The following is a 121,896-nucleotide window of genomic DNA, read 5'->3' as shown; positions in this document are numbered from 1 at the left end:
AGCTATAGGAGAATACCGAGGAATCCCATTCAGAACAGGGGGAGAACATACAAACTCCACACAGAGAGGCGCAAGAGTTGGGAATTTAACCCAGGGACTTCTTGCGCTGAGGCATGAGCGTTACCACTCCACTGCACCAGTGAAGGTCTCCCCAAGCTGCCATCATCTTAGACAAGGGTAGATGTAGGTGAAAGTGATTGGTCGGAACCATTGCGTAAGAGCAGACGCCTTCTTGATGTGACCGTTAATACGTACAACACGCGGCGCTATCTGTACAAACTTTGTCAAACTGAAGACAGAATTGAAAGATATTTATATTACCAGTTGTGATTCACTAATTGTCATATTCAAATCAAGGCTATGGTGCACAACCAAAATGTGCACTTGCCGATTCAGCAATGGGGAGACAAAGGTGGTTGGGTATGCACAGTCCTGGCCACACCAACACTTCGTGTGCAATCTCCAACATAATAAATGCGCATTAACAGCAACTTACCGTCCATGTTGTCTACTCGGGGTATGGAGTAGTGTCGCAATGGTTAGCAATGGTTAGCATAATGCACTGTGAACCTGATTGCCCTGAGATGAATTCCCGGCCAAGGCTCACATCAGTGACGGGTTCACATCACATTGCTACTCCTGACGCGGTTATCTGGCTTGATCACGTGAATATGAAATTGTAGTTGTTTCTCTGCATTCACATCAGCCATACGACAGAAGAAGAAGTGACGGGTGACATCTGCACCGGTCTCGGGCACCCTCTTCACCAACCCGCACTGACCAGCATGGCGAAGTATGGTACAACAAATCCCCATGTCTTACACAGGCGTGGGGAGGCCTTCAAGATGATTGTGACCCGCATTGACCCAGCCACTGGCTTTGTGGTCACTGGGCAAGTGTGGCACCAATGGGCAACTACTGTGGAATCTATCGATCTCCATTCAGCACCTGTTCATAGGTGTGGCAGCTGCGGCATTTCACAGACAGCACCTACGTGGTTAGAGACACATAATGGCCGGAACGCAAACTTCATGTTCTATCGAAGAGCACCTATAACCGATATGTGAGGCTCTGGGTTCGTGTGCCGGGCCTTCAGCTGTCGCGTTCTCACGGTGAAGTGGCCGGGCGTGTAAACTCGCCAGTTCCGTTCAATTTCCTCACTTTCACCGGGCGGGCGTCATGGCAGCGTCTGTATATCTGATGATTTGGAGGTGGAGTTGGTGGATCACATAGAGATCAGCACATGCTGTGAGATTCCCATTGTGCTAGGCTGCGAGGTGCCCGGTAAGTGGCAGTATGGCGAGTAGGTTGCGGATCTGTTTGGATTTTTCACATCAGCGTAACGATTGTGGCGAGCGATATCTGAACTGGTCTTGGCGACCACCTTGGTCCAACCACCAAACAACCCCACAATTGGCACGGCATGGGGACACCTTCATGCAGCAGCGGATTTACAAAGGGCTGATTATTAGTAGTAGTGTGTATCCAACCAATCATATTTCCAAATCTGCAATATGCAAGTTCATAAATGTGTAGTGAGTCCAACTGAGTCGCAGACATTAACTTAGGAGCAACACTATTTATTAACACAACAACACGAACACAACATAACCTACACTCGGGTCTCGAATGTCAATCTAGCCACGCTACGGCAGAACTAGACACGGTTCGCTATCCCGGTCCGGACCACAAGCTGCTGGGTCCCAGACCGCGTGGCTCGAGGCTTCTTCTCCCCGACGTGGATCTTCGAACATCAACACTTGAAGAACCCCGAGCTCCTCACGGAGCTCTCGTTATATGCTCCCGGGCTGGGGCTGGCTCCGCCCTTAGCCCCGCCCACCTTCCAGGCTCCTTGGGCCCCTTCTCGAACGTTCCCGAGAGCTCTCCGGGACCACGTGACCACCCCTCGGCCCCCGTTCACCGGTAGCCCACCTCCAGCATCGTCCGGTCACGTGACAACAGGTCAGCCAAGAGTATCATGCCCCAGCGTAACCCTGGCTGGCTGACGTTCACTCTCGCTCCCTCACTGGGAGCCGGCACCCCACACTACTCGCGGTGCCAGCGCTCACCCAACCACCGCTAGTGTTGGTACTGCAGCTCGCAACCCGGGATGCCCGCAATGACAACATCACCGGCCATGACTTCGCAAGTCCCGGCACCATACAGTGACAAGTACAGTCACTACAAATGTGAATCCAAATTTCAAGTGACTGCACAAATGAGCAATGAGCAGTGCTCATCTCTGTTGGTTCTCCTGACCGAGTGGTGGACATTCCACATTCTTATAGTGGAGACCAGTCTCTCCATGAGATGACCACCGTTGACTTTCCACAAATCATGGTGAAGAGGTTATAATGGCCAATGCTCTTCATGCAATTTCACATCTCTTCCTTCTGCCAGATTCCACAGATGTTGCAGAGTCAACAACGGGCACCAAGTTCACCTCTTACATCACCACATTCACTCGTTACACAGTCGACACGTCAATCAAGGACCACTCGTACAGTCTCATCTCCACCAATGTCAAGATTTAGGGCATCCCCTTAGTCACCAAACTCTTGGTGCCACTCCAATGCATACCTCAACAACCTGTCATCCTCCACCCTGCACACGTGCCCCACCCATCACAACCTCTTCATGAGTACATTTACCGATTTTTCCTTTTGCATTCTATTCCAAACTTACAGATTGTTTACCCTGTCAACCATGAAGATTCCTAGCATCCTCCGCACATACCTAAACTCGAAGGGAAAACGCTTATTTTATAATTTCTTGTCTTCCCATAAAGTAGTACTAATTGTATCGACTCCAGTGGGAAGATGGTGCTGGGCTGAGGCAACAACGAGCCACTAGACACATCCCCCACCCAAACAGATATCATAACACTCCTTTGTGATTTACCCAGAATAGCCTCGCTGACTCTCCTTATTTTTCTATCAGTAAATATTTTGGAATATAGTCTATTGGTGCTGGCATGTGCCCAATGCATATGTTGCACAACTTGCACAGGAGGTGGTGTGTGGACATGCTGAAATTTGTGCTAAACATTTAATCAAAGTTGAATTTGAGGTGTAATTCTAGCCACAACACTAATGCTAAGCATTCATCCAGAAATTAATGCATGTATGTGTGTGTCTCTGCTCGGTAGCATACGCCCTACGTATATAATGTCCACATTCACTTGAGTAATGATTAGAAGAGCCTGTGTCCTCACATAGAAAGTAGTGAATGGCCTGAATTAAACTGTTATTTCTCTACACGGTCCAACTGGAGTGGAGGGCATTTGGTCCATTGCCACCATCCTCTAATTTTAACAATATGTGTGCTAAGGTGTGCTGCTCACAAACAGCAGGAAGACGCAACTCCCATCATCGTTTACGTGCATGTGATGTGATGACCACATTGCATATACAATGCTGTCAGCTTTGAACGTGTGCCCGTATTATTCTTAAGAACACTTGTTAGGATTACCACATTTTCCAACTTGAGTTGGTGGTCAAAACAACAATGCTATATTATGTGTTCATAAAGAGCACTTCTGCAGTAACGTGTACATATAATGCATCAATTTGTATCATCAGTTCTGGAAGAACGCTGGGGCCCTAAGTGGAACAACGCGGACGTCCGAAATAAACACTTGATTCGACACCCAAAAATTGCTTTGACATTCTCCGAATACACTGGAAAAAGCATCAACCGCATCAAGACATCGACACACCGATGCACGCATCTATTTCATGAATTAATCTATAGATATAAAAGGGAAATTTGTGAATGTGTCTGTTCAAAATGTTTAGCATACTTCCGGACATGCAACAAACTTGAAATTTGGCATGTGGGTAGCTTCCAGACTATACACAATGCAAAACGTATAAAAATAGACTTTTGTATTTTTTTTTGGAGGGGGGACGCAATAATGGATATATTTTGCACGGCAAGGGAGCGGTGACGTCACATTTATGATGTCACCCGCATCTCCCCTCCACCCTCCGCGTAGGCCGTGTATTAATCCAAGACAAGAATCCAAGTCTCGGGCGAAGCCGGGTGGTAAAGCTAGTGGAAATATAAAAGACAAGTGACAGTAGTGCAATTGCTGCCATGCAACTCAAAATATGGACCACATTGTAAAACCCACTGTAGTCAGCGCTCCTTCCACGGAGGAAGAGGAACAGCAAAATACACAAACTCTCTCTCTCCTGAAGCCGTCTCGTCGTGGCTATCAGACCTCGACATTGTTATCTCGCACCTGAACGTATTGCCATACGCAAGAATAGAATACGTATCATGTTAGAAGTAATTGTATCTCTTCTCAATTGAGCAATGGGGCATCAATCATTTTTTGGTGGCTCTGAACCAGTGATGGAAACTCCACATTCCCTTGGTAGGGGGGACTACTCTATTCATAGCATGACCACTTGATTTCTATAAAGAAGTATATACTAATTTTATTGACCCTGAAGAGGAAATAGGTTGTCGAACTCTAGAGTGTGACCTAATTGAGTCACTTTACTCTAAATGTGGAATTTTTTTTACATGAAGGCAGAGTTAAATTATTAAAGTTAGAAGTGGCTGCATATTTGTTTAGGCTTTCGTCGAATAGCGCTGATGCATGAATGTGCTCCTTGTACCAAACACACAACACACAAGTGCACGCATGCTTGCTATAAAAAAAAAGGTTGGTATAAAGTTTCAATACCGCTTTTATAAATAGGTGTCTAGACGTTATAATTAGTCTTAAAATTATATTTTGTTACTTGTACATGTAAATGTTGAAGCAGTGGTGGTCGGCGCACTGACGATGAACCGAGCGAGCTATGTTCCCAGCCACGAATAAGATCAGTAGCGAGTGATGTCTAAATTGGTCCTGGGCCCCCACTTCACGGACCCACACAAACTATGGTGACGTATGGTGAAAAGAATCAACAAAGCATGGGGAGGCCTTCATCTAGCAGTGGATTGACCAAGGTCTGATGATTATTACTACTATAGTATCATTGTCAAGAGCTTAACAATGCAATGCGTCTCGCAGAAAGGATACCTTCCCACAAAATATTACTAATTGCATTGGTCGTTAATGGATTATGGGCTGAGATTTCTCTCGACAGGGACTCGACCTTTTTCTGATGGTGAGTGCGTTGCTCTGACCATCGTTGCCCATTCTTTGGAAATCAGGTGGGCATTTCACTGTGCTCATACCGGGTTATAGACATACCTCAACCAACGTGCAGCCCATCATCACTCCGGGGTCACTAAATTACTACCACTTTGTGTAATTTCAGCAGTGGTTCTCTTGTGAAACAACTGGGCACCCCGTTATAGAAATGTGGAATTTCCGATTGGTCATTTGGACCACCGATGGAGATGAGCAGCAACCGACCACCTATTTGGGTATGTGGAGACATTTGACGCTTACAATTGTACAAATATGCTATGCAGTATGCCTTTTGGCGTCCTCTGGTCTAACACCGTTTGAGACGAGGCTCAAAAGAAAGCTGTCTCTGGTGTGGACCAATCAGTTTCCAGGACAATGCATTCTGACCACAAGCATTGTGGTTAATGCAGACATGATTCCTTGTAAAAAAAATTCAGTTTGGTGCTTTAACATCTTAACACCTGTTTTGTTGCCAAAAAGGGGAAAAACCTATTATCATATGCCATGCATTATTATATTCTAGTGAGTCAACGTGTATACTCGAATAAATGTGGGCTTACATCGCGTTATGAGCTTAAACGTTTACATTTTCCGCTGAGGTTCGGGGAGACATTGACGGCCATTTAAGGGACGGGAGTGAGGGGGATAGGAGGCGGGGTGGGGCTGAAAAGGGATGTTTGTGCAAGAGATTGCAAAGATTTGGCAGTGAAAAGGCACTCCCCTAAAATCTAACGAACCACTCTTTTGGCAGCAGCTTTGCCTACGCCACCATCGCAGCTCGGACTTGCTGATGCACTTGAGCCGAGAGTGACTGCCATCTGTGCTGGTAAGATCCTCGTGCGATTCATGATCCATTCACGACCCGTGATTCATCAGCTGACAGACAATGCACTTTATTGGCCGTCAATGCATTATGGGCTGACACATGATGCATTTGTTTTGAAGGAGACGCATCTTATCGGGTCAGTTGGTGGTTTAGAATCAACATTCAGGCATTGAGTGCTGTTAAAGGATGTTGCATGGAAGCATAGCCGAATTTTCCTACTGGAATATTTCTGGAACGCTGCTCGGCTGATGTAGAATTATTATCGGCGTAAGGCACTGCCACTAGACTATAATATAATAATCATATATGATTGTGCCTAGTATTCCTATGATCCTATGAAGATAAAATAGGTTTAATGAGGACAAAATAAGGCGAGATGTATGTGGCGTATCAACAATAACCATGCAAAACAGCGTTCTTGCACTGTTCAGGCTGAAAAAAAAATAAGTTTGGTCATCATACGAACACGTAATTTGTCAGTGCAGGTTGTTACATTCACATATTTTCATCATCTCGAGTCACACTGATGTGTTCAGTTTTATCCAGGTCAGGCACTTCACAGTAGAGATGTTAACTACCTCGCCTGGTATACAGGAGGCCGTGGGGTTGATCCCGACCCTGACGCCTGTATATTTGGAGTTTGCATGTTCTCCCCGTGGTCGTGTGGATTTTTCTCCAGGTCCTCCGGTTTTTCGTCCAGTTAGATTCAACATGCGTTGAGAGTATTTGGCTGCTATAAATGTCCGCATCATAAGCCACTTCGTTGAGATATCATTTGTAGCCCGGTTGCTTCTGAAAATAGCTATATTGCTCAGTGGGTCTTATTTGCTAAAAAAAAATACTTTTTATTTAATTTCAGTTTCATTTATTTATTTAGTATAGCCCTGTGAGCCATTCGGTTCTTGGATCGGGTGCATAGTTATAGTTTACGTGTGTGTGTATCTCGTATTCACGGCATGTATCACACGTGTGTGTGTGTACACGTTCCTTCACCGTAGGCACCGAGAAAGTGGCTCAATGTATTTATTATTTGTACTGGCCGGTTCGTTGTACCTTAAATGTTACCCTTGGACATCCTTGCAAACGCGATGTTCCATCGCAAGTGATAATCCAGGTGATAAATAAGATTAACGTATGTTTGTGTTATCATGTATGTTTCACACGTGATTGGAATTTGATTTGTTAAATCATAGCGAGACACAAGTACGTAACTTACTGCTCCTATGCATTATCAGTTGTTATTGTTATTTTCCTTTCAGACGGTTTCAATACAGAATAGGATCCAATTAGGATGGAATGCGCCTTGAAAATCTAAATTATTATTACAGGACTGCGTGCTGTACCTTACTCGGGAGATATGTGCAACTAAGTATTAATGAAGGGTAAATGTTCAGTCTTTGCAACCTACTTGCTCACACCACTGCTCCACAACGGGGAGCTCAAGAGAAAATAATAGACGGAAAATCTATCTCCATATGTCATACAAAGATTATTGTGGACCAATGTTTTTTTACGCATTATATGTTAAGCAGGCACATGTTGGACGTACCGGTTGAACTCTTTTGAGCTTCATCAGCAGTGAGGCGTACTCAACTAAAACAACTCTTTCTGTGCTGGGTTGCCAAAGATTATGGGTGACGGCAAATATGCGTTATCCATGAGACATACTAAACCTTGACTTAAAACGTTCGTGACTGCAGGAATTCATATTCTTGGTTCTTTCGGTAAAGTCATGTAGATAGAATCGACGTGACTATCTACGTGACTTTACCGAAAGAACCAAGAATATACATACTAAACCGTAAACCATATTTATTTAGAATTTAATATCGCCTCAACTCAAGGGCGTATCAAAACATTGTACACTAAAATAAAATTCAAAGACAAAATAACGGTCAAGTAAAAGCCATGAGAAAATAATGAGCCTTGCACTCCCTTCTAAACACACTGAGGCTCGTAGCGTGCCGGATCACCGCGGGCGAGGCATTTGAGATCTTTGGGGCAACACTTGAAAAGCCCCCCCCCCCTCCCGAACCAGCGTTGAGCGCAAGAGCCGAGGCTGGAAGAGTAGTAGTAATGTCCTGCTCTGAAGAGCGGAGCGTATAAACCCCAGTCGTATGGCAGATCAGTCGGGCCCGCACGTACATTGGTCCAAGACCATACAGAGATTGCTTGTGTCACAATGGTTAGCGTACACTGGATGCGAAAGCTTACTGGACGCCAGTTGCAAATAAAGTGACGTTCTATACCGCTGAAGCAAGTTGTTTGTGATTTGCCAGTGTCGAGACCTTTAAGCCGTCACAATGGAAAGTTTGTCTTCCTATTGTCTACTATTTTTGGACGTTTCCCAAAATACGTGAGCGTGCAGTCAAAAATGTCGAGCATTTCCTTTCGAGATTGAGATGAAGCTGCATGTATATTGAATGTAAACGCATGATTTATTGTACAGTATTGTATATCTCCTTGTGTCGCCAATCCACATTTGTATGACGGGGACCATGACATTCTGAAGCAAAATTGACTTCAAATCCCTGTCCGAGACTGATTCATACCATCATACCATGTAGGTAGTTAAAGCGAGTACAACATTGTGGGATGTAAACATCTGTCATTCTATGGATAGACTAGCCCCCGTCACGGGAATGTGGAATGTATGTTATTGTTTCGGAAAACGAGTCCCTTACAATGTTTGGTCTTAAAATGGTATCTTGGTGCGCGTCACAGACTGAACACTTTCCAGGAGAGTGCTGCTTCGGGATTTGAGTCCAATCTTTGGAATATTTAAAATGTGGGAGGAAAACGTGGTATCCGGAAGAAAAAAAACCCCACGCATACGAGGGGGACAATCAGTCAACATCCACTCGCTGTATCCACTTGCTGTACTGCCATCTCCCGGCCACCTCGAAGAATTTGACAGCACGCAATCTCTGCGTGTTCCACCAACCCCGCCTCCAAAGCGCTTTCAAGAGCAAGACTTACCGTGTTCTCCGGATTATATGACACGAAAGATAGACAAAGTAAAGCTGGACACACATTTATTGGACGCACCTTCAACTTTCCATTTAAACATACGGGGGGTAAATAATGCGTGTTATTGGAATAATACGGTAATAACTCACACTAGTTCAGTGTTCATAAAGTGGGGTTTATTTCCCAATACGCGGATTATGTGGGGGCTGCTAATTCGGTACATAAAGTTCATGTATATATACATGTATGGCTCTTTGTTAATCGACTGCTGGACGAGGGCCTCCCTACTGCGTGCGGGTCGTCTGTTGGTGGGGGATATTTTTATTCTTGGTTATCTTGGTAAAGTCACGTAGAAGGGAAATAATAAAAATAAAACATAATAAAGAAAATTCTCACGACGTTTCGGCCACAACGCAAGCAAATTAGGACGCTGTCTTTCCGACAGCTCTGTTTCTTCACCTGAGGATGGCTGCTTGCGTTGTGGCTGAAACGTCGTGAGAATTGTATTTTATTATGTTTTATTTTATTATATTATTTCCCTTCTACGTTACTTTACCTAAAGAACTAAGAATATGAATCCCTGCAGTCACGAAAGCTTTAAATCGAAAGATAGTTTTTATTATTACACGCTTTTATTTAACTCACTCTGTCTGTTGTTGTTGTCGTATCCTCAAATCTTGTAACTCCATTTTAACCCATTTCCCAATGTGGTATCGACTGCAAACTTCGTATACTTATGTCTTACTGGTGACAATACTATATTCTATCATAAAAACATATTTTAAACAATCTTTTTACACGCTTTCTATTAACTCTGTCTGTTGTTGTTATCGTATCCTCAAATCTTATAACTCAATTTTAACCCACTTCCCAATGTGGTATCGACTGCAAACTTGGTATACTTATGTCATACTGATGACAATACTATATTCTATCATTGCATTTTTTTAAACCATCTTTTTACAGGTTAAATGTTTCGCCTTGGGTCTAATTGTCCACACTCAACTGACGTTGGCTGTAAATCACCATGGCCCCTTACGTTATGGCAAGCTTTGTGGCCACTTCCTGGAGTCGTGGAGTTTTACCATTACTCGTACGGTACATTTCATTAAAGCGTGTTTTAAAAAAAAGTATTTTAAAATATTACTTATTCACCGCGATGGTCAGGACGGGTGGGTGAAGTTGGGGTTGTAATACAGAATCGTTTTTTGCTGCACTGCCCCCTACTGCACCGACACGCATACTAAACCTGCGTCCTTGCGCCACTGTTCTATCCTTCCCAAGGGCACATTTCCCTTCCACGTAGCCTTAACAAACTGTTGGGGCAACTATAGTGAACGAGCACCGGATGAAAGCCGGGAGGGCACACGAGGGGTGGGTGGCCAGCACCACGCCCGGCCTCTTTTGTGCGGTGTGTATTTTCACACCGCACCAGATATTCACTTCTTTGAGGCTGAGTCGACCTAGGGGAGGCCCGGCACCGGTTCAGATAATTGTCACTGATGTTGGCCGTGAGAGGGAATCGAACTCGGGTCGCTGGGTTCATGGCGCCCCACGCACTAATAATATGTTTTAAACAAATGGTATTGTTTATTTTTTAAGTTCATATTTGATCTATTATTGATATTATACATTTTCTTCAATCGCTTACAAAACTCTACCAAGAACCCTGCACTAATTGAGACAAAACATAACTGATGAATGTTCAAATATTACACCTGTAATCTTAAAAAAACATCCTAAATTAATTTCAAAACAGAATTAATGTACGCATTAACGTTAATGGAAGACAGTTTGAACATTTGTTAAAATAAATTAAATAACCTGTGATTTGTTAAAATAAATATGACCTCATGTGTCCTGACTGTTGGGCGACCCTGCATATGCAAAATGTTTGCGATGTAGAAAATGTGGATTCTTCTATATCCACCGCAACACACTTCATAAATGAACACAGCAGCAGTGTCACCTCATCATTACACGTGCAAGTGTGCAACCGACGCTAGGACCCATGGGGAGGGGGGGGGGGTCCACATTAATTTGTCCCCCATCCCTCACTCCTCACCCCCATCTCTCACCCCTCACCCCCATCCCTCATCCATCACCCCCATCCCTCATCCCCCACTCCCCATCCCTCACTCCTCACCCCCATCTCTCACCCCCCCACCCTCAACCCCCATCCCTCACCCCCCATCCCCCCCCCACCCTCAACCCCCATCCCTCACCCCCCATCCCTCACCCCCCATCCCCCACTCCCCCATCCCTCACCCCCCATCCCTCACCCCCACATCCCCCCCCACCCTCAACCCCCATCCCTCACCCCCCATCCCTCACCCCCCATCCCCCACTCCCCCATCCCTCACCCCCCATCCCTCACCCCCACATCCCTCACCCCCATCCCTCACCCCTCACCCCCCACCCTCAACCCCCATCCCTCACCCCCCATCCCTCACCCCCCATCCCCCACTCCCCAATCCCTCACCCCCCCATCCCTCACCCCCACATCCCTCACCCCCATCCCTCACCCCTCACCCCCCACCCTCAACCCCCATCCCCCACCCCCCCATCCCTCACCCCCCATCCCTCACCCCCACATCCCTCACCCCCATCCCTCACCCCTCACCCCCCACCCTCAACCCCCATCACTCACCCCCCATCCCCCACCCCCCCATCCCTCACCCCCACATCCCTCACCCCCCATCCCTCACCCCCCCACCCTCAACCCCCCACCCTCAACCCCTATCCCTCACCCCTCACCCCCCACCCCTCACCCCCCACCCCTCACCCCCCACCCCTCACCCCCCACCCTCATCCCTCACCCCCCATCCCCCCCCACCCTCAACCCCCACCCCTCACACCTCCATACTCCCCACACCTCCCCACTCCCCACACCGTAATTGGAAACGTGTCGACCTCCTTCCTCGGCGGCGGCGACGTCACGGGCAGCGTGCGCGAGTCGCAGTTACAACACGAACGCGATCCCGAGAGCCGCCGCTGCTTTGCTCCTGCCGACCGGTAAGCGGTGGCAGGCGGAGGGGAGAGGAGGAACGCATCGCCAAAGAGTGGCCGGAAATCCGATGTCTCGCGCGAATTGATGGAATGGGATGAGTTTCGTCCGCTTAAGCCGCGTGGTTTCTTGGTGGGGTGGGGGGTGTGCAAGTGACATTGCGGCTGTGTGTTGAATACCCTTCGTGGGCAGGATGCTGTGCCCTCTGAAAACTGAGCAGGCCTCGCCGGTGTGTGCGTGTGTGATGGTGGTGACGGCGGCGGCGTGCGTTGTGTGCAAGGCGACCTCGGTATGTGCTCGCTAACAGCACGAGTTGCCCTCTGTAAGCGACAGCCATCGCCCGCGTTGTTGGTGGTGATTTGCCATTCAATGTACGGCCCTAGCTTTAATCGGCTGCTGACAAGGCCTGTCCCCCCCCACGTGTTTCTCGTGGGGATGATTGACCTTGCGATACTGTACTTTACGCGGTTTAGTTGGTGGTGGGTAGGGGAAGTGGCAGGAACCAATTAATATCACTCGCCACTGATGTTAGCCGTGAGAGCTGCACTCGAACTTGGACGCCGCAGTGCGCTTTTACCGCTGCGCACCATTGCCCCAGCCACGCGTTTCGCTGTTCCGCAACGAGGGCACTTGCCCTCTGTCGGTCCCGGCTCTCACCTTGCCTGGGTTCGACTGGGCCTCGATCATTTGCTGGTGCGGTGGTGCTCTGGGGAGACAAAGGCGGTCGAGGCTGGGCTCCAGCCACTGGTAAGCCCCGCGCCGCCTCCGACAGTCCACACGGGTCCACGTGTTAACCCGACTGTGGCTCGTACTTAATAGGTGCTCGCAAACAGCGCCACGTGTTCCATGCAGTCCGTAGCAGCAGTCCGCCCACCTGCGTGCGTGGTTTAGCATCAAACTGTTGCAGCTCGGTGTCAATGCGCCGCTGTATGAACGGGTTGATTGTTCGGCCTTGACGTGAACGCTGTTTTGTTCTGTGCTCATGAATTGCACAATTGTTGCGAGTCCTTTTGTCAATACTGTATTAAAGCCTTGGCAAAGCGCATTGTGATTTAAGTGGAGAATCATTCCTTCTGTGACATTCTGCCACGATTTCATTTCTCGGTGCGTGCGACACACACAAAACACATCGTCATGTGCTGCGTGTGAATAGGAATTAAACCCATGGGCAACAATGACCCCCTCCCCCCTTCCAATTTCGTTGGGAATTAGGATTTTTTTTAAATTAATTAAAAACCGATTCCGAACCTTTAGTCCAGGGGTCGGCAACCTACGGCTCCGGAGCCGCATGCGGCTCTTTACAGGCTGCTTCTTGACGATAAGTACGTATTGCGGCTCTTGAAATACTGAATTTTGTACCGAATTGGAAAGAAATGGCTCTTCTTGTTATTTTGGTTGCCGACCCCTGCTTTAGTCCATCGGTTGCGCTGCCAAATCGCAACCCCGACCGCTCTGTCCACATCTGAGCGAGTTGTTGCGGTTGCCTAAGTCACTCCAATGCCCATTTCTCGTGATGCACAAACACCCCGAGTGCTCTCCCATTGGCATTAACATCGCGGGCCCCCTTGACAACGCAGGGGGGTGGGGGAGAGGGAACACTTGGAGCAAAACTACACAAACTCTCTCCCGAAGTCCTCTCGTCGTGGTCCGCAGACCTCGGCATTGTTGCAGCCTGTTTTCCTATAACGCGGCGGTAGTTGCGTTATGGAAAAATCGCGTTGTAATGAATAATATAGGGATGAAACGCAGTCCGCGATAACACGTGAGATGCGTACGCAGGCCGAACAAAGACTGAGACGCGTGGGTAGCGTCTAGAAGCATCCAGCAGCATCCCAATGCCTTGTGTCATGTCACGCCTTGTGCGATGCCACTACTCGCGCGACGTAGTTCCGTTCACTCGATCGCGTTATATCCAATTCGCAAACAGCGTTATAAAAAATGTGTTCCCAAATACATTAGTCGCGTTATATATCCAATTCACGTTATGAAAACAACACGCAGTGTTATATGAGAACAGACTGGTATATAGTTCCTGAACATATTGCTGTCATCACACGCAAGAAAATAATGTTCTTGCGAATGTGCCACCTCTTGTACAACTAGGAAATTAAAAATACTATTTTCAGTAATTCATGGGTGTAACAACCATGAAATGTGAACACGATTAAATACATATATCGCCACAAATGTCTGAGCAGGTCGCTTGAAAGTAAATAACAAATCAATGTCAGACGCTGGTGACACTACACAGAATGGCCGCTTGCTACCTGTCCTGATTTGACCCAGGCAGCCCGCGAATTAGCATCTTTTGTGTGTGTTGGGTGGCAGCAATTGTTTTGTACCAAGGTCTGATGTGTTGAATTTTATTGTAGTGTGTTGCATAGTTTTATGGTAGGCTGACTGAGAAATAAGTCTCGGTTTGATCTTTGGAAAAGGTGGCAACTCTAACAAAAGACCAAATGGTGGTGGCAGTGAAAAATATTGAATAGCCAAGGTCATTGGGAATACCTCAGTACATTGGGGAGTTAAATATATTTATATAGAAGAAGAATATTGGAATAGAAGCAGATGTTGCTATTTAGAACCACTATCCATCAAAACCCAGACTCGGAATACAGAGAGTATTTAAAAAAAAAACGCAAGTAAACGTAAGCACTGCAACACAGCGTGGTGATACTCTGTGTGCTTAATAGTGGTCAACATTATAATGATCGTGCTGTCGAGAGCCGACTGCAATTCAGACATCTCTCAGTCGGCGTTTATCAAGCAGGCTGCCACAAGGCTCATACTGACCTATCCAGTGAAGCTGGCATTTACGACAAAAACACATTCAGAAAGATCAAGAAAAGCCAGGTTTGCAAGGGGTTGTGCCTCTTTAAACATGCGATTCACAAAAATATAAAAGTTACACAAAATGGGATATCTATTTAAACGTGTACATTTGTGGTAGGTTAAAGAATATGTGGGCCACAGTTTATCAGTAGTTTTTTTTTTACATGGCGTTGTTGCTAGATTTTTGCTAAAAAAATAAATGGGAACAAATGAGTGGATAGATTAGCGTATTATTCACATATGATTTGAATAACTTTTACGTCGTCGAGTCTTACGCACTCAATTTGATGCGTGTATCGTGAGGATTGACCTTGGTTGATATTTTGGTGCCTCATTTGCATCAATCCATTATTACATGCCTACTATCTGCATGTCCACCTACATTCCACACTGTTTAAGAACAGAAGTGGGGGAGGGGAGTGGTGGCGCAGTGGTTAGCACATTGCACTGTAAACCCAGAAACAGATCGTTTGCGGCTATGGTTAACATCAGTGGCACGTGATATCTGAACCAGTCCCGAGTCCCTCCTTTACCAACCTGCGATGACCAGTGTAATGAAGTATGGTCAACTAACCCGCATGACAGCCATGGTGTTTCTGGAGGCTGTGAATGTTGTAGAAGACAAGTGGCGAAGTCTTAGAAATACAGAGACACTCGCACGCGAGTATCAGCTTCTCTTCTCGACCCCCTTCACTCGATCAAACTTCCTGTCCAACATTAAAGTCACCTTCGCTTACTAGTTTCTGCTCCCACGACCCCTTAATCTCCCCGTCATAACCACCACCGTTACTGTTCCCCCTTCACATTCTCATTCCCCAATCATCAATCCATCATCATTTACTGGTATTAATTTCCCTTTCACCGAATTCACACATCACAGATTCGCCCATTGCTTCCTCTTTATTTCATTCACCTTACCACCATTACATTCATATGTTTTACCATTGTTAATTCTTTGTAAAGCGTCTTGGTTTAAGGCGCGACATTAATTTCCTTTAAGATAAGACCAATGTGCAGTACAATTAGAAATGACCTTGGCAGGGTGACCCAGTGGCAGCCTTATCTACAGCAGAGTAACAGGGGAACCTTAGCTTTTACTACAGCGCGGCGGATGATAGTTGTGCTCGTGTCCTGAGGTCACACTCTTGCGGACATGCCAAGGGCTGCCTTGTTTCCACTGTACGCCCGTCCTGCACGTCCGCAGCCGCAGCGGGGCGATATTTAAGTCCAGCGCTTCCATACACACAAAAAAATCCAGGATGTGGATGGAGTGGAGGGGGATTGGGGGCTTTCTGGTTAATTCTCGTTGACGTTTCCCCTGTCGCAGCTGTTCAAGGAGCAATCTGGCCACGTGGTTGTACAGTGGGAAAATTGCAAGTTTATCCTAGTCGGGAGTTGACTCGACGAATCATCATCCATTTGTAGGGGTTGATAAAATCAGTACCACTTTGTGGGACATCAACGGTGGTTGACTTATGACAGACTGATCATGTCATATGAATGTGGCATTCAGAATGCTGTTCTAATGCTAGGCCACCTTTAGGGTCCTATCATAGAAATGTGGAATTTACTCTGCAAGTTGAATGCAAGACCGGCAGTAGGAAGGAGTGCCACCCAGTTGCTGTGAGAATCCCGAAAATAAGTTTATTTATCTCATGACATGACAATGACATGCACATTGTTCTTTCAAAAGTCAAAGTGGTTTTTTGCACAATTGAGCATGGGGTGGTGATAACATCCGGTTCATAGCGCCAGATCCAGTGGTTGAAATTACTCTTTCCAATGGCCGGGGGCGAGTTTATCCACAGGATTTCACTGCACCACATGGGTTAATCAAAACATATTTGGGAAAGTAAATTTCTAACAAAAAACCCAGCCGCACACGTGCTCGCCTGTGAGGAAATGTGCAGTTCCTACTCGACCCCAGTTTTTTTTAGTTCTCCCCAGAATAACCATAGACCAGATCTGGATGGAATAGTTCACAATGTCTCTTAAATTTACAATAACCTCAACAGGTCAAGTACACAACTCCCTGGCTTAAAAGAGTGTGGGGGACAGACCAGCCATAAGACACCCACGGTTGACTTTCAACCAAAGTGGCACTCGTTTTATTCACTCTGCTAGGGATGATGGGCTGAGTTGACCTCCGAGTGAACTTTGAAGTTGCAACCTTGTAATTTAGAGTCTGCTACTGTAAGTACAGTGCTCCCCGCTTGGGTAACAACATCATTATTGGTGTCCCATGAATTGTTTACAGCGCTGTGCAACGTCTTGCGAGTTGAGGTAAATTGAGGACTGTTTACTTAAAGCGCTGTTGGCGAAATGTTTTGTACCCTAAACACAGTGGGGCCAGGTCATATATCAGAGCTCATTGACCGAGTGTGTCTGTCCTTCCAGAGGCTTCTACACTAGTCCTCGTGCAAAGCTGTCGTGTGATTAGTACATGATCAATGGTGTTTGATTCGTTAAATTATATAGAGGTTTATTGTGTGTATGTTGAACTTCTTTCGCACTGTACGCAGCCAACCGTGCTAATAGGAGGCTCATAATGTTTATCTGAGATACAAGCCAGCTCCGCTTAGACCTTGTGTTTGAATCTGGTTTTCCGTCACCAACCAGGTTCTCAAGTGCAGAGCGGATTCTTTTTTTCAGCCTGATAACCAATGGCTGCAAGTGTGCTCAAAAATTGGTTTTAATTGCATGACCGCAAGAGGTAAAGCTTTGGAAGCAGACGCAGGCGTAACCACGAGCTCAAATGCACAGCTGAAAGGGATGCAGTCGAGTTGTCGTGAGACAGACCCGTGAAGGACACTGGGCCAAGGCCAGGAGGTATCCATTGCGAGTTGTTTCATGATAAGTGTTACTCTGCGCTCTGTATTGTATTAGGAACAGGAATGGATTGCAGTCATTTCCATGTTCGAGGCTTTAACAAAAAATCGAATGGAAATAATCGCCATTTAGTTAAATAAAAGTAGTGCGTTGTGAATTGTATTCCAATCAAAACATGTATTGATAAGCTGGATCAAAAGTATACATCTTAATTAAACATGTTCTATCTGTGTATTATGACCTTTATACAGTTAAACATGCATTTCACATGCAGCGTATCAATAGTGATCATTACAGAGAAGCAAGCTTTTGGAAAGTGGAACTTAACTCAAGTTGTATGAATAGATTTTGATTTAAGCAAATTGAATTATTCCTCCTTATGGGGTACACAGTGACTGTGTGGATGCGACTGGTACGGTGGGGATCTACAGGGCGACTGCTTTTGTGAGCATCGGGGAGGCCCTCTGTTTACAGCCCTGAGACAGTGGTGCAAATTGTACATCTCTATTGCCAGTGTGCGTTCTAACAATAACCAGGGCTGAACAGTACAATCATTAATGGAAACGAATTAATAGTAAATATTAATAAAAAAAATTGATGCTCTTCATAAATCCACTGCTTCGTAATGGCCTACCTATTCCGTGCCGTTTTGCTTGACCATAATTTATCACGCGTCGGTCAGTGTGGTGTGGTGAAGTGAGTAGAATCCAGGACCCGTTCAGATATCACTTGCCACTCATTTTAGTGGCCAAGGCTGGAAATCCAACTCGAGACGCCGTGGGTTCATGCCGCAGTCGGAAATGCACCGTACTCCTGCCGCACTTCCAATGATGGTGCCGGCATGATGCATAATTTCATGCTTATGGTAATTTCAGCTTTGCAATAAATAGATCAGCATCTGTGCTATCGATCCAGTACACCTCCATACACGACTTGAGTTCTCACCGAATATCTCCTGGGTCCAGTGGGCTAGCTATTACACACAGTAGCATCCCTTTTTCACCTTTACCTTTTTTTTGCCCGGTCACTTGAAGACTGGAGTGGGCAGCACGCGGCTAGTAGCCAGGAGAGGAATACTGCCTCCGTTGAGTCGCTAGGTGTACAGTGTATGTAGGTGGACACCTTGTGCCAATTGTAATCTCAATGTGATTTTCCAACTCTCATGCTGAGTGACTCTGTTATCTTTCTCCCCTTTGCTGCGAAGGACTGACCGCGGCACGCAGGGACACGCGCGCCGCCATGTGGGAACGATTCGCCTCTCAGCCCGGAGAGGACCATGATGGCTCCTCTGACAAGTTCTCCGCTACGGAGTCCATAATCATGAATGGTACGTGCCGGGAGGATTATTTTAGAGACAGAGTCCTCCTGTGATTGCTCATTGCGGATTACTCGGGCTTCTGTTAGTACGATAAGAAAATTAGGGAAAGATTTGTTATGTAAGTTGGGAGTAGGGGAGGAGGTGTAATCTAACCACGGGACAGCCACTGTTGATATCCCACAATTTGGTTCCTATTTTGTTGACCCCTGAGAATGTGAATTAAGCACTCTAACCAGAGGTTTCAATCATACGTATACAATATTAATGTGTTCTATCTTTGCTCATTAATGAGTGCATATCACCCGCTATGGCATGTAGATGAGAAACATACACATTAACGAATAAATAAAAAATTAAAGAAGTTCCGAGAGATTAATGTGATAGACAGAAATAGGAACATGTGCATTAGAAACATAAGTAGATTTAATGAGTTTTGTTGTTTAGAAAAGTGAGTAGTCTTTGCGTGCAGGACAGGTCACTGTAAGAGATGATTGCCAGTGGGTGAGACTAACAGATCACTGGAAGCCAAGGCGGGAAACTCACCTGAGAGGCCATCCACCGCGGAGATGGAGCGACGAAGTCGACTCGTGTGCAGTTGCTAGCATCACATTGTTACATCGCAGGACTGAGAGATGTTCTACGGAGCGGGGAAACCTTTATCCAGCAGTGGATTGATCATGGCTGATGATGGCAGGAGGGTGCATTTGGTCTCCGCGCGAAGGCAGACGGAGTTCGTCTACATCCACAGAGGCGGCCGTCGCTGCCGTCCCAGTGACTTCGGGACCGGTGGCTCTGTGTTTTGAGTGCACGAACAGGCGGTTCATTTACATCGCCCGCCCGCACTTTGTTTTAACTCTCCCAGGCGCATTTGATGTGCAGCCCAATTGCTCTACAACAAAAATAACTGGCACATGAAAACCCAGTATTATTGTTGAAATAATTAAATAAACGACCCAGCACGTACAAGGTTATTTTCCCACAGAGCCGTGAACGCTCTATTCGGTACTGTGTGTGAATACAGTTAGTCCATCAACATGTGGCATGTGGTGGGGTAAAGTGTGGGTACTCGCACCTTTTCCAAGATGCCTGGCTAGGGAGAAAAAGTATGCCAAAATACCCTCTTAAAGGAGATCTCTCCTCTAGTGGAGGCCCTTCTGCCAGCAGTGGCCTAAGCATGAAATGTCAGGGCTGCACGTGTACCGTAAATGAGTTTTGAAAACGAATTTCTTTAGAACTGTCTTTGTGTTTCGATTGTTGTCCTTCCCCCGCACTCCTGATTCGGGGCCATCCATTTAGTGCGGATGCATGGAGGGGGGAGGGGGGGGGTTAACCCAAATGCGTACGCTTGCGTTTGGGGGGTCTACTGACAATGTACGTATGCATTGGAAACGGGGGGGGGGGGGGGGTGGCGGTGAAGCCTCGATAATTTTTGTCTACATTGGCCTTCAAATGGTCGTCCGGCGGTGGACTATCTGTATGCTTAGACACGTTAATATTATTAATTTTTTATCGTTTCTGCGTGGATTAAATATCGGCCGTTCTACAGGATTCGGGGGGTGGGGGTGGGGGGTGTAAAAAGTACGCGTGCATACAGGGAGGTGGGGAGGGGTCAAGTTTTGACAGATTTTTGCGTACGTACTAAATGGACGGCCCCTTACATACAGTGCGAGAGAAGGTCCACATACATAGTGTGTGAACGTGTGTGTAATTGTATATTTACAGCCTAATTCAAACTGAATAATATCTGGGTTGGTGGTAGACTGGAATAGGTGGCACGTGACGAGAAGCCACAGCCATAGCTAGAAGTATTCTTCACGTGAAAATATTTTCCGGGTTACCGACTCGGACAGACAAAGTTCAAATTAAGGCCCATGTGTGCAGGGAGCATTGTGTTGCAGTGATTAGTTCAAACTCAGAAAGCCAAGTTCGATTCCCACTTGCAGCCAAAATATCTTAACCAGTCCAGGGCCTGCCCTAGGTTGACTCAGCCTCAAATTAGTACCTGGTGCAAATGTGTAAATATTGACAATTTGGAAATGAAGTGCTGGCCACCCACTCCTTCGTGTGCCGTGTTGGCCCTGATAGGTGTCGGTTAACCGCACTTGCCCCAACAGTCTGTTAAGGCTATACAGGGGTTATGCCTGTGTGTGTGTGCGCATTGTGTAGGCTCCCAAGAGAGGTTGCAGCAGAAGCTGGGAGGAGGAAGTGAAGGATGCAGAAGACAGCGATGCTGCTCAGGGATGGAGAGCCCACGCTGTCTCAAGTGGGCCGTGCTGCTGCTGTACCTCCTCTGCAGCGTGCAGTTCACACTCTGGTTCACCACCGGTATGACACACGTTCACACACACACACACGTAGACAAAGATCCCCCATATAGCCCTTAACAGGCTGTTGGGGCAAGTGCCGAGATCCTATGAAGGCTAGAACAGCACACCACGTGTGGCCGTCTTTGTCTCCCCAGTGCTGATGTTTACTACACACCACACCAGGTACTCACTTAAGGCTGAGTCAACTTCAGGGGAAGCTCAGGACCGGTTTCGATATTCGCTATCAATGTTAGTCATGGCCGGGAATCGCACTCAGTTCGTTTGGTTCATAGAGCAGTGCATTCACCACCATGCCACCACTCCCCAATACTGTACATACTCCTACACAATGAAGACACAGATTCCCCGTACAGCCTTAACAAGTCTGTTGAGGTTCTGTTAGCAAGGACCTATGAAGGCAGGGCACACAGACATACACAGGCATATGCAGTACATGCACTTGTACACACACATACACGCCCATACTAGGGGTATAAATTAAACATTCACAAAAGAGGAGTGTGTGTGTCTGTTGAGCGGCAAATTCCCACAAAGTTCTACTTGTGTCTCGACTTCAGAGGAAGAGTAAAATTTAGGGGTGAAAATTCCACATCACCAGTCTCTATAGGACGGCTCCTCTTGTGTTTTAAAAGAGTGGAAGATGATAATAATTTACAGCCCTTTTGCCAATCCACTACTGGATGAGGGTCTCTCTACATGAGGGTCTCTCTTACCATACTTGACCATGTTGGTCAATACAGGTTGTTGAAGGTGAGGAGCATAGATGACAGAGGACTGTTCAATGACTGATTTTGCTGATGAAATAGTATGATGATTATTATTTCCATCATATGATGACACTAAATATAAGGATGTTGACAATAACACCAGTGGAAATAATTATAATATGATGATGATGATAATAAGTCAACCACCGACCCTGTTTTGAACTCTTGAACCAATCAGAGGCTCTGTAGGTGCTAGGTGGATTACTACACTGTAGGATCGTGAGAGATGGTGACGCCTTGTGGAGGCCTTCATCCAGCAGTGGATTGATAATTGCGGATGATGGCACCATCACCTCCCCCAAACCCACTCCCTGTTATCTCCACCACCAGTCTCGCTGTCATCGCGTTACGCCATCGACGCTGGCAGTCGGGTGCCGGCAGAGCAAGCGGCCGCCCTGGACGGTGCCGGTGGTGGTGGCGGCGGCAGCGTGGTGCGCGCCGTCCATTTGCTCCGGCACGACGTGGCGCGCGTCTCCGAGCGCCTCGCCGTCGCCGAGAAGGCGGCGAGCACGCGTACGACGCGGCTGCAGCAGCTGGCGCTGCTCGCGCAGGCAACGGAGGAGCGGCTGGTGCGGGCTCGGGAGGACGCCGCCGTCGCTGCCCGACGTTTCGACGCGGCGCTGGCGGAGCTGAGAGCTGAGGCACGAGACGGCGCGAGGGCCGCACAGGACGGAGGCCGCGAGGAGGCGGCGGCGCTCGCGGAGCGCATCGCCAACCTCACAGCCGCCGTGTGGGACGTGCGGCACGGGGTCGCGGAGCTGCGCGACGACGTGGAGGAGGTGCGCGCCGTCGACCGCTGGAGCGCCGCACTGGCGGGAGCGGTGAACTTGACCTTGGCGAGAGGTGAGGGCCGATGGATGAGGGAGATGCGCGTGCATGCGTGCGTACATCCGCGTGTAACGGCTTGCGTGCGTGCACACGCTTGCCTCTTTACATCTCCAGGTGGTCCACAATGCCACTGCCAGACTTCTCACACGCACCTTTAAATGAAACTACATCAGCACAGAATACGGTCCCTCCTGGCTTCCGAATCTAATCCCTCACTCTCAACACCTGCACCCAGCATCCCACAGCTTAACGAATGGATCTGTGCATCTTATGGTTTTGGCTGCAGGACCACCTGGGCCCAAAGGAGACAGAGGGGACCCTGGTCTCCCTGGCCAGAGGGGACCGCAGGGTTTCAAAGGGGATGCTGGAGAGAGAGGTACACTGCGTGTTTTTGCTTCGTTTTCACACCACTAGGCTGCCTCTCCGTATGTTCGAGGTAAATGACTGCTTTAGTTTGCGCGATAACGCGCGGCAGTGGGTGTAATGCACACTGCTGATTCAGCGCCGCCTCCGCCACTGGATTTTTTATTTCCACCACTGGCTTCGGGTTGCTATTGGAGGTGAACACTGCCATTCGCTTACTTGAACAGGGAGACGCTCCATTTGGGTGCCGGCGTTTGCAAGATGTTATCTCCCTTGCCTAGTATGCAGGAGGTCGTGGGTTCGATCCCAACCCTGATGCCTGTATATTTGAAGTTTGCATGTTCTCCGCGTGGTCGCGGTAATTTGTATCCAGTTCCTCCAATATTTTTTCCCTCCACATTTAGTAACATGTGTTTAGATTATTTGTCTGCTATAAATTTCCACATGATAAGCCACTTCGTTCAGCTATCATTTGTGGCCAGGTCGCCTTTGAAAAAGAGCTAATAGCTCAGTGGGTTTTATCTGGTAAATAAACTGGTTTAGCTATTTTTTTAGATTCTTGCCAAACCACAGCCAGCTGTGCTATTTCGCAAGGTGATTGTGGCCAGAATAGACTCAGCCCACTGGCTTTGTGGTCACTGGGGGGCGGGTCTGGCAGCAATGAGCAACGACTTAGGAACCTGCTGACCTCCATCCAGCACCGTGCATAGGTGTCGCAGCTGCGGATTTTCACAATCAAACAGGGCCTACGTGTTAAGAAGCTCATAATGGCTGGCACCCGAACTTCATGTTCTATTGAAGAACACGTGTAACCGATATGTGAGGCTCCGGGTTCGTGCGTCCTTCTTTCAGCTGTCGCATTCTCACGGTGAATTGGCTGCGTGTGTACATTTATCAGTTTCATTCAATAACAATGGCACAACTGACACGGAAGGGGGACACCTTCATGCAGCAGTGGATTGATGAAGGGCTGAGAATTATTATTTACTTGCATCGTTATTTTATAAGATGTGCAAGTCCACTAATTCTTTAAACATCAAGATTTTAACATTATGCATGTCCTTTCTAAAGGCATCGTAATTGTTGAAGAACAGGTGTGAAGTGTTTATTGTATTTATTTATTCTGCCAACAAACCAAGCCTTTGGGTTTTGAACCAGCTGTGGTTGCATTCGTATCGTATCTCGTCTCGGATGACGACAAACGTTCTTTCGTATCCAACTGTATTCCAGGACCCCAGGGCTTCCCGGGCCCCCAGGGACAGATGGGACTCCGAGGCCCCATGGGTCCTCCAGGGATGGCGGGGCCGCCAGGTAAGAGAAAGGAATCGCTGATCCACATCTAACGGGGATCCTAGTCCATTGTAGCGACTACGAGAAGTGTAGCTCGGAGGCATGGGGAGTGGGGTTGAATTGTGTGTGGCCGGCGCTCTGCTAAGTGAGCGCAAGGCGACGTGGCATTGCGGTGAGAGTACCCGACTCGCAATTGGCAGACGGTCAGTTTATATCTCATTCAGGGACTGATTCATCCCAATCGTTGCCACTGCTCCAAGGGTGGTAAAATGAGTACCACTCTGTGGAAAATAAATGGTGATCTTCCTGAAGATCTAGTGGATGCCACCATGAGATGTAATATTTCCATCTCTAGCTGTGTGGTCCGTAAAATTATTACAAATTTGTGGAAAGCCAACAGTTGTCATCGTTTAGAATGGCTGATCCCACCCCCCCCCCCTCCATTATAGGAATGTGGAATTTCCATGACTGGCTCAGAATCATGAAGAGAAATTAACTCCATCCCACACTTAATTGAGTAGGGAGACACTTTTAATGGGATTTGTCATCTGTGAAAGTAACATTTGCCGGATGTTGACTTTGTGTATTAATCTCATTCGGATGATTCGATTCCCACTCACGCTCGCTCAGTAATGGCTTTGGATGCAGAGCACTAACACGACGAGAGCCAATGTGAGAGTCGTTTTGGCGTTCGCGAAGTAACAAGCGCAGAGCAGCGCTCTTACTAACAAGTTGTGGAATATAACACAGCTTATAAGCCGTCAGTCCCACACATCAATCGTACGTGGAAATATTTTAACTTAAGGAATTTAAATTCGTGATGTCCAACATAATACGGTATGTCGTGTTTTAACATTTGCTTTTCAGAAAGCTTTGTTCATAGACTACACACTGCAGTATAGCTGTCAAGGTGGCTCTGTTTCAGCAGCAGATGCTCAATCAATCCTGTGCTGTGTTCAGTTGGCAAAGGCATGATTAGCTGAATATGCGATTACTCATGATGAATGAGTGGTGTTTATCACATTGTCGAAAGCCAATGTTTAGAAAAACAGACAGACCTCCACAAAGTTAAGTCTAACTTTTAAGCGAATTCAAAAGGCCGAAAGCCCACAAAGGATCTTGGGATTGTAGATAACAATCGCATTTAAGTTTAACAAGCTGCCTTTGCAGGATTCCATAGTTTTCTCTTGCCAGGAGAAATAACAACCACAATTCTCTTTCAGTAGGATCCTGGGAAAGTGGGATTTTTTACCAATACCATTTGGATTTTTTTTGGGAGGAAACTGCAACGTACAAGAAACACTCGCATGTCACTCATGCATGGAAATAGTACTCAATCTCTGATTGCACACTTGCGGTTGGGAAATGCCCACGCTGTGGTGCTGATGATCACAATCAAAGATTATAACTGTACACTACAGCTGTGACAGTTCTGTTGACGCCAATAGCAGCATAGAGTCACGATCCCAGTTGTAAAAAGGCGTTTGACTTTACAATGCCTCTCACTATATTTTAGTTTTTTTAGGTAAAGTCATGTAGATAGAAAATGAAAATAAAATTTATATTGAAAAATAAATAAAAAATAAAAGCAAAAAACCACGATGCTTCGATCGCAACACAAGCGGTCTTCATCATCGCTCTGCCTGACTTTACTGAAAGAACCAAGAATAATATGAATTCCTGTAGTCACAAAAGTTTTAAGTCAAAATGCCTCTCACTGTTGGCATGTGTGGTTTGGATTGAAATATGAAATGATGCCTTATAGGCTTTCATAATTCAGTGGACAGCAGAGGGCAGTACAGCAAAATCCATTGTTTTACTGTACTATGCTCCCACTCTATGCTCCCCGCCTCTGCTAACCCCGCACTGAACAGCGGCGGAGTGTCAAAGGGTCGTACGTTTACATTATGTCATGTAGAATTAGGATCCAGCAGTGCCTTGCATAGAGCGCTGTTTAACATGTTGGTACTGTTCTCTAAAAAAGAACCCAACATCTGTACTGCAGCAGCTGCCTGGAGTGGATTGCCACCTCCTGTCAGAATGGAGCCACCTTAGCAAGCGTCATGATAGCCCTTGAAAGTAATTGGGGGTGAATTTACAGACCGACCCACGCACAGACAAACAAACATTAAACACGTGAATGCTCTGCCTGTTTACACAGCCCCGCTGTCAGAACAGGGGCTCGAACCGGTGACCGAAGAACATAGAGCCGAGTTTGTCGACATGCAAACCGAGATTGCGCCCATCCCCGTCAGCGTCACTCGTAAGGGGACCGAGCGTCGCACGTTGCACGCTTTGTCTAGGTGGCACTGCTACTTGCTTGATAGCTGCGGTGCAAATAAAACGATGGTTTGGGAGCTTAACGGTCGTTTTCCCCTATGATTTAGAACGTATTCCACACACTTTCCCCCATCGCGTTCCATTCATCTCCGAAATGACTTAGGTTCGATTTTGAAAGCGATGGGCAGAGTTTGAAGCAGATGAGCAACACCAAGATTGACTAATGAGAGAGAGCTTTGTGTTGACTTCTGACCGATGGCGTCGTCCTATAATTTTTTTCCATTTGTGTTATTCATGGTTATAGTTAGCGTCAGGGTGAAAACTACAGTGTTAATGTTCATGCTGCAAACCATGAATAAAGTATATTTAATTTAGCACTTTCAAAGCTGAACAGATAATACTAAGAACCTTCATGAAGGATGTAAATGTTATTAAATAATTACATCTTTGGAATTAAATCCACTTAATTATTATAATGGAAAACATTTTGGTGGGATACTTTCCGAAATACATGAAAACGACTTTCAGCTCAAACCACAACTTTTTGCATCGTGTGGCCCACTCATGGTGAGGATCAATGGGAGCTCCCGATCTTTGTGCTGCAAGTGGGTGGTTTCGTTAAATAATTGCAGTGCAATGTCCCGTTACATGAATGCCTACATCAGTGTGTCTCCATTACCTTCTGGTTAAGCACATTGCTCTATAGGGATATTTGTTCATTTATCTTATTTCCCTTTTCATCTTTGCCTCCCTCCACTCCCATATTCACATCGCGTAACTCAAGCTTCCCACTTTTGAGAGCATTTGAAGGCGTGGATGCAAATTGTCTTTGTTTTTCAGTGCAAAGAATATTTTTTTTCTGACGAGAAGCTATAGGTTTAAAAATAACAATGCATCCGAGTAGAGACATTGTTTGAGGATCTGACATTTATCTGAATTCCATGGTAAGATGATGCCAACAGTACAGCCTTGGGCCTTGTGGTCAGAGTGCACTTGCAAGTTTATATGGAGTTGATGGTTTGATTCCCACTACCATTGTCTGGCAATTTATGCAAAGAATTACCAAAGCATGATGTTTGCTGTGAGGTGGACTATTAAAGGCCATGTAACCTCATCATTCACAAGAGTAAGAAATTACGTTCAGAATCGGAAGTCTGAATCAGAAATGAATTTTCCCGAGTGAAGCCCCATTGAGCTAAGAAGCTCTTTTAAAAGGGTGACTCAGCTGGAAAACAACATCAACGCATTCCTGAGTCTCAACCCTAGTTGCAAGTGTAACTTTACTCGTAAAACAATGAAAATGATCAACTTTGAAGATGCATTTAATCCATCTCTTGCGCAAGTGACACAAATCCCCTGATGTGTTTTCGACCACCGAAAGACAACATGTTTTACTATACAGAAGTAAGGTTTCCCTGCTTCCAGCGCTGCCTGCTTTGTTTGCAGCACATTCCCCAACCGTGCCTCTCGCCAGATGCACCCCCTGGCCCATCGGCTGTGCTGCAGAAAAACCCACTGCCTTTCTGTAAAACACAGTCCGTTTGCATCCGGGTGTTCATAGGCCTCAACTGCTGTTTCATGCACGCGTTTGTTCGGCATGCTGGCTTCTTCCCCGATCTTTACCCAATCCGTGTGAGCCCCTGGAGGGTACTAACCGTGTGAGTACAATTAATGAATGAAATGTGGACATTGATTTAAATTAAGCTTAATTGCTATTGGCCTTCATTTCAGGGCCACCTGGGCTGAAGGGAGAAACAGGTGAGATGAGAAATGTGTTGATTCTGTATTGTGTGTGCGTGGTTTTATTTATGCCATCGGTGCCCTGAAGCCGGCAGGTGGCGAGATCTTAAAATAATTACAGCTTCGTGTGATGCCAACAGTAGTTGTCTGACGGAGTCACTTGTTACCCCAAAGGGAAAGTAGAATTTCCACCACTGGCCCAATGAATATGCTGCTTCTGTATCTCCATGTGTCCCTCATGTGTCCTATGTATCTCTTGTGTGTCCATCCCATGTATCCCACACAACCCAGCTGTGTCTCCCGTCATCAGATATCCCCCATGTTTAATTTTTATCTCATGTCTGAGGTGTTTCTGCTTCGGGTTTAACGTGTGTCCTATGTTTCACCCACATTCTTCATGTCTCCGTGTATCACCACATCGTTCGTATCCCAATGTCCCATGTACTCCCACATCACACACGCGTGTCCGTGCGTTCCCATCTCGACCATGTTCCATTCAACCTTGGTCCCCACGTGGCATCCTACAAATCTCTCAAACGCTCTCTCTTCTCCCCATTGTTCTCCACATCCCCCATCACCCCGGCCTCCACCGTGTTCCTGTCCCCCCCCGCACACCTCGCTCGTCAGGTGGAGCGGAGTGCGGCGTGCGCCTGGTTGGGGGCGCAGGCCCCCACGAGGGCCGGCTGGAGGTGCTGCATAATGGGATCTGGGGCACCGTGTGCGACGACGAGTTCGACTTGGCCGATGCGGACGTAGCCTGCCGCTCGCTCGGCCACCGTGGTGCCATCAACTTCCATGACAGCGCTCGATACGGACAGGGTGAGCCGTGTGGCACGCGGGTTGCGGGGGCGCGGGCACAGACGAACCCGTGGACTTGGAAGCCCCATTGTCTCGTAGACTGGCATGGTCACAGTCTCGTGGGCTGGACAGTCTCGCAGTCCTGCTTCAGATGGTCAGGTGGGGTGGTCGCCTGGCCAGTTCGCTCGTGTTGGTTGCCCGTGAAGGTTTAATATAAAAATCTGTGCGAGTTTCCCGGGAGTTCTTGTAACTGGCTGTCACTGAACTGTAGACTCAAGTCGGAAAAAATTCTGTAAAGCTTTGAATGCATAAGGCCTAGCTTCCTCATAATGGTCTTCACGCTCTAGAGATGGTGTAAATACCGTATGTAGATATGCTGGCAGCATGTAATCCTGCCGCGGTTGCCAATCAGGTCGTCGGTAACATCATGGCTGGCGATCAGCGTTGCTGGTGATGTACACAGCTGCTGCAGCCACAGTTACCGCGAGTGACACCGCGTCATTTGCGCCGTGTGTGCCGCGTCGCAGGTGAGGGCCCCGTCTGGATGGACGCGCTGGAGTGTGACGGCTCGGAGCGCTCGCTGTCCGACTGCGCCTTCTCCGGCTGGGAGATCAGCGACTGCAATCACGACGAGGACGTGGGCGTCGTCTGCCAGGCCTAGGGGCAGCGGCAGTCGCCAGCGCCAGCTCGGTGGTGGTGGTAGCCCGGTGGTCATGGCTTTCCCAATGCCGTGAGACCAACCATGACCCCTGACCCTGGCTTGTCTTCACGTTCCCTGACATTTGTACTGATGATTGTTCTCTAAATCCGACCCATAACCTTTAAAGTAAGTGACATCAGTGACCCTAACCTTGACATTAACCACAGTTCTGTGGCCAGTTGCATAAATCAGAGTAAGTAATTTTTTTTCTTGGCTTACTGCAACTGGTTCACATTACAAAATAAATGAAAATCACGACCTTAGGCTGTTTCATGCACCGTGACCAAACCTTATCTTCCAATTAGCCCTGAGCTTATTATACATAATGTCATTGACCGTACCCTTGACTTAAAACTGCAGCTGCAATTCCAATTAGGCCAGAGCCTTGACCTTAAACCTGAACTTAAGACTGACACTCATACCTGTCAACCCATACAGTTTACCCGATATTCTTGTACAGGGAAATTTAGTTTTCAAGTCCATACGGCGTACAGCCGTTTCAATTCCGGCCAAAAAACATAATCTGTTTGTTTGTGTTTCTTCCTTGTGATGGGACTTTGTAGGATGAATGTTGAGATTTATTAGGGCACGGGGTGACCAATAAGGTCTGAAGTGGTCTACAATAAGGTTAGGCACTGATAAGGGGGGTTAACAGGTATGGACACTTGACCTGTACCTTAATCCAAACGTATGATTCTAATGGACCCTTGTAAGTTCAGTCAATTGTCGTCTCTCAAACCCACACTTCCTCCCCGAAAAGCCAACCGTATTCACAAGCAATTCCGCAGCCTTCACAATCGATGCAAAACGCCCGGATCTTTAAACCCCCCCCCCTGCTCGGCCAATCCCCTCTCCTAACCACCACCAGGAAACCATGAGACACCAATGCACATATCCAAGGTGCAGATTTGGGGTCAGTATTATGGCAATGACAGATGACTAGAGAAAGCGAGGCAGTAGACTGGAGGAGGTGAGTGGTGCATGCTGTCATAAAGGCATTGGGGAACGTAGCACTTGTTGACTATTTGCTGGAGATAGGAGCTTACGATTTAAAGGTTTGTTAATTTATTGGTGCTAGCCCTTCCCTGCTGCAGCATAATGGTAATCTCCAAAACCTTTGTTGTCATGGACTCTTACGAATGATTTAAGGCAGTCATTCCAATAGTTTCATATGAAAGCTTATCACTTCCCTCCCTCTCGGCTACCTGGCAATTGAAAATTACCATATCTCAAGGTGGCCAGGTGGCTTCGAGGTCAGAGTACTATGCTGGCAACGCTGAGGCCGTGGGTTAGAATCCTGGCGGCAACCTCGGAGGCAGTTTCTCAAGTGTAATGAGTTGGTGGTCTCGGACTGGTCAACTTAATATGGAATTTCAGGTAAATTCTAACTTTTGAGAATGATAAATATCAGTTGACTGCCAAGCACCGACAATTTTGCTCTAGTATTGTTTGCGCCCGAGTGTAGGTCACCTGAAGAGAGATTTCACCTGAAATAGTTCTGTGATATCTTCTTGCGCTGACCATTCTTTGAACACAGGGTGATGCAACTCTGTACAGCAGTTTCACACGGATTTGTTGTCTCTTGACATGAAACACAGTCTGGCAAAAATTCAGAGAAAAGACAACATTTCTATAATTTAAACAAATTATCCCATCTCTTCAACTACATATCTACCCTGGTGCTGATTGTGAAGCCGTCAGCAACCCCGGTGCTCGCTGGGAGCCACAGCGTCAGCGAGCGTGAGTTTCTCGCTCCGCGCCGCTGCTTGCAACTTGAGTGGCAGCACCATGAGTTCGCTCGCGGTGGCCACAGTAAAAGTCGTGCGGGGGAATCGGAGTCCCTGGGCTATGGTTTACTGTTGCCCCCCCTTTCCCCGGTTGGGTCATCATGAGCAGGACGAGTGTATGCGGGTATTTGGGTGTACGCTGGTATTAATTGGCATCAGGCAATTGGACCCATGCTGTAGCAATTGTAAGAAGCGAAGAGCACAAGATAACTGGAGCTCTCCGGAGTGTTTTCGGGTCATGCTGCATGCTGTCCGACACGGTGTCCAACATTTCGGTACATGTGCTGGGAGCTTTTTCAGTCTGTTCCTGAAGAAGCTGCCAGCCAGTGTTGTGAAACGTCGGACATCATAGGTTTACCATACACTGCATAAAGAAGCTCCTCCGGCCACGTGGAGAGAACTGTCGTACGTGGTGCCAAACAGTGCGCGGCACCACCCAAAAACATGTTGGGAGAGCTCTATAACTGCGAAAACCTACGCGTTGTGAGTTGACTACGGTTTCCTTAGCTACCCTACCCCCGCCCCCGTTTACCCACCCTAGCCATTATCACTCGCGCAGTTGTTTTGATTGACTCCCATTTATCCGGTGATGCTGTGTTGGTGCAGCAAGCGGTGGTTGGAACTCAGTGCCTTATTGATGGGGATGAGGTTCGAATGCTGTCTTGGCTTAGGCTGCCTCTTCAAACGGCTTAATTTCTTGGAAGTCAAATGCAGAGGCCCAGGAAAACCCCACTTGAGTTAAAATCCGGTAAAGTTTCTCCCACCCGGGTTTGTGCAGGTGTTTGTAGGAATTAAAAGTGTATCAGGTGGTAACCGTAGCATTTACTTACGGGGCACGGTGGTTCCCGGAGAATCGTAGCAGGATCTTTAAGCTATTGTTACATTAATTTACACCTCAAAATGTTGGGGGTGTTTGGGAGAATTCGGGGCGAGGGAAGAACACGTTGGGAAATGGGGATTATTGCGGATTAGCTGTGTGCGTTTAAAAAAAACTAATACATTACCACCAACGTTTAAACGCATCACACCCTGTCCACTGCATGCATCAAAGAGTGAACAAAACGATGCACAACTTGCCCAAACGTGAAGTTGGGTAGCTTGCTTAAAAACCCCACGAGGTAGGGGTTAGTGAGGTGTAATCCAACCTGTTTGATGAGATGATAGGGAATGAACGCTACTGACCGAGGGTTCCGCTGTGGAGGGATGGAGGCCACTGTCATCGTCCCAACAAGCAGGGTGCGTTACTCGAGCTGGGTTAAGGAGAGAGGGTAAACGTGCTTGATGATTGGATGGCCCATGTAAACAAACGAAAGAATCGGCTTAACACGTAGGTTTTTGTGACTAATATCCATAATACGTATACATGTGTTATTAAACCCGCCACCACCCGACAGCCAATTAGAAAGGTTTGTCATGTAAACAAAACATGCCAATTAGTTACTAGTGCAGCACACCTGTGGGGACTTACTAACGAATTGGCATGTTTTGTTTATGTACCTTACTAATTGACTGTCGGGTGGTGGCGGGTTTAACAACACATTTACGCGATCTAACCCAAAAAACGTCTATTATGAACGAAAAAAATCCTTGCTCTCTCTGCCAGTTGTATGTAAAAAAATGTCTCAATTGTGAGGTCCCCGTGAGAGCAAGGTTTCCCACACTAAAGTCTGTCATCACAGTGAATCACGTACTCTGCTGACATATCAGACAGGCGCACAAGCCGTACATACACACATGCACATACAACACACAGAGACATACAATACTCGCTCATGTACAGTATACGTCAAATATAAACATTCTCACACGTAAATGCACCTTCACAAACACACAAAGATCTCTTGTTTAGCCTTGAAGGGGCAAGTGCCGTTAGCGAGCACCTATAAACGCCAGCACAGCACTGACCCAGTGCTAGGTGGGGATGTCCAGCCACCACAAATTCATCCCTACATGTTTGGTCGTGTCCAATTGATGAGACCGTTACTTAGGGCCTGAGCCAATCCTGCGTGCACCAGTGCTGCCCCGGAATAATCTGGGAGCTTCACCACAGCTCGGACAAAGTGGCTCCTCCACTCTGTGCGTCTGTGAGGGGGTTCGCTGGTTCGAACCCAGGCTCCCCGGCAATTGCCAAGGGCAGCCCTGGGTGCTTGCGGGCACCGTTACCTTCTTGCGCATCCAGCCGTTATGAAACTCTCCGATGGAGGATGCACCGTTATACTTTGGGACGATCCTTTGCAGTGGCCCCCAATTCTCTGTGTGAACCCACGAGATCGTTTGTTCCATCCCGTTTATTAGCAGCTGCCGGTATGCAGTGTGCGGCGGGCCTTAATTTAGTTAGATAAACATACCATTGCATATTTTGCGTGTTAGACTATAATAACCCGGTCTACACGTAGCGACTATACAGAGCGATTTTCATTTGACGGACCGCCTGTTCAAGCTAGCGATTGGCTCTGATCGTCGTTTGGTATTGGGCAACGAGGTAACGATGTGATGTCCCTTACTAGGTCAGTGTCACTTCATATGCCATCGTGTTCCGGTGTCATTGCCAGACGTCTGGGGCCAGGCAATCAAGCTGCGCACGCCTATTGCGTTTTTGTACCCCAGGACTGTAGCATTATGTTGCCACCCAGATCGACGGCGACTCCCGTTTTTCGCCCTGTAACAGTGTGCCGCGTGTGGACCGGGCCCCCCGAATCTTCATTTAACCGTGAAACGTGTTTGTGTATCGACCTTGCCAATGGGCGTAAGTGCAATCGCGGTCGCGGCGTCAGTGTGCGAACGTCCCGACTTGCAACTGGTAGCCGTTGGCCGTCTGGAGTGCAGTGCCGGAAGCTCTTGTTTTTTTTTTCCCAAGTGTTAAGGCTTGGACCTTAAATATCTGTGATGGAGAGAAGCCCTTGGCAGCTGCCAGTTGGTGCCCTCGACTGCAAAATGTCTGCGTGCGGAGCGAAACAAAGCGAGGCATGGGTTGAGCCACCAGTAATGCACAATCGAGGGATGCCATATTGCACGTGCCACTGACCAAGCCAATAGCACACGTGGGTGCTTTAAGTATTGGTAATGGTGGTAACGGCTATGGATTTAGCACAGTTGGCTTGAGCAATGGATTGACCTCAATTTGAATATAAACATGAGATGGCTCGTTTTACGTTCCTTATGCCGATATATTATGTCTGGCAATGGGCCACACGTTTCTTTTTAGGTTGAATTTTTAATGTGGCTGAGGTGGCCAGACGGCTCATGGGACTGTAATGGCAATGTCGGAGATTTTTGGTTCAAAACCCCGGCTCCCACCCGTGATCAAACACCCCATCTCAAGTGTAGAAAGTTTGGTGGTCTTAACCCAGTCATCAATGAACACAAAAAACATCTTCCAGTGTAAATGTTACTCCTTATTTCGGCGTAGCCCTAATTTGGAGGCTAAAGTGGACCAATATCTTGGATGATTAGCATTCGACAGACCACTCTTTTACAGAGCATTAACGAGTGCCATCTAGTGTTAGATTTGAGGAGCAGTTAAAGTGACTCAGTAGTTCTGCAGTGTCAACTTCCGGAGCCGTTCCATGACATGACATGAGGCTCTGCCGCCTGTAGGTGTTTTGGAAGATAACATCTCCATCGGACAACATGACTAATACCACAGTGAGGTGTAAAATATAGCCATGTGTTTATAGATTCCCAAAATGACTTGGGAATCTGGAACGGCCTCACACGCATAAAATTGCCAGAGGGCATCTTAGATACACTCTTGGATAGAACTGAGTCCCTTAAACACACTTAGCCTGGGAGATGTTTTTTTTATAAGCTTCCCTTGGTGTTTGACGTAAGTTCATGGTACATTTTAAGACCATGTCGTTGAACACCTGTTGGTCAAAAGCAGACATTTTGTGTCGTCAAAGTTGATGGCTGCCCTGGAGTATTTCTTGTGCCTTGTTTATGGTTCCTTTAAAAATGAAAAATAAAACTGAATGAGCCACGGTACTGCACATCCACAACTATTTATACAACATGTTCCGATATTTCTTAATTTAATTTTTTAAATGTAGACTTTCAAAATAGGAGGCTGCTTACTAGAAGCCTCTAAACAGCCTTGGAATATTTTAAAGGCAAGAGTTGCAAAGCACGACTAAAGTTTTGATGGCGAAGCTGTTTTGTGAATGGAAACGTAATACTTCGACTTATTTAGTATGAATCTTTTGGTAAATATAGCCAATGTCAAACATACACACTACATATGTCAGTGGTATATTCAAGCCAGGATATTCTGGATGGCTGGGTGTCCCAGCAGTTAGAACGCTTACCAGAGCCAATTTGCATCGAAGGTATGGTTCCTGATACAGCCCCACAGGATTTACCAAACGGCTCCATCTGCTTTGAAGTGGACACTAAAGGCCAACATCTTATATTAGCTGAGAATGTACTCTGTTAAAATTTCAGTTGGGGTCGAATTGGGGTCAACTTAGCCGACCATTGGACTTCCAGGGTTGATTAAACCAGTGCCACTTCATTCAGCGACGTCAGCTGTCTGTCATTGAAATGACTCTACCCTGCCATAATAACATGGAATGTCATACCACTGGCTCATGAACAGCAGAGATGAGCACCGACTAATGCTCGGTTTTATCATGGAGACAATTTTACTCCATTATATGTACGTGTGTGGTGTATACAGTCTAGAATAAGAGGTGAAGAAGTTATGCTGGCTTTAAATTTGACGATTGAACTAAAACTGCTTCGTTAATTTGTGATGAGCAGTGATTTCAACAACAGATGATTTCCGCCAAACAAAGCTGTTTTACAAAAATCACGTCGCGTGAATTTGTTCAAGCTTTGCAACGCTTCCCTTGAAAATGTATTCCTTTTGCGTTGTTTTTGCAAGCAATTGTGCGTTTTTTTGAATCTTTAGCATTGAGTGAGTAACAACAAATGCACGACGCGTGTGTGTGCGCACAAGGGAACGTTGTCTGATAATCTCGTTGATCTGTACTGGTTGAAAGCGAAATGTGCTTTGTTGCGATAACGATGATGTTGGCGACCATGATGTGATTCCGCTGGTTTTAAAGGCAACGCGACTAATGTTTAGATCTGGTGTAGGTAAGATTGAGATTACGTGACGAATCGGCCAACTGAGCCTTACTTAAAACTCACTTGATTTTAATAACAGCAGCAACTGTAACATCTGCACGGGAGCCTGAGGCGGTGTTCTGGGTTACGCCGTGCAGTCCTGTAGTTGTGGGCATCAGCTCACATCGTTTACATCTGATCAGTGAACTCTGTCAATTGAGCCAATGGCCAGCAACAGCTCTAGCATCAGCTTTTGTAACTGAAACAATTGTATTCAGGCCTTTTTGACTCACCCCCAACAAGGACGTTGCGGTTTTCCCGTGATCTCTATGAACTGGGCTGTTTCTTAATTCCGACTCTGCCGCCTACCACCATGGCTCCAGTAACAGTTCACTGTGGTTCTTATTTAGATTTAAAGCTTTCGTGACTGCAGGGATTCATCTTCTTGGTTCTTTCGGTAAAGTCACGTAGAAGGGAAATAATAAAATAATAAAAATAAAACAATAAAATACAATTTTCACGACGTTTCGGCCACAACGCAAGCAGCCGTCAGGTGAAGAACAGGTCTGTCGGAAAGACAGTGTCTGACACTGTCTTTCCGACAGACCTGTTCTTCACCTACTGCTTGCGTTGTGGCCGAAACGTCGTGAGAATTGTATTTTATTATGTTTTATTTTTATTATTTCCCTTCTACGTGACTTTACCGAAAGAACCATGAAGATGTGGTTCTTATGTCTGTGAGTGCCACTGGCTGCCCACGCGGTTGTTTAAAGTGCGAGGGTTGCCGCGCAAGTTGCAAAGACGCAGTGGCGCACGCGATTAATGGCTGAGCCTTGTTCTTTGACATCAGCGCCCCTCACTCATTGCTCGAGAAATAAAACTCAAAAAATATTGCACGACCACGGGCCACGTCTGTATTTATTTTGTGCGTCTTTGGGAGTGGTGGCACACATCCCACTACATTCCAGAGCTTTGCGGGCAAGGGTGGGTTGATCGCATGACCTTGTGATATTTACAAACCCACTGGACGGCGAGTTTCCCGGGAAATTGCAGTACAACAAGCGGGCTTGTGTCTGCTGACCTTGTTAAGATCCTCGCACGTGTGGGTATTTCCTCGATCTATTACCATTCTAGTGCGCGATTACACATGGTTTGGCCATGACAGATGGGTGGGCCTTAAACTTTATAAAGCCTCAGCACTCAGGTCAATTGACGTTCTCCAAGAAGACTCAATTTCAGTTAAACTCCGGTAAAGATTCTCCCTCCCAGATGTGTGCACGTTTCAGGCAATGGTCCTTCGTAGCAAATAAACGCATATGCAATGAAGAAGGGACCTTTCCCGAAACGTCACCTATTATGTTTCCTTTTAAGGCCGTGTTATTAACGTATGTGTTGAGTGTTTTTGGGTTTATGGTTGGGATGGATATCTGCAGGGGGACGTTATTCTCCACGAGACTCGGCTTCTTTCCCCGGATCTGCAGGGACAGCAGACGCCCCAAAGAATGAAAGCTGCTCATTTGCAGTCGCAGCCCTGACTGTGCCAGCCGTGTAAATTCCACAGTCCCGTGGCGGGGACTCATTTCCACGCAGGACAACCGCTGATGACTTCCGCAGAGTGGTGGTGCCGATTCCACCACTGATCGAGTTAAACTCGCAGCCTCCGATGGTGAGTCTCGCTTTGGTGGCTTTGAGCACGGTGATGGTGGATGCTGCGTTAATAGCTGCGGCGTCCTCGGGTTGCACATCATTTGTACAACACTGGCAATTCGGTCCCTGGGAGTTAATGTCCGGTTTATTTCATTGAAGCGGCCTCGGGATCTGACCTTTTGATTCCTGCGCTGTAATCTACAGTGTTTTCAAATCTGTTGCTAAAAATATATGGTACGTGCAGTCGTGAACGGCTGTTGCTTGGTGACTACGTTAAGCCATTGGCTTGGTGCAACCATCGACCGCATTAGAACATAACCAGGCCGATCCACACATCTAAATGGAAAATTAAAGACAACCACAGTCGTTGCGATTGTGGCCATACACCCCAAACTATGAACCACACAGTAAACCCATAGAGATTCATAGAGATAAATGAAGACCCAGATGAGATACATTACATTAAAGACAAGCCACAGTAGTGCAACTCTGGTCATGCAATCCAAACTATAAAACTGATCGATTAGGACGGTTGGCAAACACACGGTGCAAAAAGTTCTACATACACGTACAACCACCGCTGTAGTCTGTGCTGCATCCATGGAGGAAAACTACAAAAACTGTCTCATGACGCACTCTCCTTGTGGCTCGCAAACCTCGACATTGGCATTTAGCTCGTGAACTCTGCTGCCATCGGACGCAAGAATAGAAGAGCGCAGTGGTTCTCAGTGTGGCGCGCGACGCTCCTCCAGGTAGTTCGCGGGGCTGTAATGCAAATGCAGGTTGATCCGCAAATAATGGCAATGTTTTCTAACTTTTTTTGGCACATTAATGCATATTTTACTCATGATATTTAACAACAAAAATGAAGTTGGGGAAACTACCCTGATTAAACTACCCAAACCCTAGGGGGCCGTCCATTAATCACGTCACGCACCTAGGGGGGGAGGGGGGTCCAGATGTTTGTGACGATGTGTGACAAGGGGGGAGGGGGGGTTTGAGAAATGTGACGTCACATCAAAATGCGCAACTTTAAATAAATACTAGCAGAAGTACCCGGCGTTGCCCGGGTGAAAAATATATTTCTTAATAACCTTACATATATACACAGATTTCATTGTTATGTAATGTTTGAAAGTTTTCAGAAGATTTTAAATGTATTTTCCCCCCGGGCAACGCTGGGTATATCGAGTTTATACCACAAAGTCGTCGCTTGACACGGGTGGGGTGTCGAGGCCTAGTACCGTGCAGAGCCTCCGGCCTCACCTAAATTGCCCACCCGGCTGAGGCTGGGTACTGGGGCCGTTAACCCCCCCCCCCCCGCGCTACAATAATACTGTCTAATCGCTATAATTATATTATCTACCGACCCTATAATAGTAATTGCACACATTGGGGTGGGGGGGGGGGAGTGAAGAGGACGTGAAACTTTGATGAATTTACCTCAGAGTCGCGTGTTAATGCATGCGCATATTTTTAACGGGAATTAAAAATGGCGTCCACCCCGCAGCGAATGCGTCGCTACCCGTTGCCAGGGGCAACCGCCGTGGAAAACCAAACGGACCAATCGCGTCTCGCAAATCCCTCACATTTCGTCCAATGAAACTGCGTATGGTCCGGCGACACACAGACAAACAGACACACACAGACACACACACAGACAGACCGACAGACAGACAGATTTGCGATTTTATATATATAGATTAATTTAATAGAATTGTTATAACAACACTAATTTTGATTAATTGTCATTATTAACTATTTTATTATTTCAATTTACTAAGGTCACCTTTTATTTATTCCATGAAGGAGCATTTTGCTTCTCCATTAGTTAGACGTTGAATATTTTAAAGTGAATTTTATGCTAAATTTCAGCTTTCCAACGCCTCCTTTTTATACATGTTTTCTCCTACAACATCAGTGCAGCGCCACATTAAATACGCGCTACAATGACAATAGTTTAAAGTGATTTGAAGGGGGGGGGGGGGCAGAGCTTTGTTACGTCATATTTGAGGGGGGGGGGGTCTGACTTTTTGTCACGCCGTGTGACGAGGGGGGGACGGGGGGGTCAAAAATCGGCCAAAATCGCGTGAGGTCATTTATGGACGGCGCCTAGGATCTAAATACTCCCCATAAAAATGCATAAACACCTTATCACTGCGTGTAAAAAACATATTTATGTTCCGGCAATATTAACCATTTAGCATGAGTGGTATTGAGAGAGGTAAGTGAATGCGTTTTGTCACCAGGGGTGTGGGGCTGGGTGGTCCACGGAAATGTTTCCATCGGCTGAGTGGTCCGCGAGTCAAACAAGTGTGAGAAACACTGCAACAGAGGCAACGGTGCCCCCTGCTGGTAACAGGGTGTAACCGCTCTGATAAGAGCCTTAAGACACCCAGTTTAAACGGATTCAGGCCGTTTCTCCCGCTGACTTCAGCGTCTTCGATGGCTTGTTTTAGTTTGGCTGTTGCATCGGCTGGCATTTACACTGAATCTTAACAACGTTAAGCATGGCTTGGTGTTACTTGGGCATCTTGCAGCAACCCACAATTCTTACAAACACTGAAGTTGCTCGACACGTACCGCGAGAATCGCTTATCACGTACCACCACCACCACCACTGATGTGGCCCTCTCTTGGATCAAACCCACGTTTCTTTTTATAACATAAAGATGTTAGTTTTACATCACAGGTCTGTAAATTCTACCCGTTGAGCGATTTCAAATTTCGCATGACACTGCTAGACGTTAAGTAGATTAATATACTGTACAGTAGATATATTTTACCAGGTGAAGTCCACTGAGCTCTTAGCTATTGTTCAGAGGCGACCTGGCCCCATATGATAGCTCGTCAAAGTGGCTTAAATCACATGTGAGAATTTATAGTAGCCGCTAAATAAACTAAACGCGTCTTTCTAAATGTGGAGGGGGACAAACCCGGAGGACCCAGATAATAATCCACGTGATCACCAAGGGGGAGAGAGATCACGGAAACTCCAAATATACAACAGGCATCGCCAGGGTCCGGGTTTGAACCCAGCTCCTCGTGCATAGCTGGTGAGGGAGATAACATCTCGACCTAAAGTCAGGCGGTTTCACGTTTCAAATGTATTTTGTTAAACCAGGATATACTCCAAGAGAGCAGGATAGGAGTCTAATTTGCAATAGTGACCTGGGGCATTGATCTGGCAGTAGGGGGGCGATGATTCCTGCAGTGTATAATCACAATTGGCACATTTGAACTCTGGAATTGCACACAATGGCCTACTCTTCCGAATGACGCCAGAGTATATTTAACTGATGTCCTGTTTTGCTAAGGTGGCTGATTTGGGAACATTTTGTTGTTTTCTGAGAATCTACATCCGTCATTTTAGTTTGTTTATCACCCAGATCTGGCAACACTCATGAACGTTGAGCTCACTGCATCCAAATCTGAGGGATGATTATTGTATTAATATTAGCAATGTCCGGTGATTTAACCAAAGCATCCCCGATATAATTGGTCATTACCAAATAAGATACAAAAAAACCCAATAACCACAAGCCACGTCAAGCAATCTTAATTTTGGAGCTTTCGTGACTGCAGGAATTATTCTTTGGTTTTTTCGGTAAAGTCACGTATAAAAATAAAATAATAAATTAAATAATAGCATACGACGTTTCGATTGCAACACAAGCAATCATCATCAGGTATAATGAAATAGCGACATAGAATATAACCAGAAAACTATAGACAGACATATAAGCAGACAGATATCACCAAGATACATAGAGAGAGCAACCCAGGTACAGAGAGAGGTGATCGTCTCTGTGGGGTGGCCTTAAATAGACAGAGGGGGGCGGAGGCAGAGAGAGGGAGGGGGTAGGGAAAACATTTACATGTCAATGAGTACGAAGGGAGGGGAGTAAGGTAAGCAGGCTTAGAGGGAGACAGAACACACTAAATTAAATAACCTAGCAAAGTATCGAAATGTTATGTAAAACGACACAGAGAGTCGGTCAACACACAATTAACGCATTGCCTGGTCGATTACGTATTTCAAAGATTGCTAAGTTAGAATTTAAGTGTGAAAATTCCAAAGAAAGACAAAACATAAAAAAGAGGAACGGAGACACACAGACAGAGCAGAACCTAAGAACGATACAAAACGAGTGTAGACAGAGAAAATTACACTAAATATACAGGCAGAGAGAGAGAACAAGAAACCCAGAGAGAGAGAAAAAGGTAAACTTGGAACTTCCCCGTAGAAGTGGTTCAATCTTGAACCACTTGAACCACTTCTACGGGGAAGTTCCAAGTTTACCTTTTTCTCCCTCTCTGGGTTTCTTGTTCTCTCTCTCTGCCTGTATATTTAGTGTAATTTTCTCTGTCTACACTCGTTTTGTATCGTTCTTAGGTTCTGCTCTGTCTGTGTGTCTCCGTTCCTCTTTTTTATGTTTTGTCTTTCTTTGGAATTTTCACACTTAAATTCTAACTTAGCAATCTTTGAAATACGTAATCGACCAGGCAATGCGTTAATTGTGTGTTGACCGACTCTCTGTGTCGTTTTACATAACATTTCGATACTTTGCTAGGTTATTTAATTTAGTGTGTTCTGTCTCCCTCTAAGCCTGCTTACCTTACTCCCCTCCCTTCGTACTCATTGACATGTAAATGTTTTCCCTACCCCCTCCCTCTCTCTGCCTCCGCCCCCCTCTGTCTATTTAAGGCCACCCCACAGAGACGATCACCTCTCTCTGTACCTGGGTTGCTCTCTCTATGTATCTTGGTGATATCTGTCTGCTTATATGTCTGTCTATAGTTTTCTGGTTATATTCTATGTCGCTATTTCATTATACCTGATGATGATTGCTTGTGTTGCAATCGAAACGTCGTATGCTATTATTTAATTTATTATTTTATTTTTATACGTGACTTTACCGAAAAAACCAAAGAACCACGTCAAGCAGTTGAAAACATTGTAAAGTCAGTCACACAGTGCTGAGCTTCAGTACATCGTTCAAGTTTCCCATGCGCTGTGTGAGGAAAACAAAACAACACCTCGTGGCATAGCTACGACGGGAGATTGCTACACCAGATGGCTTCCTCGGCGAGACGTTCCCTGAGACTGATACCGAGCACCACACAGGGCACACGCGGTCCCGTCTCCGCAGTCTTTTATTTCCCTCGCACTGTTGTTTCCTTCGCCTCCACTTCTAGTGGGCGCCTCTGAGAATTTCTGCAAGGATCTCAAATGTCAGGCGCACGGCGAAGTTGGCCCCTATAAATAAACGCATCACTGGCGACAAAACTGAGATGATCCGACGGCGTCACTTCCACTCCCAACCACGCGCTGGAAAAATAAACACTCGGTATAAACACATGCCCGGACCAGTGTGGACGCGCACACGCATAACACAGACACGTGACGTGCCGGGATTGTGCGGTCCAGATTGCCCAGAAAGCAAGGCGTCCCGTGGTCCGTATATAACGACGCCGCATCAGACGGCGCCAGCAACAAGTAGCTGAGCACACAGCCACACACGGGGCCAGAGCGCGCCCAGCGTAGGGTCAATCGTCTTTAAAGAAGCCCTTTTTCGCCTGCTTATCCCCCCCCCCAGGTACTAGCGTCGGAATCTTGACAAGTTCGCGGGAGAGCGAGGATCAGGATGCGTGCCCTGCAATGAACTCTCAAGGTATGGTGGTGACCTAACCTACGTTCGCCAAATGCTCAGTGGCAGCAGTTGGGTTGGATTTTTGATTGTTAAGTGCAGCGGTGTGATGGTTTGCATGCCTGATTTGTAATCCAGAGGCCGTCGGTTTGATTTAATCTGCCACAGCCGTTGAAATTTGTCCAGACGGCAGTATAAATGGGCACACCAAAGTTAGCCACTGTGGCGAAATTTTAACTCTCTAGTATGGTATACAGGAGGTCGTGGGTTCGATCCCGACCCTATATGTATACAGTTTGCAGTCACGTGGATTTTTCTCCGGGTCTTCCCGCTTTTCCCTCCATATTTAGGAACATGCGTTTAGATTATTTGGCTGCTATTAATGTTAACATGATAAGCCACTTAGTGGAGCTATCATTTGTGGGCAGGTCGCTTCTGAAAAAGCGCTATATAGCTCAGTGGGTCTGAGCTATATAGCGGGGGGGGGGGGGGGCGGTTAACGGCCCCAGTACCCGGCACAAAAAAAAAAAAAGTTAATTGGTAGTTCGCATGTGGTGGGACAAAATGTGGGTACGTTCCACCATGGAAGAGCAGGTCAAACACCCTCTAGAGGGGATGTCGGGGATTCCCTAAAGTGGAGACCCCTCTGCCGTGTGGCTTGAGAAGGAAATTGCAGGGCTGCGCATTTACCTTCGGCTGTTAGCTGTAACAGGCCGGTTGACTCGAGGAGGGGGGCTCATAATGGTCGTATCGGGGTAGTGAGCCAGCATCCCTGAGAGTAGGGGTTTGAGTCCAGATTTCAACCACCTGTGATTAAAACAAGTTATGAAATTAGTTAAATGTTGGTGTGACTTAATATGGTCAAAGCGATCTTTCGGTGATAAATATATAGGATGATTGACATGTTTTAAGCACCGTTTTTAAAATAAGTATTATTGTCTCAGCTAGATCACCAATGTCTGCACAAAGTAAACAATTTAACGTAGTTTGTTTACATCATCCTAACGTAAGCCTAAAATACAGAAAATAAACAGTAATCTGACGGCGCATGTGTGCCAAATCACTCTTCACACAGCGTGGGGAAACACCATCTCGAGTTGGGATAATATGGCCAGTGCTCCTTGAAGGACACGTTGACTGCGTAACAATGGGAAGACCTGACTTTTAGTGGGAGTCGTGGTGATACTGTATGAGTGGGCCTCAAACACTGGGTATCAACTGCAGGATCCAGCAGAAGGAATGACGCGATGGTGGTGGTGGTGGTGATGAGGATGACCTCTTGATGCGACTGTTGTGTAATAACGGATTGAATGTTATTTTTTTACGGCCACAGATTAAAACAAAAATAGCAACACGTCAATAACAGCTTCAGAGTCGCCAGCAACACGGCCAAACACGTCTGCCTCGCCACATACGTGTCTCGGGGAGATTGGTCAAAACTTCATCGCCCGTCCTATATTTAGGTAGACGGGCAGGCGGGCAGGGGTAACGTGATGGGAGACTCGGAGAGGGAACCAAAGTACTGTATATGATGCGGAGTGCCGTGGGTGTTTTTGGAAAGCACACCAACTGCTCTCCTTATCCCGCATCCATAGGCAGAGTTTGACTTCTATATTTGGGGGCGGGGGAGGGGCAGATGTTCGCTTTGGCCTTCACATTAGGAATCGCGGGCGCAAAAAATAAATGTATTTATTATTAATCTTAATGGTAAACTACTGAAAATTAATTAATAAAAGTGTCCAGTTAGTGGGGGGCCCTCATGTGCCCCCAAAACTCCGCCAATGCCCGCATCTCAGTTGTGTTCCAACTCAACGATTTTTTTTCTCTCTTCTGGAAATTTCTCTGCTAATGTTGAGATATCGTAATTGCAAATAAATGATCGATATTCACGAACGCTGTCTTCACATAGCCTAGGCTGACAATACCAAAATTTAGATTAAAATATCTTTTTTATAATGTTTTTGCAAACAGAATGTCAAGTCAAATGTCAATGTGTTAATCCTGCTCAGTGATAGAAATTCAACGTTCTAATGCCCTTAGGGCAACCACTGTTGACTTCCCCACAAAATAGTATTTATTTTAACTACCCCGTAGGGAGATGGGTTCAGTCAACCTTCAACCAGGATTTGAAATCGCAATCTTCTGCTTGCAAACTGCCTGCTCTACCACTGAGCCACCAGGACGAATATAAAATATAAAAAGTTTAAGAATAAATAATTCAGAATATGATTGGTATTACACATTGCAAATGTAGTGTAATAGCATGTGATTAACGTTACCATCTCTGGAAATATGATTACAGTAATGGCTTAGGTTAGCTCGTGCTCCTGTCCACGTGTGCTCGATCAGACAGGGCCGGTGTCATGGTAATGTCTGTGACGTCACGCTGCACGTGGTGAAGGTCAGATGCGTTGAGGAATGCAGAGCACTCGGGTAAACACGCACGTGAACTCGGGAGAGGAGCGCAGTGACCAATTTGATATTTAGAATGGATTTATTTTCGGTTACTTAATTATTTTCGCCAATCATTGACTTCTAGGAAGTGGCTTGACAGGGAGATAATATTTTTAATCCTGCAACAACAGTAGAGCCGTGTTGCGGCTCTGCAATTACCCAGCTCCAGCAAAATGATTATAATAAACGCTGGTTCAATCCCCGAAAAGGAATACAGATTTGGTGCACGGATTTATGATCGATTTTCTGTAATGGATGGAAGTAGCACTTCCTAAAACAACACAACCATTACCTCCATTCGTTCAAGATTGGTCATAGCCCAAGATTCCTACTATTTATTTTTCTGTTATAAGACAGCACAAACAGTGATTATTGCGCTGTTTTATATTTGTTCTAACCGCATCTAAATGGACATGTTATTTTTGTATTTCACTTTCAGAGTTCACCAGCACCAGAGCAACTCTTCTTCGAGCGCCACATGGCACAACCAAGAACAGAACACGCACAAAAATAACACCATAAAGCCATTACGTACAATTTTATTGTAGAATAAATAATCTTCACTTGGAACCCTTGGAGTGAGGAGTGTAACTTTACCTCGTGTCAGAGAACGTTCCAGAAACATGACTTCACAGAACTACTTCTGAGGTCGCTTCGATAGACGTGTCGCTCACACTAGTTGGGACACTTTGGTGCACGGTAGTTTCCAGCAGTGAGTCAAGCCACCGTGAACGAGACAATGGAGGCACAGCCACCGCTCGCGTCTCCCACTTCCCCCGCGTCTCTCATCACGGACATCTGTAATGTCTCCACGGACGACTCGTGCCACGGGTGCCCAGAGACCTTCATCTTCCGCTCGTCCTCCCCGGCCTTGGAGCTGCTGCCTCAGATGAACGAGTTCCGTCTGCAGGGCATCCTCACCGACATCTCCCTGCACTGCGGCGCTGCCGAGTTCCGCTGCCACCGCGTCGTGCTGGCCGCCTGCTGCCCCTACTTTCGGGCGATGTTTTCCCACGGATTCCGCGAGGGGCTTGAGGACTCGGTGCGGCTGGGCTCCGTGCCGGCGCGCACCCTCGCCTCGCTCCTCGACTTCGCCTACACGGGCGAGGTGTCCATCTCAGAGGAGAATGTCGGCGAGCTGCTGCAGGCCGCGTCCATGCTGCACTTCAGGGAGGTGGAGGGGGCCTGCTGCTCGTTCCTCGAGCGCCGGCTCAGTCCCCAGAACTGCCTGAGCCTCATGGCGCTCGCCGACACTTTCGGCTGCCCGGGGCTGTGCGGCAGGGCGCGGGCGATGGCATTGAGCCGCTTCAGGGAGGTGGCGGAGAGCGGCGCGGCACTGGCGCTCACGGGGGAGGAGCTCGCGCGCTACCTGGAGGACGACCAGCTGTGCGCGGACGAGGAGACCGTCTTCCAGACCATCGTGGCGTGGGTTCGGCATGACCCGGGCAGCCGGCTGCAGCACCTCGAGCGACTCTTCATGAAGGTTCGTTCGCTCGAGCGATTGATTTTTTGTCTAAATCGCTCGGTCGGTCGTTTATTTGTTCACGCCACGCTGGACGTGCAGGGGATGATTGAGCACAAGGAAAGATCACTTTTATAAAATGTCGATAAGGGGGGGGGGGGGGGGGGCAGTGACAGAGGTGGAGCTAGAGTTAGAGGTAGGGTCCAGGGGTAGTGCCAGTGCTAGAATCTGGTCTGATAGAGCTCGGCTTACGGCTCGTGTTTGGTTAGCTTGTTAGGTCTAGGTCAGTGGTTCTTAACCTTTACTGCAACCTTGCACCCCTTTGGTTCTCAATCGTAAAACAAATGTACGTTAATAAATACATAGGTTTGATGAAACAGTTGTTGTACTTATGTGCCCTTGCTTAATTTGTGTTTTGATGATTTACCTTCGATTTTTTTTTTGGCAATGTCTCGCACCCCCAGAAAGGGCATCTCGCACCCCAGGTTAAGAACCACTGCTCTAGGTGAAGGCTGCTGGCTGAGCGTTTTTTGTCCTAACGGTTTGCCCACCATTGCCATTATTATGGTCTCTGTTTGAAATGGTGGCCAACTTTTGGTTCTAAGGTTATGTGGGAAATTCCCCGGGAGCAGCGCCACCTCAAAAACCTCAGCAGTCGCATCTTTAAATTGTACTCACTCTTCACTTCTCACGTTTACAGCAGACACCTGTAATCCGTTACTCTGAATGCAATTGCATGCAACCTCTTGAGCTATCATCAGGGTGTCCTGTATAATGTGACAGCACAGAAAATGGGTTCTGATTGCTAATGTGTTGTCTCATTATATTTGTGGGTTTGTTCTGGATATTCTCGTTTTCTCCCACGTAAAAAAAAAACCTTTATATGTATAAAACAATTTACCTTGGTCCAACATCCCAATGCTAGTTCTTCCTGAGAATAATTTTTAGATTCGGGACACTGAAAGGCGAACACTTAGTGTGTAACTGCTTGGCAGCAGATAGTGTGAGATGGTCACCTACCAAGTCAAGTCAAAATGTTTCCCTAACCAAAGAGCGTTGGGCAGCACCCTCTTCATTGTGGCCCTGAAACATTGGAGGACTTTCCACATTCCCATGGTGGAGAAGAGTTTCACTATGGGATGACCAGTGCTGACTTCCCATGAAGTGATTCTTTATCTGCCCCATAGGAACTGTAGTTGCAGAACCAAATGTAATGGGGTGGTTGTTTTGTGCAATCATTGGTGACCAGTTTGTGACCAACAACTCACTATGCACGGGCGGCTGCTTGTATTAAATCCCAGGATCTCAGCCATGCCAAGTCAGCACCCTGATCTTGGAGCCACCCGGCCACCTCAATACCGCAGCGTTCTTAACTAGCGCGCACACTCTCGCACGTGCATGCTGCGCAGGTCCGGCTCGAGTACGTGGACCCACAGTTCTTGGCCGTGTTCGTGGCCCGCGATCAGCTGGTACGCGCGTCTCCTCCGTGCCGCGCCCGCGCCGACAACGCCGTCGCCAAATTGACATCCCCGCAATATCACCAGCGCCACAACAACTGCCACAACTCCGAGGATGGTTCCTCCTCTTCCTCCTCCTCTTCTTCGCCGCCCGGCTGCTCCTCACCGCCTCCACGCCACTGCTTCCTGCGCGAGCACCTGGTGATCCTGGGTGGCCGTGCGGACAGCGCCCGCACCACGCGCTCCGTGCTGCTGCTGGAGACCGCCACGCTCGAGGAGCAGCCACTGACCTCCTGGCTGAGCCTCCCCAAGCTGCCCGGGCGCTACCGCCAGCCGTCGGCCGCCACGCTGCACGGTGCTGTCTATGTGACGGGCGGGATCCGCGTGGGGCCGGGGGCCTCGCTGGGGGCGCCGTGCACCGACGTACACCGCTACTCACCACGCGCCGCCGCCTGGAAGCCCGCGCCGCCACTGCTCGCACCGCGGTACGGGCACCAGAGCGTGGCGGTGGGAAGCCGCCTGTACGTGCTCGGTGGCGTTGGCGGTGGGGGCGGCGCCAGCGGGGAGGCGGCACTGCTGTCGGTGGAGCGGTACGAGTCGACCGAGGGCGAGTGGCGCTGGGCGGCACCCATGCCCGTGGCCGTGGGGCAGCCGGCTGTGGCTGCGGTGCAAGGACGCATCTACGTAATCGGCGGAGAGGAGCTGCGGTCCAAGACGCCCGCGCGCATCATCCAGGTATTTTAAATGTTTTTTGTTGATGTCGTTCCACCCCACCCCCACCAGGATTTTAGGCTGATTGTGCGACCGATTAACAGCGACGCCTCCTGTTATGAGATGGATCCATTGGGATCTCTCGCAAAGTGGTGCGAGCCCACCCGCCTTGTTAGAAGATGGCCCGCAGAAGGATACTAAAAGTGACCTCCGGAACACGTGGAAGGGGGCAGCATTTTAGTGCATGGCTGCCACATTAGAGTAACGAGTGCAGCGTTCATTGCATGGCACTCAAACTAATGTTTTTCATTTTCAGAGCCGGAATTTTGCCAATTTAAATGCAGAACCCGATTTAATGTTGCGCACTTAATCAGGGTATTTATCTTTGTGTGTGTGTCTATGTACGTGTGGTTATGTGGCCTGCAGATTTATAACACAGAGTGCGACGCGTGGTTCAGACTGGAGACGCGGATGGTGAAGAACATCAGTGCCCCCGCTGTGGTCGTGGATGATAAGATCATCGTGATTGGCGGTGCGTGGCAACTCAGAGAGGAGTTCGAGTCAATGTCAGAAGTGTCCCTTTGCTAAACTGAGAAACAGGGTGGCTCTAAACCAGGGGTGGTATTAACCATTCCCACAGTGCATGTGCCGTTCTTAGAATGCAAGGATATCATGAAGGAAAGCACTGTGATTCACGGAAACAGATCTTGGCTCCCAGTAGGGGTGATGTTGGTATGTGGTTATTCCAATTAGGTAATTTTAGTACTCGAGGGACGAGTATAAGTGACTGGTTGAATAGTCATTTAGCATCAGATGAAGGAATACTACTAATGGCTGGTTGGTTAGTGTTGGAGGTAGGGCTAGTATTCATGATTGGTTGGCTAGTTGGTTCATGTTAAAGGTATGGATAATATTGTTCGTTGACTAGTTAGTGATAGAGGGAAGGGCTAGTACTAGTGGCTGGTTAGCCAGTTGGTTAAAGTCAGGGGTAAAGATAGTGTTCGGTTGGCTCGTGTACTCTCCCCCACAACCACATTTCAGTGCTTGGTCTTTTCCCGAGTTAACCAATTCGATGTATGATGCAGCACAGCATCACCTGGCCTGATAAACGTTCGACAGATCGCCCGTTTGATCGAACGCCCCTGACTGGTGCGCGTGGTGCAGGTTACACGCGGCGTGTGCTCTCCTACGACCCGGCGTCAAACCGCTTCTCGCGGCTGGCCGACCTGCGGGAACGCCGCGCGCATCACGCGGCGTGCGTCCTGGATGGCCGAGTCCTCGTGTCAGGCGGCAGGGCCATCACGCCCACGCCCAGCGTCGTGGACTCGGACTCGCTGGAGTTGTACGACCCAGCCGTGGACGCGTGGGCGCCCGCGGGAAGACTGCCGTACTGTCTCTTCCACCACTCGTGCGTCACCCTGCGCAGCCCCCTGCTCCTATTCGACGGCGCCACTTGAGAATGTGATCGCAGTGTCAGCCGTGGTGTAAAGTTACAACAACTAAAGCGCCTGGGAAGCTCAAGTGGGATGCACGGAGAGCTGGGAACGTCTCCTGCCGTTAGCCCCACCCACTCTTTAATAGCCACGCCCACTCAACCACTAGCCTGGCCCACACAGTGAGCAAGCCTCCTGCCCACTCTCTAACATTAGCCCTGCTCACTGCTCACGGGCCTCACCTGCTCCTCTGCCAGCCTTGCGCACAAATCGGGCAGCCCCGCCCTTTGCTCATGTCATGAGTCGAGCATGAGGCCAGGACATTTGAAAGATCCTGATTTGCGCATTAGCTTCGAGACACGAGGACATCCTTTCTAAAATAAGGAATTTCTGGCAAAACCAGGACGTTCAGCTGTTTTAATGCAGTGGCGCAGGTCTGTGACATCACAGTGCATTGTGCAGATGCCGTCGCTCGCTGTAAGACTCAAATTGATGCAAGGCATGATGGGCAGCATATTGCAGTACAGCAAGTGGGTTCCGGACCTGCCTGTATGCCATTTGAGAGTGTTTCTGTCGAAGAGGAATTTGCCAAACATCTGAATGTAGGACCTGTCTGACAGCAATGTCTTGAGACTAAGTAAGGCTTTTCTAGATAATAAACATTTGTCTACATTATTAATATTAATGTAGGAGTTATATTGTACACGTGGAGTTATTGTTCTTCCCAAAAAGAATTCATCCACGATTGGAATCGTCACTTTAAGTTATGGCAATCAAATTGTAGTGTTTGTGGTGGTGGAGAATCTTGACATCACTAATTCATGTTAAACGAACGTGTACACAGGAATATTGCTTTCAAGTGGAGTATGATGATAAAGTGCAGTGTTGTAGAGTACAAACGTGACGGTTCAGTACTATCGCATTCAATGTTACAAGTGGAGTCAACAGTATTTCGATTTTCAGATCAACAAACAATCATACTTTTGTCTATTACGCAAGCACTCAGTATTGCTGACAAATAACGTATGAACGACGCGTCCTTATACAGTATTGTGTAATAATGGAATAGTTTGCACATAGGTTAGACTAGTTAACTCACAATTGAAAAGCTGGAAGTGAAAATCTGCCCATAATTTCTCCGTGAGTTAATGAGAGACGTGTCACTTTGTACGAAGCCAAAAGTCAACAAACGTATTTGGGAATGACACCCAATGACCTGTGAATGTGGAATTTCCACCTCTGACTCTGGGTCATGGACAGATCAATACAGGAGTTATATATGGCTCTGGGCCATTAAATACTGGACATCTGTGAAAAAGAGCTTGATATCTCATCGTTTTCCTCCAGTATTAACAAAGATTCTGATTCTGAGATATGAGGACCGTCCCATGTGCCCGTTTGGGCAGGGAGACGATTTGACTTGGCTATGCACAATGATCCCCATGCTTTGGATTGGAACTCAACTTTCTGATTTTCGAGCACTCTGCCAGAGCGACACCCAGTGGCACAAGGTGAAACCTAGTGCCTCGATTATTAATATTGACACGAATCGCCACAGTCAGTAGAGTTTGATTAATTCCAATAAACACACACGAGCATTTTTTGCATTTTTTAAGTGTTGTTATATTCCATATAATTGTAGTACTTTGAAAGTATTACATTTTATTAGAATGTATGCACAGCATTGGTGGTGTTTGCTTAGTTTTTTCTTTTTCACATATTTGTATTGTTCATTGTAAATTTATGTGTTAGATGTAATGGACAATGCATTGGACACGAAATGTTGTACAATGCGGACACACTGCCAGTTGTAAACCACACCAATCGTGAACATCCCATATTTAGGCTCTGTGGAGATTTCATTCTTGGCGCAGGGGTCTCCAATTAAGATCAGTATTTCCTCACACTTGATGGACAACCGACACATTTTGACCTTTGGCTTGACTTCAGTCTTACATGCTGCCACTGCAAGTGCTGTTAGGTGAGCAGCAGTGCCGTATTATCCTAGTAGCAAAAGTAGCATATGCTACGGGCCCCGCGCTAAATGCTTTCAAGCTATGCTATCAATTTCAGTTCAGTGATTCTGCACTTGGTCTATTACTATAGTACTATTACTACCTTCAACTTTTATGAACGCCTGTGTTTAAGGTTAACGATTTGTCGTATTATCTTGCTGTATAGCAATTGAAAAAATACAATTACTTTACTATGCAAGTAAAAAATGTGTGTTTTAATATTTTTGTGTTTAAAATAAAATAGGGCCCTTTTATAACATGTGCTACAAGCCCCGCACTAGCTCACTGATGAGCAGCACCTATTTAGGCTCAGACAATACCTGGAGGGGTGTGGGCAACAACACCACACACAGGCCATCCTTATGCAACTCCGCATTGCTCATGATGATGTTGGTGGCCCCCAGTTCAGGTTTCTACTCCAATTTCCCACGGTTGCTCTGCATCACCAGGAACTGAACCCCCTGAACACCACTGCCACCGCATGAAAAAAAATCTCCGTTTTATAAATAATTTCTAGTACTGTATATTCAAAATGCACTGTTATTTTACAATAACCTTGTGAAATATTAAACAAGGCATTGTAGATTCGGCATTGTTAATGTCAAAACACGCATACACTATATATTTATACCGTTGTATTATTATTACTGGGTCGTTGAAAGTTCAACTCAGGACAAGCTCAGTGAGACAACTAGCCGGATATGATCAGCAGAAACTCATTGCGACTGCTAATGGCTGAGTTGTGCTCTTCCTGCCATATTGATTGTGGTATTGCAATTCGTGTAGTTACAGCCCCTCAAACCGAAGTTTTGCTTTGCAGGCATGGGTGCATAGCTAGTGACTGGCGAGTGTTCAGTGAGGAGTGAGAACGGGAGTCGGGTGCGTCTAGAAAGTGGTGAGTGTTAAGTGAGCGATGCACGTCTATTTAGTGTGTCGGATGAGTTGCAGGTTAGTGGTGTCCGAAGGTCAGCCGAGTAGAGATGGTTAGGCGAGTCGTATGTACTGTATGTTGAACTTCTTTCGCACCATACGTAGCCTAGCAGTGCCTGGTGAATGAGTACTGTACCGTGTCCAGTGAGTGCAGGATGAGTGGTGATTAGAGTGTTTGGTGAATCGTGACTTTGTGTTAGGTGTCTGGTGAATGTGCACTAACGTTCACTAGTAGTTTACATAAATCAGAATGTTGTTTGCATTTTTTATTTTATTTTTCACCAATCAAAACTATACACCAGCAGATTAGAAATGTATAGAGCTTAATGCAGTATGACGAATTCAGAAAACACATCAGATGCATGAATCATTAAAAAATACATTTTCTTTACAATGCTGTATCACCCTGAATCAACTGCCTTTCCACAATACAGCATTATATCTCGTGATCCAATCCAAACTCAATTGATATTGGAAGAAATTGCACAATTGCTACCTTTCCTTGACCTATATATTAAAGCCTCAATGACAATAATTAAATGTAATATAAGTTCCTGGATATGTAGGGGCTGTACATGTGCAACAAAGAAACCATTAATAGGTGGTCTAATAGTCCGGTGAGCTTGCAACTCCAACTGTGGCTTGGGAGTATATAATTTGTAAACTGAATGGATGATTTTGATTTAAAGCTTTCGTGACTGCAGGGATTCATATTCCAAGAATATGAATGGATGATGTTTAAATTTAGCATGTATCATCAGTCGAAGAGTAGTGTATATGCAATATTGTTTAACAATGTCTTCACAAAGGTAAAGGATTTTAACTTGGTATGCAAAGTGTAGTGTTATGATGGAACTTCAATTTAATTTTTTTTTCCAAATTGTATTTTCAGTACTGGATGTGCAATATACATGTTGGTATTCCAAATAAATGTTTTGTTGTCAAAATATAGAACTGGTCATCATCTGATCTAAATGCCATATTGTGACAGTATCATTAACACTAATAACATGTCTGGCATGGCCACACAAACTCACTGACTAGAACCACCCATCCTATGCTCACAGGCCCAGTTCCACATTAAACAGGCCATACCAATAGCAAGGAACTGTAATTCTTGGGTTAGTGGTAGCATTGATATAAAGAGCGTGATGCTTTAAGCCTGTGGCTTCTTGAATGCGGCAATTGTGGCATTAACTCCGCTGTTGATGCTCTGCTCTCCTTCGGCGAGCTTCGGGGCTTCACGGTACACGCTCATGACCTGCGGGAGAAACGGGAAATGGGTGGTATTTGAACGTCAGTACCTACAGATAAACGAACATGATAGCAATTATACCTTGCCGATGCCAGCCACACTGAGTCTACATGCCACCTTTGCATTGTCATCGATAACGATAAATAGGTCATCACACTGAGCCATCGCTTCTTCTATTGTAGTCAACGCCTGACCTATCTTGTGGTTTAATTTTTCCATTTGGTTGTTTTGCTTTTCATGGTAACATGTCCATTTCAATCCTCCACACATGCCCCATCCATACAACCTTTCCCTGACTATGCACCTACATTGGTATTTACAACAATTTCAACATTGACAATGATATTGCCATTGAGAAGAACAATAACAGTAATGATATTGATAGTGACGAGCTATTGAAAATGTTTCTGACTGTACCATTTTACTACAATATTGATGTTGACAGCGAGGTAATGGTAAGAACATTGACATTGATAGCCTCGGCACTCACGGTGCTGATCCAGCTCGTGTAGGCTGACACGCGGGTGAACACGGTGGGCTTGCGGATCGTGTTGCAGCCCAGAGATGATATGTAGCTGGTGATTCCCTGCACCACCCAGGCATTGTCCCACCGCTGGCAGTTCAGTGGGCCACCTCCATCACCCTGCGATGCAAAGCAGAGCACAGACATGCATCCACGTTAACTCTGGGTAAAAACTTGATATGATGGCAGGTGCCAGCAAGGGAAAGTACAAGAGCTTAGAGCTCTTGTATCGGTATCTGGATGAGAACATTTAGCAAGTGTGCTTTCGGACCGTGTTGCTAAGTAACAGAGTAATATCGCACAACCCCAAGGCCTGATCCCTTCCAAAACACCTGACTGTGTCTTGCCCCACACTACTCAGGTAGCTATACATACGTGGCAGGGTCTGGAAAAGTAAAAATATGACAAGTGACAACTCAATACGTACCCTGTTGGTTCTGGCGTTAACTTGGTCATCATTTTATTTTCTTGTTTATTTATTGATTTAATGCAGTCATGCATACACTTACTTTGTGAAATTTTAGTCAAATCTTAGTCCATAGATTTAATTTAGTAATTCTCTTAGACGAGGCGATTAAAACAGTCACACTATTTGTCGACTCGAGTTATTAAATGGGTTGAATGTGTGCCCCCTTCGCTCCCCCAACATTACCAGGTCAGCCAATCAGTGATGTCAGTGGTCATAGTCATCGCCATGCTTGGTGATTGTTGTTCACTCACTGTTGACTAAATTAAGATGTAAAAGAAACATTTTGCTGCCAACTATTTTCGTTAAGGAATGGGCGCGGGTTGGCTCGCGTTGAACTCCATACGCACATAGCACGCAGAGCGGGTGCTGCCCCCTGCACAGATCACGCTGCTCCTCAGGCTGCTCCCCCACCAGCTGGGCTGGCTGCACGTCGCGTAGTCCACCACGGGCAGGCTGGCCTGCTGCAGCGCGCTGGGGAAGGGGCCGCTGGCTGCTCACGTGCACAGACAATGTGAAGACGGAGAGCGTTGGTGAAAGCATCGGGGTTGTGTGGCGTTAACAGGCGCTCCCCAAGCGAACTGCCCAACTCCCAGTGCTCAAAGGAGAAAAGCCACGTAGCAACACCGCCACCCTATTGGCATCGTTATGCCCACGTGTAGGTGGGGGCTGCATTCCCCTTCTGGTGGACAGGGACAGCTGCCAATGGGGTCCCCTTGGCTAGGCTGCCGCAGGGTGCCTCAAGATACATGGAATTTGATGCAAAGTATACATAGCTCTGCCTCCTCTTGTGTTTAATGCACACTGAGTGAACGGTACTCACTGTCGAGGGATCCCCAGCCCGTGGCGTAGCACGGGTAGTTGTTGGGCAGGATCTGGTTGGCGCTGGGCAGGCAGGCGAGGCGCACCTTGCTGGAGAGAGCCACGGGCGACGCAATCTTGAACATGGCGATGTCGTACCTGTGGGGGATTGAGACAGGGGCAGCCGTGATGCGACGCTCAACACCGAACATAACATCAAGCAATGGGGGTTCAGCACTGTGCACCTTGGTGATGTGGGAGATCAATATCGCAGATCCTATTATTTGCTATTATACTCCACTGATGTATGGGGGGAAATGACGGATAATAGGAAGAATTGGACCATGGATAATATGAGATTGTGTGGACACCACATCTCCCACAATAACTGTATATTTCAGTTATTGGATTATCAGAGGCATTGTAGGAGATGAAGCAATAGCATTGTGTAGTATCTGTCTGTCTCTTTGTCAAACAAAGAATGGGTATGTGCTGGAAACAGTGTAGGAGTACAAATCAAGACAACTCATCGCCTTGCCATTAACACTGCCTTCTATAATATAATACAATTCTACTGTTTACAAATAATCCTTAACTGATATATGATATTCAAATTATGCGTTCTTTCGTTTTACGGCAATGTCCATGATAATCTTTGTTTAAAAATAATCTGTCTTTTGTCTGTTGGAATATCTCTATGAATGTTTGTCTCCATGTATGTTTATCTGTTGATTGCAACTCTGAATGTCACGGTGTCACGGAACCAGCGCGCCCGTGTGTGTTCTCACCCATTCGCCGGCATGCTGGGATTCCAGTAGCTATGCCAGACGGCCAGGCTCAATGGAGGGGTGACCTCCCCGAACTCGGTTGTGGACACACTGTGCTTTCCCAGCACCACCCTGTAGCTGTAGCCACTCCTGCACGTTGTGGTGGATGTGTGGAAATAACAGAGCGACGGACGGTCTTAATCACTTACACCTGTAAACATTGCAGTGAGGAATTAATAAACAGAAATTATGCGAGTTACTGCATGGTATTTTCACTGCCACATTGCGGCATCGTGTAAAGGTCATTTATAGAGGCTGCCTCTTTGCTCCAAAGATCCACTGCTCCACCTATGGTGGCTGCAATGTGGTACAGGAAAATACTTGATAGCACCTGGACCCCGGTGCAGTTGCACCGCCTGCACACACGAGAGCGACGCCACTGATGCCGTGACTCACGTGAAGCAGCTCGCAGAGGTGAGCACCCATTGACTATCAATGAGGGTTCCTCCGCAGTAGTTGACCCATCTTCCTCCAGAGTACCTCTGCACGAGCGCCTGCAATGCACACACAGCGTGGCGGTGGTGATTACGGTAGTTTTTTCGGAATGAGTCAAATTTCTATATCGAATAATACAGTACTAACTTAGCCCTTTTGTAAATCGACTGCCTCACAAATGCTTGCCAGAGCTGGTTGTGAAGAGATTTAACCTGGGACTAGTTAGGATTTCACTCACAACTGACGTTAGCAGTCGCTGGGAATGTAACACATGCTGCCTGGTTCGTCGTGCAGTGCATGAAACACTGCGCTTCCACTCTGCCATTACCATATACAGTGACTCATCCAATGTCTTTGCGAAGAATGGAAGATCTGAACATGTCATGTTGCACACATGTAGCCCTTTTGTCAATCCACTGCTGGATGATGGCCTCCACGTGGCATGTACAACAATGGATGCTGCTGCTGCACTGAGATCGACTGACAATGCATCGTGTGGCTGTGATGGCTGTTATTCAGCCTCTGCCGTTACCTGCCAAGGCCAGGAGTTGGCGCGAGCCTCCACGCCGTTCACCACGCGGATCTGGGGATACGCTGCGATCCCACAGCTCTGAGCAGACACCTCAGCTGTAAGGGACAATAGCACACACACAATAATATACACAATAGCACACACGCACACAATAACACAAACATAAGACCACACAAATCTCCCTGATGTGTTTTTGGTTTATACCTTGTACTTTTCTGCATGATATCCGATGTTTCACTCCACGTTACAGGAGCTTCTTTTACATATATTGTTTTATTTAAAACCCGAAACCGCGACCATGACAGAGGGTGTATCAACGTACATGCAACGTTTGCATATCCAGGTTTTGTGCCCTCGGGTAATTTTTTTCTCCTCAACCTGGGGCTATTGTGGGTATATCGGGATCCTTTTATAACCCATGTGGTATAACCAAAATAACGAGTAACGTGAAAAATGAGATAAATTGGAGCCCAGATCCGCCCATTCCCCTCCTAGGAACTACTCTCATTCAGAGCATATTGAAATAATGTGAGGCCTGTGGAATGTTCCCCACCTCCTCACCATTTCCCCTGGTTCCCCTGTTCGGATTTATCATCGTATTGCCCTCAGGTGATCCGTGTTATTTAGGGTTATAAACTAAGGTGCTCCATTGCGACCATAGTGTATGATGATCGACTCCAATGTCGCCAGGAAGGGGGTTTGGGGTCCTTCCAATGAGCTAAGTTAGTTTTCCTCGCCATGGTATTTAAGGCTTGGGGTCACGTGTTCTGGTGTTTGGATATCCCCGCAGGATTCAGGCCCCACAGGGGGGAATCCACAGAGGGCCCAATATTCATGCCACAGATAATATTAAAGTATTTTCCAATGCCCTGGAAGAATTTAGCGATATCCGGGCACAGTCAAAGGGCATGTAGGTATGTCTGGTGCCAGGAACTTCTTCTAGAACTCAGTCCAGTTCCTGAAGAAAATGGAAGGGTTGCTACACTTAATCAAATGCGTGCATTGTAATCACTCAGCAGCTCAAGGTGTCAGAAAGAGGAGCACTCACCTCCAACCAGCAGGGCAGCGCAGACAAGAAAGGCGAGCATGGTTGATCGATGACTCTCCAATTTGCTAGAGATTGAGCTTCTCGATCACGAGTGAATCCTCTCCACTGCCGTGTCTCACAGTTGGGATCTCTTGACTTTTATACAGAATATGGTGCACACGTGAGACCTCTAAAGGCAAACAGAATAAAGAGGTCCAACTGGCGAACACATTCGTATGCAAATGTAAGGTTGATTTATTCCAAATAAAGACGTTGCAGTGTCTCTACTCTCAGTAGGTGGGAAGTGGTGGACTATTCATGCTTTATTTTTCGAGGGCTTTCAACGTTGTGTTGGAAACGTACACATGTATCCAATGTTGTGTCGTTATGCAAATACAGATTACATCCTCGTTGGTATTTGACTCCGCCTATTATTTCCAACTGGTTGATGAAACGATTAATACCTAGTAGTACCTCTTTGTGCGAATGTAATAGTGGTAGTTTTACAGGGATACTGTCTCCCACCATAAGTATGGGGAATCGTCACCACTGGCTTCTGGCCACCACTGAAGTGAACACTGCCCAACACTGGTTGAACAGGGAGACACTTACCTGGCTTTCAATTTGAAATGTCATTCTGTTCACCTTATTTGAAGGGCATTTAGTAATTCTTATTTTATTTTTCAATTAAAACGGGTACAAAATATAGCTGTTATGATAAAGTGTTTTAAAGGACCACAGAGAAGATGCGTGTATTAGACTAAATATTGTCTTTGGGGTATACCTGGACCTTTTAAACATGTTTGCTTTTTAATCTTGCCATTCTAAAGTGGAATGTTTGTGGACCAGTAGATATTTGAGAATCTTCCACACGTGATGCGATACAAAATGGCCAGGAGATGTCCATTAGTGGTGAGCATCGAGTGTTTTCCCACATGCCTACGTGCTGGTTTACTTATAGTTCTCGGGTTTCCTTCCAACACACCAAGCACTCATTAAAGGATTTGGTGAAACATCCCAATCGAGCGTTTTCCACTTCTTCGCTAAAGAAAAGTCGCTGCAGCAGCTGTTGCACTACAGATTCCAAAGAACTGGAAATCGACTGTGTGCAGCGCATACAGCCGTGACCTCGTGACCTCATGTGGCATACCGGCATTGGGTTTCTCAAAGCGGAGCGGTGCACAAACAAGCCACACACTCTACACCTCTTTATTCCCCACACCGCACGAGTCTGCCAGGAGTTGTGTTCTACATTTATGCGCCAATTCCCAAATGATGTAAAGGGAGTTCCTGGGTTACGGAAGGTTTAGGTACCTGAGAACGATCCGTCCCCTGAATTTTCCATATGTCGGAAACTGAACAATTTCCCCCCAAAATCAGGATTAAATCCCATAACTGTAAATAGTTGTCTCTCCCCTACTCGATTACTAGGTTCGTTTTCTCTCAGTATTTCACTTGGGTGTGGAAATAGTTAAAGGATGTTAACTGTACTCTGATGCGTGCATGTATAGCATTTGCTATACATGCAAAATAAGAAATGTGCTATTATATTCAAAAGTAGAACATTTGGCCCGGTTTCATGACAAAAAATGCAAACAGATATATATGATTTGTGCGTAGTGTATTATCACGACTAATTGGCTGTGTCGGGTGGTGGCGGGTTTAACGACACATTTATATTTACGCGATCTAAACCAATAAAACCACTGTTATGGAAAATATTGGTCGCCAAAGCCTACGTGTTAAAGATAATGTGTATACACCTGTAAAAGCAGCAGGCCAGGAATGCACACATTCGCTCAATAATGCACGAACAATGATAATAACGTGCAAAATTAGGATATTGGCTCCTGGATTAACAGAAGAATGTTGTCATATGATTACCCCATAAAAGGTAGTACAACATACTTCGGTGTGTTCATGCGTGAGACTCATGTACAGAGATAAACTAAGGCAACTGAAATATTCTCGGGATTCACTATCCATGCCTGAGTCACAAAGGCGGTGGGAGGAGAGCCTTGGGGAATAGCTGTTAAAATACGGCGCAAGCCGCAACCTTGTTGCCGCCAGAGGGCAGCACAGACAACCGGTTGTGGCGAAACAGCCACGCGGTTGCAATTTAAAGGCAAAAATACCCATCTAAATTAATATTTATTTTGTTTGGCTCAAATCGCGTGATCACATTGCTAATATGTACCTTACACCCTTCTTCACCCGAAACAATTCGAAAAATTTAAATCAGGTGAACAAACGCGCAGATGTTTATTACTGCAGCACACCGGTATGCCGAAGAGCAATGCACAACATTTAACAATTATATTCGACGTGTTCGCTGGTAATCACATCCAGCATCACCGGGTGATCATCAGCGTTGAACTCCTGCAGGAGATGATGATTGCCAGAGTGTAACTATTTGTTTCCAGCGTGCTTTAAAGTTTCTGTGGTGTTGCGATTTCTCGTCATTTGCAGGGTTGAACTATTAAAGTTTGTTTGGCCACGTTACCATGTATGGAGTTGGAAACGACGAGGAGTAATGCTGATAAGTTGACTCCTGAGAGCGAGATTCACACGTTGTGTAGGCACAGAATGGCCCGGCCGGATCACACGGAGCTTTGGTCGTACAGAATTTGTCAAAAGAGCGGTATTTGCATTCAAAGGTGCAGGAAATAAGATGAGTGCACAAATAACGAAGGAAGAATTAGACACAGGCACATGCCCTTTTCATTTGCTCAAGATGCACGCGATTTGACAGTTTGGCAAATGTCATGACATTCGCAAGATAGCACGTCATTCATTCATCATGCATAGTCAGCGAAGGACCGTTGTGCCAAACGTGTGACCTGTTGCGACAACATTCACATAAACTGCTCTTGCTAACACACACTGGCGTCTCAAGTGATTTGTTTGATCCACGTATCACGGGGGCAACCACGGGGGTGGCGCCATGCGTTTGAGGGTCGCAGTCCACTTCGAATGTCGATCGCCAACCGCCAACTTAAGTGCGCATTTTGCTGGAGATTGCGTGTTAAGACGGGGCGACGTGTCCAAAAAGTGACACCCGTCTCCATCGAACGAAGCTTTCGATCGATAGGAGACCAGTCGCAGATACAATGGTGACATTTCTGACAAAGCCGAACCATCGGGTGCCAAGAAGGCATCTTTGGCATCGCATACGGAAGGACTACAACCGATCCAAATCAGCTTGCACCTGCACAAAGAAAAAAAAGCGTATATTTAAGATCATGACAACATAAAGGCCACATTTAAAGCTAAATATAATTGTTGTTATGTAATATCCTTTGAATAAAAAACAATATATAGTTTTAAAAAGCAATTTTTTAAATTTTCTCTTGCAATTAATTTGAATGGTAATTCATTTAAAATATTCACAACTTTTCTTTATGATCTGCCCAAGTGTAAGTAACAATGGTATGGCTACATCTGCTCCCTCCTCTTAAATGAACATCTATCTGTTTACCATATTCAGACAGCGAAGACAACTCGGTGGCTACCAAGGTAACAATATTTCTAGTGCTCGTCTTTCAAATGAAAGCACATTGCATACAGAACACACAGTTCCTGACAGCAAGGCAGCGTGTGATTAATGGCGTTTGATACGCCAGGTAGACTCATTCAAATTAGATAGGCAAACGCAAATACACACTAGGACATACCAGTGTCTCACAGAAATGCTTCCTGCATGCAAACTATCCTTGGAAATAAAACAAATGTTCCTCCAGCCCTAGCAATGTCAACGGTTTATACACGGAATTTGAAGCAGTTGGTAATGTTTGCATCGCTCATATAGTTTCGGCTACGAATAATAAATAACTGAGATATGCGAGCAAACAAATTTGTATTCACTTTTATAATTTGATCATTTGCATGATACAGGTCAGTGAGTCTTATTATCTGAGTTTCCGAGTTGATGTGGCGGGTGGGGGAAGGGATACTATCATCCTCGTTTTTACCACTCACGTTATTTTATTTTATTTAACACAGGTAAAAGGATGCATTCATGCTTTTGGTCATCACTGCAGGGTCACCCATCCACACATAAATGCATCTGCTGGAATAGGTTGGATTTGGTTCTAGTTTGACATATTGTTAATGGATAATATAACCTATTGACACTCGGACAAACTCTATAGTCGAACCAGTCTTCTTGGTTCTTTCGGTAAAGTCACGTAGAAGGGAAGTAATAAAATAATACAATAAAACATAATAAAATAAAATAATTCTCACGACGTTTAGGCTAGGAGCCTATATATATAGGCTCCTAGCTTGGTAGTGTCTCATTCTTCACCTGAGGACGGCTGCTTGCGTTGTGGCCGAAACGTCGTGAGAATTATTTTATTTTATTATGTTTTATTTTTATTATTTTATTACTTCCCTTCTACGTAACTTTACCGAAAGAACCAAGAAGATGAATCCCTGCAGTCACGAAAGCTTTAAATCGAAAATTAAAGTCGAACCAGTCGTTAAGCTCATTAAGCCATGTCCACGAGAATTACATTTTGCAAGGGACTTATCGAAGCAGTAATGTTGATGAAATTAGCAATAAATTGTGTTAACTTTAAAGCTGCTTTATGTCATCCTTGTGCACGAGCCTTGAGTATTGGCAACAATAAACAATGCATAGAAGATGAATGCATAGATACCAAATGCAGAGCCGGACACGAATACTCATGGGGCTCTCAGAGTTTCAGTTTCTGAATTAAAAACTCCACAGATAACCATTTGTTGAGCGAACTGGCTGCGGGACCACCCACGCAGGAACCTTCATAGCGAGCGCTGTACACACATACAGCATTTGAGAGCACTTCATTGTTTAAAAAAGGTTAAAAACAAGTTTTTCAATGCACACACTTTTATTGGCACTAAAGTAAAAAAAAGATATATTTTTACCACGGAAATTAATACAATTTGACGTGCTAAATAAAAGTGGGTGGCTTGCATAAAGAAAATTATGGTAATCAACGTACATTATACATGCACCTAATCCATGCACATTGTTCTTGTATCTCCTTTCATTTGTGTACACTAAAATAGCAGTACCTGTCATTGTCTACTCACAGGTAATCCCCATTAACGTATGGTAACCTGAATAGGCATGCATGTAAACAATGTATTATACTGGTAGGAACCTCCTGGTTACACCAGCCCACAGGGGATTATTGTGTCCGTCCGTCGTGCATCCAAAAATGGGAGGGGTGGGGCTGGGTGGAGAGGGGAGGGTGGGGAGGGGCTAGGAGGGGAGGGTGGGGAGGGGCTGGGTGGGGAGGGGAGGGTGGGGAGGGGCTGGGCTGGGAGGGTGGGGCTGGGTGGGTGGTGGCTGGTGGGAGGAGTGGGGCTGGGTGGGGAGGGGCTGGTCACCCCGTGGTGCCCTTATAAAACTCAACGTTTAACCTACTCACGCCTGGCTTGTGCCCGCCCTCACAGTCGGCCATATTTGCGGAATACACCATGCCGCCGTTGACCCTGGCCATTGACCGAGCAACCCAACGTTCCTACCAACTCCCTCCGCAGGAAAGTGTTTTAATTATTCGTTTCCAAGCAGCACTAAGTGTATAGCTATCCGAACGGTTCAAAAACAGATTTCTCTCAATTTCGATAGATTATCCAATTAGTCTTAGCCAGTAGTAACTAATTTTGCACGTAACTTTAACAGTATCAAAATCAATTGAGTGTCCTTGTTGGCACGTGTGTTCTACCACTACCGACAGTTATATTTGGGAGTATTTAATATTCCTTTGCTGTTATTTTAGTCTCGTGGTGATCATTCGTCCTGTCTGCCCAACATAGCATTTTCCACAAGAGCAATTAATCCGATACATACCTTCTGTTGATAGCTTCGGTAATACAACTTTAGTACCAGATGTTAGTTTCTATATTTTACGTCCCATGTCAAATCTGACTTGTTTTTCCCAAAATCTGGCTAGTTTATGAGTTGGTGTATTTAATGTAGGTCAGTAATGTCTGTACAAACAATGATTATGATGTCCAAATCCTGTAGCTCGACTTTGGGTCATTGGGACAACTAGCGGGTGATATTATCCGCAGAAACTCATTGCGGCTGCTAATGGCTGAGTAGTGCTCTTCCTGCCATATTCCACAGAGTATTGCACTTCATGTAGTGACGCTTTTAGTAACTATTCGACTACAGTCCTTAAAACAGGAATTGTATTAACTAGTGACTGATGAGTGTTCAGTGAGTGGTAAGAGCAAGAGTTAGCAGCGTCAAGCAAGTGGCGAGTGTGAAGTGAATGATGTATGTCAGTTTTAGTGTGTCAGATGAGTTCCAGGTGAGTGGCGATTGTCTGGTAAGGTTCAGCTGAATAGTGATGGTCAGGCGTGTCGTGAGTGTTTAACAGTGTGGTGAATGTAAGTATTGGTTGAGCGAAGTGGCGGCTCCTGCAAAATCTCTCAGGGGGGGCAAATGTCTGGATGATTGATAAGGATAAGGTCCACCCATGCAATGGATAAATTAACAGCTTAAGCATGTAAAGGCAACTTCACTTCTTTAATATTAATGAAAAATAAAGTGACTCTTACAATACATCTTGTTTGTTTCTATACTCACTATTAAAACAAACCACTAGGTGGCGACAAATTATATTGTTGGATGAAACGTGCCTACGTATGATGACGTAAGCACGTATGATGACGTAAGCACGTTAGGGCGAGCCCTCCCGGAAGCCATAGAGAATGCATTGCAGCGCCCCCGTTAGAAAAAAAACATCTTTGAATGTAAGTCTATGGGGCCACTCGGGGCGATTCTCAGCTGGAGGGAAATCGCCCAAAAAGAGGCGGTACTCCACAGAACGTAGCATGACGCTGATTGGACTATATCCAGAGGCACAGTGACGGCTAGCGTGACTCTGTGGTTCAATGGCATTGGTGGTGTGTCGCCCAATCGCCCTAATGAAGAAACCGCCCCTGGTTGAGCGCAAGATGAGTGGTGAGTGGTGTTAGGTGTCTGGAGATACGTCCACTGGTCATTTAATAAAATCTGAATTTTCTTTTTCTTTTTTTTTCTTTTGCACTAATACAAAATACTGTATACACCATAAGACCAGAAATATATGGAGCTCACTGCAGTATGATGAATCCAGAAAACACATCAGATATATTAGTAATTTTAAAATACATTATCTTTACAATGATGTATCACCCTGAATCAATTCTCTTCCCACAATACACCATGATATCTCCTGACCCAATCCTAACTCCATTGATATTGGACTGTACATGTGCACCAACCAAACCATTTAAAGGTGGTCCAATGGTCCGGTGAGCTTGTAGCTCCGATTGTTGCTTGGGAATACATAATTTGTAAACTAAGTGGATAATGTAAAAATTTAGCATTTATATGCAATGTTGTTTAACAATGACTACACAAAGGTAGCGTATTTTAAATTGGTGTGTAAAGTGCAGTGTTATGGTGGCATTTCAAAGTAGCTAACTGTCTGATCTAAATGCTAAATTGTGTCAGCGTCAATAACATCGGTAACATGTCTGGCATGGCCATACAAACACACTGAATCGAGCCACACATTATATGCTCACAAGCCTAGTCCTACATTAAAACATGCAATACCCGTAACTAGAAACTGTAATTATAGTATTAGTGGTAGCATTGATGCAAAGAGCTTGAAGCTTTAAGTCTGCGGCTTCTTGAATGCAGCAATTGTGGCATTGACTCCGCTGCTGACGCTCTGCTCTCCCTCGGCGAGCTTCGGTGCTTCACGGTACATGTTCATCACCTGCGGGAGAAACGTGGAATGGGTGGTGTTAGAACGTTAGTGCCTACAGCTAACGAACATGATAGCATTCATACCTGATACCAGCCACACCGATTCTACATGCCACCCTTGCATTGTGATCGATAAAGATACATAGGTCATCACACTGAGCCATCGCTTCTTCTATTACAGTCAAAACCTGACCCATCTTGTGGTTTCATGTTTCCATTTGGTTGCTGACCACTGGGTTTCACTGTCAATGTCTGTCTTGGTAACACTCCCATTTCAATCCTACACATATGCCCCATCCATACAACCTTTCCCTGACTAAGTACGTGGTTGTAGGTTAAGTCACACATACATTGATATTTACAACAATATCAACATTGACAATTATGCTTCCATTTATAAGACCAATAACAAGAATCACATTAACAGTGACGTGTTGTTGAAAATAAATTTGACTGTACCATTTGTATGACAATTATAATGACATTGCTACAGTAATTGGATCAATATTGACTTTCACAGCGAGATCATGGTAAGAACGTTGACATTGACAGCCTCGGCACCCACAACGCTGATTCAGCTGTTGTGGGCTGATACGCGGGTAAAGACGGTGGGCTTGCGGATCGTGTTGCAGTCCAGAGATGAGACGTAGCTGGTAATTCCCTGCACCACCCAGGCATTGTCCCACCGCTGGCAGTTCAGTGGACCACCTCCATCACCCTGTGATGCATACAAGAGGATAGACATGCATCCACGTTAACTCTGGGTAAAGCAGAAATGGGATATGGTGGTAGGTGCTGGCAAGGGTAAGTACAGGAGCTTGGAGCTCTTGTATCGGTATCTGGATTAGACAATTTAGCAAGTGTGCTTTTGGACCGTATTGCTGTGTATTGCCCCGCACTCCTCTGGTAGCTAGGCAAACGTCGCAAGGAAACGTCCAAATATGACAAGTGGCAAATTAATACGCACTCTCTTGGCTCTGGCATTAATTTAATCAATGTTTGTATTTTTTCGTTTGTTCTTTATGGATTGAATTTAGTCATACATAAACGTATTCTCTGGAATTTTTGTCAAATCTTGGTGTCGGTGGATTTCATTTAGTCATTCTCTTAGTCTAGGTGACTAAAGCAGTCACACTATTTGTCCAGTCTGAGTTATTAATTATTGGGGTGGGATGTGCGCCGCCCCCCTCCGCTCCCCCAACATTATCAGGTCACTCTTTGGTTCTTTCGGTAAAGTCACGTATAAAGATAAAATAATAAATTAAATAATAGCATACGACGTTTCGATTGCATCACAGGCAATCATCATCAGGTATAAATGAAATAGCAACACAAATCTAACCAGAAAACTATAGACAGACATATAAGCAGACATATACCACCAAGATACATAGAGAAAGAGCAACACATAGGCACAAAGAAAGAGACAGTCTCTGTGACAAGGCCTTAAATAGAGAGAGGGGGCGGGGGCGGAGAGAGGGAGGGGGTTAGAGAAAAAAATAGCATGTCAATGGGTAGGACGACGGGTGATAAAGTAAGCAAGCTTGAAAATTAGAACGGGAGAGCGACACATTAAATTAAAAAAACCTAGCAAAATATCGAAATGTAATGTAATGCAACACAGTGAGTCAGTCAACACACAATTAACGCATAGCCTGGTCGATTACGTATTTCAAAGATTGCTAAGTTAGAATTTAAGTGTGAAAATTCCAAAGAGAGACAAAACACAAAACACGAGGAACGGAGACACACAGACAGAGCAGAACATAAGAACGACAAAAAACGAGTAGAGACAGAAAAATAACACTAAATACACAGGCAGAGAGAGAAAACAAAAAAACCCAGAGAGAGAGATAAAAAGATCAACTTAAAACTTCCCTGTTATAGAAGTGGTTCAATCTTCATTTTGGAGGTTTCGTGACTGCAGGAATTACTCTTTGTTTCTTTCGGTAAAGTCACGTTTTTTGTCGTTCTTATGTTCTGCTCTGTCTGTGTGTCTCCGTTCCTCGTGTTTTGTGTTTTGTCTCTCTTTGGAATTTTCACACTTAAATTCTAACTATCACGTATGCACCTTATGAAGCTAGACGTGCTAATCGTAGGTGCGGGGGAAGGACAACAAACACAAAAAGCAGTTCTATAGAAAAGAAGCCATTCTAAATAGACCGCAGCATGGAAAGATAAAAGGTAAAAACAACGAGCTTACCTTTACCCTACCTTAGCACAATACAATCACTCTACCCTTACCTTTTACCCTTTAGCAAGGTAAGGTAAAAGGTAAAAGTTCAAAAACAACGAGCCTACCTTTACCTTACCTTTTACCCTTACTCCATACAAATTACCCGATTACAGGGTAATTACTGGAGTACTACACATGACCATGACAAAGGTTTATAACAGGTAAATGCTAGGTAGAACGCTTTATTCATATAAAATACTCTCGAATCGGGCGTTGAGGCTGTCGACGACACCATCCTCCATAACTTCCTCGTCCCAGTCGTCTTGGTCGATGACGATCTCATCAACAACCTGATCAAGTTCATCATTGCCGTCGTCCTGGGATGAACGACGGGCAATAAGATCCTGCGCCGCTCCGGCCCAGTTAGACCTTCAGGCAGCTGGCTGCGATCCACGAGCACAAGCACATGGACTGGATGAAGAGCGTCGAGGACAGTGACTGGCAAACACATGTCAGCTCCCGCCCGGCTCTGCTATTCGTGCGTTCTCAGGGAGTTGTTGTCGCCGGCGCTCCAAAGTAGTCGCAGGCCATCTTGTAGTGGGCAGGGAGCAGCTCTTTGCGGGGAGACCACCGCTGCATTACGTCGATGAAGGCGCTGGCGGTCGTGACGCCCATGCTCATAAAACGATCAACTTCATCGCCGTCGTCTATGGAGCTGCCGACGTTGCTGAACAGGGTGCTGAACAGGGTGCTGAATAGGGTGCTGAACAGGGTGCTGAACAGGGTGCTGAATAGGGTGCTGAACAGTGACCCCTCTTCCATATGGGCAGCGTCTGCCGTCGGCGGGATCGTGAGCACGTCCGAGTAGCGATGCTGCAGGACAGAGCGGATCGTGGCCTTCAGTGTAGCCAACTCGTCTTGGGTCTGTTGTTTTCGGCAGCTGTGGATTAAAGTAGGATGCCACAATGGCGGGTTCCTGAACCAGGAAGTCGTGGTACCACACCAGCTCGGCCTTCATCCTGTCGTGGTCAAGGTCTCATCGATCGCTCTAAGAGCAGCTTCACCACGATCGCAATGACGGAGCAGGTGCTCCATCGCCAATGGCACGAGATCCAATGTCGACTTCCGGTCCGCTGCCAATGAGGCATGACTTTGCGCGGCATTCGCAGGAATGCTGTCACGCCCTCGATGTTTGCCCACTGCAGTTCAGAGAAAGCACTGACGCCGATCACATCCTGGAAGCGTGCCATAATAATGTCCAATGGGACACGCTTTTTGATGGCGTCGTCGCCCATGTCAAACGTCGAATTCCACCTGGTCGGCAAGTCCTGGTGAGTCGGCTCCTTGCTGTCGAGCTTGGCAATCTCGGCCTCACGGCGGTACGACTGCCGGACGACCTTGCTGCGCCTGATATAGTTCGGCGTTGGTCGACTTGATCAGTTTGAGAACTTGGACGATGCTGATCTGGACCGAATGATCCGCGCAGCGAATATGGTGGCAAGCCCGCAACTGCTCATATCCGGCATCCGCGTTGACCAGGGCAAACAACGTCTTGACAGCACTGATCGCATCGGAGCCATTGTCGCTGGTGACAGCGAGCAGCTTGGTCGAGACATTGTGGTCGAGACAATACAATAATAGAAATAAGTTACGAGAAAGCAGTCCCCCGCTCCTGTGCAAAATGTTGTGAACCAGGCAGCTCTTACTGAGCGTTCGCTCACCCGTGCGTGCGTGGTAGTGATATTGGTCATGGGGTGTGCACTGCATGCAGTGCTTCTCAACTTTTTGAATTCCAAGGCACCGCGCACGCTTTCGGGCTGGCTCGATCTTCGCGGTACACACGCAACTAAAACATCACGATGGGGCCCGGGTGGCTGGGTGGGAATTCCTCGACTGATCTTATCGAGAACAAGGAAATCAAATGGTGCTGAAATCTGTGACAAGAATTTTCCCAGCTGCATGAGTGCATTCGTGTCTGTGTGAATTTGTCCATATCTCTGCGGGTCTGTGTCTCTGTGTCTATATATTTCTGTGTATGTGTAGGAGTTTATCTGTGGCTGTGTCTCTTTGTGTCTCAGTATTTGTGTTTCTCCATATGTGTCTCTGTATTTGTATGCTTGGTGTGTTGAAAGAGCCAGAGAAAATCTGAAGAAATCTCCCCCCCCACGACGGCGTGTGGGAAAATGTACTTAATAGCCTCTATTGTGTGTGCACGCTATTATTCCTTACAGCTAATGAAATCGATAGCCAATTTGTTGTATTGATATCTCTTGGCCACTTTTGATCGTATCAGGTGTGGAAGTGTTTCAAATATCTACGTGATGCACCAACATTCCAGTTAACAAATGCCAGATCGTAGGCGTGTACCACTGCATCCAGATTGAAAGGCAAACAAAAAGATTAAACTGGTCCAGTGACTGTATACCCCAAACAAAACATTTAGGCGAATTAACTAATATTCCGTGTTGTCTTCATAATAACAACTACATTTTGTATAAATTTTAATAAAAAAACACGGCGATTACTCAATGTGTTTCTAATAACATAATGACCTAGCAAATTAAAAGCCAAGTTAAAGTGACTCCCTGTTCAAACAGTGTCAGTGTTCACCTCCGCTGGTGACCTTAAGCCAGTGGAAGATATACGCCATACCTACGGTGGGGGGCAGTATCCCTGTAAAACAGCCACAGTTATATTGCAACAAAGAGGTAGATACTTTACTCATTTTATCAACCAACTGGAGATAATAGGCCAAGTCAAATACCAACCAGGATGTGATCTTCTGTGTTTGCATAACGACAGAACGTTGGGCACACTCCTACGTTTCCAATGCACAGCTTTGTAAGCCCTCGAAAAATAAAACATGAATAGCCCACCACTTCCCACCTGCTGACACCCACCTGATAATAAAGATGCTGCAACGTCTTTATTTGGAATGAATCAAGTATTCATTTGCATATGAATGTGTCTGCGCGTTGGACTTCTCCATTCTGTTTGCCCTTGGACGTCCCACGTGGGCAGCAGATTCTGTATAAAAGCAAAGAGGTCCCAGCAGTGAGACACGGTAGTGGAGAGGATCCACTCGTGATTGAGAAGCCCCAAGTCTTCAAGAAGCTCAAAGTCATCGATCAATCATGCTCGCCTTTCTCGTCTGCGCTGCCCTGCTGGTTGCAGGTGAGTGCTGCTCTTGCTGTCATCTTGAGCTGCTGAGTGATTGCAATGGACGCATTTGATTAAGTGGAGCAACCGTTCTGGCTTCAGAAACTGGACTTAGTTCTATCGGAAGCTTCTGGTACGTGGATTAAAACATTTGAGATAATGCCGAACAGCACAACATAACATTAATCTCTCGGATAGTAAACAGAGATTCATATATATGTGTGTGCTTTTGTGCGGTAGGGCGAGCGGTAGGGTAGCGGTTAGCCTCCTGCGCTACGAACCTGGCGGCCCAAATTCGATTCCCGCTCTTGGCCAACACCAGTGACGATTATCTGAACCGGTTCTGGGCCTCCCCTAGGTCGACTCAGCCTCAAATGAGTACCTTGCCACTAGGGAAACAAAGGCGGCCGGGCGTGGTGTTGGCCACCCACCTCTTAATGTGTCGTGCAGGCCTTTATAGGGGCTCGCTAACAGAACTTGCTCCAACAATCTGTTCAGGCTATACGGGGGATTTTTGTCTTAGTGTGCTTTTGTATGTGTGCTATTAGTTTAGTGTACTATTGTGTGTGTGCTATTATTCCATATAGCTGAGGTGTCTGCTCAGAGCTGTGGGATCGCAGCGTATCCGCAGATCCGGGTGGTGAACGGCGTGGAGGCTCGCGCCAACTCCTGGCCTTGGCAGGTAACGGCAGAGGCTGAATAACAGCCATCACAGCCACACGCTGCATTGTCAGTCGATCATAGTGCAGCAGCATCCATTGTTGTACATGCCACGTGGAGGCCCCCATCCAGCAGTGGATTGACAAAAGCACAGTGGTTTACGTATTTCACTATGAACCAGGCTACATGAGTTACACTCCCAGCGACTGCTAACATCAGTGGCGATTAAATCCGAACCAGTCCCGAATTCCATCCTTTCATAACCAGCAATGACGAATATTGAGGCATGGTCATACCGACAGTGGATTGGCAAACAGGCTAAGATAGGACTTTATTACTAGATATATAATTTGTAATTAATTTTGGAAAAATGACAGTAACTACCACCACTTTGCTGTGTGTGCATTGCAGGCGCTCGTGCAGAGGTACTCTGGAGGAAGATGGGTCAACTACTGCGGAGGAACCCTCATTGATAGTCAATGGGTGCTCACCTCTGCGAGCTGCTTCACGTGAGTCACGGCACCAGTGGCGTCTCTATTGTGTGCAGGTGGTGCAACTGCACAGGGGCCCAGGTGTTGTACAGTATTTCCTGTACAACATTGCGGCCACCAAAGGTGGAGCAGTGGATCTTGGAGCAAAGAGGCAGCTTCTATAAATGACCTTTACACGATGCCGCAATGTGGCAGTGAAAATACCATGCTGTAACTCGCACTATTTATGTTTAGTAATTCTTCACTGCAATGTTTACAGGTGTAAGTGATTAAGACCGTCCGTCGCTCTGTTATCTCCCCACATCCACCACAACGTGCAGGAGTGGCTACAGCTACAGGGTGGTGCTGGGAAAGCACAGTGTGTCCACATCCGAGTTCGGGGAGGTCACCCCTCCATTGAGCCTGGCCGTCTGGCATAGCTACTGGAATCCCAGCATGCCGGCGAACGGGTGAGAACGCACATGGGCTACGTGACACCGTGGCATTTAGAGTTGCAATAGACAGACATACATACAATCAGACAGACATGCACATGATATATTCAGACGGACAAGAAATAGATCTAATATTTTTTACTCACAAAGTTATTAATTGACACTGCCTTGAAGTGCCAAAAAATCTAATTTTAATATAACTAGAATTTTGGCGACCTGTGGCCGCCTTATTCTAACTCCTGCCTACAAATGAAATCTAGACTCTATTTAATGTAGGGAGTATAGGCATATATGTCTACAAAATATGTCTTTTTTTTGGGGGGGGGGAGTGAAAATAATTGGGGGGGGTCGACAATTGTTGTAAACTTCTGGGGGGAGGGGGGGTTCACTTTCTCTATCTCTTTGATTCAGCCTCCTTCTGAAAGACTCTAATAATTTAGTTGACGGACAAACAAACGGACACATGGAACGCCGGGCTTTCATAATAGATATTTTAGGGAATGGTAATTTTTCAACTGTAGAATTTTATGATAGAAAGCAGTGATAATGACAAGGCGATTAGTTGTCTTGATTTGTACTCGTACGCGCTGAACCCCCATTGCTTGGTGTTATGTTCGGTGTTGAGCGTCGCATCACAGCTGCCCCTGCCTCAATCCCCCACAGGTACGACATCGCCATGTTCAAGATTGCGTCACCTGTGGCTCTCTCCAGCAAGGTGCGCCTCGCCTGCCTGCCCAGCCCCAACCAGATACTGTCCAACAACTACCCGTGCTACGCCACGGGCTGGGGATCCCTCGACAGTGAGTACCGTTCACTCAGTGTCCATTCAGCGCAACGTGACAATTTCCCCTGCAGATTAACGAGATGAAGATGGCTGTCACAAGTCACATTCTAGGGTTGACTCAGCCCTTAATATTTTTGGGGTTGAAAAAAGGAACGCAACTCTGCATAGTCAGGAGTGGGAAAAAGCCTGCCAGTAGGGTGGCGGTGTTGCTATGTGGCCTTTCCCTTCTGAGCATAAAGACAGCGACGGTTCGCTTGGGGAGCGCCTGTTAACGCCACCTAACTCAGATGTTTTCACCAACGCTCTCCATCTTCACATTGTCTGTGCATGTGAGCAGCCAGCGGCCCCTTCCCCAGCGCGTTGCAGCAGGCCAGCCTGCCCGTGGTGGACTACGCGACGTGCAGCCAGCCCAGCTGGTGGGGGAGCAGCCTGAGGAGCAGCGTGATCTGCGCGGGGGGCAGCACCCGCTCTGCGTGCTATGTGCGTATGGAGTTGAACGCGAGCCAACCCGCGTCAATTCCTTAACCAAAATTACTGATGAGAATAGTTGTCAACAAAATGTTTCCTTTAAATCTTAATTTAGTCAACAGTGAGTGGACAACAATCACCAAGCATGGTGATGACTTTGACCACTAATATCACTGACTGGCTCACCTGTCAATGTTGGGGGAGCGAAAGGGGCGCACATTCACCTCAACAAATAATAACTCGGGTCGACAAATAGTGTGACTGTTTTAATTGCCTCGAATAACAGAATGACTAAATTAAATCCACGGACACTAAGAATGTATTAAAATCCCCACAGACTAAGTTAATGCATGACTGTATTAACACAAATCAAATGTTGACTTGTCATATTTGGTAGCCAGACACTGCCACGTGTATCTAGCTGCCAGAGTCGTATGGGGCAAGACACAGAAAGGCGTTTTGGGCAATGGGAGGGATCAGGCTTCGGGGTTGTGCGATATAACTCTGTTATTTAGCAACACGGTCCGAAAGCACACTTGCAAAGTTTGATCATCCAGACACCGATACATGAGCTCCAATCTCCTGTACTGAACCTTGCCAGCACCCACCACCATATCCCGTTGCTGCTTTACCCAGTTAACGGAGATGCATGTCTATCCTCTTGTATGCATCACAGGGTGATGGAGGTGGCCCACTGAACTGCCAGCGGTGGGACAATGCTTGGGTGGTGCAGGGAATCACCAGCTACATATCATCTCTGGGTTGCAACACGATCCGCAAGCCCACCGTGTTCACCCGTGTGTCAGCCTACACGAGCTGGATCAGCGCTGTGAGTGCCGATGATGTCAATGTCAAATTGTCAATGTTATTTCCATGATCTTGCTGTCAATGTCAATATTGATGCTATTAATGTAGCGATGTCATTGTCATTATCATGCAAATGGTAGTCAAAATCATTGTTAATACCACGTCACTGTCAAGGTCGTTATTGTTATTGGTCTCATGAATGTGAATATTATTGTCAATTTTGATATTGTAAATATCAATGTAGGTGTCACCTACAAACTTTTAATTTATCAGGAAAACGTTATACGGATGGGGCATATGTGGAGGATTGAAATGGACATGTTACCAAGACAAGCATTGACAGTGGAATCCAGTGGTCAAAAACTAAAGGGAAACATTAAAACCACAAGATGAGTCAGGTGTTGAGTGCAAATAGAAGCCATGGCACAGTGTGATGACCTTTTAATCGATCATAAAGCAAAGGTGGCATGAGTAATCAGTGTGGCTAGTTTCGTCCAAGGTATGATTGCCATCATGTTCGTTATCTGTAGGTACTGACTTTCAAACACCACCCATTTTCCGTTTCTCCCGCAGGTTATGAGCGTGTACCGTGAAGCCCCGAAGCTCGCGGAGGGAGAGCAGAGCATCAACAGTGGAGTCAATGCCACAATTGCCGCATTCAAGAAGCCACAGGCTTAAAGCTTCACGCTCTTTACATCAATGCTACCACTAACCCTAGAATTACATTTTCTTGTTACTGGTATTCCTTGTTGCAATGTGAGACCGAGCATGTGAGCACAGAATGGGTGGTTCGATTAACTGAGTTTGTTTGGCCATACTAGACATGTTACCAGTGTTAATGATAACATAATTTGGCACTTAGATCAGATGTTGAACAGTTCGTTATTTTGAAAAAAAATGTGGCAATACCAACATGAAAAATTTACATCCAGTACTGAATATACATCTTTTAAATTGAACGTCCACCATAACACTGTCCTTCCCATACCAAGTTAAAATCTTCTATTTTTGTATAGACACTGTTAAAAACATATTGCATATACAATACCATTCGACTGATTATAAATGCTAAATTTGAACAAGCCACTAAATTCGCAAAGTATGTATTCCCAAGCAACAGTTCGTGCTGCAAGCTCACCGGACCATTGGGCCACCTTTAAATGTCTTGTTTGCTTCACTTGTACAGTCCCTACATATCCAGTGTATTGAATCACTTGAAATGAATGTCATTTAAGTTTCAATATATAGGTCAAGGTCAGGTAGTATGTGCAATTTCTTACAATATCGATTGAGTCAGGATTGGATCATATCATGGTGTATTGTAGGAAGAAAGTTGATTGAGGGTCATACAGCATTATAAAGAGAATGTCTTTTTAAATGATTAATGTTTTGTTAATTTGTCATACTGCAGTGAGCTCTATATATTTCTAATCTCATGGTGTATAGTTTGGATTGGTGCAAAATAAAAATGCCAACAAATCTGATTGAATGAAATTATTAGTGGACTGTTGTATGTAATGTGTTGTGAAAAAAGTATATAATAAAAGAAAAAATACGAAAAAATACGAAATTATGCAAATTAGGCTAAATAATGAAATGTGTGTGCAATTAATGTTAATTGATGTTAATTGAGTGTAAGGGTAACGTGATGAATCATGTGTGATAAAATGCGCGTAAAATGTTAAGTGAAAATGTATGTATATAATGTGTATTATCAACGTGTTTGTGTGCTGAGTGTATGTGTATTATTATTAATGTGTGTGGGTTTGTATTATGATCAATGTGTGTGTAGTTACGTGTATTATTGTTGGTTCTTTCGTTGGCTAGGGGGATGTATTGTGTGTGTGTGATGCTTGGCTTCGTGATCTAGGGGTGTATTACCAAACGTGATAATACAATTGTAGTGAGTTCTTGGAGACACTCGTAGAAGCCACGTATTTATTATATATAACGCACAACAGTAACAGCCCTCTGTACAGCCTAGGAACACAGCCTCCGATCCCAACGTGCCTACACCGGCTACGCTCTCAGGCTGGGAGTCTCTGGGTCTCACCACTGGCACACAGAGCCCCGGCCCTTACAATGACAGCGGGGCTAGGGGTCCCAGGGTCCTAGGCTGGCTGGTCTTCTGGCTTCTTTCTTGGACTTTGGACTAGCCTCGAACCTCTGGAGAGGTCCGCTTTTATACCCCTTCCCAACGGAGGGGTGGGGTCCTGGGGGATCCTAAAACACCCGCAGCCCCTTCCCGTCAGGAGGGGTCGCGGGGAATCCCAGAACACCCTGCAGCCGCCTCCTGCTTTTGGGTTGGGGAATGCAGTGGCCCATCAGGGGCGGTACGAGGTACCGCCCCTGATGGGCCCTGTCTACCACTGCAGGTAAGTGCAGCCCATCTACAGCGCTACACATGGATTCTCGCTTAAAAATTCTTGATTCTCGCCTTAACTTTGAAAGGTCGTCTATAGACATGTCTGCAATACTGACGAAGATGTATTTGATGAGATCATCCGTTGCCACCATCTGCTCGGGGATTGGATTTTGCCCTCTTTGAAGATTCCCAGCACTGGGGAAAGGTGCCTGTTCCAACTTTAAGGAGCCATTTGTTGTGCTCATTTTGTCCCTCGCTGCACATGTTTGTCGTAAGCATGAGCTGCGTGAAGTTCTTCCACAACCGGCTTGCCTTCATACAGCACTCAATGATGTCTGTTCGTGTTCCTCGCTGCATAATGGGAAGAGTCTGTCGAAAGTCGCCGCCTACAACGAAATGGTTCATCGTTGCCCATCACCTCGTGCAGGATCTTGTCAATGCAGCGAAGTCCGTTTTTTGGCAGCATAGTAATTTCGTCGATGATGATGAGCGAAGCTTTGTGCAGAACTTCGGCTTGTAGTGATGCAGGCCGCATGGAAAAGACTGAAGTGTCGAGCAAGGAAACTGAAAGTTTTAATCCACTGTTAAGAGTACGTCCTCCTTTGAGCATTGTGCCGGCGATGTCTGTCGTTGCAAATGGCAGTGCAAGTTGTCCTCGACCTCGATGTACGCCATGAGAGTTGTGTAGAGGAAGGTCTTGCCCGAACCTCCGGGACCGTCGAGATAGAAGCATCGGTTCATCACATTCTCGTCATCGACAGCCTTGATGATCTTGTTGAACGCGTCGAGCTGCTTCTCGTTGAGCATCGCGAGACGTCGTGCACCATCGTTTGCTTCCTCAACTTGGTCATACACATCTTTTTCCGGTGGGATTCCCTTTTGTGTTGGCAATCCAATTTCTTTGCAAAGAAATCCGTGCTGCAGCAGGACGCTGTTGATGTCGTGAAGTGCTTTGTTGATGGCGGTGTCGTCGGCATCTCTTCGCATGTAGTCGCGAGCTAAATCCAGTTTATGGTCCTCCCACAGCATGAGAGGTGATGCGGGCTGAGCGAAGCAGCAGATGAAAGCAAACATCTCGCGCAACTGCTTCGACATCATGTAGGTGTCGGCATTGTAACATTGTTGAGATTCACAATGTGCTGCATGAATTCTCTTGAGCGACTCCTGACTTTGCTTGCCCAACCATCTTTGCTTTCGTTCGTTAGCCTTTCGACACTTTTTTGCAAGGGGATCTTCGTCCTCGTCCATAATTTGTTACTGGAAGTGAAAAAAAAATCTGTTATGGAACATTATTGAAGGCCTCTCCTCGCTCTAATCTCTCTCTAGCAAGTGTTCATCATATGCATCATACAAAGATAGATAAAGTCGTGCGCTTACCAACATAATCTGTCTGTCCCTGCGACTTGTTGATTGTGATAGCGTATGTGGGGAGAATGGGAAATTGTCGCCAAACAAATGGCAAAGTCGTGTCAGTGGGGGCCAAGTCGATTCTGGGAATCGATTCGGGGAATCAACACGAATCGCCTCGTTCTGCAGATTGATTCCAACGTAATCGAACGTCTGTCCGTACGCCTCCGTCGTTCAAACCTACGCGCCTCCTGCATGAAAACGACGGGAAGTGCAGCGTTCATCACAGATAAAGCTCGGCATTTATATATGCAGGACTCTTACTGACGCGACAACTTCTTTGTCTTTCTCGTTCCTTTTATTTCACATATAGTTCACATCTCCGACAGCATCGTTCAATGTTCCTCCATTCGCTCGCTCCGCTTCACCGCTTTGCTCGCTCTCTCTCTCTCCACTCAGGTCCGTCACTGTGCTGCTCGCTACGCTGTAATCGCTCCGTCCTTGATACTCTCTCCGTACTTTCTATATCCACTGCTACCGTATACTGTATTCTCTTTGTCCACTGCTACCTTATACTATACACTATTATCCACTGCTACCTTATACTATACACACTTATCCACTGCTACCTTATACTATACACTCTTATCCACAGCTACCTTATACTATACTCTCTGTTGCTCCGTCTCTGTCCCAGGCACCGTCTCCAGCTGCGACTCCATCGCTAACTCCAACTGCGACTCCAACACTCACAATCGACCCCCGTATCTCCATACGCTCACTCCTTTATCCCTGAACCAATCAGCCCCAATTAATTATGTCATCCCCCGCTTCGCTACTCGCCCCCAGGCCCCCAGCCTCACGTGATGTCACGTGATGTTGTTTTTGTAGACACTTACCCTCTCGACCAATCACCGGCCTACGTCCTCAGTTACCCTTAACACCTGTGGCGTCTCTTAATGACCTCCCCCTGAATTGGCGCAACAACAACTCTATGTCCTCAGTTGCCCCCCACTGTCCGTTGCAAGCTCGCTCCGCAACCAACCGCGTGGCGCGTGTCATCTCAGGTCCTACATATATATAGATGCCTTCGCACACCTCTTAGCCTCTCACAACTCTTAGCTGATCACAGTATTATATGAAAATGCATTCGCACACCTCTTAGCTTCTCACAACTTTTATAGCTTAGTACAGTACAATTTATCGCAGTAGTTAACGCTGAAAGTGACTCAAAACATAACGTAGAATAAAACTTTCAGAGATACTCAGAGTCTGTCAACGCAGAACTCAACACTTAGCAACACAGATCCGTTTGCCTCTGCAAGACTCGACACCTAAAGGTTGATTTCGAGGACCATACCCCAGAGCAAGACTCTTTACATTTGGCTGGTTACATGTGCCCCCCGGAGTTTGCCGTTGCAACACTAGTTTGTGTGGTTTGGCTTCCTCCTTATATCCGATATTTCCCTGACATTTCCCGACTTTTGCTTCCTTGGGTCAGCTGTTGGCCTTTTGAATTTCTTCTCCGCTCCGCGGTCATCATTGGTCAGTTGCTGACCTTACGATATTTTTTCCTCTCACAAAAGCGCAGATGTTCCTTTGAGGTCGTGGACCTTTTGTCCGCCGGGTGTGTGGCTTGTCTGTTCTAGTTTATTTCATTATTCTCCTAAGCCACATCAAGGCCCGAAGCTTCTCCCACCTTTGCACATGTGGTGGTTTTTTTATGGACCTTTTTATCTGGCTGCCCAAATATCCTGAGCCAGTGATTGTCACTACGGCCATACTTCCCCCCTTCCTCTGAAGGTCCTCTCAAGGCTTGTGGACGCAGATATTCTAAGTTGCCCCTAAGTGTGGTGTGTCTGTAGCCTTGTTTATTATGAAATGGCCTTCCCCCCTCAATAGGTCGGCTCATGCTTAGAAATGAATTCCTGCTGTAGCATGTAATGACAGCCACTGGGAGCACAAAGGCGGTTGGAAAGGCTCTGATTATACCCCTGGAATACATGTTATTTTGGTCGTGGAGAAGTTACATAATTCTTATTGTATATCTTCTGAATGATCCTTTGGTTCAATACTTCAATACAAAACTTCCATAATTCGTTATCAAGTTCATATGACTAACCCAGATTTCATGGCACTCATGTATAGATAGGTGTGTTAATTAAACATGCAACAAGTCGTATTCAAAACCTCCTGAGCTACATCATCACGTAACAATATATAATATCAAGTTAATGTTTAATACCATGATGTTTGAAAATATTTCTATGAGGTGGTGGTCAATTCTACTTTACAACTTTGCCAAGCCAAAGCTTGTAAAAAATAATCTCCAGATGTCTTTTTTCGTGTGGGGGCGAGGCAGCGGGGGGTGCTCCTTTCGCCTTTGTTGTCTCGAGGCAGAAGTTCACAGGCCTCCGTTACTGCATTTTTAGAACGTTAAAAATAGGCCACATCACTCTTAATATTATTCTTTGGAAAAGGCATATATACAACAGGATGTTAGTGCACATTCACCAGACACCTCACACAAGGTCACCACTCACGACTCTTTACTCACCAATCATCTTGGGCTCACCCAATACTTACATTCATCAGACTACTAAAGACTCACGGCACACATGACCATCGCCGTTCAGGTGACCTTCTCACCAGAAACTCATCCGACACACTAAACCAACATCCATCAGTCACTTAACACCACTTGCTTGACGCCACTGATTCTCATTCTCACCACTCATTGAACTCACCAATCACTAACTATGCATACATGAATGCAAATAAAATGTCGGTATGAGGAGATGTGCAATATCACGTTTAATATGGCAAGAAGAGCACTCGTAATTCATTAGCAGTTGCAATGAGTTTCTTCTGATAATATCACCCGGTAGTTGTCCCACTGAGCCAACGTCGAGCTACAAGATTTGGACATTATAATTGTTGTTTGCGCAATGAGTGGTTTCCGACACGGTAAGTAACCTCGGTTGTTTATTCAATGAAAGCTCGGTACAGCCACGTCCACTCTTTGTGTGGCTACGCTGCCCCGCGTCACGTGGGGCTCACCCGCTCTCCAACGCACCGCTGGCTGACGGTGCGCTAGGGAGTGGCTGGGCGGCTGGAGGACGAGCCCCCACGTGGTTGATGGAGGTGGCAGGGCAGCAGCGGTGGGGCTCCTCTTCAGTCTTCTGCACCAACCCCTTGCATTGCTCTGTGTCCCGCTTATATCCCCCTACCCGGGAGTAAGCCCCACCTCTGCCCACACCCCTTCTGGAACCTTCCCGATCGTTCCAGAGGCTTCCTTGGTGGAATCGCCTCTCACCTTTCCCCCAGATGTAAACCCCACTATGGATAAGCATGGACTGTATAATTAATATATCTGCCTCCTTGATAATCTAGACCAGGGGTCGGGAACCTTTTTGACTGGGATAGCCATAAAAGCCAAATATATTTCTAAATATATTTCATTAAAAGCCATATAGTATTTTAACGTATAATAAATTAAATGTCTTACTTTTAATGCGACTTCTGGTGCTGCATGGTTTTGCTGATGGCCTTGTAGTCTGGTTCATACGTGGTGAGGTTGAGCTTCATGCAGGCATTGAGGCTTCCATCAGTTAAACGTGAGCGTAGGTTGGTCTTAATGTTCCTCATATGCGAGAATGACTGCTCACATGCATATGTAGAGCCAAACATGGTCAATGCGGCAATACTCACACGCTGCATTGTGTGGTATGTCACAGGAAGCTCGTTCCAAGTTTTAAAAATCAGCTGGTCTTCAGGTTGAAGATTTTTCATTTCTGTCCACTTGTGTTCCCTCGCCAGCTCTGCTCGCTGTCGCGCAAGACTTTCCAACTCTCGATTAAGTGACTTGAACTTACTCATCCACATGTCTGATGCCTTTAGGTCAGCAACTTCCAGCTCAAAGTCTCCGATAGAGACCCCGGGGATGCATGTCAGGTCGACTTTGTCCAATGCACACTCATGTGGATGAGTGATGAACTTGAAAAGACCAGTGCGCGCACGAAATTCTCCAAAACGTGCTTTGAATGACTGCAGGAGATTGGACGTAAAGCCAGCTAGCTGCTGGAGATCCAGATGTTGAGTGGAGTCACTTGCTAAGCATGCATCTCTAAATTGTCGCAGTCTTTCAAAGTGCAGAAGACGACCTGTTTCAATGTCCCTGAGAAAGACTTCCAGCTTTCTTTCAAATACAAACACTGCTTGTTGAAGGGATGAGATTGTATACCTTGCATTTTCACATTGAGCTGGTTCAGATGGCCAGTTATGTCCACGAGATAGTGAAACTGCAGGAGCCAGTCAGTGTTGTCTAGTTCAGGATGCTTGACGCCTTTCATTTCAAGAAAAGTCCGGATTTCACTCAGGCAAGCTGCAAAACGACTGAGCACCTTCCCCCTTGACAAACAACGCACGTTGCTGTGTAAAAGCAGACCGGGATAATGATTCCCAACTTCTTCTAACAGAGCTTTAACTGGCGATCATTTAAAGCTCGGGCAACAATAAAGTTGACCACTCGAATGACCAGCGACATCACCTCACCAAGCTCCTGGCCACACGTCTGAGCGCTAAGCGCCTCCTGGTGCAGGATGCAATGAAAACTTAGGATGGCTCTCTTTTCATGTTCACGGAGAAGCGCTACAAATCCTTTGTTCTTCCCCAACATACAGGGTGGACCATCAATACAGACAGAAATAAGTTTATCCATAGGTAGTTTTATTTCTTTAGCAAACTCCATGAAAGACGTGAATAGATCCTCTCCTCTTGTTGTCCCTTTCATTGGCAAAACAGCCAAGCTTTCCTCACGCAGTGTGTTACCTGCAGCATACCTGGCAATTATACTGAACTGAGATAGATGGCTAACGTCTGTTGACTCATCTAACGCGAGAGAAAAGTATGTCCCGGCGTTTATGTCCTTAATTTGTCTTTCCTCGACTTTATTTGCCATCATGATGCTACGATCGTGAACAGTTCTTGCTGACAGAGGCATGTCTTTTATTTGTTTGATTATCTTGTCTTTATTTGGGAAGTCATCAAACAGTTCATTGGCCACATCAAGCATGAATGTTTTGGCATACTCGCCATCTGTGAATGGCTTTCCATTCCTTACTATTGCCAAAGCATCCGCAAAGCTAGCGGAATTCCCGTCACCTTGCTTGGTCCACACACGTAGTTGCTGATGACTCGTCTGCACTCTCCGCTGTAGCTCTTCGCATGCCTTTTTCCTGCTGCCCCCCGCTGTATATTTAGATGCAAATGAAGCATGGTGCGTATCGAAGTGCCGCTTTATGTTTGACCGTTTCATCGATGCAATTTTATCATTGCATATTAGACATGCCGCAGATCCTGCTCTCTCCACAAATGCAAATTCCTCTGTCCACGCAGCCTGGAATGCACGGTAATCATCGTATTTTTTTTCTTTTCGCCATCTTTTCCGTTACAAGGGTTGAAGCGGATAAACTAGTTGGCTATCTGATCAAATGGATTTCTTGCTCGCGAGCCATTGGTTCCCGACCTGACCCACGGGTCACGGGACCCGTGAAATTTATCTTCAAAACTAATTTCTGTTTACTTTAAAATGACACAGTATTATTAAGCAATTTCACAAGTATTTAAAAATCAATTCCAAACTGATTGTTTTTATTATAATTTTTTTTTCAACTCAAAATTGTCTGGGAGCCATATGCCGTCACCGGAAGAGCCATATATGGCTCGCGAGCCATAGGTTCCCGACCGCTGAACTAGACGATGGCACTCTCATTACATTTGTACAAACATTACCGACCTACATTAAAGACACCAACCATACCCTGCAGCTCTTCAATAACCTTCGATTCACAGGTCCTCAACGTATGGTTTTCACAATGGACACAAGTAGTACACCGTCATTCCCAAAATTGATGGCTTCCAGATTCTTAGACTTTTCATCCAACACCCAGGCTGAACAGACCCCTTCAACCACAACACTGTTGATGTTGACCGAACTCCTGCTCACCCGAAATTATTGCACCTTCAGCGGATGCCACTACATGCAGACCAGTGGACTGGCCATGGAAACACGCATGGGTCCGAGCTATTCCAACCTAATTTTCAAGCCATTTGAACAATATATCCTGATATTATAAATACACCAAACCTCCTGACTTTTTTCGAAGATACTGTACATCGATGATTGTGTGGGCACTGCCTCTAACTTCAAAGAAGAATTTGATACATTTTGCAGAGGCAGTTCAGGCACATTAAGTGCCACGTTCAGCGAAAAACGCGTTTAGCGAAAATATTTTCAACATAATATAACGATAAACACACAGTAAGATCTTCTTGGTTCTTTCGGTAAAGTCACGTAGAATGGAAATAATAAAATAATAAAAATAAAACATAATAAAATAATTCTCACGACATATTCGTAGGTTTTTACCCTTTTAAACTGGTGCCCTTTTAAACTGGTACAAAACTGACAGTTTTGTACCAGTTTAAAAGGGTAAAAACTGTCAGTTTTGTACCAAAACTGTCAGTTTTGTACCAGTTTAAAAGGGTAAAAACCTACGACTATATTTTGCCACTGGTAAAAGAGATCTCATAGTGTAAATTCTCACGACGTTTCGGCCACAACGCAAGCAGCCGTCCTCAGGTGGAGAACAAGTTTGTCGAGGAGACAGAGTCTGAATGACAATCCCCAGGCTTGGAGCGACTATTTAAGCTGGGAGGGAGGGGGCGAAGAGCGCCTTGACAAAATAATTTGCATATCAAGAGGAATTTAGCATTTTAATGGGAAATGCAGTTATGCGATTAGTACTACTTGTAAAATGCGTAGGAGGTATGGCGAGGGGTTTAATGTCATTATGCTCGTGCATTATGCAGGATTAGCAGCATCAAAGGGAGAGGATAGGGGTAGCATTAATAAAGGGAAGGAGTCATATTCTTAGGTTTTTTCGGTAAAGTCACGTAGGTAAAAAATTTTAATTAATAAAAGTAAAATAAAACTAAATAAAAAATCACGACGTTTCCGAAGCAACACAAGCCTCCGTCTTCAGGTGGAACCATCACAGCCACGACAGCTGTATCAAGCAAATGAGAGATCACAAGAAATACCACCCCGTATATATAATGGTTGAGGGGGGAAGGGCCAGGAACGGCACACTTTTTATTAATATGGTAAGGTGGGGCTTAAAACTAAGAATAGACTGCATAACAAAGGACTGAGCCTTAGTTATGGAGAGGTGCGGTTTGTAACTAACACCTAGCATACATAACAAACGTGTGAAAAAAGAAAGCAAGTAAAAACTAGAACTAGTAAAACAACAAACTGGCTGTCTATCAATAACCTGTAATAGTTGTCTGTCAAATAAGATGGTCCAAATAAGTGTACTTACATCTTTTTTGCATGGTTCATCACATCTTTCCAATGATTACTCAGTTTGTAACCCTCATCACGGTTGAAATTATGTCTGTGTTTGTATATTTGTATGGCTTCGTGTACAAACCTTTGATGGTAGCCAGGAGGTTTGCAGAGCACCTTGGTCTTGGAAAAGACAATTTCATGAGAGCCCACAGAGTTGTAGCAATGATCGGCAACAGCCGAAGAATCAGTTCTGCCGTGTTTCAGATCTGACTTGTGCTCGCGGACACGATCAGAAACATGACGTTTCGTTTCTCCAATATAGCAATCACCACAACTGCAACTCAGTTTGTAGACTACAGGATACTGTAAGTCAGGAACGACATCCTTCACAGATGCAATCAGATCACGGATTTTATGCACTGTACTGAATCGGACTTGGATCTTATGTTTGTTTAGAATTTTGGAGATCTTTTTGGTCACGCCTGCTATGTATGGTAACGTGATAGTTTTGGTCGGAGTTTCATGTGGCTGTTTCTGTATGGTGGGAGAAACAGCTTGGCGTATGGTGCGGTCAGAGTATCCGTTCATCCTGAGGGCCCGATGTACATGTCTTAATTCACCGGCCAGGTGGTGTTGGTCAGAAATGCCATGGGCTCTGTGGTATAGCGTTTTGATGAGATAATTCTTTTGAGATGGGTGGTGGTGGGAAGATTCCTACTTGAAACCGGATTCCCACCACCACCCATCTCAAAAGAATTCTCTCATCAAAACGCTATACCACAGAGCCCATGGCATTTCTGACCAACACCACCTGGCCGGTGAATTAAGACATGTACATCGGGCCCTCAGGATGAACGGATACTCTGACCGCACCATACGCCAAGCTGTTTCTCCCACCATACAGAAACAGCCACATGAAACTCCGACCAAAACTATCACGTTACCATACATAGCAGGCGTGACCAAAAAGATCTCCAAAATTCTAAACAAACATAAGATCCAAGTCCGATTCAGTACAGTGCATAAAATCCGTGATCTGATTCCATCTGTGAAGGATGTCGTTCCTGACTTACAGTATCCTGGAGTCTACAAACTGAGTTGCAGTTGTGGTGATTGGTACATTGGAGAAACGAAACGTCATGTTTCTGATCGTGTCCGCGAGCACAAGTCAGATCTGAAACTCGGCAGAACTGATTCTTCGGCTGTTGCCGATCATTGCTACAACTCTGTGGGCTCTCATGAAATTGTCTTTTCCGAGACCAAGGTGCTCTGCAAACCTCCTGGCTACCATCAAAGGTTTGTACACGAAGCCATACAAATATACAAACACAGACATAATTTCAACCGTGATGAGGGTTACAAACTGAGTAATCATTGGAAAGATGTGATGAACCATGCAAAAAAGATATAACTACACTTATTTGGACCATCTTATTTGACAGACAACTATTACAGGTTATTGATAGACAGCCAATTTGTTGTTTTACCAGTTTTAGTTTTTACTTGCTTTCTTTTTTCACACTTTTGTTACGTACGTATGCTAGGTGTTAGTTACAAACCGCACCTCTCCATAACAAAGGCTCAGCCTTTGTTATGCAGTCTATTCTTAGTCTTAAGCCTCACCTTACCATATTAATAAAAAGTGTGCCGTTCCTGGCCCTTCCCCCCTCAACCATTATATATACGGGGTGGTATTTCTTGTGATCTCTCATTTACTTGATACAGCTGTCGTGGCTGTGACGGTTCCACCTGAAGACGGAGGCTTGTGTTGCTTCGGAAACGTCGTGATTTTTTATTTTGTTTTATTTTACTTTTATTAATTACATTTTTTTACCTACGTGACTTTACCGAAAAAACCTAAGAATATGAATCCTTGCAGTCACGAAAGCTTCAAATCTAGAAAGGGAAGGAGTGTTAATAGTATGCAGCTGCAGTAACTGAACCACCACGTAAACAACTAAAGTATAAACTACATAGTATCATCAGTATACTAAATATACTCTACAATAAGCTGAGTTACTAACAGTAAGTAATACATTACAATTCTATGTCGCAAAAAATATAATATGCTTCCATCTAAACTTTATTCTCTTACATCACACGGGTCTACACCGTACTATATACTGCCATAGACAAACCCAACAGTAAATTATCTACTGTATTGCTATACACCACCCTATACCTTATACATTGTAATATTACACTATGTATTATTCTACCCACCCTAATGTTTACCACACTGCTGTATATTCACTATACAATTATGATACTATATATTAGTTTGTACATTGTATTAAGCATTATACTATTTATTATTATACAATCCGCTATACAGACACCATGAAACTGTATCATTCTGCGTCCTGCATAATACCGCTCAGCTAAAAATATTGTATGTCAATCGTTCCGAAACTGCATTATAACGTGGCATGTGTTGCGTTAATATAGGCGAGGGTCCTTGTTGTGTGAAGTGTTTCCTCATGAAAGAACTGCATTATAGTTGTAATGCGGGCGAAAACGGCCTCGCGGATATGACATCACGGGGGGAGGGGTTAGGTCACGTGGGGGAGAGGGATAAGCTCTTAGGGCGGTAACCGGAAGAGACGGGAGGAGAGTGTAAGAATAAAGACAGGAGGAGGCCATGCAGGGCAGAGGGTGGAGAGTGGCGCGATCGCCACAGGACGGGACTCGGCACCATTGGCCAGCGGTGTCCGGGCACTGGGGAACGGAGAGCAGCGGTGGGGTTGCAGCGAGAGCAGCTGAGAGACTGCACAAAGGCGGAGAGGCTAAGAGGGAAGCAGCAGCGGAGCTGCATCGGGAGCGGGGAGAAAGGCTACGTGAGCGACGGCAGCTGTCAAGCTGCCAAGCGGAAAGCTCTGAGCGAGGGCCGTGTGGGGCAAAGTTGTAAGAACCCAAATAAAGGACAACGGAGACAGACACAGTGGAAGAGTCCTTTATTACACTGGTGTCAGAAATGAAACGGCATGTCAAAACAGCTCAGAAGAAAGAATATTCCTGCACCATCGTCTGCTACATCATCCGACGACGCCGACCTTCCTCAGGCGGTGGACCTGCCTGCAATGGAGGAGGAGATCCGAGCGGGAACAAGTACGGGTCTGGGAGTACAAGATGTCGCCGCGTCGGTGGACCCGTCCGCGCCGGAGGACGCTGACTTACGATGGAGGCAGATGGCGGCGCAGCTGGAGACCTTGAAAACCGTGCTGGCGCAACTGTGCGACCTCGTCACGCCGGCGATGGCGGCGGGGAGGCCCGGGGGTGATCCGCATGCCTCGGCCTTGCCTGAGCTGCCAGCGCCATCTGCCACGCGGCACGAAGACGCCATCTTGGGCGTGGCAGGGGAAGAATGGCGGGAAGCCGCCATCTTGCGCTCTCCGCGGCGGGGGGTCGCCATCTTGGACACGTCCGTTCTATAAAGGCCGAGAAAAAGAAAACGTTGAGAGGAGTTTTTGACAAGATGGCGGATGCGTATGAGCCGCCGGATGATGCTCACCGCCGGTTCGTTCAACGCCAGCGAGCACCCGAGGAGTCGCCGGTGGCATACAGGGGTGCTGTCTTGGAGTTACCCATGGCCGCATACCCGGAGACGGAGCCTGACCTACTCGAATCCCTCATTTTGGGCAAAATGCTCGAGCTGTCCCGGGATTTGGGGATCCCTATGCCGGTGTGTGGCCACAAAAAGCTGACATCCCGGGCGGCCGCAAAGTGTCTTGATGCCCAGTTTAATCTACGCCGCTGGAAGCAAGTCACGGTGTGGACGGGAGGGCCCATCATCGAGGGAGGTGCCGTGAGTTGGGATCCCAAGAAGGCGGTGTACGTTCCTGACGGGGGGGGGGGGGGCCCGCAGGAGCTGACAGCCGCCTCTGCGCAGTGGTCGGCCCACGGTGGACTGGGGCCGCGATCTGCGCCGCCGACGCGGGAGCGTTCGGATGGGGGGCCTGCGGCGCGGCGCAACGACATCGAGTGCTTCCGCTGCGGTCGTAAGGGCCATTACGCCAGGGACTGCTGGGCCCATATCCCAGGTTCGCCCCAGCAGGAGGCCTCGACAGCAGACGTGCCGCGGAAGGATCCTCCTGGACAGGCAAGTCGGTGCGCACCAGACACCTGGCAAGGCTTGACACCTCATTCATCACCATTGCCGCGCGATCCGGGTGTTGTTAATAACGGGAGGCCATCGACTGGGCCATGTCGCTCTGTAACGCAGTGGCGTAAATTGGCACGGCGGGTCGTCGCGGCCGCTACTGGTTCGTGCACTGTACTGGGTTCTATACAGGGGGTTGACGTGCGCATTTTAGTGGACTCCGGGGCGTCCGCGACCATTATATCGGATGTAATTTTCCATCTGTTGGGCATCCCGCCCTTCCGACCCTGCTGCGGACACGATTGCGGGACACCTCGGACTCTGGTCCTTCGGGGAAACGGGACCGTGGCATTGGCGGGCCTCCAATAGCGACAGGCAGTCTTAATTCTGTCGCTCCTAAAACCCCGTCGCATTCTCGGTCTGCAGGGGGGCCGCCGCCCGTCCGGGACGGGCCGGCGACCCGCACGCGGTCGAAGTCCCTTACTTTTGGTTGATTGATACTGTTCTTGTTCTTGTTGTTATTGTTATATTTATTGTATGCTTCGTTGTCCTTGCATGTCTGATGGTTGGTGGTCGCTCGCATTGCTTGTTGTTGTTGTTCAGCCGAGGATGGCTGGAATTTTCTCCACGGGGGAGGGTGGTGTAATGCGGGCGTAAACGGCCTCGCGGATATGACGTCACGGGGGGAGGGGTTAGGTCACGTGGGGGAGAGGGGTAAGCTCTTAAGGGCGGTAACCGGAAGAGACAGGAGGAGAGTGTAAGAATAAAGACAGGAGGAGGGCAGAGGGTGGAGAGTGGCGCGATCGCCACAGGATGGGACTCGGCACCGTTGGCCAGCGGTGTCCGGGCACTGGGGAACGGAGAGCAGCGGTGGGGCTGCAGCGAGAGCAGCTGAGAGACTGCACAAAGGCGGAGAGGCTAAGAGGGAAGCAGCAGCGGAGCTGCATCGGGAGCGGGGAGAAAAGGCTACGTGAGCGACGGCAGCTGTCAAGCTGCCAAGCGGAAGGCTCTGAGCGAGGGCCGTGTGGGGCAAAGTTGTAAGAACCCAAATAAAGGACAACGGAGACAGACACAGTGGAAGAGTCCTTTATTACATAGTGAAACCATAGACGAGGCTGGTTTTCAGTAAATGTGTTTTTGCCCTTCCAGTGTCTGTGTTGGTGTTGCTGTAAAACGTTTCCTTCGTCGAACGACTCAAGTGGACTGTTTCACATTCATTAAATTTGTTTCCAATTTTCATCCAGAAATAAAATTAACTTGATCAATAACAGAAAACAGCATCTCCTTTCTAGACTTTAGTCTGTCCATCCAAGACAAAACAACTCCAACACACTCATACTGCTGCTACCCACTCTACAATCATTGCACCCTGCCCATACCAAGACGGTAATACCATTTTAAGAATGTATCCACCCCCATTGCATGTGGAGCAAGTTTGGAGATTTTCATAACAAAGCGATGCAATGAAGAGGTTCTTCACTTCTCCCAAATACCAGTGAAAGGTAGATGGTGGCCTACTATTGTGGGTTTGGTGGACCGTGAAATGTAACCAGTCAACTAAAATACAAAGGACAGGGTGCCAGCTGTCCTGACATACTACTCTTAATACTGGCTGTAACAAAACATCTTCATTTTCTTATTTAAATTTATAGAGCACCTTTCCTCATGTGGAGGGGCAGAGGAAGAACATGGGTAATGGAGAAAAGGTGAGCTTGAAGATTTGAATGGAAGGTTCTTGGACATTGTAAGTGTATTCCGTTGGAAGGGTGCAAGTGGGACCGAAAACGAGATTGGGTACAGAGAGGAGGGACAGAGAGAGACAGATAAGTTTGAGGACGAGAGGAGAAATAGAAGGAAACGAGATAGGTGAGATAAGGTGGGGGTAAGGCCATCAATAGATTCGAAGACGAGCATAAGGTACTTAAAATAAAAATTCCACACGTGAAACGGGTGACGCAAATACTTCAACACTTTTCAAAAAACCACCTAAGGGATCTACTAGTACAGTACACAGCGCTATCTGAAATATCTCATTTATTACTCTTGTGTTTGACTATCATCTCAACACTCCCATCCTCCAATTATTGGCTCCTACGAGCTCATCAGACTCCACAGCCCAGATGGTCTTCCCTCCACCACTGCAGAAAATGGCGCGCTGCATGCGTTTTCCTTCAGGTGAGGTCGGGCTACCACATGGTGTCAGGCCGCAGGTTGTTTGCATGCCTTTCTTGCCCTTCTGCAGCTCAGCGTTGTATTCCTGGGGCGCACCGTGTTGCCACAAGGGAACCAGCAGCATGCGCTTGTGGTGAATGGAGGTGCGCCCACCTCATGTTTCCACCCTCTTAATATTGCACTTGAGGTGACCGTGCGGTCATGCAGGCAACCATCTCCCTCGTGCTTGTCGGAGATCCTCTCCCTCCTGTCACCTACTCAGCCTTGCCTCGCCCTACGGGATGGAGCCTTGCCTCCTCCTCCTGCAAGAACCGGGGGACAGGCGGAACTCGCAAAGGTACGAGGAGTGGCTCTCATGGGCCGCGACAGGAGCTAGTTATGAAGGTACCTGCGCAGAGTGGGTTCCGTGGGTGGTCCCAAAGCTAGTTTGGTCAACAATGGTTATCTGTGGAGTTTTTGAATTCACAATCTGGAACTTTGAGGGCCCCACGAGTAATCGTGTCCGGCTCTGCATTGGGTATATATGCATTGTGTATTGTTGCCAATACTCAAGGCTCGTGCACAAGCGTGACAGAACACAGCTTTAAAGTTTAAACTTAACAAGCATTGCTAGCGCTGGAAGAATATTTTTAATTTCCAAGGATATTTTGCATACAGGAAGCATTTCTGTGAGATACTGGTATGTCCTGGGGTGTATTTCCGTTTCCCTATCTAATTTGAATGAGTCTACATGGCGTATCAAATGCGATTGAACACACTCGCTGCCCTGCTGTCAGGAACTGTGTGTTCCGTAGCCACTGAGTTGTTTTCGCTGTCTGAATATGGTAAACCAATAGATGTTAATTGCAGGGGAAATCCAGTGTCGGTATTTGAGGAGGGTTCAGATGTAGCCGTAGCATTGTTAATTACACTTTTGCAGATCATAGAGAATATTTTCAATAAAGTAATATTCAAATCAAGTCCATAATGTCCAGATATTTTTTTTTTTAAACCTCTATGTATTTTTATTAAAAGGACATTACGTAACCACAGTTGTATGTTGCTTCAAATATGGCCATTTTGTTTTCACGATTTTAAATATATGTAATTTGTTTCCTTTATGTATGCAGGTGCAAGCTGATTTGGATAGGCTACATCTGCGACCGGCCTCCTATCGTTTGAGAGCTTAGTTCAAAAGAAACGGATTACACTGTTTGGGCGCGTCGCCCGTCTTGATGCGCGAACTCCAGCAAATTGCACGCCTCAGTTGGCGGTCGACGTTCGAAGTTGGCTGCGACCCTCAAACGCATGACGCCACCCTCGTGGTCGCCCCCGTGATACGTGGATCAAACAAATCATTCAAGACACCGGTGTATAGCAGCAATAGCAGTTTATGCAAATACTGTCACAAGAGGTCACACGTTTGGCACAACGGTCCTTCGCCGACTATCTGTGATGAATAAATGAATGAAACGCTCTTTTGCAAATCTCATGACATTGGGCAAACTGTCAACTCACACAAATCTTAAGCAAATGAAAAGAACATGTGCCTCTATCTAATTCTTCCTTTTTTATTTGCGCAGTCATTTTATTTCCTGCACCTGTGAATGCAAATACCGCTCTATTGACACATTCTAAATGACCAAGCCCCGTGTGATCTAGCCGGGCCACTCTGTGCTTACAGACCACGTGAATCACACTCTTAGGAGTTAACGTATCAACATTATTACAATAATCTAGCTTTTATGCATATCTAAAGTTTGACAAAGCACAATCGACAAATAAAGGGATCGTGTGGTTGCTTTGTTTCGATCAGAAAATATGTTCCTATTCGAGGTATGTGTCTGTGTGTCTGTAATATGAATGTATTCAAATTAGTTTGGTAACCAAAGTGTTAGAAATGCACAGAAGTTGGAAGCCTTGCTTTTTACAGCTCAAAAACCAGGGCAGTGAACGACACCCTCACTGTTGTGACTCTACCTCTCACAATCGCCAACTCTTTATAGGGGAACGTCGCCAAACAAACATTAATATTTAAAACCTCCACGTGACAAGAAAACGCAAAACCACAGAAACATTTAAGGAGGCTGGAAACAAAGAGTTCAACTCCGCCAATCATCATCTCCTGCAGGAGTTCAACTCTGGAAATCGCCTGGTGATGCTGGAATGTGATTATGAGCGAAAACGTCTAGACGAATTGTTAAATGTTGTGCATTGCTCGTCAGAATACCGGTGTGCTGAAGCAATACACATCTGCGTGTTTATTCACCCGACATAACTTTTTTGAGTTGTGTCGGATGGAGAAGGGATACGGGACAAATGAGCAATTTACAGTCGCTATTTTAAGCAAACAGTATACATATTAAGATAGAGTAGTGTTTGAATTGAAATCACTACCGTGTGGCTGTTTAACAATAGCCGTTTGTCTCTGCTGCCCTCTGGTGGGTGAAATGATTCTTATGGCGGTACCCCGGGGAACCAAATAATACAAAATGGCCGAGGCAATTAAATATTTAATTTCTTGGACACTATTTTTTCCAGGGGTGTACTTAACTCCGCGACTAGGATACCAATCAATCCGAAATCAGTCGAAACGCCAAACACTACTATAAAAATTCGTTATCGAAAAATTCAGCTTTGAAAAGTGCATCGTGTACTGCTCGTCGAGATGAGTCGATTGCCCCATCGCTGATTTACCCTGTGAGCCATTTGGCTCTTGAGTTGTGTTCAACCGCAACAAACAATACAATTACAAGATACAACTAAAATTAATTGTACACAAATCTAAACATCACGTACGTTAACAATAAAATCTTACAGAAAAAGCACAACCCGTCCATGCTGCGTACAAAAAGTGCAAAAAATTATATTTCGATGTTTGTTCCCAATAACAATCATAATACAATACTGATCCAAATTTTAAGTAAAAATCTATACTAAATAAAAAAGATCGGGCCAAACCAAGTCCCAACGTAACAGTTTTCGCAACAAATGTGATTAAAAGTTTACAATAGCGACACACACAACATACATCACTAAACCTAGCATCCTTCGCTAGCTGCATAAGTCAATCCATAACAGCCGGATTAACAATAGCAGTAGCAGCGCACTATAATCACAATACGTAATAATTTCATACATCGGTCATCTATAGGTATATTATTGATTTCAGGCCACCGAATATCAGTGGCAGCTATGGTTGTACGACTCCACTAGAGCATTTTTGAGTGATTGTCTTGTTGGTAACGATCCAAGCTGGAGTTTATTTGCAAAAGCATTCCAGACCCTGGGGGCATCTGCAGCAAAAGCCCTCTCTCCAGTATTTGTACGGCAATTAGGAATGGGAAGCTGGTAAATGAGCGAAGATATTAGCTCATATTTGTTTTCCGAAACAATAAGGAGATCCATGAGGTAATCTGCGGATTTTTTTGTAAGTACATCGTAAATAAATAATATCTGATGCATAAGACGCCGATCATTAAGAGATGTAAAGTTTGACCCAATGTAGAGATCGCAGTGGTGGGTCCTATATGGGCAGTTCAATGCAAATCTTAAGGCCGAATTATATATTGAGTCAAGCTTCTTCAGAACAGTACTGGGTGCTGATTTATAAACGATGTCACAGTAATCAAGTAGGGGCATTATGGTAGCTTTTATCAATTCCAAACAGTGTATGTGTCGATACAGAAAACCTGTTTTTTTAAAAATCCTTTAAATTAAGTTCGCATGCTTGCTTGCTTGCGTGCTTGCTTACGACCGTGCAAATCTTTCGGTCGTTTATTAACCCACTTCCCGTGATCCAATCGAGCTGACATTTTCCACACAGACTCGTTGTGCCAGACAATTAATGTTCGTGAAAAAAAATTCCCAAAATTTTACACTTTTTAGGCAAAAAAAATGATTTTACATATATTTAAATAGAACTCATTCTTTGCTTTGGCTGAACGTCACAGTATAAGAGCCCAGAGCGTAACCCCTCCCCAGGCCGTGGCGGAGTAGCGCAGTTGGTAGCGCCCTCGCTTCCCATGCCAAAGGTCGCGGGATCGATCCCCGCGTCCTCCACAGGCGAATATATTTTTAAATAATTTATATTAAGTTCGCTGCCACGCATATAAAGGATTTATATTGAAAAACTTTGTTTTTACGGGTTATACTTGTAATTTTTTTATTTTTAACAATATATCAATGTGTTCTTGAAAATTCAGTTTTGAATCAAGGATGACCCCAAGATACTTATAGATTTTGACTTGCGCTATTTGATCATTATCTTTTGAATGTAATTGGGGAAAAATCACGCCCTGCTTGAGTCCTGGTGAGAAGCATAGTACCTTGGTTTTGGCGGTATTCAGAACTAGTTTAATAGCAACCAGGTGTTGTCATATTTTGTTGAAATCACAATGGAGCCTAGTAATCACGTCATCAGGAGATAAGGGAGGGGCTGCTGGGGGCTCTGGGACCCTGGGTGGGCCAGACGCTTAAGCCTCTTGGGACCAGGCGTTGGGTTCTCAGGCGGGTCCAGACGCTTAAGCCTCTTGGCACCAGGCGTTGGGTTCTCAGGCGCTTAAGCCTCTTGGCGCCGCCAACGGGGGGGGGGGGGGGGGGGGGCTGTGTGTGCTCTGTGGGATGTCTGGTGGCACACATGGCCCCACCCATCGTTGGACCAGGCATAAAAGGAGAGCTCCCTGGACGATCGGGGCCCAGTTGTAACTCAAGACCCAAGACCCACGACCAGCCATCTGAAGACCCTGGGGTGCTGTGAGAGCCAGTGGTGGGACTCTGGCACTCCCGACTCTACCACCTTGTGAGGGCGAGTTCCAGAGCGTAGCCAGAGTAGAGTATCTAGGCTGTGTACCTAGGCTGTGTACCTAGGCTGTAACAGAGTATCAGGACTGTTGGAGAGTTGGACTGTTGGAGTGTTGTATTGTAATAAAGAAGTTACCTCTACAAGTGTCTCCGGAACCCGTTACATTTGGCGTCAGAAGTGGCAATGGAGACAAGAGGTGAGCCACGTACCTTCAGTTCTGACGGCGATGTTGAAGAGCAAGCGGCGATGGGGCAGCCAACTCGGGCCGACAACGACGCCGCACCGCCGGCTGAGCAGTCGTCCACCACACCTGCCGATCCTCCTCCAGCGTCGGGAGCAGCAATGGAGGAAACGCTGCTTCGCCTCACCGAGCTGCTCCACGCCACCGTCTCCATCCTGGACGACATGCGTCGCTCACAGGCGGAGACAGGAGGGAGAGAGGCGGCGCAGCGGCCGCGCCATCCCGCCGGCTCCCACACAAAGATGGCAGCCGTTCCCGCCGCAAATACATCCGGATGTGTCGTAACTTCTGCCGGGGGAGCAATGACCGCTGGGAGCGACGTCACTTCCGGGCCCAGCGTGGGCCAACTAAACGACGCCGCGTCATCAGCGCTGCGTCCCTCACCGCTGGGTGACAGCTGTCTGCAACCTAGCATACCGCGTCATCAGCGCTGCGACCGGACAGTGAGGGCGCCATTCTTACTGTAACCGGCGCCGGGGCAGGCATATGGACCGACACGCTGGTCGCCGCCTTTGCTGCTCTGATCAAAGGTTGGAGGTCGGGAGACCAGGCCCCTGACATTTCGTACATTTACGCGCTCCGTATTAATGATTTTTTTGTTGACATTTTCTTCATTGTCGTCGGGGAATCGTGACTGTTGTTGGGTAAACTGTGTGGAACTTCGCTCCTGAGTGTTGTCAATGTGTGTGCAAAACTTTGCTTGTGATTGTTAACAATGTATGGTTTGTATTGAGCTTTGTTCGTGATTGTTAATGTATAGCTTGTGCTGTCATTGTTAACGATGTATAGACTGTATGGGGCAATTATCTTGAGATGATGACATGCTGCCAAGGATTTGGAATTGTCCGGCTGGCTGTCAAATATCTTGGGGTGCAGATCCTGACCAGGATGGGCCAGCGGGTGTTGCGTGTCTAACACGAGAGTTGTGGTCCCGTCATGCTATGGCTGACGGCTTGACCTGACAGCCCGGAGATAAAGACACTCCGTGGCATGTCTAGCCTAGTGGGCTGTGCGCTCACATGGCTCGGAGAGTGTGGTCCCGTCATGGAGTAGCTGATGGCTTGACCTGATGGCCCGGAGGTTGAGACCCTCCGTGGTGCATCTGGAGCAGTAGGCTCGCCCTGACGGCCCAGAGATTGAAATACTCCGAGGCGCGTTGAAACAGTGGGCTGGAGATTCGTGGTGTTCAGGTGTAGTTGTCCCATTACGTTGGGACTGCATCCCTCAGTTGTTAGGTGCATGTTGTGCAGGGAGTGAACGATGGGTCGTCTCAGCTCGGTCGGTACAGCTATATGCTGCGATGCGAGTCTTGGAGAGAGATTGGGTCTCAGCTCGGTCGGTACAGCTATATGCTGCGATGCGAGTCTTGGAGAGAGATTGGGTCTCAGCTCGGTCGGTACAGCTATATGCTGCGATGCGAGTCTTGGAGAGAGACTGGGTCGTCTCAGCTCGGTCGGTACAGCTATATGCTGCGATGCGAGTCTTGGAGAGAGACTGGGTTGAAGCCCCCCGATATGGCCGACGTGCGCGGTTTTAGGATGGAGACGCCACGTTGGAAAGGCGGGGGGTGCTAACGGTTGACATGTAATGTCGGTGGTGGTCCTCATTGAGGGCTGCTGGGACGCAAGCACGGGATGCCTTTTGGAGATGCGGTTCGCGCGTGCGGCCACCATTTCTGGGCAGGAACAGGCAGATTTATTTTGTTTGTGTCATGTAAATTTTATATATATATTTTAAAATGTAGATACTGGAGCAGCCCTGAAGTGCGACTTCTTTGCCCAGTACATGGGTCGGCCCTGAAGTACGACTTCTCGACCCGGGACGTAGACAGACGTCCGGATTAGTGTGTGTAGAGGGATGCTTGACATGTTGGTCTTCGCCTTCTCACCACCTGACGGATGGGAGGCTGGCAGGGTGGTGTGGAACCCTGCCATCCATGCGGTGGTTGTGCATCCAACGTGTCGGAATCTGTATATTTATTGTTATTAATTTTCCGTTTTCTATGCGGATCCCGAGGAGGGCTAGGTGTGCCGCGGGTCGTTTGTTCACGTGTCATTGCTTCACCTTTTTGTTGATTGATGCTTGTATATAGTGTACAGTTGTACAGGTTGGTTATGGTATTTATGGTTGCTTTCTTGTTCTCTTTTCTTTTCCTGTTGAGGCTCGCGTATTTTTTTTCTCTCTCTCCCTTTCGTTAATTTAAACTTTCTAATTATTGACAGCTGGGACGGCTGGAGGCTACATAGAGGGGGGTAATGTAGTGACATAAGAAGGGAGGGGCTGCTGGGGGCTCTGGCACCCTGGGTGGGCCAGACGCTTAAGCCTCTTGGCACCAGGCGTTGGGTTCTCAGGTGGGTCCAGACGCTTAAGCCTCTTGGCACCAGGCGTTGGGTTCTCAGGCGCTTAAGCCTCTTGGCGCCGCCAACGGGGGTGGGGGGGGGGGGGCTGTGTGTGCTCTGTGGGATGTCTGGTGGCGCACACGGCCCCACCCCTCGTTGGACCAGGCATAAAAGGAGAGCTCCCTGGACGATCGGGGCCCAGTTGTAACTCAAGACCCAAGACCCACGACCAGCCATCTGAAGACCCTGGGATGCTGTGAGAGCCAGTGGTGGGACTCTGGAACTCCCGACTCTACGACCTTGTGAGGGCGAGTTCCAGAGCGTAGCCAGAGTAGAGTATCTAGGCTGTGTACCTAGGCTGTGTACCTAGGCTGTAACAGAGTATCAGGACTGTTGGAGAGTTGGACTGTTGGAGAGTTGGACTGTTGGAGTGTTGTATTGTAATAAAGAAGTTACCTCTACAAGTGTCTCCGGAACCCGTTACATATGGCAATTAGGAATGCGAAGCTGGTAAATGAGCGAAGATATTAGCTCATATTTGTTTTCCGAAACAATAAGGAGATCCATGAGGTAATCTGCGGATTTGTTTGTAAGTACATCGTTAATAAATAATATCTTATGCATAAGACGCCGATCATTAAGAGATGTTAAGTTTGACCCAATGTAGAGATCGCAGTGGTGGGTCCTATATGGGCAGTTCAATGCAAATCTTAAGGCCGAATTATATATTGAGTCAAGCTTCTTCAGAACAGTACTGGGTGCTGATTTATAAACGATGTCACAGTAATCAAGTAGGGGCATTATAGTAGCTTTTATCAATTCCAAACAGTGTATGTGTCGATACAGAAAACCTACTAAAATTTTTTTATTTTTAACAATATATCAATGTGTTCTTGAAAATTCAGTTTTGATTCAAGGATGACCCCAAGATACTTATAGATTTTGACTTGCGCTATTTGATCATTATCTTTTGAATGTAATTGGGGAAAAATCACGTCCTGCTTTAGTCCTGGTGAGAAGCATAGTACCTTGGTTTTGGCGGTATTCAGAACTAGTTTAATAGCAACCAGGTGTTGTCGTATTTTGTTGAAATCACAATGGAGCCTAGTAATCACGTCATCAGGAGATCGGCAAGCAGTAATTAGTATCGTGTCATCTGCATAAGATTTACCATGGAATGATCCAGGTCAGTGCCTAATTCATTAACATAAAAAGAGAACAAGAGGGGGCCGATGATTGAACCTTGTGGAACCCCTTTTGTTATAGTAACACTGTTTGACCTCCAACCATCTGTGAAGACAGTTTGGGTGCGAGAAGAGAGGTAATTTGTGTTACCATTTTACTGAGTATTCGGAGAAACGAAGTAAACCTAGTTTACTTAACAAGATGTTGTGGTCTACTGTATCAAAAGCTTTTGATGTGTCAAGAAAAAGACTGGCGCAGTACTGCTTTTTATCAAGACTACTGTAAATGTGATTGAGAGAGTCTAATGCAGCGGATGCGGTGCTGTATTTTTTTCGGAAACCTGATTGTTTTCTTTTCAATATATTGTTTTCCGACAAGAAACTGCTAATTTGATAGTTTAGTAATTAAAAAAAAAAGTCATTAACGGAGACAAAATGGAGATCAGTCGGTAGTTATTTGAATCATCTTTCGGGCCTCCTTTGTGAAGTGGACGAACATAGGAGTGTTTCCATTCCATAGGAACTGATGCTTCTTTGATGGATAGGTTGTAAATATGGGTTATCGGTTTGTATATTAGGTGACCAACACTTAACAAGGCAAAAACTTGAATGCTGTCTGCTCCGGTAGCGGAGGATCCTTTGATGTTGGACAGTTGTTTTAGAACATTATTTTCGTGTATATGCTGGAAATAATTTTTTTTTAGTGTTTGGTCGGTGGTTTTCGAAATTACATGAGCTGGGGTTACTCCCAAAACATTTTCAAACGGTCACCAGCTTCGGAAAAATGAAGGTAAAAATTGTCGACTATTTTTTGGGGATCTGAAAAATACTCCCCATTTCGGTTTAACGCAACAGGTCGATTATCTGTTTTGGATGTCTTTTCAATTCATTTGATTGTTTTCCAGAAGATCCTGGCATTGCCATGTGATTCTAGAAGAGTAGAAGAAAAATAAGCATTTATTGCATGTCATATTTTTTTTGACGCATCTATTTCTTAAAATCCTGTATTCTAGCCAGTCATTTACCATGTTACTTTCATGAGCAGATGCCCAAGCCTTGTCCCTAGTTTTCATTAGCTTAATAATTACAGGATCAAGCCATGGTAGACGGTTGCCTTTAATTTAAAATTTAACCAACAGAGCATGTTTGTAAAAAATTTGGAGACATGTTGATCTGAAGGTCTCCCAAGCCGTAGTCAGGTTTTGGATATCACAAACCTTGTCAATATCCAAGTGAATTACATCATTTGTAAATGCCGGTATGCTGAAATGTCTCATGGAGTGCTTCATAACCAATTTGGCGGGGACTTTGGGTTTGGCCGATGATCTCACCCCAAATATGAAAGAATGATCGCTCAGGTGATTACCCAGAACACCAGTCAGTGTGAAATTGTGAGGCATTTGTCAATAGGATGTCAAGCAGTGAGGATTGTCCCGGATTTTTAAAATTTTGTTTTGTTGGGACATTTATTTATTGAAATAGGTTAAATTAATCATTAAAATTTGTGGCCACAGTCGGTGGGCTCATCCAATTCCAATTCAGATCGCCCACTATAACTATTTCACCTTTAGAAAGGCCCCCAAAAAGCTCTCTCAGTGCGGATGCAGCTTCAACATCTTTACCACTAGGCCAGGGGTCGGCAACCAAAATAACAAGAAGAGCCATTTCTTTCCAATTCGGTACAAAATTCAGTATTTCAAGAGCCGCAATGCATATGAGTACATACTGTACATATCGTCAAGAAGCAGCCCGTAAAGAGCCGCATGCGGCTCCGGAGCCGTAGGTTGCCGACCCCTGCACTAGGCGGTCTATAACAACACACTACTAATATCTGTTCATTATTCGGGAGAGTGATTTTGATAGCCAGACCTTCAAAGCAACATTTTTTAACAAGGAGTGAGCTCATGAACATGCAATAGTATTACGTACATAGATCGCAATTCCACCCCCTTTAGACCCTCGGTCTTGCCAAAAATAGTTGTAGTTATCAATCGTCATCTACAAGTCATTCATGGCAGGAGTGAGAAACGTTTTTGTAAGTCAAAAAATGTCTGGGTCCAAATTTGCCACTTCTGGTTTTAGTTGACTTAATTTAATAACGAGCCCTCTGATGTTGACATGGAGAATTCCAACACCTTTTCTGCTAGAAAAATCTACAGAATTTAACGAGTTCTTTCCAGTTGGGCCTGGATGAAGCTCAATACCTCCCAGAAATAAGAAACTTAGAATTAACAGTTTGCACAGATATTTTCTGTGGTGTAATTCTGTGTTCGCATATTATAGTGTTTTTAAATATTAAAGTTGATTAATACGGAAGAGTCTGAGTGGTTCCTTCCTAAGTTCATGCATAATGATAGAACTGTATTCTGCGCAAGATCTGAATCCTGAGACCGGACGTATTTACACTAAAATCATAATCAGCAAATGTTAAGGTGAAAAGAATCAGTGAATGTTTAAGCGAGAATCAGTAAATGTTTAAGCGAGAATCATTGTATTATCACGTTTGGTAATACACCCCTAGACCACGAAGCCAAGCATCACACACACACAATACATCCCCCTAGCTAACGAAAGAGACAACAATAATACACATAACTACACACACACTGATCATAATACAAACCCACGCACATTAATAATAATACACATACACTCACACATTGATAATACATATTATACACATGATTCATCACGTTACCCTGACACTCAATTAACATCAATTAACATTTATGGCACACACATTTAATTATTTTAGCCTAATTTACGTAATTTCGTATTTTTTCATGTTTTTTTATTAGATACTTTTTCACAACACTACATTCAACAGTCCACTAGTCATTTAATTAAATTAGATTTTTTGACATTTTTATTTTGCACCAATCCAAACTATACACCATGAGATGAGAAATATATAGAGATCACTTGCAGTATGACAAATTAACAAAACACATCAAAGGCATTAATCATTTAAAAAGACATTCTCTTTATAATGCTGTATGACCCTCAATCAACTCTCTTCCCACAATACACCATGATATGATCCAATCCTGACTCAATCGATATTGTAAGAAATTGCACATACTACCTGACCTTGACCGATATATTGAAACTTAAATGACATTTATTTCAAGAGATGCAATACACTGGATATGTAGGGACTGTACATGTGAAGCAAACAAGCCATTTAAAGGTGGTCCAATGGTTTGGTGAGCTTGCAGCTCCAACTGTTGCTTGGGAACACATCATTTGCGAATTTAGTGGCTTGTTCAAATTTAGCATTTATAGTCAATCGAATGGTGTTGTATATGCAATATTCTTTTTACCAGTGTCTATACAAAAATAGAAGATTTTAACTTGGTATGGAAAGGATAGTGTTATGGTGGACGTTCAATTTAAAAGATGTATGTTCAATATTGGATGCAAATTTTTCATGTTGGTATTGCCAAAAAAATTCAAAATAACGAACTGTTCAACATCTGATCTAAGTGCCAAATTCTGTTATCATTAACACTGGTAACATGTCTAGTATGGCCAAACAAACTCAGTTAATAGAACCACCCATTCTATGCTCACATGTTCGGTCTCACATTGCAACAAGGATTACCAGTAACAAGAAAATGTAATTCTAGGGTTAGTGGTAGCATTGATGTAAAGAGCGTGAAGCTTTAAGCCTGTGGCTTCTTGAATGCGGCAATTGTGGCATTGACTCCACTGTTGATGCTCTGCTCTCCCTCCGCGAGCTTCGGGGCTTCACGGTACACGCTCATAACCTGTGGGAGAAACGGAAAATGGGTGGTGTTTGAAAGTCAGTACCTACAGATAACGAACATGATGGCAATCATATGTTGGACGAAACTAGCCATACTGATTACTCATGCCACCTTTGCTTTATGATCGATTAAAAGGTCATCACACTGTGCCATCGCTTCTATTTGCATTCAACACCTGATTCATCTTGTGGTTTTAATGTTTCCCTTTAGTTTTTGACCACTAGATTCCACTATCAATGCTTGTCTTGGTAACATGTCCATTTCAATCCTCCACATATGCCCCATCCGTATAACGTTTTTCTGATAAATTAAAAGGTTGTAGGTGACACCTACATTGATATTTACAACATCAAAATTGACAATAATATTCATATTCATGAGACCAATAACAATAACGACATTGACAGTGACGTGGTATTAACAATGATTTTGACTACCATTTGCATGATAATAGCAATGACATCGCTACATTAATAGCATCAATATTGACATTGACAGTAAGATCATGGTTATAACATTGACATCATCAGCACTCACAGCGCTGATCCAGCTCGTGTAGGCTGACACACGGGTGAACACGGTGGGCTTGCGGATCGTGTTGCAGCCCAGAGATGATATGTAGCTGGTGATTCCCTGCACCACCCAGGCATTGTCCCACCGCTGGCAGTTCAGTGGGCCACCTCCATCACCCTGCGATGCATACAAGAGGATAGACATGCATCTCCGTTAAGTGGGTAAAGCAGCAACGGGATATGGTGGTGGGTGCTGGCAAGGTTCAGTACAGGAGATTGGAGCTCTTGTATCGGTGTCTGGATGATCAAACTTTGCAAGTGTGCTTTCGGACCGTGTTGCTAAATAACGGAGATATATCGCACAACCCCAAAGCCTGATCCCTCCCATTACCCAAAACGCCTTTGTGTCTTGCCCCATACGACTCTAGCAGCTAGACACACGTAGCAGTGTCTGGCTACCAAATATGACAAGTCAACATTTGTATTGTTTTTTTTGTTATTCCTTGAGTTAATACAGTGATGCATTAACTTTTTCAGTGTTTTGATTTTAGTAAATTCTTAGTGTCTGTGGATTTAATTTAGTCATTGTCTTATTAGAGTCTATTGAAACAGTCACACTATTTGTCGACTCGAGTTATTAATTATTGGGGTGAATGTGCGCCTCTTTCGCTCCCCCAACATTAACAGGTGAGCCAGTCAGTGATATTAGTGGTCAAAGTCATCAACATGCTTGGTGATTGTTGTCCACTCACTGTTGACTAAATTAAGATTTAAAGGAAACATTTTGCTGACAAATATTCTCATCAGTAATTTTCGTTAAGGAATTGACGCGGGTTGGCTCGCGTTGCGCTCCATACGCACATAGCACGCAGAGCGGGTGCTGCCCCCCGCGCAGATCACGCTGCTCCTCAGGCTGCTCCCCCACCAGCTGGGCTGGCTGCACGTCGCGTAGTCCACCACGGGCAGGCTGGCCTGCTGCAGCGCGCTGGGGAAGGGGCCGCTGGCTGCTCACACGCACAGACGATGTGGAGATGGAGAGCGTTGGTGAAAACATCTGAGTTAGGTGGCGTTATCAGGCGCTCCCCAAGCGAACCGTCGCTGTCTTTATGCTCAGAAGGGAAAGGCCACATAGCAACACCGCCACCCTACTGGCAGGCTATTTCCCACTCTTGACTTTGCAGAGTTGTGTTCCTTTTTTCAACTCAAAAAATATTAAGGGCTGAGTCAACCCTAGAATGTGACTTGTGACAGTTGCTCAGCCATTTTCATCTCGTTAATCTGCAGGTGAAATTGTCACGTTGCGCTGAATGGACACTGAGTGAACGGTACTCACTGTCGAGGGATCCCCAGCCCGTGGCGTAGCACGGGTAGTTGTTGGACAGTATCTGGTTGGCGCTGGGCAAGCAGGCTAGGCGCACCTTGCTGGAGAGAGCCACGGGCGACGCAATCTTGAACATGGCGATGTCGTACCTGTGGGGGATTGAGACAGGGGCAGCCGAGATGCGAAACTCAACACCGAACATAACACCAAGCAATGGGGGTTCAGCGCGTACGAGTACAAATCAAGACAACAAATCGCCTTGTCATTATCACTGCCTTCTATCATAAAATTTCCGGTTTAAAAATGACCATTCCCTGAAATATCTATTATAAAAGCCATGCGTTCCATGTGTCCGCTTGTTTATCTGTCATCTAAATAATGATTAGAGCCTCTCAGAAGGAGGTTGCATCAAAGAGATAGAGAAAGTGAACCCCCCCAGATGTGGGGGTAAAAAGTTGATCCAACAAGTTTACAACAATTGCCGACAACTACCAAATTACTTTCACTCCGCCCCCCCCCCAAAAAATACCCATTTCTTTTGGAGGCATATACGCCTATACACCCCACATTCAATAGTCTACATTTCATTTGAAGTCAGGAGTTAGAAAAAGGCGGCCATAGGTCGTAAAAATTCTAGTTATATTAAGATTAGATTTTTTGGCACTTCAAGGCAGTGTCAATGAGGAGCTTTGCGAGTTAAAAATATTTAATCTGTCTCTTGTCCGTCTGAATTTATCATTTGCATGACTGTTTGAATGTATGTGTATCTGGCACAAGCGTCGTGGTGACGTCACCGCCACTTAGTAGCGAATGGCGGTTGTTGTTGTATCTGTCTATTGCAACTCTGAATATCATGGTGTAACGTAGCCCATGTGCGTTCTCACCCATTCGCCGGGATGCTGGGATTCCAGTAGCTATGCCAGACGGCCAGGCTTAATGGAGGGGTGACCTCCCCGAACTCGGTTGTGGACACACTGTGCTTTCCCAGCACCACCCTGTAGCTGTAGCCACTCCTGCACGTTGTGGTGGATGTGGGGAGATAACAGAGCGACGGACGGTCTTAATCACTTACACCTTACTAAACATAAATAGTGCGAGTTACAGCATGATATTTTCACTTTAACACCTTGTGATCTTTACACGTGTAAAGATTCTTTATAGAGGCTGTCTCCAAAGATCCACTGCTCCACCTATGGTGGTCGCAATGTGGTACAGGAAAATACTGTACAGCAACTGGGCCCTGGTGCAGCTGCACCGCCTGCACACACAATAGCGACGCCACTGGTGCCGTGACTCACGTGAAACAGCTGGCAGAGGTGAGCACCCATTGACTATCAATGAGGGTTCCTCCGCAGTAGTTGACCCATCTTCCTCCAGAGTACCTCTGCACGAGCGCCTGTAATGCACACACAGCGAAGTGGTGGTGGTTACTGTCATTTGTCCAGGACTCAGTCCAATGTATATGTCAAATAATACAGTTCGAACTTAGAACTTTTGTCAATCCACTGCCTCACAATGCTAGTTACAGCTGGCTGTGAAGTGGTGTAATCTGGTACTGTTTCGGAATTCGCTCGCCACTGATGTTAGCAGTCGCAGGGAATGTAACCCAGGTACCCTCGTTCATAGTGCTTCCACTTTCCCATTATAGTCAATGATTCAACGTCATTACGAAGAATGGAAGATCTGAACATTTCATGGTGCACACATGCAGCCCTTTTGTCAATCCACTGCTGGATGAGGGCCTCTACGTGGCATGTGCAACAATGGATGCTGCTGCACTGAGATCGACTGACAATGAATCGTGTGGCTGTGATGGCTGTTATTCAGCCTCTGCCGTTACCTGCCAAGGCCAGGAGTTGGCGCGAGCCTCGACGCCGTTCACCACGCGAATCTGGGGATATGCTGCGATCCCACAGCTCTGAGCAGACACCTCAGCTGTAAGGAACAATAGAATACACGCACAATACTATACACAAAAGCTAACACGCACAATACTATACACAATAGCACTAACGCAAACAATAGCACAAACAATGCATGATGTCCGATGTTTCACTCCACGTTACAGGAGCTTCTTTTACATATATTGTTTTATTTAAAACCCGAAACCACAACCATGACAGAGGGCATATCACCGTACATGTAGGGTTGGAATATCCAGGAGTTGTGCCCTCTGGGTAATTTTTTTCTCCTCAACCAGGGGTTATTGAGGGTATATCGGCATCCGTTTATAACCCATGTGGTCTAGCCAAAATAACGAGTGACGTGTAAAGGAGAGAACTTGAAGCCCTGATCCGCCCATTCCCCTCCTTAGGTACTACTCTCATTCAGAGTATATTCACAATAAGACGAGGCCTGTCCCTCCACTCCTCACCATTTCTCTTGGATCCCCTGTTCGGATTCATCATCGTATTGCCCTCAGGTGATCCGTGTTATATAGGGTTATTAAGTAAAGGTGCTCCATTGCGGCCTTAGTTTATAATAATCGATTCCAATGTCTCCAGGAAGGGGGTTAGAAGTGCTTCCAATTAGCAAATATAGTTTTCCACGCTGTGGTATTAAAGGCTTGGGGTCGCTTTTTCTGGTTTTTGGACATCCCCACAGGGTTCAGGCCCCATCGGAAAGAATCCACAGAGGGCCCAACATTCGTGCCATAGATAATATTTAAGGATTTGGCAATTAATGGAAGAATTTTACGATATCCGGGTACAGCCAAAAGGCGTTTAGGTATGTCTGGTGCCAGGAGCTACTTCTAGAACTGAGTCCAGTTCCTGAAGAAGATTTAACGGTTGCTCCACTAAATCAAATGTGTGCATTGCAATCACTCAGCAGCTCAACGTGTCAGCACGAGGAGTACTCACCTCCAACCAGCAGAGCAGCGCAGACGAGAAAGGCGAGCATGGTTAATCGATGACTTGGAGCTTCTCGATCACGAGTGAATCCTCTCCACTGCCGTGTCTCGCTGTTGAGATCTCTTTGCTTTTATACAGAATCTACTGCCCACATGAGACCTCCAAGGGCGAGCACAATAGGGAAGTCCAACTGGCCGATACATCCGTATGCAAATGTGAACTTGATTCTTTCCAAATAATGACGTTTCAGCATCTTTATTATCACGTGGGTGGTAGCAGGTGGGAAGCGGTGGGCTATTCACGTTTTATTTTTCGAGGGCTTTCAACGCTGTGTATTGGATACCTTGTAGACATATGGCCAAAGTTGCGTCGTTATGCAAACACATTACATCCTGGTTTGTGTTTGCCTCAGCATTTTATTTCCAACTGTTTGATAAAATTAATAAAGTCTGTACTTCTTTGTTGGAATGTAATGGTGGTAGTTTTACAGGGATACCGTCCCCCACCATAAGTATGGGGAATCGTCACCACTGGCTTCTGGCCACCAGCGAAGTGAACACTGCCCAACACTGCTTGAACAGGGAGACACTTACCTTTCTTTCAATTTGAAATGTAATTTTATTCACCTTATTTGAAGGACATTTTTAGTTCTTATATATATTTTTCCCATTAAAACTGATACAAAATGTAGATGTAATGATAAAGTATTTTCAAAGATAACAAAGAATATGCATTTATTATACTAAATATTGTCTCTGGGGTATACCTGGACATTTTTAACCTTCGATTTAAAGCTTTCGTGACTGCAGGGATTCATCTTCTTGGTTCTTTCGGTAAAGTCACGTAGAAGGGAAGTAATAAAATAATAAAAATAAAACATAATAAAACAATTCTCACGACGTTTCGGCCACAACGCAAGCAGCCGTCCTCAGGTGAAAACCAGGTCCGTCGAGGCGACAGAGTCTGAATGAAACAGCACACGAGCTTGGAGCATATATATAAGCTGGGCGCATTGACAAAGGAATTTGCATATCAAAAGGAATTTAGCATATTTATGGGAAATGCAGGAATGTGATTAGTACTGCATATGCATGTGCATTATGCAGGATTAACAGCATCAAAGGGAGCTGCAGTTACTGCTGCTGCTGCAGTTGCTGCTGCTGCAGTTTCTGCTGCTGCTGCAGTTGCTGCTGCTGCTGCAGTTGCTGCTGCTGCTGTTACTGCTGCTGCTGCACTTGCTGCTGCTGCTGCAGTTGCTGCCTTATCCATTTTAATATAACACTATGTATTATTCTACCCACCCTAATGTGTATCACACTGCTATATGTTTACTATACAATTACGACACCATACATTACTCTGCACACTGCACCATGCCAGTGAGTGGAACGCGGTCTGAAAGTCACCGTAAACGTGAACACAATCAGTTAAGATCCGAAATGGTTTATTACGTCCTTCCAATGATTGCTAAGCCAGAATCCATCTTCTCGGTTGAAATTGTCTCTGTGTTTGTATATGTGGATCGCCTCATGAACGAATCTCTCATGATAGCCAGATGGCTTGCAGAGAACCTCTGTCTTGGAGAAGTCAATATCATGTGAGCCCACTGAGTTGTAACAGTGATCTGCCACGGCTGAGGTGTTTGTCCTACCGTGTTTCAGGTCTGCCTTATGTTCACGGATGCGGTCCGAGACATGTCGTTTGGTTTCTCCAATGTAACTGCTACCACAGAGGAAACTTAGTTTGTAGACGCCAGGGTACTGTATGTCTGGAACCACATCTTTTACAGACGGGACCAGATCACGGATTTTATGTACTGTGTTGAATCGGACCTGGATCTTGTGTTTAATCAGGATTTTGGAGATCTTTTTTGTGACCCCAGCAATGTAGGGTAAGGTGATGGTCTTGAAAGGCTCCTCAACAGGATCCTTCTTGATGGTTGGAGTGATGGCTTTGCGGATTGTGTAGTCGGAGTAACCATTAGCCTTAAGAGCTTGGCGTACGTGTTTGAGTTCACTGGAAATGTGTTCATGGTCGGAGATGCATTGGGCTCTATGATATAGAGTCTTGATGAGGGAATTCTTCTGGGATGGATGGTGGTGGGAATCCGGTTTTAGATAAGCATCCGTGTGGGTGGCTTTCCTGTAGACAGAGTGGCTCATTGAACCATCAGGTCTCCTTTTGATTAGGACATCCAAAAAGGGTAGCTTGCCATCATTTTCGACTTCCATGGTGAATCTGATGAGAGATTCGTTCATGAGGCGATCCACATATACAAACACAGAGACAATTTCAACCGAGAAGATGGATTCTGGCTTAGCAATCATTGGAAGGACGTAATAAACCATTTCGGATCTTAACTGATTGTGTTCACGTTTACGGTGACTTTCAGACCGCGTTCCACTCACTGGCATGGTGCAGTGTGCAGAGTAATGTATGGTGTCGTAATTGTACAGTAAACATATAGCAGTATGATACACATTAGGGTGGGTAGAATAATACATAGTGTTATATTAAAATGGATAAGGCAGCAACTGCAGCAGCAGCAGCAAGTGCAGCAGCAGCAGTAACAGCAGCAGCAGCAACTGCAGCAGCAGCAGCAGCAGCAACTGCAGCAGCAGCAGAAACTGCAGCAGCAGCAACTGCAGCAGCAGCAGTAACTGCAGCTCCCTTTGATGCTGTTAATCCTGCATAATGCACATGCATATGCAGTACTAATCACATTCCTGCATTTCCCATAAATATGCTAAATTCCTTTTGATATGAAAATTCCTTTGTCAATGCGCCCAGCTTATATATATGCTCCAAGCTCGTGTGCTGTTTCATTCAGACTCTGTCGCCTCGACGGACCTGGTTTTCACCTGAGGACGGCTGCTTGCGTTGTGGCCGAAACGTCGTGAGAATTGTTTTATTATGTTTTATTTTTATTATTTTATTACTTCCTTCTACGTGACTTTACCGAAAGAACCAAGAAGATTTGTAACCTTTTTGTTTGCCTTTTAAGCTTGGCGTTCTAGAGTGAAATGTTTGTGGAGCAGTAGATATTTGAGAATCTTCTACATGTGATATGATACAAAGTGGCCAGGAGTCCATTAGTACAGAGCATCGAGTGTTTTCCAACATGCATATGTGCTGGTTTACTTCTGGTCTCGGGTTTCCTTCCAACGCACAAAGTACTCATGAAAGGATTTCGTGAAACATCGCAATCGAGCGTTTTCCACTTTTTCGCTGAAAAAAAGTCGCTGCCGTGGATGTTGCCCTACAGATTCCAAAGAAGTTGAAATCAACTGTTTGCACCGCACACAGCCGTGACCCCGTGACCGCATGTGGCATACCGGCATTGGGATTCCCCAAGTGGACTGGCGCACAAACAAGCCACATGCTCTCCACCGCTTTATTCCCCACACTGCACGAGTCTGCCAGGAGTTTTGTCCTACATTTTGCACAAATTCCCAAGCTATATAAGGCAGTCCCCAGGTTACGGAAGGGTTAGGTTCCCGAGAACGATCCGTAACCAGAATTTTCAGTATGTCAGAATTTGAACAATTTTACTCCCAAATGAAGATAAAATCCCATAGTTGGAAATAGTTGTGCCTCCCCTACCCGATTATTAGATTCGTTTTCTCTCAATACTGCACTCGGGTGTGAAAATTGTTTAAGTATTTTTCATGGTACTGTGATAGGTGCATGTATATATATGCATAAGACTAGAAATTTGCTATTAAATTCAGTATATATTATTAATGACGGCGGGGGGGGGGGGGTGCGCGCAGGTGGAGTGACGTCACGCGCGTTACACACATTTCTGGGCTATCTATATATATATAAAAGGGAAATTTGTGAATATATGTGTCTTTTCGAAATGTTTAGCATACTTCCCAACATGCAACAAACTTGAAATTTGGCATGTGGGTAGCTTCCAGACTGTACACAATGGAAAAAGTATAAAAAAAATACTTTTGTATTTGGGGGGGGGGGGGGGGCGCAATAATGGATACATTTTTCACGGCAAGTGAGCGGTGACGTCACATCTGTGATGTCACCCGCATGCGGCAGCGTTACGCAGGCAGTGTGCCTGCTGACGTCACGCACCCCCCCCAAACCCTCCACGTAGGCCGTAGGCCGTGTATCCCGCACAAATGCGCGGCAAAGCTGTCTCCATTTTCTAAGTCAACTCGACTATATTCAGCTCGCTCTTAAATATAAAGCAGAAGATATATCTGTTTGTTTGAAGCAGCACAAACTCTCGAACGCTAAACTCAAGACATTTGAACAATATATCCTGATATTATTAACACATCAAACCTCCTGACTTCTTTGGAAGATACTGTTCTTCGATGATTGTGTGGGCATTGCCTCTAATTTCAAAGAGTTTGATCAATTTTGTAGAGGCAGTGCAGGCACGTTAAGTGCCGTGTTAAGCGAAAAACGCGTGTAGCTAAAATATTTTCAGCACAATATAACGATAAACACAATAAGATGGCCAGACACCATGAAACTGTATCATTCTGCGTCCTGCATCATACCGCTCAGCTAAAAATATTGCCACAGTAATATGGCCAGATATAAAACCTAGGGTACGTCACCACGTAACTGTATCATTTTGCTTCCTGCATCATACCGTTCAGCCGCTCAGCTAAAAAAATAGCCCATCGTCATTATAACGGGGCACGTTTCGCGTTAATATAGGTGTGGTCCATGTTGTGTGAATTGTTTCCTCATGAAAGAACCGCATTAAAGTGAAACCATAGATAGGGCTGGTTTTCAATGAATGTGTTTGTGCCCTACAAGTGTCCATGTTGGTGTTGCTGGAACAATAAAGTTTCCTTCGTCAAACGACTTGTGTGGACTGTTACACATTCATTAAATTTGCTTCCAATTTTCATCCAGAAATAAAATTCACTTGATCAATAACAGAAAACAGCATCTCCTTTCTAGCCTTTAGTCTGTCTATCCAAGACAAAACAACTCCAACACACTCATCCTGCTACCCGCTCTACAACCATTGCACCCTGCCAATACCAAGAGGGTAATACCATTTTAAAAATGTTTCCACCCCCATTGCATGTGGAACAAGTTTGGAGATTTTTAATAACAAAGAGACGCGATGAAGAGGTTCTTCACTTCTCCCAAATACCAGTGAGAGGTAGATGGTGGCCTACTATCGTGGGTTTGGTGGACCGTGAAATGTGACCAGACAACTGAAATACAAAGGACAGGATGCCGCCTGTCCTAACATACTACACTTTAATCCTGGCTGACACAAAACATCTTCCTTTTCTTGTTTAAAATGTATAGAGCACCTTTCCTCATGTGGAGGGTTCGGGGTAGAAAATGGGCAATGGAGAAAAGGTGAGCTTGAAGATGTGAACGAAAGGTTTGTGTACATTGTAAGTTTATTCTAGTGGAAGGGTGCAAGTGGGACCGAAAACGAGATTGGGCACAGGGAGGAAGGACAGAAAGAGATATATAAGTTTGACGACGAGAGGGGAAATGGAAGGAAACGAGATAGGTGAGATAAGGTGGGGGTAAGGCCATCAATATATTCAAAGACGAGCATAAGTTACTTAAAATAAAAATTTCATACGTGAAACGGGTGACGCAAATACTTCAACACTTTTCAAAGAACCACCTAAGGGATCTACTAGTACAGTACACAACACGATCTGAAATATCGCATTTATTACTCCTGTGTTTAACTATCATCTCTACACTCCCATCCACCACTTATTGGCTCTTACGGGCTCATCAGACTCCACAGCCCAGATGATCTTCCCTCCACCACTGCAGAAAATGGTGCGCTGCATGCGTTTTTCTTCAGGCGAGGTCGGGCAACCACATGGCGTCAGACCGCAGCTTTTTTGCGCGCATTTCTTGCCCTACTGCAGCTCAGCGTTGTGCTCCTAGGGCGCACCGTGTTACCCCAAGGGAACCAGCAGCATGTGCTGGGGGTGAATGGAGGAGCGCCCGCCTCATGTTTCCACCCTCTTAACATTGCACTTGAGGTGACCGTGCGGTCACGCAGGCAACCATCTCCCTCGTGCTTATCGGGGATCCTCTCCCTCCTGTCACCTACTCAGCCTTGCCTCGCCCTACGGGATGGAGCCTTCACCCGAGTCGCCTCCCCCTCCTGCAACAACCGGGGGACAGGCAGAACTCGGAAGGGGGACGAGGAGTGGCTCTCATGGGCCGCGACAGGAGCTAGTTATGAAGGTATCTGCGCAGAGTGGGTTCCGTGGGTGGTCCCACAGCTAGTTTGGTCAACAATGGTTATCTGTGGAGTTTTTGAATTCACAATCTCGAACTCTGAGAGCCCCACGAGTACTCGTGTCCGGCTCTGCATTGGGTATTTATGCATTGTATACTGTTTCCAATACTCAAGGCTCGTGCACAAGGGTGACAGAACACAGCTTTAAAGTTTAAACTTAACACACATTGCTAGCGCTGGAAGAATATTTGTTATTTCCAAGGATATTTTGCATGCAGGAAGCATTTCTGTGAGATACTGGTATGTCCTGGGGTGTATTTCCGTTTCCGTATCTAATTTGAATGAGTCTACATGGCGTATCAAATGCGATTGAACACACTCGTTGCCCTGCTGTCAGGAACTGTGTGTTCCGTATGCAATGTGCTTTCATTTGAAAGACTAGCACTTGAAATGTAGTTACCGTGGTAGCCACTGAGTTGTCTTCGCTGTCTGAAAATGGTAAACCAATAGATGTTACTTGCAGGGGAAAACCAGTGTCGGTATTTGAGGAGGGTTCAGATGTAGCCGGAGCATTGTTAGTTGCACTTTGGAAGATCATAGAGAATAGTTTCAAGAAATGAATATTCAAATCAAGTCCATAATATCCAGATATTTTATTTGTTAAACCTCTATGTATTTTTATTAAAAGGACATTATGTAACCACAATTGTATGTTGCTTCAAATATGGCCATTTTGTTGTGACGATTTTAAATATGTGTCATTTGTTTCCTTTATGCAGGTGCAAGCTGATTTGGATCGGCTACATCTGCGACCGGCCTCCTATCGTTTGAAAGCTTAGTTCAAGGGAAACGGATTACACTGTTTTTGCGCGTCGCCCGTCTTGATGCGCGAACTCCAGCAAATTGCATGCCTCAGTTGGCGGTCGACGTTCGAAGTTGGCTGCGACCCTCAAACGCATGACGCCACCCTCGTGGTCGCCCCCGTGATACGTGGATCAAACAAATCATTCAAGACACCGGTGTATAGCAACAATAGCAGTTTATGCAAAAACTGTCGCAAGAGGTCACACGTTTGGCACGACGTTCCTTCGCCGACTATCTGTGCTGAATAAATGAATGAAACGCTCTCTTGCGAATGTCATGACATTGGACAAACTGTCAACTCACACAAATCTTAAGCAAATGAAAAGGACATGTGCCTCTATCTAATTCGTACTTTGTTATTTGCGCAGTCATTTTTTTTCTTGCACCTTTGAATGCAAATACCGCTCTATTGACAAATTTTGTATAACCAAGCCCCGTGTGATCCAGCCGGGCCACTCTGTGCTTACAGACCACGTGAATCACACTCTTAGGAGTTAACGTATCAACATTATTACATGGATCTAGCTTTTATGCATATCTAAAGTTTGACAAAGCACAATGGACAAAAAAGGGATCGTGTGGTTGCTTTGTTTCGATCAGAAAATATGTTCCTATTCGAGGTGTGTGTCTGTAATATGAATGTATACAAATTAGTTTTGGAACCGAAGTGTCAAAAATGCACAGAAGTTGGAAGCTTTGCTTTGTACAGCTCGAAAACCAGGGCAGTGAACCACACCTTCACTGTTGTGACTCTACCCCACAGCGTCGCCAACTCCTTTTGGAGAACGTCGCCAAAAAATCCTTAATATTTAAAATCTCCACATTACAAGAAAACGCAAAACCACAGAAACATTAAAGGAGGCTGTAAACAAAGAGTTCAACTCAGCCAATCATCATCTCCTCCAGGAGTACAACTCTGGGAATCGCCTGGTGATGCTGGATGTGATTACGATCGACAACGATGAGACGAATTGTTAAATGTTGTGCATTGCTCGTCAGAATACCTGTGTGCTGAAGCAATACACATATGCGTGTTTATTCACCCGACTTTACTTTTTTGAATTGTGTCGGGATACGGGACAAATGAGCAATTTCCAGTCGCTATTTTAGCAAACAATATACATATTAAGGTAGATTAATGTTTGAATTTAAATCCCCACCTTGTGGCTGTTTAACAATAGCCGTTTTATTGGTTCTTTCGGTAAAGTCACGTAGAAGGGAAGTAATAAAATAATCAAAATAAAACATAATAAAATAATTCTCACGACTTTTCAGCCACAACGCAAGCAGCCGTCCTCAGGTGAAGAACATGTCTGTCGATAAGACAGAGTCTGAATGACACGTCCTAGGCTTGGAGCGTCTATTTAAGCTGGGAGGGAGGAGGAAGAGCGCCTTGACAAAATAATTTGCATATGAAGAGGAATTTAGCATATTTATGGGAAATGCAGGAATGCGACTAGAGCTACTTGTGAAATGCGTAGGAGGTGGGCGGGGGGATTTCAAAGTCATATTATGCCCATGCATTATGCAGGATTAGCAGCATCAAAGGGAGGGGGTAGGGGTAGCATTAATAAAGGGAAGGAATGTTAATAGTATGTAGCTGCAGTAACTAAACAACCACGTAAAAAGCTAAAGTATAAACTACATAGTATCATCAGTATGCTAAATATACTCTGAATAAGCTGAGCTACTAACCGTAATTAATAGATTACAATTCTAGGTCGCAAAAAACTATAATATGCTTCCAGCTATACTTTTAAAACGTTTTCCTTACATCACACGGGTCTATCCCGTACTATATGCTGCCATAGACAAACCCAACATTAAATTGTATACTGTATTACTATACACTACCCTATATCTTAGAATAATACATAGTGTAATATTATACTATGTATTATTCTACCCACCCAACTGTATACCACACTGCTGTATATTCACTATACAATTACGATACTATATATTACCTTATACATTGTATTAAACATTACACTTTAATACTATTTATTATTTTTATACAATATGCTATACACTATACCATTGACCGTCACATGAAAGGTACTAAGAGGAAGCAACGAAATATGTCAATGGGAGAGTGGTGGTAGGAAGCTTGCAGCGAAGCAAAGAATCCATTTTCTGTGGAGAATACAAGATATATAGTCAATGTCAGTGAGTGGAACGCGGTCTGAAAGTCACCGTAAACGTGGACACAATCAGTTAGGATCCGAAATGGTTTATTACGTCCTTCCAATGATTGCTAAGCCGGAATGCATCTTCTCGGTTGAAATTGTCTCTGTGTTTGTATATGTGGATCGCCTCATGAACGAATCTCTCATGGTAGCCAGATGGCTTGCAGAGAACCTCTGTCTTGGAGAAGTCAATATCATCTGAACCCACTGAATTGTAACAGTGATCTGCCACGGCTGAGGTGTTTGTCCTACCGTGTTTCAAGTCTGCTATATGTTCACGGATGCGGTCCGAGACATGTCGTTTGGTTTCTCCAATGTAACTGCTACCACAGAGGCAACTTAGTTTGTAGACGCCAGGGTACTGTATGTCTAGAACCACATCTTTTACAGACGGGACCAGATCACGGATTTTATGTACTGTGTTGAATCGGACCTGGATCTTGTGTTTAATCAGGATTTTTGAGATCTTTTTTGTGACCCCAGCAATGTAGGGTAAGGTGATGGTCTTGAAAGGCTCCTCAACAGGATCCTTCTTGATGGTTGGAGTGATGGCTTTGCAGATTGTGTAGTCGGAGTAGCCATTAACCTTAAGAGCTTGGCGTACGTGTGTGAGTTCACTGGCAATGTGTTCCTGGTCGGAGATGCATTGGGCTCTATGGTATAGAGTATTTATGAGGGAATTCTTCTGGGATGGATGGTGGTGGGAATCCGGTTTTAGGTAAGCATCCGTATGGGTGGCTTTCCTCTAGACAGAGTGGCTCATTGAACCATCAGGTCTCCTTTTAATTAGGACATCCAAAAAGGGTAGCTTTCCATCTTTTTCGACTTCCATGGTGAATCTGATGGCTGGGTGTATGGAATTGATGTGGTCGAGAAATTGGTCTAGATCAGGCCGCCATGTGGCCAGATGACAAAAGTGTCATCTACGTACCTCTTTTTTCGAGACCTAGGTGCTCTGCAAACCCTCTGGCTACCATCAACGGTTTGTACACGATGCCATTCAAATATACAAATACAGACATAATTTCAACCGTGATGATGGGTACAAACTTAG

General features: G+C 45.8%; 5 protein-coding genes across 11 annotated transcripts; 3 read left to right on the top strand and 2 right to left on the bottom strand.

Annotated features, from left to right (window-relative positions):
* The first annotated feature begins 5,858 nt into the window (after positions 1–5,858).
* On the top strand, positions 5,859–37,443 carry LOC133344298 (scavenger receptor class A member 5-like). Of its 6 annotated transcripts, none has more exons than XM_061554395.1 (10): positions 5,859–5,978; positions 18,821–18,943; positions 21,101–21,259; positions 22,359–22,871; positions 23,143–23,232; positions 24,450–24,530; positions 26,671–26,772; positions 28,521–28,547; positions 29,157–29,348; positions 29,855–37,443. In XM_061554395.1, the coding sequence occupies exons 2-10, from the start codon at positions 18,856–18,858 to the stop codon at positions 29,986–29,988; spliced, it is 1,386 nt and encodes a 461-aa protein (XP_061410379.1). In that variant the 5' UTR covers positions 5,859–5,978; positions 18,821–18,855; the 3' UTR covers positions 29,989–37,443. The 6 variants fall into 6 exon arrangements, with proteins under 6 accessions (XP_061410379.1, XP_061410378.1, XP_061410382.1 ...); XM_061554394.1 differs by lacking the exon at positions 5,859–5,978 and adding an exon at positions 11,825–11,963; XM_061554396.1 differs by lacking the exon at positions 5,859–5,978 and adding an exon at positions 12,083–12,702.
* Positions 37,444–37,457: 14 nt separating this feature from the next.
* On the top strand, positions 37,458–54,929 carry KLHL38 (kelch like family member 38). Of its 2 annotated transcripts, XM_061554393.1 has the most exons (6): positions 37,458–38,547; positions 44,129–44,203; positions 47,073–48,116; positions 49,505–50,287; positions 50,690–50,795; positions 51,428–54,929. In XM_061554393.1, the coding sequence occupies exons 3-6, from the start codon at positions 47,373–47,375 to the stop codon at positions 51,718–51,720; spliced, it is 1,926 nt and encodes a 641-aa protein (XP_061410377.1). In that variant the 5' UTR covers positions 37,458–38,547; positions 44,129–44,203; positions 47,073–47,372; the 3' UTR covers positions 51,721–54,929. The 2 variants fall into 2 exon arrangements, with proteins under 2 accessions (XP_061410377.1, XP_061410376.1); XM_061554392.1 differs by lacking the exon at positions 37,458–38,547 and having other exon boundaries at positions 43,546–44,203.
* Positions 54,893–60,684, bottom strand: LOC133344299 (chymotrypsin-like elastase family member 2A). Its single transcript, XM_061554400.1, has 8 exons — positions 60,529–60,684; positions 59,481–59,575; positions 58,910–59,007; positions 58,475–58,603; positions 57,709–57,845; positions 57,236–57,378; positions 56,387–56,539; positions 54,893–55,902 (listed from the first exon to the last, which is right to left on the bottom strand). The coding sequence occupies exons 1-8, from the start codon at positions 60,566–60,568 to the stop codon at positions 55,798–55,800; spliced, it is 900 nt and encodes a 299-aa protein (XP_061410384.1). The 5' UTR covers positions 60,569–60,684; the 3' UTR covers positions 54,893–55,797.
* A 12,830-nt stretch (positions 60,685–73,514) lies between these two features.
* On the top strand, positions 73,515–77,965 carry LOC133344066 (chymotrypsin-like elastase family member 2A). The gene is made up of 8 exons (XM_061554009.1): positions 73,515–73,613; positions 74,186–74,280; positions 74,670–74,767; positions 75,070–75,198; positions 75,847–75,983; positions 76,305–76,447; positions 77,112–77,264; positions 77,816–77,965. The coding sequence occupies exons 1-8, from the start codon at positions 73,574–73,576 to the stop codon at positions 77,918–77,920; spliced, it is 900 nt and encodes a 299-aa protein (XP_061409993.1). The 5' UTR covers positions 73,515–73,573; the 3' UTR covers positions 77,921–77,965.
* Positions 77,966–105,997: 28,032 nt separating this feature from the next.
* On the bottom strand, positions 105,998–111,698 carry LOC133344064 (chymotrypsin-like elastase family member 2A). Its single transcript, XM_061554008.1, has 8 exons — positions 111,591–111,698; positions 110,570–110,664; positions 110,028–110,125; positions 109,614–109,742; positions 108,742–108,878; positions 108,270–108,412; positions 107,434–107,586; positions 105,998–106,896 (listed from the first exon to the last, which is right to left on the bottom strand). The coding sequence occupies exons 1-8, from the start codon at positions 111,628–111,630 to the stop codon at positions 106,792–106,794; spliced, it is 900 nt and encodes a 299-aa protein (XP_061409992.1). The 5' UTR covers positions 111,631–111,698; the 3' UTR covers positions 105,998–106,791.
* Positions 111,699–121,896: the final 10,198 nt, after the last annotated feature.

This window comes from Lethenteron reissneri, chromosome 19 (assembly GCF_015708825.2).
Source record: "Lethenteron reissneri isolate LAM-NWPU_2019-01 chromosome 19, ASM1570882v1, whole genome shotgun sequence".
NCBI lineage: Eukaryota > Metazoa > Chordata > Hyperoartia > Petromyzontiformes > Petromyzontidae > Lethenteron > Lethenteron reissneri.
The sequence above is the reverse complement of the archived record's forward strand: the minus strand, read 5'-3'. Positions and strand labels throughout refer to the sequence as shown.

Coding starts and splice junctions, on each gene's coding strand:
- LOC133344066 (XM_061554009.1), top strand. CDS start 73,574: ATGCTCGCCTTTCTCGTCTGCGCTGCCCTGCTGGTTGCAG. Junction 74,768..75,069: donor ACCTCTGCGAGCTGCTTCAC/GTGAGTCACGGC, acceptor CACAACGTGCAG/GAGTGGCTACAGCTACAGGG. Junction 76,448..77,111: donor GCACCCGCTCTGCGTGCTAT/GTGCGTATGGAG, acceptor TATGCATCACAG/GGTGATGGAGGTGGCCCACT.
- LOC133344299 (XM_061554400.1), bottom strand. CDS start 60,568: ATGCTCGCCTTTCTTGTCTGCGCTGCCCTGCTGGTTGGAG. Junction 59,008..59,480: donor CCAACTCCTGGCCTTGGCAG/GTAACGGCAGAG, acceptor TGTGCATTGCAG/GCGCTCGTGCAGAGGTACTC. Junction 55,903..56,386: donor ACACGAGCTGGATCAGCACC/GTGAGTGCCGAG, acceptor TTTCTCCCGCAG/GTCATGAGCGTGTACCGTGA.
- LOC133344298 (XM_061554395.1), top strand. CDS start 18,856: ATGTGGGAACGATTCGCCTCTCAGCCCGGAGAGGACCATGATGGCTCC. Junction 21,260..22,358: donor CACACTCTGGTTCACCACCG/GTATGACACACG, acceptor CTCCACCACCAG/TCTCGCTGTCATCGCGTTAC. Junction 23,233..24,449: donor AGGGGATGCTGGAGAGAGAG/GTACACTGCGTG, acceptor ACTGTATTCCAG/GACCCCAGGGCTTCCCGGGC.
- LOC133344064 (XM_061554008.1), bottom strand. CDS start 111,630: ATGCTCGCCTTTCTCGTCTGCGCTGCTCTGCTGGTTGGAG. Junction 110,126..110,569: donor CCAACTCCTGGCCTTGGCAG/GTAACGGCAGAG, acceptor TGTGCATTACAG/GCGCTCGTGCAGAGGTACTC. Junction 106,897..107,433: donor ACACGAGCTGGATCAGCGCT/GTGAGTGCTGAT, acceptor TTTCTCCCACAG/GTTATGAGCGTGTACCGTGA.
- KLHL38 (XM_061554393.1), top strand. CDS start 47,373: ATGGAGGCACAGCCACCGCTCGCGTCTCCCACTTCCCCCGCGTCTCTC. Junction 48,117..49,504: donor TCGAGCGACTCTTCATGAAG/GTTCGTTCGCTC, acceptor CATGCTGCGCAG/GTCCGGCTCGAGTACGTGGA. Junction 50,796..51,427: donor TAAGATCATCGTGATTGGCG/GTGCGTGGCAAC, acceptor CGCGTGGTGCAG/GTTACACGCGGCGTGTGCTC.